At 37.0% G+C, this 116,730-nt stretch overlaps 5 protein-coding genes, 1 long non-coding RNA gene and 1 pseudogene across 10 annotated transcripts; 1 reads left to right on the top strand and 6 right to left on the bottom strand.

Moving 5' to 3' along the window:
• Positions 1–11,953: 11,953 nt before the first annotated feature.
• mtss1la (MTSS I-BAR domain containing 2a) lies at positions 11,954–45,241 on the bottom strand. Of its 3 annotated transcripts, none has more exons than XM_059506697.1 (15): positions 44,721–45,241; positions 37,968–38,029; positions 37,524–37,597; positions 20,365–20,449; positions 19,046–19,137; positions 18,875–18,949; positions 17,256–17,413; positions 16,927–17,034; positions 16,744–16,841; positions 16,433–16,565; positions 16,264–16,338; positions 15,702–15,851; positions 15,283–15,441; positions 14,355–14,523; positions 11,954–13,296 (listed from the first exon to the last, which is right to left on the bottom strand). In XM_059506697.1, exons 1-15 carry the CDS (start codon positions 44,790–44,792, stop codon positions 12,518–12,520), a joined length of 2,289 nt encoding a protein of 762 aa, XP_059362680.1. In that variant the 5' UTR covers positions 44,793–45,241; the 3' UTR covers positions 11,954–12,517. The 3 variants fall into 3 exon arrangements, with proteins under 3 accessions (XP_059362680.1, XP_059362679.1, XP_059362681.1); XM_059506696.1 differs by having other exon boundaries at positions 15,283–15,444; positions 44,721–45,240; XM_059506698.1 differs by lacking the exon at positions 15,702–15,851 and having other exon boundaries at positions 15,283–15,444; positions 44,721–45,240.
• On the top strand, positions 17,349–20,503 carry LOC132101619 (uncharacterized). Its single transcript, XR_009423196.1, has 3 exons — positions 17,349–17,512; positions 20,076–20,115; positions 20,260–20,503. It is a non-coding gene; the product is annotated as an uncharacterized LOC132101619 (long non-coding RNA).
• A 6,776-nt stretch (positions 45,242–52,017) lies between the features above and the next one.
• mapk12a (mitogen-activated protein kinase 12a) lies at positions 52,018–58,130 on the bottom strand. The gene is made up of 12 exons (XM_059506695.1): positions 57,873–58,130; positions 56,761–56,890; positions 56,581–56,639; positions 56,373–56,484; positions 55,864–55,893; positions 55,733–55,780; positions 55,528–55,642; positions 55,255–55,326; positions 55,045–55,124; positions 54,874–54,952; positions 53,043–53,216; positions 52,018–52,721 (listed from the first exon to the last, which is right to left on the bottom strand). The coding sequence occupies exons 1-12, from the start codon at positions 57,989–57,991 to the stop codon at positions 52,648–52,650; spliced, it is 1,092 nt and encodes a 363-aa protein (XP_059362678.1). The 5' UTR covers positions 57,992–58,130; the 3' UTR covers positions 52,018–52,647.
• Positions 58,131–61,835: 3,705 nt separating this feature from the next.
• selenoo1 (selenoprotein O1) lies at positions 61,836–69,596 on the bottom strand. Of its 3 annotated transcripts, XM_059506694.1 has the most exons (10): positions 69,526–69,596; positions 68,894–69,382; positions 68,528–68,731; positions 67,842–68,019; positions 66,894–67,024; positions 66,511–66,788; positions 64,932–65,100; positions 63,758–63,943; positions 63,396–63,552; positions 61,836–62,492 (listed from the first exon to the last, which is right to left on the bottom strand). In XM_059506694.1, exons 2-10 carry the CDS (start codon positions 69,361–69,363, stop codon positions 62,277–62,279), a joined length of 1,989 nt encoding a protein of 662 aa, XP_059362677.1. In that variant the 5' UTR covers positions 69,364–69,382; positions 69,526–69,596; the 3' UTR covers positions 61,836–62,276. The 3 variants fall into 3 exon arrangements, with proteins under 3 accessions (XP_059362677.1, XP_059362674.1, XP_059362675.1); XM_059506691.1 differs by having other exon boundaries at positions 68,894–69,573; XM_059506692.1 differs by having other exon boundaries at positions 62,286–62,492; positions 68,894–69,574.
• A 2,105-nt stretch (positions 69,597–71,701) lies between these two features.
• trabd (TraB domain containing) lies at positions 71,702–78,093 on the bottom strand. The gene is made up of 10 exons (XM_059506690.1): positions 77,709–78,093; positions 76,988–77,037; positions 76,410–76,467; positions 75,220–75,386; positions 74,994–75,134; positions 74,768–74,878; positions 74,391–74,530; positions 73,532–73,704; positions 72,667–72,763; positions 71,702–72,582 (listed from the first exon to the last, which is right to left on the bottom strand). The coding sequence occupies exons 2-10, from the start codon at positions 77,009–77,011 to the stop codon at positions 72,411–72,413; spliced, it is 1,083 nt and encodes a 360-aa protein (XP_059362673.1). The 5' UTR covers positions 77,012–77,037; positions 77,709–78,093; the 3' UTR covers positions 71,702–72,410.
• Positions 78,094–84,904: 6,811 nt separating this feature from the next.
• LOC132101613 (pannexin-2-like) lies at positions 84,905–95,508 on the bottom strand. The gene is made up of 5 exons (XM_059506689.1): positions 95,159–95,508; positions 89,530–90,644; positions 89,309–89,444; positions 89,026–89,220; positions 84,905–85,793 (listed from the first exon to the last, which is right to left on the bottom strand). The coding sequence occupies exons 1-5, from the start codon at positions 95,385–95,387 to the stop codon at positions 85,501–85,503; spliced, it is 1,968 nt and encodes a 655-aa protein (XP_059362672.1). The 5' UTR covers positions 95,388–95,508; the 3' UTR covers positions 84,905–85,500.
• Positions 95,509–98,363: 2,855 nt separating this feature from the next.
• LOC132101821 (membrane protein MLC1-like) lies at positions 98,364–112,819 on the bottom strand (annotated as a pseudogene).
• Between the last annotated feature and the right edge of the window lie 3,911 nt (positions 112,820–116,730).

Genomic DNA, 116,730 nt, shown 5'->3' with positions numbered 1-116,730 from the left:
TCGGGCCATGGAGAAGTACGGATTGAAACTACAGCCCAATAAGTGTCACTTACTACGGAGAGAAGTCAACTTTCTGGGCCACGTGGTCAGTGCGGCTGGAGTGTCCGTAGATCCTGGAAAGGTATCGGCCGTGAAGGACTGGAAGGCCCCGAGGACAGTGAGGCAAGTGCGATCCTTTTTAGGACTTGTGGGATACTATAGGCGTTTCATAAAGGACTTTTCAAAAATTGCTAAACCCCTTAATCAGTTGCTGGTTGGCACAGGTCGTAACCGGGGCCGGGGGTCGCCCAACGTAGACTGGGATGCAAATTGTGAGTCGGCGTTCCAGACATTGAAGCAGGAGCTGCTACAGGCCCCTATCTTGGCATACGCAGATTTCACAAAACCATTCCTTTTGTATACAGATGCCAGCAATCTCGGGCTGGGAGCGGTGTTGGCTCAACGGCAGGACGGAGTTGAGAGGGTCATCGCGTACGCCAGCCGGAGCCTCCACCCAGCCGAGAGGAACGATGCGAACTATAGTTCTTTCAAATTGGAGCTGCTGGCGTTGAAGTGGGCCCTAAGTGAGAAATTTAAAGACTACCTCTGGGGTGCCAAGGTGACGATCATTACAGACAATAACCCATTAGTACACTTACAGACGGCGAAGCTGGGAGCCGTGGAGCAGCGGTGGGTGGCCCAACTGGCCAACTTTGACTATCAACTACAGTACCGACCAGGGCGTGAACACACGAACGCGGACGTCCTCTCAAGGCTGCCCGAAGCGGAAAGCCCCGGAGGGGCCAGCCCGGAGGAGGGCTATATGGTAGGAGCAGTAGAGGCACCAGGCAGCAGACAAGAGGCCGTGCCTGAGAACTGGGGATGGGATCCCCGTCGGTGGAGGGAGAGACAGGCCAGGGATCAAGATGTGCGGCTGGTAAGAGAATGGCTGGAACAGGGCCGACGGCTGACGCCAGCGGAGAGGTTAGCCCAGACGGATACTGGGAGGAGGCTGCTGGGGCAATGGGACAGGCTGGAGCTGAGAGATGGCGTTTTGTGCAGAAGGGTCAGTGACCCGAAGTTGGGCGAAGAAGTACGCCAGATCGTGGTACCCGCAGATGAGGTAACGGCTTTAGTTTCGGCGTACCACAACCAGTTGGGGCATCAGGGACAGGAGAGGACCGTGTCCCTGCTTAGGAGATTCTTCTTTTGGCCCGGGCTAGAGGCATCGGTGCACGCCCTAATTCAAGCTTGCCCGAGATGCATATTGTTTAAGTCCAGACGGGAGGTCCGAGCGCCAATGGTACCCATCCATGCGAAGGCCCCCCTTCATATCATGGCTATGGACTTCTTGACACTGGGCCGACCACGAGATCGCTACCAGAACATCTTGGTAATAACGGATTTGTTCACAAAGTACGCTTGGGCTATCCCCACCCTCGACCAGACTGCAACCACCACCGCTACAGTTTTATGGCGGGCCGTCTTCCAGACGTTCGGATGCCCGGAGTTTCTGCACTCCGATCAAGGAGCCAACTTTGAGTCCAGGGTAATTAGAGAACTATGCCAGTTGTACGGTTGCACGAAAACTCACACCACTTCGTATCATCCTCAGGGGAACGGCGGCTGTGAGAGATTCAATCAGACCCTATTGGGGCTGCTGGGGACCTTGGACCAACAACGGCAGGACGATTGGGTGAGTGCCTTGCCAAACCTCCTACAGGCCTATAACAACAGTATACATAGTACTACGGGTTACGCTCCCACTTACCTGATGTTTGGCAGACACATACGAATGCCTACTGACCTGGTCCTAGGAGTGATAGCCGACCAAGAGGAAGCAAGTGTAACGGAGTGGGTGGGGCGCCATCACCAGCGCTTGCATTTCGCCTACGAGCAGGTGTCGAAAAGGATACAGACGGCAGGAGAGAAAAGTAAGCGGTTGTATGATCGGACTGCTAGAGAAGCCCCTCTACTGCCAGGAGAGAGGGTGTTGGTGAGAGATAATCGGCGGCAGGGGAAGGGGAAACTGAGTGACCGTTGGGAGGCCACCCCTTATGTAGTCTGCCGGCAGCAGAGGCCGGGGCAGCCGGTCTATACCATCCGGCCAGAAGGGAAGTCAGGCCCCGACCGTGTGGTGCACCGGAACATGATTCGCCCATGCCCTAACTACCCTGAAGCCGTGGAAGAAGTCCCCACGGAACCTGTACCAGCGGCCCCCTGGATTGAAGGTTGGGCTGTGGTACCAGGGAGACCCGTGGTGGCACCACCCCCGATCGCCCCGAGAGAACCAGAAGCAGCCCCTGAACAAGCTGAGCCCGATTCACCAGTGAGACGATCCCAGCGAGAGAACCGAGGCCGACCCCCTGCCCGCTATGGGGAGTGGACAGCCCGAGGACGTTCTAGGGACTAGAACGGATTGGCGGGGGAGGATGTCACAAGGTGACGATCTTTAGGGGCGGAACCAAAATTCGGGAAGTTTGGTTCCGCCCGGAAGCGTTTCCGCCCGGACCGGAAAAACAGAACACCGGAACTTCCGGTAGCGCCGTAAGAAGGAAAATCAGGGAATTCGATGCACCTGTGCCTAGTTAGGGACAGCGGTTGGTGATTGGAGGATACGCTGGACAAGGCAGTACTTAAGGCCAAGTTATTTCCCAGTCTGGGAAGCTCTTTTTGGTGTGTGTGAAGCACTGGGTTGTGCCCGTCTTGGTACGCTGCTGGTAGCTGTCTAACTCTCTCTCTCCCTCAGGCTGGAATTGTATGATTGTGAAGACATCGCGAACCTTAAAGGTTGAGAAGTGAACAGATTATACGGCGAACTGAGACGACGTGAAAAAGGGGATTGGAAGTGGCATTGATGTGAGTACTAAGAGCCAGTCGAAAGTGCCCTGTATATTGACCTGGCGTTGTGTAGATCTCTCCAGGAGGAGGAGGGGGGCCCTACCCCTAATATAGTGTGGTGGGAGAGCCGAAGGAATACTTATTGAAGTAGTCACAACGACGACATCACTAGCTAGGCCGCATATTCCATCGCCAGATCCGAACCAAGCGAAGTGAAGGAAGACGGGTGTCCTTTCCGTACACTGAGTGTGGTGGGTGAGTCTTCGTGCTGTGAAAACCTATAATTTTGACGTGGTGCTGTATATTGCTGTGGGCTGCTGTGTATTGCCGTGTGTCCTGTCAGATAAACCCCCGCCTTCACGCACTTCGGCGTGGGAGGACAAGGAGATTGCTGGTCCTAGCCTAGTTCAGTACAGTATATGTTGTGAGCGTGCTTCAGATCTCCGGAGATAGCACGGTACGCTGTGTCCAGCCCAGAGGTGAAAGCCATCCAAAGCAGACTAACTGTGTTTTGTGTCCAAGTTGATACCTGTGGAGAGGAAAGGAAAGAGAGTGAGTAACACAAGGAGAAACAGAGGAAACCTGTACTTACAGTGCGCTGTGTTCAGCCCAGAGGTGAGAGCCATTCAAAGCAAACTAACGGTGCTATTGTGCCCAAGTTGATACCTGTGGAGAGAAAAGGAGAGAGAGTGGGTAACACGAGGAGAGACTGAGGAAACCTGTACTTACGCCGCTGCCTGTGGAGAAAGAGAAAGCGAGTGAGCACCCAAGGAACGAACTGTGTGAACCAGTACTTACTGTGAGCTGTAATCAGCGAAGAGGTGAGAGCAGAACCAAGCTGAACTAACTGTGCCTGTGTGTCCCAGCCGTTGCCTGTGGAGAAAGAGAAAGCGAGTGAGCACCCAAGGAACGAACTGTGTGAACCAGTACTTACTGTGAGCTGTAATCAGCGAAGAGGTGAGAGCAAAACCAAGCTGAATTAACTGTGCCTGTGTGTCCCAGCCGTTGCCTGTGGAGAAAGAGAAAGAGCCCGTTGCCTGTGGAGGAAGAGAAAGAGAGTGAGCACCTCGAGAACGAACTGTGTGGACCAGTACTTACCGTGAGCTGTATTCAGTGAAGAGGAGGAAGAAGGAGGGCGCTACGGATACCTAAGACTCAGGCCGGGGCCCGAGTCCTACGCCCCGGATCCCCGTGGCCCCCTTGCTCCCTGACCTCTTCCCGGCCATAGCCCATCTGGAGGGCCGAGTCAGAGTTTAGTTTTAATTGCCCTTTCCCTATTCCCCAAGCTATTTTTAAATATTTAAATAAAGATTGTTTTATCACTTACTTGTTCTCGTGTTGTTTGGCCATTGGGTCGGGTTTGGGGACCTCCTCGAGGTGGAAGTTGAGAAGGGGTGTGGCTTAGTTAAAGCATAGCCAGCCCCTGGGTGTGACAGATTTATACACACACACACACATGCACATAATATTGCATATTGATAAATGTTCATCCCACTTTTTAACTCTAGTTGAAAGTTAGAAGGAATAACTTTTTATAATAAAGTAAGTTAAGGAATAAAATTGTTTGTTACAAAAAGAATTTGCTAAATGCTTCTGAAATTCGATGAATCATTTTAGAAACAAACGTGGACCCGTTTTGCTTTGCATATGGCCCTAGAGCAACAGCAATGAAAAAACATAGAGGAAGTGCTCTTCGTTACATGTAATCTCTCAAATGAAGTGCTTTTTAAACTATGTTCTAGACTATATTCATTGACGAAAGACACAACAAAAAAGCTAATGGTTAAGAAAAATAACAAGAAACAGGAAAAGATCTCATATATATATATATATATATATATATATTATGTGTGTGTGTGTGTGTGTGTGTGTGTATGTGTGTGTGTGCGTGTATGCATGCGTGCGTGTGTGTGAGACCATGAACCACAAAACAGTCTTAAGTGTCAGTTTTTCAAAACTGAGATTTATAAATAATACTGAAAGCTGAATTAATGAGCTGTCCATTGATATTTGATTTGTTAGGACAATATTTGGCTGAGACACAAATATTTAAAAGTCTGGAATCTGAGGGTGCAAAAACATCTAAATATTGATAAAATTGCCTTTAAAGTTGTCCAAATGACTTTCTAGCAATGCATATTACTAATCAGATATTAAGTTTTGATATATTTACGGTAGGAAATTTACAAAATATCTTCATGGAACATGATCTTTACTTAATATCCTAAAGATTTTTGGCATAAAAGAAAAATCTATAATTTTGACCCAGACAATGTATTTTTGGCTATTGCTACAAATATACCCCAGCGACTTTTTGTAGTCCTGGGTCACACACAAACACACATACACACACACCCACAGTACAGACCAAAAGTTTGGACACACCTTCTCATTCAAAGAGTTTTCTTTATTTTCATGACTATGAAAATTGTAGAGTCACACTGAAGGCATCAAGGGCTATTTGACCATTGGTCTCCACAGTCACCGGACCTGAACCCAATCGAGATGGTTTAGGGGTGAGCTGGACCGCAGACGGAAGGCAAAAGGGCCAACAAGTGCTAAGCATCTCTCGGGGGAACTCCTTCAAGACTGTTGGAAGACCATTTCAGGTGACTACCTCTTGAAGCTCATCAAGAGAATGCCAAGAGTGTGCAAAGCAGTAATCAAAGCAAAAGGTGGCTACTTTGAAGAACCTAGAATATGACTTATTTTCAGTTGTTTCACACTTTTTTGTTATGTATATAATTCCACATGTGTTAATTCATAGTTTTGATGCCTTCAGTGTGAATCTACAATTTTCATAGTCATGAAAATAAAGAAAACTCTTTGAATGAGAAGGTGTGTCCAAACTTTTGGTCTGTACTGTATGTGTATGTGTGTGTGTGTATATATATATATATATATATATATATATATATATATATATATATATATATACAGTGTATATGATGAATTAAACATTAATGAGACAAATTATTAATCATCATGAACAAAATTAATTCAGAGTGAGATAGTCAAACAGGGTGTCTTTTTTTTAAAGATGTAAGCACATTGCCCTCCCCTGCTGCAATATCAGAGTAGCTGGACATATTTGCATGCTCAGCACTGTGTGTCTGCAGTAATTCATCATTGGTCTCTGAGGTATTGAAAGCATCAGCATCCGTCAGCAAGCTTATGTCAATGGCTGTGTTTTTAAAAGAAAAAAGAATTATTTCTCATCAGTAGAGCACTTGTTTTTAAATAGCCTGTGTTATGTGTCTCTAAAAATATCCCCAACTGCAATGGGGGTAAAAGCCTTACCTAATGGCATGTAAGATCACAATATTGACCAAATAATTAAAAAAATAATCAATGGCCAAATTGTTAAACCGTGGAATGAGATTGTAGCCTATGTCCAGTGTAGCATAAAAATGCTAAAACAGATCTGCTCTAAACCCCTCTTATTAATCAAAGATGAATGATCTTAAACCCTATTAATAATCCTTTATAAATATAAACATATTATTACACTAATATTCTAAGATCTAAAATGCATGTTTTAATAAGATTGTATAATTGTCATGTATATAAATGAAAAATATATCTGCAATAATTATTTTTTTTAATCAGAATTTATATAGGCTACTGGCACAATGACACTATAATGACCCTAAATTTAGTGGTAAAAGACTTAAAATACTATAGTAAAAACCTATTAATTGGTTAACAGTAAGTTCCCATACTACGTACAGTAAAAAACGGTAATGAACATTAAATTAAATTTTATGGTATATAAAGGTTTTGGAAATGAAAAAGAACGTTTAATTTACAGTAAATAACTGCAAATTTACATACCCAGAATTGCCTGCACTACATTATACATTTGATGTTTTTTCATTGAAATAACAGTTTCTTCTTAGTTTTTCTCATCAGTTGTGTACATTAGGGTTGTATGTTACATCTAATGTTGTTAAATTAATGTTTATCGCATTATTTCAGTTTCTCGTGTGTTACCATGATGACCTTGGTTTGTCATGTGACTCTCACCACTTTTGGTGGTTATCAGTGTATAACAAAGGTACAAAACATATTTTAGTACTTCAACGTTGGTATATTAACATTTTATCAGTTAATAATTGTAAAAATTTTACATGTAAATTTAAGTTAAATACACATACAATACAAAGAAGTTATAACCCCAGCTGCTATTTTTTATTTTACCATTTTTTTTATTTATTTGTTTACAGTGTATGTACTGATATGACAACAAATGTTATACCAGCTCTAAAATGTAAACCAAATATAAAAACATTCACAAACATTCTTGAGGTTCGTGTAGTTAGTCGCAGCAGCATCTTTTGGCGCCAAAAGAGCAGTTAGCTAACCTTCAACTTTAGTTAATAAAAAAACAGACTTTTTGCCATACATTTATAATGTACAAATCAATAATAAAATAACTAAAAGGATAATATTTCTATTTTGCTGATGAAGATTAGTTTTCCTGATACAGACAGCAATTTTCGCTAAAGTCAAGCGATTTCTGTTCGCGCGCTTAGATATAGGCCAACATTTTAGTGCATTCTGACTAACTTAATCTAACTTTAGTTAGGCTTACTGAAATGTTGTAGGGAAAACATTTACTTGAAATATCCCCCATAATTAGCATCCTGGATAATCACAGTAATTTTCAAAAAAACCCTCATTTACCCATTTAGTTCATCCCAAAAGTCCAGTGTTGCATATGGGGGGGGGGGGGGGGGTGACAAAGCTGTTACCCAAGTGTCTCTGTGTATATAGAGTTCTCTGTCCCTCTCTAAACACCCCCCATCCTCCAGATCAGATCGCATTGCTCAAGATGTGTTTATTTCTGCTGCGCTGTCTTGTTTGCGACGTAGGTCCATCAGTATACAGTCATGTCTCGCATTTGCATCGGAGGAGCGTGGATAGGCAGACGAGCGCGTCTGTCAGTGAAAATGACACGCGTGCCACTTTGCTGCGCGACTGACGGCGGGATGCGCACCAGTGTCACATCCCTGTATGTGTAGCCCGGAGCGGAGTGTGGGTGTCCCGTCCATCAGAAAGTGGGGGATGACGGAGACGGGGATGTGAAGAGTGAGTGAGTGAGTGAGTGAGTGAGTGAATGAGTGACTGCGCCGAGGCTTTTGCCTCTCCTCATTCTCACAATCTCCAGCTGCCACATCAAACGCCTCCTTCAGCCCGCGTCCGGCTCTTTATCCCATCAATTAGATTTAATCGCAAGGATGGGTCACATAAACCCCACATGCGGGTAATCTCGGGCCCTGCTGAACGAATGTAAGAGCCATCAGGATCTAGCCATAAAAGAGTAAAAAAGAAAACACACGTAACCATACTTGGGCCAGTTCTGTGCATAAAAAGTGAATTAAAAGTAAGCTATGCTACCCTGACAACAAACTTTAATAGTAAAATCAGATAGTAGGCTACTTTGTGCTACAGCATATGATTAGCATATAACACTTTATTTTACAGTGTCCTTGTTACACATTACATGCACTTACAGTTTTTTTCGATTGCTAAACGACAGTGAGCACAACTGGAGCTACATGTGCAAAACTCCCACAGTCTGCACTACCAACAGTCACCTGAGCTAAACAGTTCACATCACCTGCAAAACTCATTCCAAGCAACACAACTCTTAACACATGGCTCAAACAGGCTCAGTGCAGCCAAACACTACACACAACCCTCACTGAGATAACACACACTGTCACTCAGAACACACTGAGAGGAAAAACACTAGCATTAAACACCAATACAGAAAATACTCACTTTTCATCTTTACAGTTTGAACTATTTCAGTGACTTCATACAAAGTAATATTTTCTTCAAAGAAAAGAGTGACATTCTTTCACATGATTAATTTACATTTTTAGAACATAACAATTATTTAAGGTAAATGAAAATGAGCAGTTTGCTTCAATAGTCTGTAGTAATTTACAGAATTACAGTAATGAGAAAAAAGGTAGAAACTAAAAGTACATACTGTAATTCGAACAAATAATTGAGGGGCTAATCCTGAAATTGCAGTCAGCAGTGTTTGAAATCTATTCTGTTTTGAATGTGTGGTTCACAGTTTTGACAGCAGTGTGTTAGCATTTGAACAAAGTGCTGTAAATCCACAGTGTTGTGCAGGTTGTGGTTTGCACATGTGACTCCAGTTGTGCTCACTGTCGTTTAGCAATCGAAAAAAACTGTAATATTAATAACAGAAAAATATGCATAGGCCTAATTAGATGCAGTAACCCAAAAACAAACCCCTAAATTGGTAAGTAATCTTAATTCATATTATCTGTTAGAATCTAACAAGGGCACTGTAAAATAAAGTGTTAACACAGACTCATATCAAATGATATTGAATGGAATTCCAAAGCGAATACCATGGTATTCTGATCATGGGAAAGCAAAATGGTATTTCCTTTATATTATATATACTATGGTACTGTATGTATATTTTTATGATATATTCAGTACCCCTTAAAAAAAATTAACAATGGTTTTACTACAAATAATAATAATAATAATAATAAAACATTGTTACTATTGTTTACTCACGGTAATCACAAATTAACCATGGCTTTCCTACACTAACTGTAATTTAACCATGGTATTTGTAGTATAATTGTGGTTATAAATGGTCATTACAGTATTTCACAACTGCTAAAACACGTTTCTTGAAACCTTCACCCATATTCTCAAAACTTTAAACACAAAACCCAGTCTTTAAACTATATTCACAAAACCCCTGACTCTTCTGGCAAAAGCAAACACTTCCTCAAAACCATTTGATCTGTGCTCAAAATCAAGCAATGCTTTCAAAACATAAACACAGCCAGTCAATATATAAACACTCATCAGCAATCATTAGACACTACATCAAAAAATTGACAACACAGCGTCCAGGGCATGTAGTTACAGATAATTTTTTTTTTTTTGCATATAGAAAATAATTTTGCCATTAATAAAAGTAAATAATTCACAACTCAGTACAGCAAATATATTGCATACTGTAAGTACTGCAAGTAATACAGTATACAATTTATGTATTTTCAGCATAAAAATAAAGTAAGCCCAAAGAACAAAGACAACTCTAAATGCAAAGCGTATTACACAAAACATTGTGCAATTGCAAAATCAAAGTCAATGAGAGACTCATTCTGCCTCAGCATCCCGATGGTGGAGAACCCCCCCATTGCTTATGGCTTCACATAGGGTGACATTGTCATCACGCTGGCCAGGGACTTCCACAATGGCACGTTGGCCAATTATGTTCTAGCCTCTCCTTCTCCTCTTCATCAGATTGAACCCTGCTTCATTTACAAAAATATATTCATGGAGCCTTTCCTTGCAATCCATTTCAAACACCCTCTATATATAAAAGAGATAAATAAATAGTTTTGTAAGTGTCTCAGAAAGTGTATGTACATATATATATATATATATATATATATATATATATATATGAACTCCAGATTTACATACACTACAATGTAGTGCAGTTACAGTAACGGTATAGGACAATAACTGTAGGCTACAAACATGTACTGTAAGCATCAGTGCTGAAAGTGTACACTTACTTGCACATACTGATATCGTGGATCTTTGACCCTTTCTGAATTGCGCTCAAAGGGTACTCTGTACACTTGCTTCATGCTTATCCTGTTGCAATGGAGGACACGGGAAATGGGTAGAAAGGCTGACACTGTTGATAGCTTCAAAGTTTACATTGTCTTCTACAAGTCTTTGCTGTATTTCACGCAGTCGGATGACATTGTTTTGACGGAACATATGAACAATGAGAGCCTCTTGCTGTTGGGAGAATGAAGGAGTCCTTCCACCCTCATTGGTAGTCTTGCAATTCTACAAAAGGGAAAATGGTCTTACTAATGCATACATACAGAAACAATAGCAATGGACATCACATTCATATGTAAATTGTATTCTAAATTTTTTTTTTCTTTTTTCCCCACTCCCCTTTCTATTGACAAACTGATGTACTATATCAAATGTCAAATTAGAAAAACAATACATTTACCTGTTCTCTTCTCTGAATGTCCTGATTATGGTGGCCACAGTTGTCCTTGTACTCTTCTTCCTCGTCCACCACCTCTTACACGAACTCTTCCACCTCTTCCTCCTCTGCCTCTCACATTGTTTCCATCCATTGTGGTATCAACACTCAATGTACCTGGGCCACCTGTACTGGCTTATATTCTAGATAACTGATTTAATCACATCATTAGAAACAAGTGTGAACAATTTTGAGTCGTTGTGTGTAAACGATGACAGTTGTGTTGTAGTTGTGTTTAAGTTTTGCCACATGTATTTACCATTTTGCAACACAGTGCAAAATGTGTTTTAGTGAGTAAGAATGTGTTTAGAGTTTTGCAAAAAGAGTGGATGAGATTTGCAAACAGTGTCTTAACTACCTGAACTTGTTTAAGATTTTGCCTACAAAGTGACTGATTCGACAAATGTGTTTAGGCCACTGAGCATTGGGTTCAGAGAATGGGGTTTAGTGTTTTAGCAATTGTGAAATACTGTAATATGCCAAAAACTATATGGTTACTACACTTTTACTACAGTAAAACAATGGTTAATTTTCATATGGGACTATGGTAATATGCTATATATATATATATATATATATATATATATATATATATATATATATATATATATATATATATATATAGCACTTTATACAATACAGATTGTGTCAAAGCAGCTTCATAGTAATAAACAGGAAACTAACAATGATAATGCAGGCTACATAAATTATTAAACAAAATCAATTCCAGCTGTAAACAGCTCTACAGAAGAAAATCAGATTTTCATAATGATATTCAATTGTATTTACATTCTATTCCATGACACGAAGCTCCATGAAAGGAAACCATAGTATAACCATGACACTGCATATAAAAAAGCGGTAATAGTATGGTACTTTGATATATACCATAGTATTGTATGACTGACAATAGTCATATGCTACATAAATTAAGCAACTTCCACCACCTGCTGGACATTTCTAAAATTGAACCCTAAATGTACCTTATGATTCCTTCTCTAAAATCATCCACAAGTATTCATTCAGCAAGAACAACAAACTCTGTGGTCTAGTACAACTGATGTGCTTTATTTGGCAGTTTACAGCATGTGCGGTGAATCAATTGTGTGGTCCATCTGAGACTGAGCTGCGGTATAAGCAGTTTTATGCAGCTTTTCAGTTGAGAACAAGACTTTGGCTTTTTACAATAGTTACACGTGGGAACAGAAAGGTCTCAAAAACATCACATTTACATAGGAGTAACATGAAGAACATAGTCAATACAAATTGCAACTCCAAAAAGGAACAAGCGGCACAACTAGTATATTAATACACATTTTAAAATTACATTCTCATCCTTCAGGCCAAAATGTGTCAATTATAATATGCCTGTCAAAGAGATATTAGTCCAAATCTGGGAAATATAACTACAACAATAATAGTCCAGATAAGCTTAGTGTCCATACGCACTCATTATGTAACAGTGACACTGGCCTCCTAGTTGTTCGATGCCAGATTTTAACACTGAATATTTTTTTTAAAAATCACCATCTTATATTTTCACATAATATATTGTTCCTCTTCATTTGGAGAGTCTGTAGCAATAGACTTGGCAAGAGAAGCAATTTTAAACTATCGCAAAATCCTTGGTCCTGATCTGTCATTGCAGGTCACTTTTCTAAGACGCACTCCTCTACGGATGGTCTTCAACATGTCTCCTCCGTCCTGCTCATGCCCTTGCTCTTGAAGGTGCCCCTGGCTGGCCTGAGGGTCCTCGGGAAAAGGGAACTGGCCTTCACCGAGAGCATGAGCATTAGCGACCAGCTCTCCAATCTTCTCCACAAGACTATGGCGATTGGCAGCAAGCATCTGTTCTTCTTCTGAAGTGAATCCCGCAGCTCCAGTCTGCTGAGCGTAGCCACTTCCACCACCAGCTCCCCACGTTGGCAGACTCATTCGCTTGGGAGAAGCTTTGTAGTTCAGAATTTCTAACGATTCGTCATTGTACAAGTTTTCCTCACTTCCATTGTGCTCAGGAGGAGGGCTGGGGAATCCAGGTGAGTCTGGGACGGTCGGAGTCTTTACAGGGATGATAGGCGGTCTTATAGGGATCGGACCCCCACTGGATGGAGTGCGTCTCACGTTTGTTTTAGATGAAGGGGTTCTACGAATGGTGGCTGTTCCTGAAGTTATGACAGCACTTCCTCGTCCTTTGCCATTGGTTGTTGGGGCTCCCTGGGCAGCCAGTGCTCCATGCAGCCCTGCGGTGCTGGCGGGCCGCTTGGTCTGGATCATACGGCGGTAATTCTGAGCCAGATTGCTATGACGAGGGACGGTACAGGACTTGTCGAAGTCTGTCTGTGCGTCGTTATCAGCGTCGCCATTCATGGAATAACAATCGTATTCAGATCCTGCAAAAGAGAAAATGGGAAGAGAAGATATTACTCAACTCTCTCGGCCTTCATGCAGTGGATTGCATTTGTGTGTGTGTTTTAGGTGTCTTATTAAAATGCTAATAGTTTTATAAATGTGGCTATGTTTAAAAACATAGTGAGATTCCTATTAAGGCAGAATTTTAAGGCATCACAATCCCCAACAACTGTCCCAGAAGATAAGATACCTTGTAATTCTAAAGCAGATGTTCAATGTATCATCCCCATAATGCATTAAGATAAACTTGGCAAATTAACAAGAGAAATGTTGCTGTGTACACTGCTGATGGGTTTGGTAAGATTTTTGAATGTCTGGTCAAAAATACAGTAAAATGAAATAAAACGAAACGAAATAATTTTACAATTTAAAATAACTGCTTTCTATTCAAATTTATTTTCACATGTTTATTCCTACAGTATGTTGGCAAAGCTGAATATTGAGCAGCCATTACTCAAGTCTTCAGTGTCACAGAAACCATTCTAGTATTCCAATAACATTTTCTTCCAAATTAAGCCCAAAATAACAGCATTTATAATATTATAGAAATCTTTTGTAATATTATACATTTCTTTGCCGTTCCTTTTGATCCATTTAATGCATCCTTGCTAAATAAAAGTATGCATTTCTTTTAATAATAAATATTCTTACTGATTCCAAACTTTAAAAAGGTAGTGTACTTATAGTTCATTCATACTGAAAGATATAGTTAAATATACCGTATTTAAATTGTTTATTTGAGTTTTAATTATTACATTATTTGCGTGTTACGCATTTTATTTTTATTAGAGTATTGTTTCGTGTTGAGTCGACCATTCGCTTCCAGTGAGAAGTATTATTTGTAAGCTGTATGGAGTTTGTATAGCAGTCCAGTCACTTTTGTTGTTTAGTTTCAGCTAGTTTTTGAAAAAGAGCCTGTTGGAAATTTTTGCATTGTGTATATATGTATTTTTCTCTGAATGAAATGAACAAGTGATATAAATGCTGTATGTAATGTGCACCTGTATTTAACATGTTTATGTGTGTGTGTGTATATTACCCTGTGAAGGGATAGTGTCCTCTGAACATGATGGTGTCGTGTTTTGTGTGCTGTATCCACTGGAGTACTGCAGAGAGTCACAGCTGCTCTTCTGCTGCTGTTCTATACTAAGCCCACGAGTCAGAACCATAGCGAGCTCACTAGCAGCGGACGACATCGGCTTACCATGCTAAGACAAAAAGAGAGAAAATAATAGATATGTGTGTACACTACCAGTCAAAAATCTGGTTTAAATACAAAAAAATAAAAAATACAAAAAATCTTATGCCCTGCATAAATACAGTTAAAACAGTAATACTTTATAATTTGAGTACAATTTAAGTTAACTGTTCTCTTTTTACACATTTTAAGATGTCATTTATTCCTGTGATGATAATACAAATTTTTCAGCATCATTACTCCAGTGTTCTGTGTCAGAAATTATTCTGCTGATTTGCTGCTTAAGAAATATTTCTTATTATTAACATTTATATTTTTAACATTAATATTTTAACGATATTTCCAATATTTCTAATAAGTAAAATAAGCATATTATTAATGATTTTTAATAACTGATCATAACTAGGCACCAAATCAGCGTATTAGTATGATTTCTGAAGAATCATGTGACACTGAAGACAGGAGTAATGGCTGCCACCAATTCTGCTTTGTCATCACATGGATAAATTATATTTTAAATTATATTTAAATTGGAAAAAGCTATTTTAAATTGTAATCCCATTTTAGACTATTACTGTTTTCCTGTATTTTAAATCAAATGAATGTAGTCATTAAAATGAAATCTGAATTATTCCAAACCTTTGACTGGTAGTATTTATAATAATTAAATTCAAATAAAATAATACAATTATGAACATTTGCAATTATATATATATATATATATATATATATATATATATATATATATATATATATAAAATCTCAATACCTTTGCAGTGATGTCTTTAGAATTCATTCTTGCTAGCCTATAAGGATACTCGGGGTGAATTATCCCATTTCCTCCCACTCCACTAGAGGGCTCTGCAGCCTCAGTCCTGTGCTGCCCGGTTACAGCCGTCTGCTCATATTGACCTGCCTTTGACCAGTCCTGCTGCAATAGGATTTTTTTTTCTTTTAAGGTCATGGAAATATAGTCAGAAAAGGACAGGACCTGCTTATTTAGTATTTTATTTAAAAAAAAAAAAAAAAAAAAAACAGACTTGAGGATGTTGGTTAATAGTGAAAAGCGGATGATAAATATATGAAATGGGATGAGATAAAAACAAACAAATTAAAACTAATAATGTTTTGTAACAGAATATAATAAAGTAAATAAAGGCTGACCAATGGTCAAAATGAAAAACAAACCTTCCAGTAAGGAGTCTTTGATATGGGTGAAGGGGAGTGTGATCCTGGGGATTGGTTATAGGAAGGGGACACAGGAAGTATGTAAGAGTGAGGCCTGATGGAGTCATTAAAACAGTGAGCAGGGCGAAAGGTAGCAAAGGATGAGCCGAACTGTGGAAACGGAATGACAGGATGGCCCAATCAAACTCAGAAAACATCACACAAGCTTCAGTGAATACCCCACACCAAATAACAGAGTAATAATAGACAAAATCATTTAAATTAACCCTTTTATGCACAACATAGATATAAAGGATTACCCCTTGGAATTCTACTTAGCAATGGAAAAAAACAATTATCCATTAGGAACTAAATTCTAATGCAATTTTATTGAACTCAAATATATGGACATTGTGCTTGAGTGTTAAATCAAAGAAATATGATAACTTAAGTGCAGATTATGAAAAAGAAAGAACTGATGGCAACATAAGTACATGTAATAGAGCTCAATCATGAAAGTTATGTAAGAGTATTAAGTTGAATAATTTATTACTGAGATTTCCTGACTGAAATGAATACTTACTATTATGGGAGAGCCGCACTCACTGACTGACTGACAGGTTTCTGAAGCCTCTGAGGACGCAGAACTGGATGACTTCTGTTTACCAAAGATAGTTAAAGATAGGTCAGTGAAATGGACTTGGAAATAAGCATTAAACGAACCAGACAAAACCAAAACAACCGGTAAAGACCTGGCTAGTGATGTCCGAGGGCATGGGGGAGGGAGGTTTGGAGTGTACATTGGCATCCTGAGAGACAAATCCAGAATCATGAGAGGAGACGCTGCTCAGGCGATGAGCGCCACCTGGGGGCAGATGCACCAAACTGAGAGGAACACAAGGAAATCATTAGTGTTACTCTCAAAACCAGCAAATAACCAAATAAGAATACCCAAATGCAACCGAGAATAGTTGAAACTACATATGGCTTAATAATCTCATTATAAAATAGTAGTTATTTAGAACTGATGCAAAATTGTGATAAAAAAGGATAAGACAAGCACCTGCAAAGACTGCTCTTCCTAGATCCAACACTACTGGGAGAAGAAGGTGGAGTCTGGTAGGACCAGTTATAGTCAGACCCCTTCAGATCCAAAATCACCTGGTGGAAATCAAAAATAATATATTTTTATTGTTATTTAAGTATGTTTGTTTGTTAAATGATTTTCATATATGCATTTAAGCACCTGTTCACTGGCCTCTGGGAGTTTATGTGGGTCAGTTGTCAACACAGTGAGGTCATCAATAATGGCCTGGAGGTGAGTGGCCTCTCCCAGCATGCCAATTTCACCGATCTGTGGAAAGAGGTTAATGCCACTTTATTGTAAATAGCAGTAAGCACTCCTTTCTTTCATTCAAATACATACATGGGGAAAGCGGGGCATGTTGTCACTTGATGGTTTTTTCCATAAATACATAAAATGGATATTTTAATAAAAAATTGTTTTACAAGTAATTTTTTTTTTCTTATATATTATCTAGAAGTAACTTCAGACCCATAGTCTTTCATTCTCACCACTATAGGCTGCAGGAAGCTGATAAAGGTGCAGTAGCGCCCCCTTTCCTCCAGGAGTGCTCGGCGCACAGCCTGCTTCTCAGTCTCCTCCATCAGAAGGTACATGTCACTCACATCCTGCATGGCACTGTCCAGCTGTGGCTGCAGTCCTCCTCGACCTGAGACGAAGAGAAAGAGAGAGACTGTGAGAGGCAATTAAGCAGTGTGTGAATGAACAATACATGAAAAGAAAATAACACTACTCTTTAAAACTTGGGGTGAGTACGATTTTATTCAGCAAGGAGACTTTTAATGGGTGTTCTTTTGAACTTTTTTATTCATCATAAAATCCTGAAAAAAAATGTATCATGATTTCCATAAAACATTAAACAGCATAACTGTTTACAGCATTAATAATAATGTTTCTAGAGCACCAAATCATCATGTAAGAATGATTTCTGAAGGATCATGTGAAAATTCAGCTTTACCGTCACAGGAATAAATTATTTTTAAATATATTAAGGCAAACAGTTTTTTTAAACAGCAATTTTTGATCAAATAAAGCCTTGGTGAGTATAAGTTAATTCATTCAAAAACATTAATAAATTATACAGGCCCCAAACTTTTGAACAGTAGTGAATGCTGAGATGTACTGAATTTTCACATTTTTAACCCAAGAAATATTGGATGTAGATGTCAAGACAAATGTCCCATGGGTCAGGACAACCAAAGAGAAATTAGGGTGGATGATGTCAAAACAGCAACCAGGCATTGTCAGGCTTCATGCAAGGAAACCTTCATGACCGTATAATGAAGAAATGAGTTGATGCTATGAATCTAACACACAGAAAATATTGCATGATTGTGCGTTGTGATTTCCCAACACAGATTCTTATTATGTCTGATGCAAAGAATGACAATGAGATGAGCACGCTTTGCGAACAATGGAATTTTGTGTTTGAAGAGGACACAATGAGAAACATTCTCATTAAAACACACCCGAAACGCCTCAGATGAAATGAAATCAATGTTAGTCATGCTAAATGTGATGAACTATGATGGAACTGCCTGAATACATACCTGGTAGTTCTACCGTTTATAAACAGAAGCCAAGCCAATCACAGTATGAAAGACAGAGAGAAAAATAGCATTGCCATGAAGAAATTTGCAAGCAAGTCTGTTGCCCCACAACATGTTTGATATTGATAATTATACATTTTCCAACCTCAACATTCTTGAAAATAACTTATTTTATGTTCCACAGAAGAAAGGAAGTCATACAGGTTTGAAACAACATGAGAATGAGTAAATATTGACAGAATATTTATTTTTGGGTGACCTAGCCCTCTAAAATCAATCCTCCACTAGATGATGGTACAGTATACTGATCACCATCATCTGATTCAATAGGGTTACCGTGACCTTTTAACCCAACTTTATAATCTTTAACCTAATTAATCTTGGCATCAGAGAAAGTAAGCACGCAAGAGAGGTGGTTGAGTTAGAAAAGGTACCAGCACGACACAATTTCACGAATAATTTAACATACCAGATGCATTAGTACTCTGAAAATAATGCACAGAGAGAGTATCAGCGAGAGGGGAAATCATTGCACTGACAGAGAGAATAAAAAGACCAACCTTTTCTGGCTTTCTTCTGCAGCTTTATTGTGTCAGATGATTTCTTCTTGATCTCCTGCCTAGAGCGCTTGTACTCTGGTGAACAGAAAGAAGGTGTAAATTCACAGACGTTAGTAGTGCATTGAGTATAAACAGGTTTGCATATCAACAACTATGATGAGTAAGTCCCACCTTTGGCATGGTCTTTATCAAGCAGGGCAGCTGTTTTCTTCCACTCTTCTATCTTGTCTTGGAGTGGGGCAATCATTTTTTCCATTAGAGCACTGAGTATAAATTAAAAATGTAAATATGCAAAATATTCAAAAATGGAATAATAGAAAATAATATAGTATTCAAAATGACCATCCACCATCACAGTATATTTTAAAGAAAAACAAACAAAAAAATGAAGCTCTATGTTTATATTGGAAATATATATATGAATAATGATTGTACTACTGGTCAAATTTGGAATAATTACACTTTTTAAATGTTTTTGGGAAAAAAAGTCTCTTATGCTCAAGGCTGCATTTATATGATCAAAAATACAGCAAAAACTGTAATATTGTGAAATAATATTACAATTTAGAAAGATGGTTTTAATAGTTTAAAATGTATTTTTTTCTGTTTTCGCAAAGCATAATTTGGTGCTAAACTATTAATAATGGTTTATATTTATTGTGATTTTACAGCTTATTATTTTTGCAGAAACCATTAAACTTTTTTTCAGGATTCTTTGATGAATTGAAAGTTCAAAAGAACAGAATTTATTTGAAACAGAAATAACTCAACCCAAAATTTGAATGATAGTGTATAAAGCAAAAACTGTTTTCAACACTGGTAATAAAAAGTGTCTCTTGAGCATCAAATCAGCATATTAGAATGATTAATAACACTGAAGACTAGAGTAATGGCAGCTGAAATTCCATCATAGAAACAAATTACATTTTAAACTATACTAAAACAGAAAACAGTTCCTTAAAATTGTAATAATATTTTGCAAAATTACTTTTTTAGTGTATTAGATTATTGAATAAACGCAGCATTTATGAGTTCTTCCAAAAACATAAAAATGTCAATTACTTAAAATTTTGACCTGTGGTGTATATACACATATACAGTTTTTACCACAAAAAAAAAATGAAACAACTATATGGTTCCTGTATGAATAGAAATTATGGAAAGGAGCAGTGTGAAGATTTTTTCCTTTTGTGTTCCACAGAATAAAGAAAATCACATGAGTAGTTTGGAATGAAATGAGGGTGAGTATGAGATTGGGTAAACTTTTCCTTTAAGGTCAGCATTTGAAATGTGTGAGCGGTGAACTAATTCGGTCTCTCTGAAGACAACACATAAAAGCCTTAGAGCAGTCTGATTGATCCATGAATATTTGCTTATCTCCGCAGTGGAAAATCAATGTCTGGCACAGACATAAAATCCTGTCTGTGCCGTCTGACTGACGGGGAGCAAGGCATGAAAGTAATCACGCCATGTATGGGTCGATCACTCACTTGGTGAAGTGGCGTAGTTTGGCCTCGATGCTGCGGTGTCGCATGCACATTCGGGTCAAAGCAGAACCAATATCCCTGGTGGCACCTGACAACAAGACAAATGAATGTTAAATAAAGAAATAAATATGAAATAAGAACATTTTGATTGTTGATAGTCAGTATTTTTTTTTTTCGAAAACACCATATAGATTTTAATCGCACATATAAAAATGGCCACATGAGGGCAAACTAATCAGAAACACAAAAGCAGGCCCATTAAAGGAAAAAGTATGTGCTTAGTACTCAGTGAAAATGCTAAATAATTGCACCATATTCACAAGAGACAGAACTTCATAGACCACAAATAGAATACTTCCCAAATTGAATGGCTCTGATTCATCAAGAAGTGCTCACTCGCTTGGTCAACTTGAACACAATTACTTAGCAGTGTTAACTTTCCTTTCCAGCCAAGTGTAATTAAAATAGGGTCTTAAGCTATAAAGCCCAGCCTGCCTGGGCCTTAACACAGCCAGCTCAGCCAAGATTTCCCCCAATCTCACTGCCAGATCTGATGAGATTGAACTCTGTTGGTATGAGGGCCAGTGGGTTACACAGGCTAGAAGGGCCAAAGGTTCTACTTACAGAGTTCAAAGGGCCAGAGGATATAAGGGAACATCTGACTGATTATGATAACTAGAGATGGGAAACGTAAAGCACTAAACAATTCTGGTATTTACAGTGTTCCATTTAATGATTCTGTTTCCTTAACTGTTCCTCTAATGATTCTTTCAAATATTTTGGGGGAAAAAAAGCCTATTCATTTCCAAATAATGAAATGATTACGGTATTAAATACATTTTTTTTTTAATCATGCAAAAGATCTGTTTGCATGAACAATAATACCAAACAAACAAAAATGTTTACTTATTTCATTCATTAATATTTGTAAAATACTACTGACAAAATACGTAATGTGAACCTTTAGATACATGTCTCATAAACGACCAGTCAGTAAGTACAATGATTCTACACTGATTGTCACAGTTGTAAGTTGTATATGATATTTATGTATATATATGTTTTTTTTATATATGTTCATTAGTCATTCATTTAGGAATTGGACTACACTTGTGTTGTTTTTGGTTCACAAAAAAAATTTGATTTGTGCATGTCATTTGTTCAGGAATCAAACTATACCGTTTGCGCGGTTGAGTAATTTGTTAGGGAACTGGACTTCAGACTTGTGGTACCTTTGAATAAGCACTGCAGCAAAATCTAGTTTAGTAGTAAAGTGCAGTATTTCATTCGCAATGGTGAAATAATGCAAGAACCATTAATGGAACCAAACATCAAATATCTTTAAAAAAGCAAAACAAATGAAAACTGTCTGGTAATTACACAAGCTTTTAAAATAGATGAATTATGTCATAGGCCTAGTGTTTTTGTACATCAAATATAAATTTGTGTGAGTGCAGTAAGAAATAGGAGCAGCCCAGGAGAACAGCACTCCATCTCTCCATCCAGCCAGGTCCAAAGGGAAAAGGAGGGAACCGGGTAAAGGGATATCCCTCCATTCTTCCACTCTGTATCTGCCTTTCCTGTCTGCTCATGTTCCTAAACACCATTATTACAGGAGAGAATAGGAGAGGCCGGAAATAACCTGCCCTCCTATAACCACACAAAAACACACACACACACACACACACACACACCTACACACACACAAATGCACGCACGCACGCACACACACACACACACTCACACACATACTGCTACTGAAGCACCAGACCTGAAAACCTTCAAAACAAGCAGTCTCCTGTGTGAGAGTTCATTGCAAAGAGGCACGTCAGTTCTTTTGAGACTTCAAATATTATTAGATTTTTGTATCACTATTATAGATTTTGAATAAGATGTTATTTGTTATATTTTGTTTTCATTTTAATTTTAATAATAAACTAGAAAATTAAATTAAAATAAAAAAATATTTTATTTCAGTAGGCTAAATGTTAATTTCAAATAATATACAGTATATATATGTTTTAGTTTTAGATGTAGTTCTGATAATAATGATAACGATAATAACCCTGCTTCAAATGAAATTATATTTGATATATGATATATTTATTTTTGCATTTTCTTCAATCGTATCAGCACTATAAAAAGCACCAGTGCCCAAATGACAAGTTGTTTTACTTCTTTCAAATTGGAGTTTTCACAGATTGTCCCATTGGTTGGGATACTGACCGATTGATTGGTGGCCAAACCAGGTGACAGTTAAGAGGAAAGGAAGGTTAAAGATCAGCCATCTGAATCCTCGTTCTAAAGGGCTGTAGTCAGGAAATTATATTGCAAAAAAAAAGAAAAAGAAATTCCCTGTGTACCATTTGGCTCAGACCCACAGGTCCATCCTATAGTGTCTGTCTGAGAGAAAGGCCCACTGTCAGTACACAGCATGCTTATCCAAAGGCATGCATGTCTCACATCCTATTCTCAAAAGTTCAACGCTACTAGTGTTGAGACAAAACAGAGATGTTCCTGAGTTGATCTGTGCACACACACACATTAATTTGCATGGCTCAGTGCAAAGTTCACAGCTGCACTTTCGCTCAGAACTGAAGGTTTTTTTTATCTCAAAAACAGACCTTCACGACGTCATTGCTACAGTCGAGATGATATGCTACACAAACACACTCACACACCTGCCAGCATCCTCTTTCTTTCCCTTGAGGGATCAGCTGACAGCTCCATCCTGAAAGCTTTCACAGACTTCCTGTATCCAAGAGTCCCCTGGCCTCCAACCCTGACTGGACACTCTCGACAGCCTTCCTTCACCTCACGTGACGCAGAGGCTTCAGATGTTCCATTCAGCCAAACTCTCACTGCCTCCAACACCTGCTCATGACTGGGAAGCTATTTAGCGGATCTGTGAACCCTTGAGGAATTGCTCATGTGATCAACTGCTGCTTAAAGGGAGAGTTCATCCAAAGATGATAATTTTATCATTGCCATTGACTCAACCTCATGTTGTTCCAAACCTGTATGACTTTCTTTCTATGAATAACACAAAAGAAGAGATTTTCATCCATACAATGGTATACAAAGTAAATGACAACAAAATGTTCACGTTGAACCTGATCTTGGTGACCTCAGTTGGGAATGAAAATTGTTCTAGATGACGTTGAGCAAAAATATTTGGTGCTAGCCACCCTGACAAAGAAACTAAACTTGACCTTAACATTATTTCAGTCAAAACATCTGATAAAGGAACAGCCTTCACATCCATCTGAACAGAGAAGCAGTTTCCATGGGTTTCTGACTCTCGCTTTATGAATGTATGGATATGTGTGCAGGTACACACATATAAATAGATTTTTTTTTTTTTACTTAAAATGACACTAAAGCATTTGTTAGTCTGTTTAATGTTTAATCAGTTTACTTACTTAAAGTGTGAAAATCATTAATGTTTATTCTGATGTCTTTTAAATGTAAAACATTTATCATATTTTCAGCTAGTCCTAAAGTATCACCAATTATTAATAAAACCACAATAATATCTGCAGTCAGTAAAGCTAGCCCACAGGTATTCTGCACATCATTTACAACTAGAAAATACTAATTAAACAAAATTGTTGATTTAAATTTTTTTTTTTGTGAGTGTTATTTGCTTTTAGACTACCAGAGCAGGTTTAAACCAGAAACCATGATTTTCTAATTAGACCAATATAAAAATACACTTTGAATAAAATGAGTTTGTTCTTTTTCAGTGTTTTAGAAAACTCACATTTGGTCCTGCCTTCACTCTATCTGTTCTCAATTACTCCAGAATCCCCAGGACTCTCTCTGGCATGAGGAGGGGGCATTAAGGATGCCCATGTGTGTATGGCTTAGTGTGAGTGTGTACATGTGTGTTTACAGCCTCTAAGACTTCCTGTCTGGGGGATAGAGCACTGCTGCTTAAAATACTCCGCTGTCCTCCTCACCAGATGTGCTTCCCATTCTAGCTTCAGCAAAAACACACTCACACATTTGACTAAAACAGACATAATAGTGACCCCTCTTCTCTGTCCATCTGTCTCTCTGTTAAGGGTGACAGTAGTTCAGTCAGGCGTGAGTTTAAGATTACATCATCACTTTTCCCTGTCTGCTGTCTCTCATCATCTTTTCCTTTACACCACTGATTCCCAGCCAGAGGTACAGTATGTGTTCCTGAGGTACTTCTGAGGGTACTGGAACACAGTTTGATTTTGAACCTAACGGTAATGAGCATCAGCAATCATTCTAATGTGCTGATTTGGTGCTTGAGAAACATTTCTTATAATTATCAATGTTGAAAATTGTGTAATAATTTTGTGGAAAAGGATTTTTATGTATTTGATATTTTTTCAGTGTCAATTCTCTTTTCATTAGGATTTCACTATGTGTGATTTCACTATGTATTTTCACATAGTGTTCTGTGCTTTTAATACTTTATATTGTTTTCAAGCGTCTGCGCTTGGCTTCAACAGTTGAACGTAACTGATTCCACATTAAAAGTGTTGATTCTGGAAGATTTTAAATGCACTCCAGGTTTCCTCTTTATTGTGAATAATATTTGTGGTAAAGACTGTTATAAGAGGCACTCAAGAATATAAAATGTGTGCTTGCTTTTACTAAAGACAAATAATGAAAGACAGAAGTTAGCTTCACAGCTGTTGGTTCTTCATGTTGTCTACATTTAAAGGAATAGTTTCCATCCAAATGAACTATTATTCATACTCAAGTTTTTGTTTGGATATATATATATTTTTAATCAGTAAGAGGGTGGGGGGTCAAATGGGGGGTCAAGGCGTTTTTTGGCAGGGTCTTGAGACCCCCCAGGACGCCCCCTGGCGCCGCCGGTTTTCCAAACCTGTAGTTCTTCTTATGTTGAGCATAAAATAATATATTTTGAATTATTGACTTCCATAGTATTTCCTTCCCTACTCTGGAATTCATTGGGGACCAACAATTGTTTGGTTCTTCAAAACAAAACAAAAACTTGAGTATGAATAATAGTTCATTTGGATGGAAACTCAAGAATATAAAATGTGTGCTTGCTTTTACTAAAGACAAATAATGAAAGACAGAAGTTAGCTTCACAGCTGTTGGTTCTTCATGTTGTCTACATTTAAAGGAATAGTTTCCTTCCAAATGAACTATTATTCATACTCAAGTTTTTGTTTTGTTTTGAAGAACCAAACAATTGTTGGTCCCCAATGAATTCCAGAGTAGGGAAGGAAATACTATGGAAGTCAATAATTCAAAATATATTATTTTATGCTCAACATAAGAAAGAAACTACAGGTTTGGAAAACCGGCGGCGCCAGGGGGCGTCCTGGGGGGTCTCAAGACCCTGCCAAAAAATGCCTTGACCCCCCATTTGACCCCCCACCCTCTTCCTGATTAAAAATATATATATATCCGGGATAAATATTAAAAAAATGTTTCTCTTCAAACTACGCAGAACAATAATAAATAAAAATTTATCTGACATTTATTCGTGCACTGAAAGAGAACCGTTTCTGTCGGACGCGTCCGATTCGAGAACCGAGGAGCTGATGATACTGCGCATGTGTGATTCAGTGTGAAGCAGACTGAGTCACAGCTCATCTGAACCGAACTGGTTTTTTAATTTTGTAATTGTTAAAGGATATTTTCAACACCGCTGCAACTGGTAAGTGGTGTTTCATTCTCAGCGAAGTTATTTGGATGTTTATTTACTTATTATTATTTTACAAGAACGATGTGATGTGAGAACATGCAGATATGTTGTTTATACTGCTGTGTGTAGCCTGTAGTGTAGAAGTAACACTAGCGTGCTGTTTGAGGGAGAAAAGTTTCACAGGCATCAAGGGGTCTGGTCTTTTTTATGTTATTTGACTAAACTATTATTATATTACAGTACTTATTTATTTTTTAACACATATAGTGCCTTAAAAATAATTATCACAACACTGGTAAGGCTTATTCAGATTTTCTCATTCTCTGAATTATCATTATAAAAATAAAAACAATTCAGAAATGAATTAAAATATAATTATATTTTAAATGTGACGCAAAATTTTTTTTCTACAATAGCAACAGTGTTTACAACAGCAAGACCACTTTAGCCTGTAAACTTAATGATATCTCTCTGGAAATAAATTTAAAAATATCAATGTCAATAAAAAATGCATAATATACCTGACATCAAAGTGCAGTGTGGAGGATATGAATAACAAATGTAGCCTGTCATTTTTTTACATTGCAAAGGTATTCAATTTTAGACAACTACAACAGTAATAATAATATTAATCACTATATTCCAGTGTATCAGTTTTGTATCAATATTTAAGGTGGACTTATTGATTAGGTGCAAGAGTAGTAGTGATGGTTAAAATAATAGATTAATTCTGAAATAGTAAATTGAGCCTTGTTCCTAGATGGACAGAGAGTGGAAAGTAATAGATTAAATGAGGAGATGGAGATAGAGGAAGAAAAAGAGGAGAATGTAGAGGCACAAGTGTTTTCTATAGTTTTTACTATAACAGCTGTTCTTAATTATTCTGTAGAACAGAGAAGAAAAAGCCATCAGGTTGGGACAATTTAAGACATTTCAGTTTCTAATCCCAGTGCTATTATTATTTTAAACTTAAAACTGTCTTCTCTATTGTTTCTTTTTCAAAACTGCATCAAAGCATTTGCTGCTGTATCAATACATAATCAGCCATATCTATACGTGAATCAGCAAGGAATGCATCACAATATATTGCTATTTTGAATAGCGCCATTTAAAGCCTTGTTCCATGTGCCCCTTTTATACTTTGAGCACTTGCCCCTCCAAAGGTCTTTGCATGGCCCTGCTCAGAGGGAGTGTCAGCCACGTTAAAAAAGTTAACCGCTTAAGTAATTTGTGGATTAATGCGTATTGGTAACACGAACCATTTAAAGCCCCAACTCTTTAAAGTTTGAGCATATTGTTTGCAAACTGCAATTGATTAATTAATTAAAAACAAAGTAGTTGATCTGTTGTGTTGTTTTTGTACTTTTGTAGCAGTTATTAGCCATGTACACTGTATTTTTTGTTGGTTTTCATGAGACCCCCCTTGAAATGAGCAGGACCCCCCATTGCCCCCCCAATCAAAATTGTCTGGAGCCGCCACTGGTTTGGAATGACATGAGGGTGAGTTAATGCAAAATTGTCATTTTTGGGTGAACTATCCCTTTGAAGCTTCCCCTTATAGCAGGATTGAAAAATAATACCATCATTAATGGTATATTGAATCATTACCAATACCTTTTTTATAGATCTTGATACATGTTAATAAAATCATAGTATTACCATTTCAGACATCCAAAAACCATGGCACAATACTGGCCATACTGGCACAATATGTAAAAACACATTAAATAACAAAAAATAAAGGTAAGTGCTTAATAATAAAACATTTTAAATCAATATAAATAATTTTAATATTTAAATAATTATAAATAATTATGAGTGCTTGCTTTAACTAACAATAAATAATGAAGGACAAAAGATGACTTTCACAACTGTTGGTTGTTCTTTTTGTACAACTTTACATTTTCCCATTTTCACAGTAATAAAATATAATACCATCATGGATACATAATATTGTCAGAAAACAACACTGTCAAGGTATATTACTGAATCATCATTTTAATAAAAACATGGTATTACAGTCTCAGATAACCAAATACCATGACACCATGTTGCAAAACCATGGTACTGGCACATAACATGTCCAAAACAAAAATCCATGATAAGCCATTGATAAAAATCCAGAAAACATGATGCCATGGTACATGTTCAAAAACATGTCAGTTTCATGCAACCAGTAGATTGCATGAAACAGTAGATTTCGTAGATTTTGTTACTGAATAATGAAAACCTGAGTTTCAGAATCCATCTTTATGCTTAACTGCATTATTTTATACTATGCATATAGTAATAAATCTACACCAGTATACAACATAAATGCAGCAAGTCTATTTTAAGCAAAGGTAATGGCGACATATAACCTTCCTAAGTGCTTAATCAATCAGTTGGGACTGGGAGTTGTTTGATGACCCACAGACCTGATAAAAAGGTTAAAACAGAAGTTAACAGAAATGGGTGAAATGTAGCAAGTGTGAATCTGACGGTATAATCTCTAGTGCAAATTAAGGCAAATTCTTGCCCATGCCCCACACTCCAGATGGCTGGCACGGATACATGCCATCTGCCAGTCCAGAGCTGCGGGGAAGATTAGCAGCCCACTGCGTCCCACTGACACACACTCGCACTAACATGCACAAACTCAGTCTGTGTGTCAGAACAAGGTAAAGAGGATTATAGGGGTGGGCGATATCTCGATATTTAAAATATATCGAGATATTTTTTAAACACGATATGGATTTTAACATATCGTATACATTGATATATTGTTTATATTTAATTATAATATAATAATATCTGATTCCGCCACTTTGCTTGTTTTGCTTCTCTGTGCTGTGCTCGCCCCCCGCCTCCTTGATTTTGTCCCCCCCCTCGCGTTGAACATGGCGTCGTCCGCAACCAGCCCGGAGGCTGCAGAACTAGAATTAAAAAAATGGAGATACATCGGTTTTTAGGCGTCGGGCGAACAGCAGGCAGATGACTACTGTAAGGTCCTATGATTTCCGCGATGCAGAAAACGCGGAGGGAATCGCGGAATCCAGTCATAAAAACAGAATTTACAGTTTTACGTGGAATGTCACGGAATTTGTCAAATTTTAAATGAATTACCAAAGTAGGTCATTGCACTTCCATCAAATCGCGATATGGACTAATATCTACAAATATTAAGCCGGAAAAGTCTATTTAAATATGCGTGTCTGTGTTAATGAATGGAGCAGAAGCGCTTCTTCGTTTTATTACACACCCGGAAGCGCTCGTGACGCTCCGGTGATTTCAGCTTCTGTCCTCTCATTAAATAAAGACGTGAACACATGAAGAACATCTCCAGAACTGCACTGAGACTCACTTCATGAGCATCTGGCCATTTGATTTGAGTAAATCTAGCGTCATATCACATCATAGACTGTAGTATCACATGCACAGAACTGTAAAGGTAAACCCGTCAAAATAAAAGTATTTGCCAGAAATCTATTACTAGCCTATTGTTCAGCAGAATGTAGAAAGACTACTACTATTAAAATGAAACGAACATAATTTAAGGAATAATCACACAACATTTCTTCCATGTATTATTTTTAATAGTGAATCCCCTTTGTTTACCCAAAAAATAAAGTTTGCTTAATTTTCAATAATTAAAAGATAAATTAAATGAATGTTTTATGTCTTCATTTGATAACCAGAAAAAATTGAATACACAGAATTTCAGAGGGGAAAAAACATTTCACATAAGGCTATTTTAAATGTAACAAATTAAGTTGTTTTTATGCATTTAAATAATTACACTTGCTTAAACACAGAATTAGGTAACAATAAAACATATGGTGAAGAAAAAAATAAAACATTTCATAGGGCCCTAAACATGTAATATTTTGTTTTTACAGTAGTTTTTGGGGGGTTATTTTCCCTGTATAGATAGAGATATATATCGTATATCGAGATATAGCAAAATATATCGAGATATATTTTTTGCTCCATATCGCCCAGCCCTAGAGGATTACACCTCTCTGCCTCGCCACTGCAAGCCGGGCGAAATCACTTCCAAGCTCCTTCCATGTATAGACATAAGCACTCACACAGTATACATGCGCTGAGAAGAGCCTGTCATCAGCGTGGATGGAAAACACACAAATACAGACCCAAGAGCCATCATTAAAACACACCTCACCCCGATCCCATGACAGAGAGGTTTGTGACCATCTCCCTTGGCGCATCTCTCACAACATAAGGATTTACCCCCGGGTCTAACTATACACTTACACAACTAAATCACAACTGGGGTGGTGCAATGCATAGTGCTAGGGCTGACATCATTTATACATAATGACTTAGATGTGTTAATAAAGATCTAGATGAACAAAGCATGTATCCTTACATATGACTAGTGTTCCAGTAAACACCCCTCCTCTAGAATTCATCACTTGATGTGAATGTAAGCAAATTCTGTTATTTTTAGTGGCCAGACGTCCAAATGCAAGTCAAACACAGACATCAAACACTGCAGCGCCTGTCTAACATGTGCACTAATAGACTGCCCACATCTGCTCTATAAAAAACACTGGCCATGACTCCATGACTATAAAGATCACAAACAAGCCAGACTGCTGGACTCCTTTGCTTTCAAAGGCAGGGAGTCGTAATAGAAGGGAAAGGTATTAGAAACAGGGAGAGGGAGAGAGAGAGAGAGAGAGAGAGAGAGAGAGAGAGAGAGAGAGAGAGAGAGGCTATGTAATTTTCTTTAATATTGACATTCCCTGTATTGATATTCTCTAACCTACTAACACTTAACTTACTAAACTGTCACTCAGTGTTGGGGAGTAACTAGTTACATGTAACGGCGTTACGTAATTTAATTACAAAATTATTGTAACTGTAATTAGTTACAGTTACTACGAAAAAATTAGTAATTAAATTACAGTTACTTATGAAATTTTTAACGATTACAAAGGGGATTACGTTTGAATATTTACACACAACCACATACAGATTTAACTGATTTCTTTCCCAAATTGCACTGACTATTCTGAGACATACCGCCCTAATAATTTCCGGGATGCGGAAATACAGTCTGGTTCGTAGAATCCAGTCATAAAAATGGAATGACTAACGCGGACGGAATATGCCACATTTTGGATGACTAAATCAAAAGTAGGTCAGTACACTTGAATCAAAACATGACATGGACTAGTGTCTGTGAATATTAAGAACCAAAAATGCAATATATGACTCCTGCACGTTCTGCGTGTCTGTGGAAATCAGGCGCGGACTGGACACCGGGAGAACCGGGACAACTCCCGGTGGCCTGGCAGGCGATTTTGCCCCACTATTTAATATCATTATTGTATACTAAAGCGATCATTTGCGAATCCGCCATTTGATAATTAAATCTCTAATAAGTCATGAATTGTTAGTCATGACTCGCGCGCTCTCAGCGCCTCCGCCAAACGGTTTGGATCAGACTCAGAGTAATCAATGCGAGAGAGAGAGAGAAAAGAGTGGACTGTGGAAGCACAAAGCTGGAGCAGAGAAGCAGAACTACTGTTCAGGGTTTTAGGTCAGTTTCATCTGTAAAGATGCTTTTTTTGTCTTTATTTATTTAATCAAGCAGCAGCACGTTGCTCATCAGTCATCACTCAAAATACTATATAAAGGGCATCATTATTATCTGTTGTAATGTTCCAGTAGGAATTTAGCTGAAAAAAAATCAGATTTTTTTTATAGGTTTAGGGGGAGCTACGACAGACAACACCACAACCCTTACGAAAATTAACATTTTAATATTTAACTATAAATCCAGAGAAATGGTTACTATTGTTTAACTGTGGTAACCAAAAATGAAAAATTATTTTACAAATGTATTTATTTAAAAATAAATACAAATCCATTTGCAAAAAAACAAAAACAAAACAAGGTTATTTTACTTTTATATAGGCTAATAAAAGCATGGTAATTTTTTGTAAGGGAAAAACATGACTCGTGTACAGTATTAGGATTTTTCTATAAAGATATTGTAGTATTGTAGAGTATTGTATTGTAAAGTATAGTTTTGTTCAATCTTGAGTATTAAAGTCATGAGAGAGATGGATAACAGGGCAAAATAAAGAGACTGAAGAGAAAAATAGAAGTGAAGGTGCAGTTCAGGAGAGAACTTTAAATTATTTTGCATGTCCCCAAATTAAAGATTTAAACCTTTTTTATGTCAGGTCCATACAAAAAAATAGTTTTGTCCATGAATTTGTTTGTATGAGTTTGAATTTGCCAGTCTGAATTTTTTTCCCAGTCCGCCCCTCCTGTAAATTAATGGCAAAGACATGGTTTCATTTACTACACATAAGCCTACTGAAGCTCGCAGTGTTTTCAACCTCTGCCGCCTCAATATAGGAGTACACGAGCACATGAACATAATTTCTAGAACTGCTCTGTGTCACTTCATGTGCATTTTACTTATTTTGAGAAAACTATCATCATATACAGAGACAGCAGTTTCAAAAAGACACCAATGTTTCAGGAGTTTATTACACAGAATACGTCACATGCTTATTAGATAAATGTATTTAAGTTGATGTATATGCTTTTATTTATTATTCTTTAATTTTCACAAATTTAGAAAAGTAATCAAAAAGTACTCAAAAGTAATTAGTTACATTACTTTAATAAAGTAATTGAAAAAGTTACACTACTATTACATTTTAAACAGGGTAACTTGTAATCTGTAACCTATTACATTTCCAAAGTAACCTTCCCAACACTGTCACACACACACACACACACACACACACAAAACGTTTTTTCTCCACTGAGAAGAACTTGATGAAACCTTAAAAGTGATCAAACCTGTGACATCCAGGCAATCATCAAGATGAATCATGAACTTGTTAAAATTCATAATTTTCATTCAAAGCATTGATTCATCTTAATTAAAGGTCCCCTTCTTCGTGATCCCATGTTTTAAACTTTAGTTAGTGTGTAATGTTCTTGTTAGAGTATAAATAATATCTGTAAAATTCTAAAGCTCAAAGTTCAATGCCAAGCGAGATATTTTATTTAACAGAATTCGCCTACAAAAAAACGACCCGTTTGGACTACATCCCTCTAGTTCCTGCAGTAATGACATCACTAAAACAGTTTTTTGACTAACCTCCGCCCACATGAATACACAAAAAGGGGGCGTGGTCTTGTTGCGCTCCGATGGAGAAGAGGCAGAGTTGCGTTTGTGTTTGTCGCCATGTCGTCGAAACGCTGTTATTTTCATCTCGGAGTCCAATCACCTTTGTTTTGCCTTCCCAGGGACGCTGTACTTGGAGATTAATGGTTACAATTTATGTTTAACTCGGTTCCCGAAAATTATAATCCACATGTAAAACTATGTGCAGCACATTTTGCTGAGGACAGCTTCCTCAATCTCAATCAGTTTAATGCCGGATTCGCACAAAGATTATTCTTGAAAGATGGAGCAGTTCCCTCTTTGTCTGGAGAAGGCGTTGTTTATGGACCACAACCGGTAAGTGTATTTTATTATTTAAGTTGGTGCGTTTAACCGTTTCTGTAACTTATTACACAAAGGGCAACACTGTTTAGCTTCGTTAACTAGATGTTAGGGCTGTGCAAAAAAAACGAATGCGATTTTCATGCACATCTCGTCAGTAAAAACGCTCCTGTGATTATAAGTACATCTCCAGCACATGCTCCTGCCCACTTGCTTCTCAAAACTAGTCCAATCAAGTTTACAGGAGGGTCTTGTGCGCTCAGCTGGTGTCGAATCACAACACAGGAACTGCTGGCACAATCAGAATTCGTTACGTATTTCTGAAGGAGGGACTTTATAGAACAAGGAAATCATCAGCCCATTTTTATGACAGTGAAAACAGCAGTATACAGATAGGTGAATTGTGTGAAAAATACTGTGTTTTTTTACACGCAAAACATGAACACATGTTATATTGCACACTGTAAACACAATCAAAGCTTCAAAAAAGCGCTAAAAACGGGACCTTTAATGGTCATTTCTAAATATAGTGACACATATACTTTCATTTAAAGGTGTATAATTAACTTTCTATATTATGAATAAACATGAAATAATAATAAACAATAATATGTTTATTTTTAATTATATATTCTAATGTAATGTATTATTATTATTATTATTTTATTATAATATTCATATAATACAATATAATAAATTTGCATTAATCTAGATTGTAAAATGCTGTAATTATTATATTATATTATATTATATTATATTATATTATATTATATTATATTATATTATATTTATTATATTATATTATTTTAAAATGCTATAATCATTTATGAACATGAAAAAAATATTGTTTATTGTTAGTTCAGGATTCCTAATGCACTTTTGCTTTTATTGTATAACAACTTTATTGTAAAGTGTTAACTTTTCACTTATAAACACTTATGTATTATGAAAACTATTAACAATGAGCAACAGTTTATACATTTCTCTATTATAATCTAATCTGACATGATTTATGTTATCCATATTATTAAATTAACTATACAAGTATATATTATATTATATTATATTACAGACATGTATATGTTTTATTAACATGAACAAATTGTTGGTGATTGTACGTTCAGGACACCTGAATAAATAAAGTAAATCTTATTGTAAAGTGATTGCGATTCACTTATATTCAAACACTTTAAACGTTCAGGCCATTAAAAGGCTGTGTGACTGTGCGGACTGTGTGCGATTATGGGCCTGCTGACTGGGGTGATGGGGGGAAGAATGTGTGTCACTGGAAGCTGGTGAGACAGGAATCTGTCTGATGTCAGTATTTTAGTGAGATCTCCAGCTGTGCCAGTGCCCCAAGCCTGTCCCTAATTCAAAGAGAACGCATGCCTACTGTTGCTGACACTTAATACCAGGGATTATATGATGCCCTCTCATTGGTGTAGAGTAGATATAATTTCAGTGTGGCGCTACTGGAAACCAAAAAACAAGGGCATCACAATAAAAATAAATATAAAAGTAAGAATCTGGTAATGAATTCTGTTTTTAAAAATAGGACATTACCCAAAGTTGGGTGTATATTGTAAATACTTGTAATTTTTATATTGACGCAAAGTCATAAACAACAGCCAGACAGGGTCAGAGGTGAAAATGCTCCAGTGACAGCCATCCACTAAAAGTATTGACAGTTCACTGAACTAATTTATGGCAGTGCTTATGTTTGGAGTCCGGAGCAGAACAAAGCGCCCCCGCAGGACAAATGGAATCAACCTGGTTCATTGGCATCTGGTAATGATTCTGAACCGGGCAGAAGGGTGAAGGTGGATAGGTAACTGTGTTTGGGTAAAGACTTTGCATTAGCCTTTACTAGACTGATACAAAACTAAATGTGATATAGTCTGTCTCTATAGAAACACTCCATATTGTATCTGTCTCAAAATTTTGTTGGGGGTAATGCATTACAAGTAACATGAGGTATGTAATCAGACTAGTTTCCCCAAGTAACTAGTAAACTAATGCATTACTTTTACAATTAAAATTTAATATCTGAGGTACCTTTGCAAATAAGTAACTCAAGTTACTTTTTTTTACCCCTGACAATGCTCCTGTCCCTGTGTTGAGAGAAATTGGGAGTGAGGTGCGCAGGCAGAGGCATTTCCATCAGCCTGAGGATTATTCATTTCACTTTTGGTCTGAAAGTGCCTTTACAGTTGCCAATAATATAATTTTTGAGCTTTTTTGTTATAAAAAAAATAATAATAATAGCAAGCCAAGCCCACTCCAGCCCAGGTGACAAAAAGTAATGCAAAAGTAACATAATGCATTACTTTACATAATAAGCTAGTAATGTAATTAGTTACTTTTTTAATGAAGTAACATAATTTTGTAATGCATTATACTTTTAAAAGTAACTTTCCACAACACTGACTGACATAACCAGCAGCTAAAAGTTACACATGATAAAAAGCCCCCCCCCCCTCCAAAAAAAAATTATATATGTAAAGTAAAGTAAATAAAAACAGTTATTTTAAAATGTATTAATTTCATTTTATATATATATATGTATAGCATAACTTTTTTTTTTCAATAATTTCAATTTATTACAAATATATTGTAAAAAAAAATATTTTTAAAAATATATCTAAAAAATAGATAATGGCGAGGATCACATCCCTGATTAAACATGTATAACAAGCCCAAACCAGTATCAAAGTTCATAAACTAATGGGTCAAATAAAATCTTCCATCATAATTTCTCTCCCACACTAAGCAGATATTTAAAACCAGAGCTTTTTATGTCTGTCTGGTCTCTTTAAGGTATCTGTATAAACTTTGCAGATATTGGTAGCCAATAGCAACCAGCCCTTTTGTCTACTGTGGCTGGTGGGCGCTTATACACACAAACCCACGCACACTACATAGGATATAAAGATCTAGTGCATTCAGTGCTTGTGTACATATGGAGCAATTTACAAGACGGATACAAATGAGTAATTCAGCTCTAGGTCGACAGCTATGCCTGACCCACATCCTTTAACTGTGTTGATGAAGACTAGATTTGTTTGGCCTTGTCTGATCCCTACAGGCAATAACTAGAGGATTTTAATGGCATACGAAGGATTCAGTTTCAGAGATTCAATAGCAGCCGAGAAGCAGAAATGAACTATGATGAAATGTGACTCTCATTTCATAGCTATCAGAACAAAGTCAAAGTGTCCTTTCGGATGTATTCATTCATATGAAAGAAAACTAGACAAAATTGTAATCGCAACACAGCTTAGTCCACAAAGGCTGTGACTTGATTAAATAAATATATGTGCTTCATGTTTCAGAGTAAAGCAAGACACTGTGTTTTCACGTGAGCAACTCATTATCTGCCCGTGTTTGAAGCATCTCAGCATCTCGGTGCTGCTCCACACAAACTCCATCTCAAGTTTGGGTCAATTTAACATGCATTTGGAAATGTGCCAACTATCTTTCCATACTTGTAATAAAAAGAACTTATTAAAAGAGAAGCCGGGGTCCCTGCGGGTTTTAAAAATGAAATGTTTGAAAATGAAAAAAAAAAGATCAATATAATTTTTCTATGATATCTGTAATGATTTTATGTTTGTAATATTGCATAAATATTTGTATTATAATTTTACAGTTGAAATGTATTATAATTTTACTACTTATTTTTTAGTTAGTAGTAGTAATAATAACAATCATTATTATTATTAATTTTATATATTTTTTATGTCATAGTCATATTGATTTATAATCACAAAACTTCAAACAAGCAGCAAACCTTGGATTTTTGAAATCACATTTTAAATCACAATTGCAATTTGGCAAATCATGCATAAATCATTCCCCAAATCATGCAGACCCACTTCCAACTTCCTTCCGATGTCATATATAGGGATAAAAACTGTGCAATTTGACTATATGCAAAAGTTTATTATAGTCACCTAAAACAGTCAACAACCTGCAACTCAAAAACCGTTGATCATCGTGATCTCAACATTTTAAATGTACCTCTTGTGTTGGTTGCCATGTCTGCCACCTTCTGAAAAGCATCAAGAAACGATGCGACCGCCAACACTGTGGTTCTGTGAGAGAGTAAATAGCAAAACATTTATAGTCATTAGCGCCAGTGCTGATTAGGAACAATGAGAGAACTGCTGAAAATCAATCTGATTTACATCTTGAGAATGCAGATTAAGGCCCTGTCCCAAATACAGCGCTTGATGTGAACTCGAAGTGAATTTGAAGTCCATGAGGCCTTAGAGTGTCTCACTTGTCATTTTATGATTCAGAATCAGAAGAGTGCTCATTCTGCATTTTGTCAATCCCACACTGGAGCAGACTATTACCCAACACCCCATGCACCAAAATGTAGACTGCACAGGTGGACCGCATGGGTCGAGTGTGAAACATGAAAGAAATAACTAATAAAAGACATCTGAAGTGTTAAATTACCTCAGCTGGGAGTGTAGTTTCATGGCCTTTGCAACAAAGTCTTCCCACACTGGGTATGAGTACTACAGGAATGAAGAGAGACATATGAGAGAGTTAGTAAGGATATAAACCTCAACACTAAACTGCACACATACAGGTACTACAAAACACATTCAGAACTCCATGTACCACCAAGAGAGCAAAGCACTTCAGATGAGGTCCAGATGACTCGCTGAATACAAACAGTAATGACACGCTTCTATCTGTTTTGGAAGAACATTCTCTACAGGAACACCAGCTAAATTTTCTGTCATCATGACTTTATATGCTGTTGAAATGACCAGCATATGTTGTTCCCCAACATAGGATGCTGGTCTCTTCACAATAGGCTTCTTAAACATTGTTCTGTTCATGCAAGACTTACTTTGTTCTTTGAAACATAATTGAAGACATTTTGTCTAAGTGTTTTTTGTCTGTATAATCAGCACCAATGGTTAATTATTTTCATTCCGAAATAATTATTTATCATCACACCCCCAAGATGCATCATATACAAAACAACTGAAAAACAGCTTTCACAGTGGATCCATTCAAGAGAAAGTCTGTTTTTAATAAAGTAAAATTTCCAGGGAGAGGAAAGAAGAATCTTTTTAAAATTCTGCTGACAGCTCTTGTTAAGAAACTGGAGAAGTTGGGATAAGGTTATTGTATGGGTCTCTGATGACCATGAGCAAATTATCTTTCATTTAGAGGTTAAGTCAGAAGGGGAAGTCGTGGCCTAGTGGCTAGAGAGTTTGACTCCTAACCCTAGGGTTGTGGGTTTGAATCTTGGGCCGGCAATACCATGATTTAGGTGCCCTTGAGCAAGGTGTCAAACCCCCAACTGCTCCCCGGGCGCCGTAGCATAAATGGCTGCTCAGTGTGTGTGTGTGCGCACTTTGGATGGGTTAAATGCAGAGCATGAATTTTGAGTGGGTCACCATACTTGGCTTAATGTCACTTAAGACATTTATCTGTTTGAAAAACCTTTGTTTCTATACACATTTGTGTTAAAAAAATTTTTTTTAATTGGTCAAAACTGCTGAATAAGTGCATTATGGCATTTTTTGCTGAAACAAACACTAAATAGGAAGATATGGTAGAAAACCTAAGATATCTACCATAAACTGTGATTTCATATTATTTCATAAACGAATAAATAAATGCAAGGGTGTCTGATTTATTTTAGTTTGTTGATGCTGGATCTATCTACGGAAAATAGATAAAAATAAATAAATAGTGCCCACAATTTATAAATCGAGTGAACATGTCATGTGCCGGGCTCCGTATCTATCTTTTCTTTTGTTTTGAAAAAAAAAAAAAAAAACTTAAGTTTGCTCCACAGCTCACTGAGGCTAAAATTTCACCCTTTAGTTACACACAATCTCTCTTTCCTCTTTTAAGAGGTTTGTGTGATGTATGCAGTAAAATGCATAAACATATGACTAAAGTATCAAAAAAAGGAACAAAAAATATATTATCACCTAAACGTTTAGGCTCTAAAAGTCTCTTATGCTCATCAACGCTGCATTTATTTGATCAAGAAGTAAAAACAGTAAAATTGTGAAATTAATACATTTTAAAATAACTGTGTTTTTATTTAATGTATTTTACAATGTCGTTTATTCGCATTCTGAATTTCAGCTGCAAGTTGTCACATGATCATTCGGAAATTATCAAGAAACATTTCTTATTATTATCAATGTTGAAAAAAGTTGTGCTGCTTAATAGTTTTATGTGAACTGTTAAATACCAGAAAAACACTGAAAACAACAACATTTACTTAACAATGTAAAAGTCTTTACTGTCATTTTTGATCAATTTAAAGTGCTTGCTGGATAACAATATACATTTCTTTAAATAAATAAAGAAATCTTACTGTAATGTACTGTACACAAATCATTCACGAAAAAGGAGCTCTTTAATCAGTCAAAGTCTGGTATGTTTAAAACCTACAGGTGGTTAATTAGCTTTCAAGTAACAAGGACAAGAAGGACATGAGGAGATTGAGACTGAAACAGATGAACAAAGAAGGCTGTTGCAGGTTAAAAACAGTCTGCAGATGCTGAGATCAATTCACTTATTGGCCGTAACCAACAACAGCTTAATTCAATAATCATCAGATCATTTTTATAGACAGAAAATTAGTATATGATTGTACCTGTTTTACCTTTTTGCTTAAGATAAACCAAAACATTACCACAGTTTTAAATATTTAATATATCTGATCTGTTTTAATTAAATTATAAATATAAAATATATCAAATCAGATCGTATCAAATCAGTATCAATATTAGTTAGTTAGAAACTTGGATAAAAAAAATAAAAAAAGTATTTCCTGCTAAACATTTAAAAAATCATTAAAATGTCTTGCTTTGTGATGATGAATTAAAAAAAAACTTTCTGGTATTATGATTGCAATCAGTGACAACGCCCAGATAAGACTTTGAAGAAAAGCCAAATTGTAAAAAAAAAAAATTTGTTTTTTCCTAGTCTCCATCATACATACCTGTGTCCAATAAACACATTAAACAAAATAACAAAAAGTCATAACATTTCAACTCAAGCATGAAAATGTGACCTTAAAGATGTTATTTGTCATATTGGTCCTTGAGTTTATCTGTACTCGTTAAGGCTATCACGGTTAAATGCTTGCAAACACCACTGCTGAAAAATAAATGCTAAATATTATTAAAGTTTTTTGCACAGACTGAAATTTCTTTATGCCAGAGGATTAAAAAAAATAATAATAATTATATTAAAATTATTAAATTAACTGCTTTAAACAGATGAGCATAATTATTATTTCTCATTTAATTCAACATTAGTTTAATTCTATTTTATTTTTGATGTGAAAGCAGCTATGATTGTGTTTTATTTAATATTATTCTTTCAAAAATAGCTGTCCTAAACCTTTGGCCACAGCTGTAAACTCTTTTATAGATCTTGGTCTGCCAAGTGAAATCACAGAGTAGAGGAATTCTACAATATGCAAATTTTTGAAGAGGAGTTTGCCCTATCTACGCACATTATCTCTGACATTACGACACTCTCCGGCTTCAACTTCTTTACGAGTTCTGAAATACTGCATGTCAAACAAGCTGAACATTGCCAGGGTTGGTCCCGAGCCAAGTCTGGAGCTGTTCACAAAATATGAACTCCAGATCTGGCTTCTGGCCACTGAACTTCACTCAAACGCCAACTTTCAGCAATAACATTCACTACCGGAGCCGCATGAGAACATGGAAACCATTTATGGAACAGTACATGCAACCACAGGGTTCTGCTCCAAAAAAAAAACACAGTAGGAAAAGCAGATCATATCTGAGAGGTGGCCATGAGAAGTTTAAATGTTACAGGAGAACAGATTAAATTCAACTTATTGACACAAATGTACAAAGACCTTGGATCTTTCATCAACAACAACATCCTTCATCCTAAATATTTAAAAAAGTATTTTTAAAAAGAGTGTTTTTGATGACATTACACAATTGGATTCTGGCTTTTTTTTAGTAAGGAATATATCTACAAATGTTTATTCTTAAATATATGTGGGTAATAAAAAAATGCAAATAAATAAATAAGAATAAATGGTGTAAATAAAGATATCAAATATTTGCATGCCAGGTAATAATACACCTTATTGATTTTAGTAAAGCTGTACAAAATAGACACTGTGATATTTAAATCAATCAACCCCCAGATTCCCCATAAAATGAGTTTTTTCATCAGATAAACAAACTTTTTCTTCTGTCAAAAATAAATGTCGCTATTACATTATATATTACTATATTTTACATAATGCTATACAAACAGCTATTTGAAAGCTGTATTTGATTCTTTTCACTTTACTAAAACCACAACAAGGCTTTGAGCAAGTGAGAGTTAAGTTAAGCTCCACATTTAAGCTCACTCTGATGCATTTTTATCGCTTTATGAGCCCTGCGTAATCCCTGCACATTAACATTGCTTACATAAGGCATATGTCAAGTAAAATTAATTGGGTCAAAATGGGATTATATGGTTTTTGTAAAAATCAAACTACACATGAGCAATAAACATTCAATAAACATGCAATAACAGAGAGACAGTAGGGGAGAACCGGGGCGAAAGTAACGCGGGACGAAAGTAACAAAGCGATTTTCTCAGAGCCTATTACTGCATTTGCATTCAGAGCTATGACGGTATATTCAGCATTCAATCCTTGATGGAGCTGAGAAATATCACGTGATTTCCTCATCATTTCCCGCAGTTAGGTCGGTAAAACTGTTTTCGAGAACAAAAAGTAAATTATTGAAGCGGTAATTTTTTTTAATTAGTTGTGTTGTTTTTTTTGTTTCATGTGTCACAGTAATGATCAATCTACAGGTTATTTAGTGCTTTAACACATCCTAAAGTTTGCATTATCAAAGTTTTTTAGTATAAAAGTAAATCAGGTTTAAATGCCAGGAGTTCCTGTCGGGACGAAAGTAACAGTTGTTACTTTTGTCCCGCTACAGTGACAAGAAGTATTTATTTTGTTCCGGTACATGCTATTCTGTGAATTTCTGTCTCTTGCATCATTTATTAAAATGTTTATATCATATTATACCAAAAGAATATGTCTGAGTGAGGGTCAGAAAGACAAACAGTGGTCTGGTTTTATCCAGATGTTTATGAGATAGTGTTTCTGGACATAGAGGAACATCTGGGCAGCTCCTACCTCGCATTTACCTTAGTTATATTTAGGTTTTAGCCATACCTTAGCTTTTACACCTCCAGCTATGAATTTGCAGTGTTTCCAGATGTTTTAATGCACATTTTGAATTTATGCATAAAAACAACTGGATGGAAACATGAATAGGCCTACTGTTACATTATGTTTAGAATTTATATTATGCCAATGTAATTTAATTATTATATTGTTCATTCTGTTGAAAAAATGTTTTATAAAAATACACTGAAATAAAAAAAAAAAAAAAAGGTTTGTACAGTCGGGTGATTTGATGAAACATAAATTTAAAATAAAAATATAAATATTAATATGTAATTTAATAATTTTTTTTACAAAAATAAAAGACAGAATATGTTTGCAGTTACATATTTACAAGGTCATAGTCAGGTATACTTAATAAAAATAAGAGTAACAGAAAATAAATCTAGCTTATATTGTTGTGTTACTTTTAACCCACCTGTGTTTTACTTTTGTCCCAACCGATGGGGTCAAAAGTAACAATGTGCAACTTATGTTCAAATTGAAATTATACTGAAGCCTTTCTACATTTCTACAAAATACCACCTGGTATTGATAGACCACACTTATGAGTTACTGACCACAGCAGAAATATATCTCTGTCTACAACATTATCTTTTAAAATGATGTTTTTCTGAAAAATGGTACTTTCGCCCCTGCTCTCCCCTAGGGGTAAATAAAAATTGTATATTTCTATTTAAGCATGGAAAAGTGGGTGGTGCCCATGCTTCACATAAAAACTATTTTTGATAAAAGAAAATAATTCTGAACATTTCTAAAACACTAATAGATCTATAATATATATATTTTACTCTGTCTTCTACGTATTAACAGAGGCGTCATGCCCAGTTTTCTGAGCAAAGTGGATTTTAAATGCCAATATTTGTAATTTTTTTATATAAATCACACCGGTGTGATTAGACCTGCTGTGCTGTTCAGTGCGGCACAGCATCAGGTGCTAAATTCAAATCTGCGTTTGCGCTTTGGCTGGCGCTGAGCCGGAGACAGACGTGTTTGTACAGCAATGCGCATAATAACCAATCAAACACGATTCTGTTGAGCAAATGAATGCAATGGCCAATCAGAGACGTTCAGATGGGTCATCGCTGAAACATGGTGTTTTGTTCACTTGCTTGCTGACTGAATCATAAACAACAAAGTGCAAATGTGCGTACCAATGTAAGAATGTACTACGTATAAACAGCTTCAGTGATTTAAATGGGAGTTTTTAGAGTGCCCGAACTCTGGCTAGACTGAGGTGAAAATGTTCCTTGATAAGGATGTTAATGTTATTTGCTCTCTGTAAAATGTAGTAACATACAATATTGTTATTAAATTCACATTAAATAGACTATAAAGTCAGTCATATTAAAAATATTCTATAGCGTGACACCCATAGGCTATCTGGTAGCTACTTAAATAAAAAGTCAGTTTTTTATGCGTAGTTAACACTATCACTTTCCTTTGCCCATCACCCATTATAGATCAAATAACAATCTGGTGCAAAACGCATTTACTTACACATGTTTGAGAATCGAGATATTTCCTGATTTAGCCTAGTTAACACGTTTGGAAATATTTCGAATAAAAAGGGAAAATAAATAAATACAATAAAGCATAAGCCTATATCAGTTATACAGTGCTATTGTGGCTGCTGTGTCTCATTACAAGCATGACGGGCCCATAGCAACCCCCCTCCCCCCACCACCACCACCACCAACTCATGCCTCCTCAAAAATAAGGAGTGCATGACGCCCATGGTATTAATCGTATTTTTACTGCAAATAAAATGCACAAAAATGCTTTAACATAAAAAAGGTTTTATTAACATCTATAAAACTGTCCTATTCTCATTTCACAACAAAGCCCTCCATGCTGAGACCCCCATGCCATTAATCAGAGCATCAGTGGTGCAGGCAGCTGGACCCCTGATGAAAACAAAGGCAGTAAAACACAACCATCTTTTTTGCTAAATATCTGCATCAATAAAACAGTCGTGGTACCTTCATATCGTTGACGATCGCCTGAAACAATCCACCTAGAGCGCCGCACTCCTTCTCCACACTCTCCATCATGACACCAAGCCCTTGATTGTTATTATGCTCTCAATGAATGAACAAAACAGATTAAATGTTCTGATCCAAATAAGATGATTTCGTCTTCAGGAATTGAGATGAAAGTGGTCCATTACATCCTAATACGGATCTCTTGTTGCTTCGGATGCAAATGTGAGCAGCGTGAAGCAGATGTCGGCAAAAGGAAACAACAATTGTGGCTGCCAGGTGGCTCTGTGCTCGTTATACAGGGAATGATGGCTGGGGTCAAAAGATCTGATTCTCCCCTCCCAATCCCCGGTTTAGGATACAGTGGACGATTTGGGTATCATACTAACGATATGTGCTGTCAAATCCGCGTGGACGAGAAGTTTCAGCTTAAACAGTGCCGGTGTTGATTTTTGGATGAAATAAGGAGTCGAGTGATGCAGCGAAAGACGGACGTGATATTCGATCCTACGGGTTGGTGGGCGGGATCTCAGGAGCCGGGGGCGGGGCTTACGGGTAGACATATGGCAAGTTAGTGTGTGTGTGTGTGTGTGTGTGTGTGTGTGTGTGTGTGTGTGTGTGTGTGTGTGTGTGTGTGTGTGCGTGTGCGTGTGTGTGTGTGTATAGGGAAAGGACAATTGAATGAGGGACATTTAAAGCAGCTTTAACGTGTCTTTGTGTGGCAGGGACAAAGTTAACAGCACAGCTGCCACTGCAGGCCATTAAATGGACAGTGCACTTTTTTAACCCTTTAACGGTCACGGCAAGAAATATATTTAAAAAATATATAAAAACAAATAACAGTTTTTACATAGTTAAATTACAGCACTTTGCACAGTTCTAACTTTTAATAATAATAATAATAATAATAATAATTTAGGTTAATCTGCTTTTGCAAGTCACTTAAAAAGGGTTAAAAGTGTGTTAAATGCACTGGCGCTTTTTAAAAACACTCTTTAATCTATTTTTTATACCATTTAAATCATTTAAATGGTCCTGTGTTTCACTTAAATAGTCCCGTATGTATGCATGTATAAATAAATAAATAATCTGGCCACCTCATGTTGTTGTGTTTGTTTGTTTTTTTTGTTTGTTTTTGTTTTTTTATTAATAATAATGTATGCATGCTGGTCTGTTGTTCCAAACGTTGCTAAACCGTTTTAAAGTCAACCTGAACCTGAACATTTAAGTTTCATTTAATATGCATTGATGTAATTCAGAGAGAAATTAGGATGGGTGTGGGAACTTTTGGAAGTAAAAAAGCAACATGAAAACAGCAAGTCAGCTAAATGCACTCAATTTCAAATGGTTTAAAAATGTTCTGAGCAGAGAAAGCAGAACATTTTGCAATTCTAATGGAATTCCTAAACAGGGCACTGTGATCTAAGTGTATTAAGCAAAATGTGTGTCCTAAACCTTGACCTTGCTGCCAGACACTGTCCCTCAAGAGCTAATTGAGCAAAGAGACCACAATGATTCATTACATCCCTCTCTTGCACAGCATATCACATATCCATCTGCTTTTGCCTTATCATCTGCACAAGCATATCTACATACTGTTACCATATGCAGGTACATGGCTATTTGACCATACAATTCTGATTTACCTTCACTCCCCAATTTCTGGAAAGGATGTTATGTAAATACTTAAATAGTTATATAACCTTGTAGATGAGAAATAGGAGGAGAGGTTCCATATCAAATAAACATTTTCTGACATCGAGCCACTGTTTTCCATCACAGTTTCTACAAAAGCATTTAATGCATGAAACACGAACCAGATAGTTTACAATTATCATGACCACAGAATGCAGCGGGATATGATTGAAAATTTCCAAAATGTAACTTCCATTTAAAATATGATAAGATTCTCTTGTCTATTTGTATGTATTAGTAACTAGCAAGCAACTGATTATGCTGTTTATACAATGTTATATTGTTTATAACATCTTACTTTAGCATTTAGCAGCATTTGTGTAATCTAAAACTGAATGTCAGCAGTAACAAAGAACTCTCCTGACAAATGAACAAATAGTGAACCATCGAAAAAAAATTTTTGGTATACACTTTATATATGAGCCAACTGCATAACTGACCACAGTGACACTGCGACCACAATTTCTGTACTGCTAAAGAAATCTTAAAGCCCCCAGAACTTTTCCAACGGAGGAGGATGTTGCTGTGTTATTCTTACATCACTTACAACCAGGAACATTCTGTTCTTTAAAACAGCTGAATTCCTCAAAAAAGGGAACCACCTCTGACCTTCACATTATTTAGGCAGCTGTAAAACTTATAGCTTTGACAGGTTTGGTTGCGCCAGAATGGGAGCTGGACATTTTTCAGTCAAGTGCAATCTTGCACATTATGGCTCTCTAGGGTCTTTTGCATGATACCACACATAAAGACCATCAGAGAACACTCAAAGATGAAAAAGATAGCACATTCTGCACTAAATCTTTTCAGAAAACAGTCCTGATGCATTCAATTCTGCACTATGAGTAGTCTCGCCCATACTTTATTATCCTTCATCAACAGAATTATGATGTGGAATAAAAACAAGTATATATATATATATATAATACTTCTTAAGATCACGCACATATGTTTTGGTTAACAGTTATTTTTATGAGCATAGTGATACCTAAAATACCATTCTAACCATAGTCTGTCTGCTGACTGGAGGAGAACCATCTGTTGTACTGTCACGTTCATTCCTCCAGGCCTCTCGCTGTCCCTGCAGAGTCGACGGGTTGCAGGGATTCCGGGTCCTTGATCCATGCTGGGGCCTTTACTGAGAACATTTGAGCAATTTCCTCTTGCGCAGCCCGCTAAGCCAAAGGATTCCTTAAGATCAGCTAAACAGCGAGGAGGCACGTGTATCTGCCTGTGCTTGTGAAAGAGACATAGAGAGAAAGTAAACAGTAAAATATGCAGAGAGCAGGAAGCAGGAGAGTAAGACTGCTTATGAGAGGAAGATTATTAAATGCAGAAATATTTACAAATTTACTTGACTATTAAAAAGTATGGGGTCAGACAGATTTTAAAAAGCATTAAAAAAATGATATATTAAATTGTATATATTAAACTATAAACAGATGTATATAGCTGTTACTGTAAGAATATAAATGCATTTAAATGAAAATAACTGCATATCATTCTTCATTTTTTAATTTATTGAAAATATGCCTTAATTATTTTGGCTGTAGTTCTTGCATTTAAACTTTTTGAACCTACTTTCCAAGAGCAAATACATATATTGGTGTTTATATTGAATCATTTTCAATTAGTTTGAGATACACTTCTGTTAAAATGGTTCAAATCTTTGCAGGGTTATTATGATTTGTTTTATCATTTTTTAAAGAAATTAATACTTGTATTCAGCAAAAATCAGAGGTGGAAAGAGTACAAAAATATTCTACTCAAGTAAAAGTACCATTACATTAATGAAATTTTACTTAAGTACAAGTAAAAGTACCAGTCTAAAAAATCAACTCAAGTAAAAGTAAAAAGTAGCTCATTTAAAATTTACTCGGAGTAAAAATTACTTAGTTACATTTTAACAGTGGGAGGGAGTCAAAATGGGACAGGCCAAGGGTGTCAAACTCAGTTCCTGGAGGGCCACAGTCCTGCACAGTTTAGATTTAACCCTAATTAAACACACCTGATCCAGCTAATCTAATCATTTAGGTTTATTTGAAAACTACATGATATGTGTGCTGGAGCAGGGTTAGAACTAAACTCTGCAGGGCTACGGCCCTCCAGGAACTGAGTTTGACACCCCTGGGATAGGTATATTAACCTCAAACTAGTTGTTTTTAATTAAAGGAATCAGTTATTTAGAATAATAAAACATTTGGGCTGTTACCAGGCAAATCATTATCAACAAACTCATCTTTTCAATACAAAGGAAATGCAAAAGCTTCATCGGACGTGGCATTTAGATGTATTTACACACTGTTTAGTGCAGGACAAGAATGCATTTAACCTGCAGTTACCAATGCATGAATAATGTTTTGATATGCCAGACATAAAATGTTGAATACTCATTTGAAATTATAAAAACTTAATTATAAAAAAAAAAAAAAATCAAAAGATACTTTAAACGTGAAATTAAAATGGCCAGTATGTGTCAGCAAGTCACTGTTAATAAGTGAGTCATTGCGATTGAACCAAATCATTTAAACGGTTGATTCATTCAGAAACGAAACACTGTCATGTTGCTCAGAGATGCAAAATTTTGCTTTGGTGGCTGTGTTTGGAATAAATTTTTGTTGTAGAAATAGAGCAAAAACCGGCAATATGGTGTCTAAAACGCAAGTCTCTTAGTTTGCTGTCCTGTTGTAAAAAAAAAAAAAATATATATATATATATATATATATATAAATATATATATATAAATATAAATATATATTTAATAAATATAAATATAAATATAAATATATATATATATATATATATCATTGGCGGCTGCTGGTCTTTCAAAGAGGGGAAGCTCATTTTCGGCCTACATTATAACCCTCTGATGGTCTTCATTTGTAATGACACTCGGGGTCTTTTTGACCTCAGACAATAACATTTCATTTTGTAATAGTAAAATATTTAAATTTTTTACAAATATAATTTTACTCTGTTCAATTATGTTTTTACTAAACTTTGTACAGTTTTTGGAGGATTTAAATCTTTTACATTTCTATAAATAAATAAATATTTATTTAAATAGGCTTTTTTTTTTTTACAAAAAAAGAAAAAAGCATTTCAGGTAAAATTCACTTCATAAAAGACCCAGATTTCTAACTTTCATACATGGGGATACCATGGATAATTTTATAAGGTTTAATGTAAGATTTTTGCCCATTTTTGGGGAAATTCAGTTTAAAAATGGTAATAAATCACTTTAACCACTAGATGGCTATAGTGTGTGTGTGTGTGTGTGTGTGTGTGTGTGTGTGTGTGTGTGTGTGTGCGTGTGTGTGTGTGTGTGTGTGCGTGCGCGCGCACATTTTCAATCTTAGTTACCAATTCAATTTTGTGGTGGTTCTGCATTTTACAAATATCAAGAAATATTGCCGCAGTTTGTCTTTCGAATACACTTGAGAAATCCGCGATCATGGGACTGAGCGTGAAACAGCTTCACCGACTTCTTATGGTGCAGACCGCTGTCAGTCAAAAGGAGATCGACAGATCCTCCAATCATCACGCGGAAGCCCAGTCTTCATTCACCTCCAGAGACGCTGAGCGTCCGTGGGCGGGACATAATCGCAGCATTTATCCAATGACCGTCTAGCTTCGGAGCACTGAAAAAAACTGTTCAAAGAAAGCCCCATTGAAGTCGCTCGGCTTCTTTAGGGAAATGCACTGTGACGCTGCGGGAATGTATGAGAAGAAAATCGAGTCAGCCGACTTGTAGCTGATTAACACAATACATAATACACAATAGTACATATTTGACCGTTGTTTTTTTTTTTTACATTACGTGGGGTTGATGTCTTGTCGAGATTTTATAAACTGCTAGTTTGGTCTCCCTAGGCAAGCACAGCATACACAGCATAATAGAGTATAAATATGGGCAGGGGTTCACTTCATTTCCTTCAAGTTCAACTTCAGAATATGACGGGGTTTCGTTTTCAGCGGTGTCTGCACCACTAACGCCTGTTTTGTCCGTCTGCATCTGTCTTGTGATTTAAGCGCCAGTTTGCCCTCCTGCCCATTATTTACTGACATAGCTTCCAGGGAGCGATTTTTTTTTACTCAGTAATTAATGTGTTTTAAAATGTAGCGAAGTACAATACTTCAAACTAAATATACTTAAGTAAAAGTAAAATTACAGATTAAAAAAAATACTTAAAAAAGTAGAAGTACACAAAAAAGCTACTCAATTACAGTAACGCGAGTAAATGTAATTCGTTACTTTCCACCTCTGGCAAAAATAAAATAAGTTGAGCAAAGTTGACAGTAAAAACATTTATAATGATATAAATGATTTATACTTCAAATAAATGCTGAATTTATAATAATAATAATAAACATAAATGTTTCTTTTGCACCAAATCAACATATTAGATTAGATTTCTGAAGGATCATGTGACTCTTTAGAGTTGTTTTTAATTGTGATAATATTTTTGATCCAGTAAATGTAGCCTTGTAAACATTAGAAACTTAAAGTATATGCTGAGAAAACCAAGCTAAAGTCATAAGTATGCAATAGTTTAAGATCACTAAACTATGTGAACATAAGCAAACAATGAAATATTATGTTTATCTCAATTCAAGAGTGTTGCACAAGACAGGAAGTTTAACAAGGACAGCCTATCATAGTTTTTTTTTTTCACAGGACATAGTGTTCTTAGTGTAAAGAGTTGTCTGTGAAATCGCATACTGTAAACATACAGTAGCATAAGTATTTGGACACTTTAGTCACTTAAAACATCTAAATGTCATTAAATTACATCTAAAATATATGTATCATCATATAAATGATGCTCTTCACTGGAATAGATATCGAGAAATTTAACATGACATCATTTATTAATCAATGGATCCTCTGCAGTGAATGGGTGCCATCAAAATGAGAGTCCAAACACCTGATAAAAACATCCAGAGAGAGAAGAAACTGGTTTTGCTTGCTATCTTCCTCTCTCATTCTGTGTCATTACATCTGGCTGCCAAGAAGTAAGCAGGATGAAATATGTATTTTTCCCCTCCTCTGTTTTGCTTCAGGCAGAACACTCTCTGACCACATGAACCACACAAGGACTCTAAACAGAGGCCAAAAAAAGGCTAGGTATCAAAGACAGGCTACAGGAACAGAGAATGACTCTCATGGGATAGGAAATTGTGTCCCTAAACTAGAAGTTCAAAGGTCAATTTAGCACTTATTGACCTAAAATGAGTATAACCCTTCATATGAAACTACAGTGCAGTATTGGCACGTAGCAGCAATGCTCACTGCTAAATCAAATGCATTAGAAAACCTTTAATAAAATAAATAAAAACAGGGGCTGGGCATGGGACCTAAAGTCTAAATGGAGCTTCTAGCGTAATGCAGCTACAAAGTGTAACTGTGAAATGCTATAGATAAGCAAACAAAGTGTAAATGTCGCCCTCTGTTGGATATCATGAGAAATTCAGTTCAGTTGACTTCCAAACAAGTTCAAGTGTCATGGAAACATCTTGAAATCCTTAAAACACACACACGCACGCACGCACGCACGCACGCACTGAAGATATGAATAAGAAAACAACTTCAAAAGCAGAAAAAAGTACCAATTGTCTTTTAATCCTACTTTTTTAACCCTGAATTAAAAATATACAAGAAAAATATTATGTAATCAATTAAAAACATGCTTATTGTACATTATTTTCCTTTGCATAAAAACATTATTTTTCTGGACTCTGTATTTGTGACTGTGGCCAGGTTATCAAACTGTTAAAATGAATACTCTTGCAGATACTAAGTACTTGGCTGTGGTGTTTGGCAAAACCTGAAAATAGTTTTTTCTATTTCCGTATTAAATGTAAACTATATAAAACATACAAATATTTATACTGTGGCATTTCAGTGAAATTATCTCCAGTGTAATTATTTGTCAGCAATAATGCTGGCAAGTGATGTGCTTTGCTTAAAATAAAAAATACTACTAATACAAAATAAAGATACTACTATTCCATACTTGCAAAGATTTATACTCAAATCTTCAACTCAAATTGCAGAATGATGCAGGTCTGCCAATAGTTCAGTTGTGCCTTGTTCAACCATGCCAGACATTAACACACAACAGGCTGATAAACTAAAACTAAACAGTATGCTCACAAAAATAGTTCAAAGTCTGTATATGACATGGTACAAATAAAATGTAAAGCCTTGATGATGTAAAAATAAGCAATCTCAGAGAGCCGTCTCTTTAGATTCTGCCACCACTGGTGCTGGATGGAAGGTCAGAATTTCAGTGAAGGTGAGTTCTGAGGTCAAGGAGAAAACAGAAGGAACAGAAAAAAGAAACTGGTTATATCTTCACTCTCCGGAATAAACTTAAGCATATTTAAGAGTAAAATACTAACTAAATAAGTTGACAAAAACACAATAATCCACAAGTAATCAACATGATTCCAGACCATCAACTTAACATCTTGTAAAGCTAAAAAAACTGAAGCTTTTAAGAAAAAAATCCATAATTTTTATGTTTTAAGTTTAATCCATCACCTCTGAGCAAAACAAGTGTCCATAATTGGTTGCCTAATCTATTACACCATTGCTGTGAATTTAAAGTCATTTAAACCTACTTTTCCACTGCTCCACTGACTGCTCTGCCTCATCCAGAGAATGATCATATGGTGGGGCCTCAGTCTCCTCCTCTGGTTCACGAAACTCAGAGAAGAAAGGAAGAGCCAGTCCCTCTGCCGCTGTTATTCTACTTTCAGGGTCCAGGAGCAGCATGCTGTCTAACACATGAATTGCTGTGAAGGAATCAACATAAAGTAAATGACAAGAAATTTAGTGACATTCAAACTTATCTTCATCAAATGCACTCATAAAATATGTGCTTAGATCAAAAAGTAGTTCATGCATTCCTTGGCAAACAAACTCAACAAGGTCATGGGTTCAGTTCCCAAGGACTGCATGAACTAATAAAATGTATACCTTAAATGCAATAAAAGTTGCTTTGAATAAAACATCTTCACATTCGTAAATGTAAATGAAGTTGATAAAAATCTATGGACATTTTATTTATGACATGAACATTTTAGGTTAAAATGTTTATGCATGTGTTTCTTTCTTTATTGTCGATAACATGATTTTTCACTTCTTTATGTAACCAAGATTATCCCTTTCAGTTGGTCACTCTCTAGATCACGTCGGTGACCAACAAATTGGGAATCCCTACCAATGCGCCACAGGTGCTGCCCCCTCCAGTGCCCTGTGTAGGCCTCCCGAACCTTCCTATAAGGCAGATTATAGGACCATGCTCTACACAGAGAAGGTCGACTACTGCTGTTCCTCGAGCAACCCAAACAGTAGGACTTGGATAACACTGGGAAAGCATGCCCTTCCTACTTGGAAGAGGTACGCTGTGGAGTTGCCTCCTCCCGGAGGGGGCTGAGTGATATTTACTCATGTGAGTAACCCAAAAGGATCCTTTTGCACATGGAAGTCTTTGAGATGACTCAGGCTGCATCATCTAGAGATGCAGAGCGTAGCCTGCAAGGGGAAACACGGGCCTTGTAACTGTACTGTGGAAATACACAAATGGGATCCCAATTGGGCCACTCATATGGGCACTAGCCTCAACTAACCAGGTTTCAAGAATTCATTGTATGAAAGGCCTGGCGCCGGACGCTTTGCCACATCTGGCTGCCAGAGTACTGAAGGACTTGACAGGGTTTTCCTGGTTAGGGAACTCTTTGGGCAGGGTCTTACACTGATTTGCCCAACCCTCGAAGGGGAAATGCAGGACTGGACTGTGTCACAGGAGGATCGAGACATGAATGTACATGGCCTTCGATTTCTGCACGCAAGACGCAGTATGCAGTTCACGTAGAACTGCCAGGTAATGACCACCCTTATGCAGGTCCCTCAGGGCTTGCACAAGGATATACCAGTGCTGAGAACCAGTGACAGAACCTCCAACAAACCACTCATCCAGCCTGGATTCTTTTATGCAACTCCAAGATGGTAATATCCCCACACAGAGAACATGCAACATCCATGAACGCTTTCTCAGCGTGCTTAATGCCCAGACACGTGAGGCAGCGAACATGACCATCCTGAGGCACCAGGTAACGATCAGATCCAGAAACGCACGGGTGATAAGACATATTTAAAAAGATGCAATCACCGTGCTGCTACGACGTGATGCAGAGAATGACCAACTGAAAAATTACAAATATTCAATGCAATATAAAAAAAATTATATGATGTCATTATTAAATGCATATTAATTGAAAATAAATACATAGAAATAATAAAAAAATAAGCAAAATGCATTATAAAATACTTATACATGAAGTATTCATAATTAAGATATATCCACAATATAATATATGATAACACTGATTAAAAATGTGAAAAATACGCATTCATCCCCCTTTAGCATTGAGCAAGAAACGCTCTTACCTTGTGGGTTAACATTTGGTAACAATGTCCGAAGATCTCTCTTTCTAAGTTTTGGTAACTTTGCTATGTAGTGTCTAGCCTAGAAAAAAATGGTTTAGATTTTCACATCTCATAATATATAGTGAGTGGTCTGCAAACTAGTCATAGTATGAAAATGTAACTAAAACGCACATCTTCAGACTGTAGTTTGGCCGTGAACTCTTTTGTGGGCGTCCCTGTAATCTTCATGATCTCCATCAGCTGATCCAGGTCTGGGAAATGGTCAAGGATTCATACTGGGGATAAGACTAAGGGAGGTAATCACCAAATCAAAAATACAATGACAAAAATCCCCCTTAAATTTGTATATAAAAACCACGGCTTTTCTGCAAGGAAGGATACGGTCATTTCCTTTGAACAGTGGTTTCCCTAGCAGCATCTCTGCCATGATGCATCCGACTGACCAGATGTCCACTGATGGGAAACATTTAATCAAACATGTCTCTGTATTATCATCAGTTTAAATAGCAATTGTGCAATATCTCATTAATCAAAAAACTATATTTACCTTTATGATAGCAATAAAATAGACTAACACTGATCTTTATTTTGTATTAACATGCTTTTAATCACAGTATGGAAAAATATATAAAGTGCATGCAACACAGTACTAACCAGTCTGAGTGTAATGCATCCAGCTAAGAATGACCTCAGGTGCTCTGTACCAACGTGTCACAACATAACCCGTCATTTCACTGTCTGCTTGTCGTGCTAGACCAAAATCCAGGATCTTTAATATAAGACACCAGGCTTTATCTTGACAAGAGGCATACAGCATGACTATACAATTACCACTTCACACATGCACATGATGAGATACCTTAAGCTCACACTCCTCATTTATTGCCAGATTGCCCGGTTTGAGATCCTGCAGGTTTTAACAGATGAAGTCAGTGGCTTTGCAGTAAGAAATACATGTTTATATATGACATGTAAAACCACTTTACTCACCCTGTGTATGATTCCAGCAGCATGGATATACTGTGAACACAAAGAGATTCATGACAATATATTTGAGAGAGTAACTATTACTAGTCTTACAAAACTCACTTTAATTCAATTCAATTAAGATTTATTTAACACAACGTTGCCTAAGCATTAACATACACATAACAACAACAACACAACATGGATAATAAATAAATAAAATCCATCTATATACATGAAAAGATAAAGTGAGTCAGTTTAGAGTTAATCATGTTAACATCTAACATTGTGAATGGTTCATGCAAAAATTTTGCAGCTAGCACAACTGTGTTGTCATCTTCAAGTAAGAAGGGCATTTTCTCAGTATTACTGAGGTCAGCAGAACCAGGTTGTCTGCATACAGCAGGCATCTGAGTGAGGCCAGGGATATCAGAGCATTCTATTGCTGCAGCCAGCTCATTCATGTAGATGTTAAATAGAGTTGGGCTCAGACTGCAGCCCTGCCGTAAAAACACTTTTTACTGTTTACTCACTTTAAGTCCTCTCAACATCTGGTAGACCAGATACTGGACCCTGTCCTCTGACAGTCTCTCCATTTTCATTAACTTTCCTAGATCAGTACCCATGAAAGGCATGACCAAGTAACTGTGCAAAAGACAGGGCGAATCAGATGATGATCATGCATCCAAGAATTACTAATATCAAAAACAATCACAGTCAAAGCACTTGTGAAATACTCACAAGTCATGGAATCTGTCTAGAGAAAGGTCTGCAGTGAAAACATCCAGGAGTCCAATAACCTGTAAGCATAATACCAGTGATTTTTAAATACAGCACAGAATGAAGCCTGCAAATTGTTTTCATTTATGACTGGGCAGATGAGAAACTCTCATCACTGAGTGTCATTTTTAGGTGTCTTACATTATCATGTTTCATGTGTTTGAGTAGCCTGAGCTCCCGATAAGCTCTTTTGGCAAACAGGTCAGACTGGAAGGGACGATGGAGTTTCTTGATGGCCACCTTTGCCCCTGTCCTCCGGTCAAGTGCATAGCTGAGGAACAAATCACCAGTTGTAAATGCACGCATGCATTTCAAACTAGAGTACATAAATATAAATTGTATTGAGTACTATGGGCCATTTTAACAGCTATTGTATAATCTGCACCAATATCTATTTTAATGTTACTAATGTTTTTTTTTACAGGAAGCAATCAAATAATAACTAATAAAATAATATATAATAATAATATTATACATAATATAATAGTAACACTATTATGTACACAAATTGCAAACTACCGTACATAAATACAGTAGAAATTACAACAAAACAATATTGCCATCTCAAAAGAAACTCCTATACTAAAATATTTATTTTTAAAAGAAGTAATGTATCTTTTAAAGATACATATATTTCTGTTTTTCGTAGGTGATGTATTTTAATTATATGAAAGATTGGTCTGATGACGAGTGGTTTTAGGGATAGTAAATGGTAATAACCTACAGTATAATTTCAAAGTGGATTTTTTTATGGCATATTAATGTGTGTGATATGTCTCAATAGTGGTATATTACTCTGGGCCTTTTAAATCAAATATGGAAAGTTAAGGACATGCAATAAACCATCATCACCTGACCACAGGCAATGTTAGTCAACCTTTGCCATCTTACAATTATTAACCTCATAGTAACACAATGAGTTGTACACAACTTAATTTAGCAGGCACTTGATTTTTCATTTGGAACTCTCATTTTCTATCTTTGTTTATCTTAAATATCTATAAGGACGCAGAGAGAAAACATATAGTCTTATTCTCAAATACACTGTTTAACTGAATTTCTATCAAACCACTTCTGGGCATCTAATCATATATACAGTAATCTTTCACTTTCGCTTGATTACCTCCTTCCACATCATTTGTTTTGAATAGACGCCGGATATATGGATCTGCTACAATCACAATGAATTACGCGTTTTTAAAATGTAAAGCACAATTCTTTCCAGGAAGTACAGAAAATGAGAGTACACTCACCATACTGTACCATATGCCCCCGACCCCACCTGTTTCAGATCTCTGTATCTCTCCGGAACCTCCCAAACAGCTTTATTCACCTCCTGGCGATAATAGCCAGGTCTTGATCGGGCTGACATATTGGAGAATACCCCTTTAATGTGCCACTTCGAGTTTCGCGACTGTGATTTCCAGTTTTCCTGAACACTGATAATAGAAATCTACCTGTGCGCGTTCATAGCCTGTGCGTGCTCGCGTAACCGCTCCCTCTCTACCGTGGCGGTGTGTGGCAAGCCGTTTTAACAAAGCTGTTGTGTAAACCCAAGTAGTAATACCTATTTTAATGTTACTAATACTATCTAAATATGTTAATAACTAACAGAATAGTGACCAATATCTTTCCAGTGTTACTACGAACTACTCTAACTATGCCTCATTCATTCATTCATTATTACCAAGTATGTTTACACATTCGAGGAACTTCACTTGATGACAGGAACTACCAATACAAAAGAAAGTACAAACATAGTGCAGACATACATAGGAATAACACAGTAGGGATGGTATATAACACTAAGAATTTTCTTTTTAATAATTTGCTATTTACAGAAACAGAAGCTTTGGGAAAATCTTTATAAATGTACAAATATCTGTGTATATATGTTATTTACAAAGTGTGCAGTTTACAAGTGTACACATTTAAGATTCCGTGTATAAATATGTCAGTTGTGATGGACAATGTATAATTATGGAAGTTTAATTGGTCAGGCTGAAAATAGTTTGCGGGAAAAAACTGTTCTGGTGCCTGGCTGTTCTGGAAGTCAGTGATCTGTAGTGCCAACCAGAAGGCAATAGTTTGAAGAAAGAGTGGGTCAAAGGTGATTTTCTTAGCCCTTTTCCTCACTTTGGAGATGCAAATATCTTGGAGGCTGGGCAGAGGGGCACCGATAATACTCTCAGCGGTCTGGCTGTCTGTTGTCTCTTGATGTCTGATTTGGTAGCTGAACCAAACCAGACAGATATGGACGAACACAAACTCAGTGATAGCAGAGAAGAACTGTTTTAGCAGCTCCTGTTGCAGGATGAATTTCCTAAACTGGTGAAGGAAGTACAACCTCTGCTGGTGCTTTTTAGCAATGAAGTCGATGTGAGTGTCCCACTTCAGATCCTGAGAGATGGTGTTGCCCAGGAACCTGAATGACTCTACTGCAGCCACAGTGCTGTCCACGATGGTGAGTGGGGGAAGAGAGCAGGGGGGGTTCTCCTTAAGTCCATGATCATCTCCACAGTTTTGTGTGTTAAGCTCCAGGTTGTTAAGACTGCACCAGACAACCAGCTATCCCAGAAAACTGTCTATTTACTTAAGTACTATGACAAATTGAATAGATGTTGGTAATTATTATTAATAGTAACAAGTAAAACTGGAATAGGTATGAACAACAAATGATAAACATACTAATGAATAACATTGAGTATGTTTACACAACATTTGTACTAAAAACTGAAAAGTTTTCCTCTGCGTATTTAAAAGGTTTCGCATACGTTGTCTGTTGTTGTTAAAATTACCTCAATTCACACAGATTCACAAAAACGGTGTATTATGCATGCCAGATCAGTAGTTGGTGATGTCAGTTTGTAAAGAAACAATACGTGCTTACAAACATTTGCTCATAGACTGAACGCATGCACATGACATCACTGCTTTTATTTTTAAAAACTTGCACTGTGAACCCTGTTTTCAAAAGTTTACGTTTTCAGGCCTCCAAAATGCTGTTGCCTTGTAAATGAACTACTAAAACATATAAAAAGTTTTTAGTTGAAAATGCTGTTGTGTAAAAATCCTCTCAGAAATCAACAGCTGATATCTGAACAAAGATTCCAATAGAATTCAATGACAATAAAATTTGTTAAAGTAATAAATTAGATACTCGTCACTTTTGGGAGAGTGACTAGCAAAACAATTATTACTCTTATGTAATGAATATGCAATACTAGATTCTGGATGCTAATGTTTTAAGTACTTCGTATTAAAATTAAAGTTGGTGGTAAAATTGAAAATGTCTTCTAATCATTACTAAATAAATTACATTTACATTTAGCAGACCCTTTTATCCAAAGCGACTTACAAATGAGCAATCAAAAACAACAAAAGAGCAATGATACGCAAGTGCTATAATAAGTCTCAGTTAGCTTAACGCAGAACATGTAGCATGTTATTTTTTTTTAATACATTAAAAAAAGAAAACAGATAGAATAGAAAAAGAAGAGCAAGCTACTGTTAGAGGCCTTTCTTGATTTTGTTAATTGTATAATAAAAAGAAAACAAATAGCCTGAAAACAAAAAGATTATAGAAGCTAGTGTTAGTTTTTTTTTTAAGAAAACAAGCAGTTAGTAAATGAACAGAGTGCAAGTTGTTTTTTTATAAAAAAAAAAAGTGTTTTATTTTTTTAAGAATAGAATTAGAATATAGAGTGCTAGAGTTAGAGGGTCAAATAAAGATGGAAGAGATGTGTTTTAGCCAATTACTGAAGTTGGCTAAGGACTTTAAGCTGCTCTTTGCTGGGAAGGTCACTCCACCAGGAAGGAACATTTTATTTAAAAGTCTGTTAAAGTTATTATGTGTCTCTTTGGGATGGCATAATAAAGTGACGTTCACTTGCAGAACGCAAGCTTCTAGAGGGCACATAAGTCTGAAGGGTGCAGAGCCAGTGGTGGTTTTGTAGGCAAACATTACTGCCTTGAATTTAATTCGAACAGCTATAGGTAGCCAGTGCAAATTGATAAACAGAGGTGTGACGTGTATTATTTTTATCTCATTAAAACTTAATCTTGCTGCCACGTTCTGGATTAACTGTAAAGGATTGATAAAACAGGATAGAAGAACTGCCAAGAGAGCATTGCAGTAGTCCAGCCTCGACAGAACAAGAGCTTGAACAAGTTGTGACACATGTTGTGAAAGAAAGGGCCTGATCTTCTTGATGTTGAATAAAGCAAATATGCAGGACGGGGCAGTTGTAGCAATGTGGTCTGAGAAAGTCAGCTGATCATCGATCATCAATCATAACTCTGATTTTGAAGGAGTTATGTTTGATGTGTCTAAATGGATGGTGAAATGTTAATATTATATTCATATTAATTGCTGCTTACTAATAATTAGTAAGGTAGTTGTTTTACTTTTAGGTGTGGGGTTGGATAAGGGGTCTAAAATATGGTCATACAGAATAAGGCATTCATATATTTTTTAATATATGCTTTATAAGTACTAATAAACAGCTAAAATGATAGTAATATGCAAGGCAATAAGCAGCTAGTTCATAGTGAGAACTGATCCTTAAAGTAAAGTGTTACCACTAGTTGGTTTAATAAATGTCAAAACAGCTTTCCATACAAGAGTTGCGTCACCAAGACAAAATAACCAAGAACATGATTGTACTTCAGTGAATGTGAGAACTGATGCATGTTTGTTCTTTTAATAGCCTTTAAAAACATTAAAACAAGGGCTTTGGGAGTCCCATTGGCTTTGGTCATTTACAATATGATCAGAGAATAAATGCTTGTTCCCCTGTTATATGCAATACATAACAGGGATTTTTTTTGGTCTGCAAGTACTTCACACTGTTGAAATCTGCCTTAATATTTTTAGGTGCACATCTGAACATGTGTTAACATGTTACTTAAGTATTGGGCCCAAGGCACAGACATTCCTTCCTAAATGAAAACAATGGAAGCCGCTTCCCCAACACAGTCTCACTGAAAAGGTCCCAAACATCTTTTACAAATACAAAACCTCATCATCACAGAAATAATCCTAGTTAAAAAAAATTAAATCACAGACATGCTATTTGTTATGTTTATTAAATTAGTGATTTATCTTAGAAATATTGCATATTCATCGGGATGTTCAAAAAAATTATAAAATTATGTCTGAAAATTTCTTCACAGTTGCTGAAACTATGCTGAATGACATTAAAATTCTGTTACAAGTAAATGCAGTTGCTGAATTAATAGACACTTTCAGCTACACATGGATTGTGTGTCAAATCTCTTATACATATAACTACATGATTTAAAGTGAAAGCCTTTAGGTAAACGATTACATCTGTTTGTGCGTTTGGAGTTTGGTTGATCAAGGTCTTGTGCGTTTTACTTGAAAGTCACAGTCATTTTATATAAAGGCATAACTTCCGTCTTTCAGACTGAGACCTGTCATGGTTAGACTGGTGGTCTAAGTCATCATTTGTAGCTATTCAAATATACAGCAATAAACGTGCTGGATTTTCATTTAGCACCCTACACATTATCTTACTGCATGTTTTTAACTGGTGGACAGGAGTTTAATGCCTCATTTAATACCTTCCCTGACACCTAACCAGCTTCTGCAGGATTATTCTGCTTAAATGAGCAGGTTAGTTGTCATGAAGGTTTTATGATGATCAGGTGACACAGATCTCATTGGCCCACATTGGGGGCTTGCTGTCATATGGGACAAGTACTCGAGCCTCTGCTCCTGAAGTATTCCCTTCTGCTCCGGTCTCATCTCTTTCATCTGAATCCACCACTCCTCTTCCCAACCAGACTGGCTTTTCAAGACCTTCCTGCACAGAGAACGGCTTTTCCAACACTTTCAGAACTCTCTGGACCTAATGGATTTGAGAAGACAACAAAGTCTTAAAATCTGCTTGAAAACTGCTGTTCAGAAAAACTCTCCATCCAACCTCACTGAGCTCGAGCGGTTTTGCAAGGAGGAATGGGCAAAAATTTCAGTCTCTCGATGTGCAAAACTGATAGAGACATACCCCAAGCGACTTACAGCTGTAATCGCAGCAAAAGGTGGCGCTATAAAATTTTAACTGAATAATTTTGCACGCCCAATTTTTCAGTTTTTTTATTTGTTAAAAAAGTTTGAAATATCCAATAAATTTCGTTCCGTTTGTTGAATCTTCACAAAAAATTACAGTTTTATATCTTTATGTTTGAAGCCAGAAATGTGGCAATACGTCGCAAAGTTCAAGGGGGCCGAATACTTTCACAAGGCACTGTATAGACAGATAGATAGATGTTTATATATGTATATATGTTTCTTAGGCTTACCCCCCCCAAAAAAACCCGGTAAAATTCTGAAATATTATTACAATTTAAAACAACCTTTTTTCATTTTGATACATTTTTTAATACATTTTTCAGCACCCATTACTCTAGTCTTTAGTGTCACATGATCGTTTCATTCAAATATGCTTATCTCTTATTCTCAAAAAGGTTGTGCTGATCAATATTTTTGTAAAAACTGTGGTACATTTTCATTTTTCTCTGATGTATAAAGATAAGATTAATTATAAGATAAATAAGATTTATTAAAAAATATATTTATTTCATTTATTTAAAATAAATATTTTCGTAAGTCTTGTAAAACTGTCATTTTTGACAATTATAAATTTAAGTGAATGTGTCCTTGCTTAATAAAAGAATATATAAAAAAAAAACACTTACTGACTCCATACTTTTGAATGATAGTATAAGTATAACAAAGCTAGTTATAGCCCCACCTCTGAGAAGTCACCATTTTCAGCTGCCTCTATTGCATTCTGGGCGATGTAGTTTCTGAGTACCATGTATGGGTTGTTGTTGTTCATAACATTTACTCTCTCCTTCTGCAGATCGGTCTCATCAACCCCTGACTCACACTCACGAGCAAGCCGCTGCCTTGAGAATTGGATTGACATTATATGCAAAAGCACATACATAGTAGTTAAAAATATAATTTACACAGATCTTAAATTATTAAAATACTTCATGTCCTCTTTAGGTTTTTTGGTTTCATAAACAATGCTTTACAATATATATTTCCACTGCCAACAGAAAATGAAAACATATTCAATCAAAAGAATTCAGAGCGTCCTTTCTGTACCTGTATTTTTTGATCCAGCTGGACCAGTCTTCTGTCTGTTTGGCCCTTAGTTGCTCTGCAGTGGTGTCCATCAGCTCCTTCAATCTTGAGAGCCTTTCCAGCTGCCGGGCGACTGTCTTCCGGTCCGAAATCATCTGGAACAGTGCAGGGTTACTCTGAGCCATGGACAGCAGCATTGCAAGTTCCCTATATTTAAGGAAAGAAAAAAATCACTGAACAGAAATATGCAAAGAAAGATATTTAACCATGTCTTTTTCATTTTAAACCATATTATTTTAGTTATTTTAGCTATACAATTATAGTATTTATTAATATTTCACTTGTAATTCACATTTATTTTTATATTTAAATTTTAGTTTATGTTTTACTAATTTTATGTGCTTTTGATACTTAGTGATTTAGTTTTTATTCCTTTTAAATTACTTTACTCTAAGAAACTGTAAAATAATGTAATGCTTTTAGTTAATAATAACAACACTGTTTTTTTAGGCAAATTTGAAGGCCTGCCGAATACTTTTTGCACTTAACAGCCATCCAAAAATCTATTCCCATCTCAAAGTAGACAGTGGGAACTGTGTGACATTTAGTCAGTGGGTGGTAAATTGATTTTTTATTTTAAGAGCTAGAGGAAATAGTTCATGTGGTCTTTCTACATAGTAAGCTATGCACAACTTTGATTATTATACACCATTTATAATTTTTTTACTGTCAATGTTGAACATTTCTAAACTTTTACACTACTATTCAAAGGTTTGGGATGAGTTATTTTTATTTAAACAAAATTAATCCTATTTTTCAGCAAGGATGAATAAAAACTGATCAATAGTGACAGTTAAATTAAGCAACCAATACTGTTTTCAAAATTGATAATCACAATAAATGTTTCTGGAGCACCAGATCAGCATATTACAATGATTTCTGAAGGATCATGTGACACTGAAGATTGAAGTAATGGGTGTTGAAAATTCAGCTTTGCATCACAGGAATAACTTACATTTTAAAATATAGTAAAATATTATTTAACATTGTCATAAGTTTCACAATGTAACTGTTTTTAATGAAATAAATGCAGCCTTGGTGAGCATTAGAGATGTGTTTTAAAAACATTTACAATTCTTTTTGACCTCAACATTATGAATGGTAGTGTACATGAGAATATAAACTGAGGTGTTACCGTGGATCCATGGTGGGTCTGTTTGCAGCTTTGAGCTCCTCTAGAGAGGCACACTGCTGCAGGAGAAGCTCTGCGGCTTGTTTTATAACCTCACTTTCATCTTCCCCCTCCTGCTGTGTTGGGCAGGAAATCTGACTCAAGCTGCGGAAAGTGTTGGTGAAATCTGCGCCTAAGAAGAAGAAAATGTAGAGAGAAATCAGAAGTATAATCATCTACCATCTGACAGAATAAGCATCTACCGTCCTGTAAGTATCCCCCTTTTCCATAGGCGCCGATTTATGTTTTTCTCCGTGGGTGCTCAAGGGCGCACGCCATTTAAAAAATAAAAAAAATAGACTAGGCTATTCAAAAAATATTGCATTTCAGAACCTTAGGCTAATGGACAGCGGCCGATACAAACAAACACAACAGCGTCACTTCTCAAAAATACAAACAGGATTGGAGATGAAAAGTTTAACTGACACGTAACCGCTAATGCGTTCAGCTTCTTGGGAAATTAATGTTTTGTAAATATTGATTAAAAAACTATTGCGAAAGGACAGCGTTTCCATTAACCGATTGTTGCGACTAAAATAATGAGTTTCTGGGAATGTCTACCTCATTTATGTTTCGAGGTTTCTTTTGATAGTGGCATGGCTTTTCTTTGAGGTTTCGAATCCATTATTCATATAGGCTAAAAAAATATTTTTTTATTTTATGTATTTAACAAAGAACTCGTATTCTGTCCAAAAGTAGGCTACTTTTGTGTCCATTAGTTTTTCCTCTTTTAAACCGTATATAGGCCTATACTTGAGCAGAAAAATGTTCCCATTTAAACCCTGTTACGAACTTTAAGGAGTCTAGGGAATGTACCGTAACATTAACATATTAACGTACTGCTGGGTATGAAATGAGGTGGAAGAACATGACAGACAAAACTTTGAAAGAGAAAAAATACTGGACGTTTATTCACAAAAAGCCAAAGCCACTAGATCCAGTAAAATAACAATAATAATGTGCGCTATGTACAAGGTGAAAATGTAAACAAACAAACAATAAAATGGGAAAAGAACGAAAGCGGCGCCAAAGGAAAGAACAAAATATAAGAAAACAATCATTAATCTAAACCTAATCTAACCTAAGCAAAATGTAGAAAATAAACCGAAATCTTCAGTGCAGTTTTTTTTTTATAACAAATCTGTCCATTTTAGTCTGATTAATGATTAGTGATTACGGAAAGCAGTAAATGATTACATACTCGCACGGCACTGTATAGTGGGGGATGGGACGTTTCAGAAACGCTGTGATTGGTGGATAGGATATGGAACATGCATGCGACTGGTTATGTCACTGTCACTGACAACAACATAACCAATCACAGTGTGGCAGACGCTTCATAGCGCCAACTGCAATGTTTAATTTTAAATAAATGTAGCCTACTGGCAGTCTGGCACTGGCACACATGGGTGCTCATTTTCCGTGGTAAAACGGTATCGGCGCCTATGCCCTTTTCTAACACATTTGGCACATCAAGACTGACATTTTACGGCACCATGAAAAACACAATCTCTCCAGGATGTTTGTTACACTATCTTCATACCAGTGTTATGCATGGTCTGCATAAGTTCTGTGATAAGCATCTCGTCCTCTGGTTCCTCCATCCTCAGCAGACCCAGTTTTTTCCTCATGTTGCTCAGATAGAAGCCATTGTAAAGAGGCATATACTCATCCAGCACCTGTTCAGCCCGGTCTGGAGGTAGATCAGGTGCCAGGGCTTCAGCAAGCCGAGCTAAATTCCAGCGGCAGATGGCCGGCTGGGCTTGGTAAGAATACCGCCCTGAAGTATCGGAGGCATTACAGATAAAATCTGGGTCAAAACTAGAAATAAAAAACAAGGAAATGAATGTTCATGAATGATTGTTCATTAATGCAAATGACTGTTGAACAGTTGGAATAACATTTGAGGTTTATGTCAGACTTTACCGATCCATGAATCCGAAAGGCCCATAGTCCAAAGTCAGGCCCAGGATGCTCATGTTATCAGTATTGAGGACTCCATGACAGAAACCCACACACTGCCACTGAGTCACCAGCCTCGCTGTTCGTAAAGTCACCTATCAATAAAATTAAAAAAAATTGGTTACACTTTATTTTAAGGTGTCCTTGTAACAAAGTTACATGAACTTACTATTAGGGGAGCACAATAAATATCGGCTGATAATTAATGCGTATCTTGTCAATAAAGCCAGTTATCTAATCAGCGGTAAATTCCATCAGGTGCATGATTTCCTATAGAGCAACTGTTACTACACGGAGCCGTTGTTAACTGACAAGCTGGGCAAATCCACGTTCATTATTATTATATTATCGGCCGATATTTATCGTGCACCCCTACTTACTATCATAATAAATTATGCATAATTACCTGCAAGTAACCCTAATTCAAACCCCAATTCTAACCTAACCATATAGTATGCACATGTAGTTAACAAATATTACTCAGTACTTACATGTATAATTACACTGTAACAAGGACACCTTAATGTATAAAGTTTAAGTACATATAGAAAAGCACAATAAAGATGCAAAGTTACTAATCAAAAGAAATATTACAAATCAAACAAGTATTTTTCCTTCTTAATAAGTCACAAATAAATTTAAATTTACAATAGTTCTATTTCAAGAAAATTAAAAAAATTATTTATATTAGCTAATTTAATCACTGCACAGTGCAATCATGCTCTAGCATAGTCTTAGTGGTTAAGAATTTAAATCTGATGATGGTAGCCTGCCAAAGTCATTCAGGTAAATAAGGTAACTGAGGGTAAGATGATGATCAAAGACCAACAAGCAACTGCAGGAACTGAAAATAAACAAAAGATTAGCCGCGGCACTGATATTATTAAAAGCAATGAATAGAGCTCAGTCTACCTCTCTGAAGAAAGCAGTATTCCTTTCAATGCGGTCTGAGTAATTCTGGTGGATCTCTGGGTAGAATGTCTCAATGACATAATCCAGCATCTGGGTTCTGATCTCATCGTGGCCATAGCTGGGACCTTGGCGGCCAGTGAACTCATCAGCTCGTTTGAAGATCTCAAATGATCCAAACCTACATCAAGAATCAGGTCAATAAAACCTAGAACAATGACAGATAGACCTAAAAGACCTTTACCAGTGGCATTATTTCACTGACAGATATAAAAACTAAAGTATTATAAGTCAAGGTCAAAAAGAGATAGCCGAGACTTGTTATTGTTAGCTAAAACTTTTTTTTTCAGTCATTTAATTAAACAGGTAAAGCTGAAATGAAAACATGATTATTTGATTAAAAACATTAAATTAAATTTCAAAAGAAAAGAATCTTTGAACACTAACTAAAACTAAGCTGAAGAACTAAAATGTCTTAAACATAAGATTAGATTAAAAATAAGATAAAAAAAATAATAAAAATAAAAGCACATAAAATTACAAAAACATAAAAATACTCAAAATTAAAAAGAAAAATCAATGCAATTAAAAAAAACAATATAATAGTACATAAATAATACTTAACTAACACTTACTTGAGAAAGCATTTACGACAAAAAAACAACAACAACAACATACTGTAAGGTTACCTAATAAAGCTGGGAGCAATGCGCAAGACCACAGAGCATCTTTCCATGCGTGGCTTGCCATCATAGTAGATATCCCTCATGACTCGTGAATCTGATGTCACTACTGATCCAGCTCTTGTGGTCGGGACACCCAAGGCAAAAACTGCCTCGCTGCACAGGAACTCCCGTATGCTGGAGCGCAAAACCTTTCTCCCATCTGCCTGCCTAAAAAAAAACACAAAAGACAAAAACTGGACTAAGATCTTAAGAAATAGAAAAGTGAAATTATAATCCAGAATTATCATTTTAAATGTGAACAGTCAATGAGAATATCACAACATGATGTGGCACATAAAATACAGCAGTGAAATGCAGTAGCAGGCCTACCTAGAGTATGGTGTCAGTCCAGCACCCTTCACCTGGATCTCCCAGCGTCCAGTGGGATTCTCATGCAGTAACTCTGGGCTCTGATCCACAGGGGCTTTCACTTCTCCCAGATAACATGCAGCTCCGTCCCCAAGCTGTCCTGCAAACTGTCCAAACTGATGTCCGCAGTAGCAATGGGCAGCAGGCTCTGATCCTGGCATCACTTTAGATCCACTGAGATACTCTGGGCCCAGTGGATCCTTCAGAACCTCATCAGCATCAAGACCCAGCAGTGCCAGAGCTGGACCTGAAACTGCCACAAACTTTGGGTTCTCCAGAGGGGTGGGTCGGACTCTAGAGAAGCAGGCCCCCCGGACCTGTCGGACCCCTGGTTCGGTGCAAGGGTCCAGTGGAAGCTTTTTAAGAGCAACATTGTCAAACTCCAGTCCCTCAAGGCAAGAGCGGCTTGTGCTTATCCCCATGTCGTCCATCCCCACATGTGATAGAGATCTACGCAAAATAGCACCGGAGCATGAGATATAAAGACGTGCTAAACGCATTCCAGCAGAAGCTATTCACATCGTACTGATGTCTAACAAAGCTTGTTAGTTAAGGAGACTAGGAAAAAGTGACAGTCATCATTACGTAACTACAAAGAGAACCAAGCTGTTCTCAAAAGCCAACGGGAAACTGGTCCGTCGTTGTTTTTGTTCCCCCTAGAAACAAACACAGTAGGTTACACACACATGATTCGAACAGACATTAACTCTCACCGAAAAATGAATATTATATAATTTACGTTAGCTTTGACTATATTTACATAATAGAATGGCCATGTTGATTTAAATGAATTTGCACGTATGCATGAAACAACCAAATCAAATGATGTATAGCTGTGAAACAATATGTAGTTATCATGTACAGTACCCTTCAGTAACGGTTGGTAACAAAAATATTACTGGAAGACTTGGGAAGAGTAATCTCATTTCTGTTTTCGTTTACTAATTTTTGTTTATTTAAAGCAATGCTTCCCAAAGTTTTTGTCAGTCAAACTCCTTTGATAAAATATTTACTTGGAATCTCTGAAGTTAATATCTCAGTAATTTACCAGCGCATTCTCATGTTTACAGTTCTCTGATGTTTGGTTAAGGGTCACATTGACATACAGGAAACAAATAAAATATTCATATTTTTAGTTTTTTTAAGTGTTAAAATTAGTTGACATTTTAATGATTTAATTATTAGCTTTTTTTATCCATTTAAAAAAACAATACATTTTGTACATTAAACCTAGTCGTAACCATTGTGTATAATATGTTTAACTGACTTTAAGAAATTGTTATAACAATGTATTATAATTGGCTTTTTTATGTCAATACAGTATGTTTAATAGCAAGTTTAAAATAAGTTTTAAAAAAAGTAGTCTAAAAATGAGTATGAATACATTACATAAAATGTGTAACCTATAATTTTCATCCTGTAATCTGTAGTAAATAATGGACTACAATTTGTAAGTAATCTACCCAGCACTACATGTATATGGACAATTCATGCATCAAAGTACTTACTGAAGATATGAAAGACAAATGTAACATGCTTGAAAACTGATTTAAGATTTTAATATAGGAGATATAGTTGAGCATTAGTTTCCTGAAAATGAAGGACAAAAATGATAGCAAAAAAAATGAGCAGTAAAGCTGAAGGATGCACAAAGTTATGCCTCAAATACCTCAGACCATGTCATTTCTCATCCAATAAGTGCAGCAGATCTAGGTGATCAAACAGTAAAACTGCTTAAAGTAAACAGGAAGACAGAGTTTTAGTTTTTAGGAAGACAGCGACAGGAGAACTAGACTACTGGGTCATTGGTTCAGTAGAATTGTTTTAATACATTGTATTAAACCAATCAGCTAGTCAACCTGTTTAATTAGTTTGCAACCACCTTGATCCATTACGAATATCTCCGAATGCTAATATACATTTAAAACCATTACAATATGTTGTAAAGAAAAATTCCAATTAAATAAACCCAACAAACCATCTACACAAGGAATCATGCAGATACATCCATATAGTCATTTCCTTCTCCAGCATACCTTTAAATGCACATGGCATGCATGCAAAGCTATAAACACATCTTAATTTGAGCCCCACTATAGTTAAAAAGAGCACTTTCCATTCAGCATCTAAAGATTTAAAAGAACAACTGAAGGCCTTCGCATTCCCGCAACACTCAAGTGTTGTGCTGCAGATGTGCCTGTGACCCAGATGACATTTAAAATTGGTTTTCAGTCACCCTATAAGACACAGTTGTAAAAAGCTACATGGAAAGCACACAGAGAGCAGAAACACTCCCACCTTCCCATCCATCCATATGAAGCATGATTCACAAATTGTGCCCTGATGGCCAATGCTATTGATGGCTTTTCTGTTATAAGCATTTTCTTGTCAACTTTACCTTCATTAATGGTTCTCTACACTTATTCTTGGTTTCTTGGCATTTAGTTTCTCTACACTTACAGTTTCAAGTGATTATGACGGTCTCATGCAATTCATGATTTGAGTTAGTGGTAAATTATGATTAAATGGAAAAAGATCAGTGAAATTCATCTTTGGGTAACTTTTATGAACAGTAGCAAAAACAGTAACAAAAATACTTAATTTCAAGGGAACAGATGTTCATTTCATTAAAAAAAATTTTTTTTATCTCTCATCTTACAACAAAATATTGCATAAACACAATGCAGCTTGTTTAATTAATTGCATAATTCACTAATTTCTAGAAACTGTGATTTTTATGAAACTGTGAGAGAAACAGAGGACGCCAGATTTAATAGTACCCTTTTATTATGACCATATGGAGCGAGAGCAAAACACCCTGACCAGTCTCTGTTCCTTTTAGCCCTTTTCAGGTCATGTGGTAGGAGGCACTTGATAGCTAGCATGGGCAAAGTTTATGCTGGCCTTATCAGGTCTGATCACCACCCCTACTTACTGGATGTGAATTGAAGCTCTTAAACATGGTGTGCGGTTGTTTCTGTTCCACTCATTTCGAGTATTTTTGTCAGAAACGTACAAATTCAATCAGTGAAACCAAAAATACTTCGGTCATAATCATTTTCCCGATGTAAATTGCTGGGAAACTAAATGCATTAACTATTTGCAGGAGCCAACCAAGAGTATATAAAGAGATATAATATACCAAGAGAGAAAATAAAACTTCAGTTCAAGATTAGGTGGGAAATCCTGCTGCAGCTAATTTCCTATTAGGTCATACTTTAAGAATGAGGAAAAGGGGGGAAAAAAAGCATGGTCCGATTTCTTTGGCAGTATAGCTCTGCGTACACAGAGCAGATGGACAGAGGGTTGAGGAGGTAGAGAGCTAGTCAAAAGCTTTCACCCACAGAGTTTATTTCATATGGATGGAGACCATGTTTAGCTCCCCTTCACCCAACCACCATCATGTAGTTAAGGCTATTGGTGTTCAGTGTGACATTCTGATCTCACTGCTGAAAAGTCTGTGCCGATAAAAGAAATGTCAAACGGAAGGTGTTCGTATATTTTCAAGCAACGATTGGACTGTCGGTAAGGAGAGTAATGCCCTCCCCACACCCTTGCTGGCACAGAAGCAGGCATAACCTAGAAGCCCCCACATGGCTCCTTTCAACACATTGCGTACTACCCAGCCAAATCGAGATGGTGGAGCCACGCTAAAAGAAAAAGAAAAAGATTTTGGTCAAGATACATCTAGTACTATTAGATACCAAAGTACATGCAACTGTGTCGGTACGTACCTCATGATTTCATGAATATTGAGCTCTTTATCCCAGTTCCTCTCAATACCAGGAACATGACCCATCCCGACCACTCCAACCACCACAGCAGGAACTTCTGAAAAAAAAAAAAAAAAAAAAAAAACTTTAAATCATCTGAATGAGATTAACATGACTCCAAATGTGTTTCTTGCTTGAATAAAGCACTGGCAGTTTTATTTTCTAATTATTTATACACAAATACAGCATACATTTATGATTTTAAATTAGCCTTTATTTTAATATTTAAATTTTCTGTAAATTTTACAGAAATTACAACAGAGTGTACAAAATTGTTCATTATCCTATGTATTTTCTTCTAATATGGAAAGATGTTGTCACAGTCCCAAAAACAATGAATGAATGTACCTTTATTTTGTTTTAGACTTGAAACATAGGCCTGTAGCATTGATAAACATCTTAATACACATCGGTGTAAGACGCAAGTGATTTTTAGTTAAAGGGATAGTCAACCCAAAATTGAAAACCGCCATAATTTGTGTCTTTCCAAACATGTATGACTTACTTTCTACTGTGGAACCAAAAAGAAGATATGTTGGAAAACAAATATGGGAAAATACAATGGAAATCTAAATTGTCTGTTCACCAACATTCTTCAGAAATATATTTTTATACTCAAAAAAAAAAAAAATCATCTAGGTTTAGAATGGCATGAGGGTGAGTAAATGACTATTTACATTTTTTGGTGAACTATCCCTTTAACAATAAAAACCCTGAGCATACCAGAATATGTATTTTTAAATTCAAGAAATATCCCTAGATCAAATAAGCATCACCATCACTTGATAGCAGAGCGGTGGAAAAGACTGCGGCATGCAGTACTCACTCTCAGCATTAGGAGGCGCCTCCACACAGAGCGCTGCTTGTCGAAGTGTGTGTGTGAGGTAGACGTCTCGTTCTGCAACAATAGTGCGGTGGAGGGCTGGAAACTCGCCAATCATTTCTGACATGGTCTGCTCCAGAAGATCCTTTTGCTTACACTTCTCTACATCCTCCTTGCTGATAAAAGTAAGAACAAATACCAGAATAAGATTCAGGTAAATTTAAACCAAACAAAAACATTTCCAGGCCATATTTCACCCACAATAAAAAAATCATGTTTTACTTAAAATTACGCCTATATTTAGGACAATTACTTTTACAACAATTATTGTCTTTAAAATAATGGTCCTAAATAAAGGCTTCATTAAGCTTGTTGGAATTCAATAAGATTTAATTTAGTAAAATTTGCTGCACTGCCTTTATTAAAAATATAAATAAAAATGTGAAGGCTGTCGATTAATTAAATTACTTTTGTATATGTTTGTTTTAAATATTAAATTAATAATGTTGATGAACAAATTTAAATTACAAATCATTTTTGTTTTAAAAAAGCCCTCAAATTAATGTTGAAGTCATTACTTTGGCAGAAGAAATCTTATTGGATTGGACACACTATCAAAAGTGCTTTTAGCATTATATCAATCTTTTTTGGTTTATTTCTTATCTTTGAACCCGAGCGTATCGCTTCTAGACAACAGCTATTTCGCTGACTTTTTTTTATGTACCCATGCAGCAGGCATCTTGGTGTTTTCTTGTCTTGATTTTAAGACACCATAAGATGTTTTAGATGTTCTAAGAGAGTTCTTAAAAACGTCAAGAAGTGATGAATGTGCATATAAAGACAAAGTGGTGTAGACTTGTACCTGATGGGGTCAGAGAGGAAGCACAGGCCCCAGGCCAGACGAGCCTTCTGCCACAGGCTAAGAGCAGCTATTGCACGTTTAAAGGTTACTGGAATGGGCCGATCCCCAAGATGAAATTTACAGAAGGGCACTTTTCCTGCCTACATTGGGTAAAACAGAAATTAATGCAAATTTTATTTATGCAGATCAGTCTCTGCTGTGACATGCACCGTGTTGTCCACAGGTTTTATGTTTCAGGTTTCGTGACTATGCACATTTATTGTTCTTTGATAATTGGTGACATCTGTTGGGAGTCAGAAGCGAGTGCATGAGTTAGAGTGCATGTCAAAACCATGAGGACTGTGTAAGTGAGCGAGAGCATGTGCATACACACTGACCTCCTTAAAGGCTTCTCTAAACTCTCCTCCGGGGGCCATGCCCAGCTGTTCTGTAATGTGAGCAGAGACTTTGAGCAGCAATATCTGCATGAGGCCAGACATCACCCCATTCTGACATGAGAAATGAGAAAACAAAACAGAGAAAACTTAGATTAGACTAGTAACATGTCGATAAATGAATGCAGAGTAATGTGTTTGACAATATAATAACTATGTCATGGCTGACCTGTTTAATCGCCTGTTGGACCTTCTCCAAGTTTATGTCTTTAGCCTCTTTTAGCAGCGTCTTCTCATCCATCTTAAGCATGGATACTCTATACTGGCATAGCTCCACCACCACCACATCTGGCTGTACCGCTCGGATCGTCTGAAACCATGCACCGTATCAAAACAGCATTTGATCAATCAGTAGAACTGATGTTTGTCCATAAAAAGAGAAAGCCAATGCTTACAGTGGCAACATCCTCCTTGCTGCTGTCGCTGAAGTGGGCAGTGCCAACCAGGTACACAATACTGCCCTCAGGTGTGGTGAGACGCGTCACGGTGTCCGGCAGATCTGGCTCTGTCTGTCGGCGCTGGGTACGCACTTGCCACAACACTTCCACTGCCTCAGAGTCCGCTAAATAGACAAAAACATTTTCAAGATCAAAACAAATATTATTTATCTCAAGAACATAAGAGGTGGAGCAAGCACACTTCTTTTTATTTACACTTTATTGCCACAGTAAATAATTATTTTTAGAGAACTAGTTTCAGCGCTGAAAATCTGAAACGGAAATGGAAAATGAGTCGTAAACAAAAGTATGTAAATAGTCTTCTTTCCATATGAGCTCTTAATCAAAAGTAAAAGTTGCATGTAAACCAGACAATAATGGAAAGATCAGTCATGTGATCTGCATTTCAAGCAGTACTAGAGCACAAACATAGGAAGGTTGAGCTTCAGAAAATATATGGTCTGAACTTTTGTGGTGGTGTGACATTTGAAAAATCGAAAACTTGAAATAGTTTAAAATCAGATTAATTAAAGTTAAGTCTTTTCATAACTCGTTAGTTTAGAAATTAAATATGCACTGCACATATTACTGTTAGCAAAAGCTTAATTGATTTTTTTTTTTTTAAACAAAACTGGGGTGAAAAAAAATAGAAATTTTAATAAATGGGCTCTATAAAGTTTTTGAAACATGGCACATTATAAAATTACAAAGCTTTACAACCCTCCTGCATTAAGAATGAAAATGCCACTAGACAGCAATAACACTAGACTGAGCTGAGAAATTTAATATGGTTCATTACAATTTTAATCATACCAGTTATCACAAAGTTGGTAGCTCTAAAATACTATAACTAAAAACTAAATGAAATTAGAAAAATAAAAAACATTAATACTGTGATAAAGTGTAAAATAACAATAAACCCAACTGAAAAGATACATTTTATTAATAATTTGCTCATATTACTTCATTAATAAAACACTCAAAATAATTTTATAACCCTGCACTGAACAATGAGTTTTGAAAAGATACAATATTACACTTTTGCCAATGAGATTAATTTTGAGGACTACACAGTACCATTTCCTACAAAATCATATGGGCCTAAAAGAAATTTGGGATTTGTAAACTTTAAATCAGAGATTACTCACAGAGTCCAAGAGGAAATGGAGGTTGTGTATCATCTTCTGCTTGGCCAACTGAGTCATCCTAAAAACAAAAATGATGCATTATAATCTACATATTTCTTTATATAAACACATTCTGAAAACGTACACAAAACAGGTGCAAAAAGCTCGGCATTCACTTCTAGGAACTGCCGCTTTGTCTTCAAGGTTGAGCGAATGATTTCATGTCTTTCATCGTTCGCAGTTTTAAAGCTTCAGTAAAAAAGAATGCTGTGCATATTTCTTCATTGTGGGAAATGCCCACCTAAACAAACAAAACACTATTATCCAATACTTTCAGTACCCACAAGAAGGCAATAAAGAGACTATATGCACATTGCCAAGTATGAAAGTAAATGAAAAGCAAAGGAAACTGAATCAATGAACTACAACAGAAGCCATTTCAATTTAGCGCCATTTATTCATGACTTGAATCGAATCCTCCTTAATAATTACAGATAAAAATCCATCACCATGAAAATAAATTTGTTAATAAATGCTTCTAGTGAGTTTCTCATCCTGCCAAAGACTAAAACAAAACCTACAAGCTCTTCATTCGATACCTCAGAGTTGTTGTCCTGATCCATTTTCCACTGTTCAGTAAAACCTCAACCTGAAATTAAAGATCATATGAGTCAGGCACAAAACAAAAACACATAATATGACTCCACCAAATGGCATTGAGACATTCAACAGATTTTAAGAGGTGTGGAAGGCTCTGTACTGGCCTGTTGGAAACATATGCCTCAACGCTAAACCAGACACTGTTTAATTAAAGGATTTATACATTTTCTGACTGGTACAGTTGGGTTGGTTAAGTAAAGTGAGTAATCAGACTTGATTATCAGCCTGCCATCTTGCCTCGTGCAATTACACCACGTATACTTTTCGAACTACTGTGATTCCAGCACAAGAGGATTAGTTTTTGTTTTGATGAGGGTTCAGATCTGATAACTATCTTTTAAGTTGCACAACGAAGCGTTTTATGTTGACCATGAAACAGATTTAATCCTACAGAAAGCAGACATTAAAGGTGGCAACCTGCTGTCACCAGATCACCTGGTTAGCACACCAAACTCAATTCAGACAGCTTACAGTTTCTAGCTTTTAAAATCTTTTGTAAGCAGTTAAATTTCATTGAAAAGCCAAGCGCATTTTAAAATTAAGTTATAAGCAGTCAGTCAAAACAGAAGGCAAAACTAAAACGTAAAATCTGATGTACTATTAGCTGCAATCTCAGCCACCACTTTGAAAAAGCAGCAAACATAAAAAAATAACTCTTACATTTGACTTGGCAGACAGCTTGCCACTCTTCCCACGAAAGTAACGAATCAGATCAGATTGGACTGGGATCGGACAGTCAGTTGTACTGAGGGATGAATGTAGTTCGGCTCCAGGCTAACTGCGCACACATCCGCGCAGCTGTTAGCTGATGCTATGCTAATACAAATAAACCCCTTTACAAACTTTAAAGAACAAACCAACAATAAGTTACTTATTTTGGGCCGCGGTGACAATTATATTATTGCATTTTATTATACAGATATTTAAAGAATACTAAAACTACCACGTTGACTGTAGTTTATGTGCTAGCCTCGACAAAAATGATTAAAGTTAGAGCTACAGTTCAGCTGCTTCCATGAAGTGACTCTTTAGCGCCGCCCGTTATTGTAATGCTTTATGGGTAATGTAGTGTATATAGGATGATGTGTAAACATGATTTTATTTGGAAAAAAAGTCGTTAATCTATATTAATCCATATAACAATTGTAGGAAGTATAATTTAAATATCACCCTGCTAAACTGTTTTAAAAGGAACTATTGTAATGCAAATTGTATCTTTTGTAAGTGCTTTACTACGTTGTAACAAAAAAAGTTAAAAAGTAGGCCTAGATGTAACATTATTTACATTGACCCACGTTTGTGATTTCTGAAACAAAATGCGGTTAAAATCTGAAAAAAAGTTTATTTTTTGTTTTAAAAAGATAAATTTTTTCAGCTGAAGAAGATATTTTACAATACATTTAAAATATATTAAAAATAATAATTATCCTTGTCATTCAGATAATATTATAGTAACTGAAAAAGTTTGAACATTTTTTTTATTATTATGTTAACTACAATTCGTTAACCTGGTGATGGCCGCCCTCAACCAATGACCAAACCCAAATCCAAAAACAGATTCAGCTTGTGTAGGACAGGTGGGATTTCTCATCATACTTGTTTCTGTGTTTTTGTGAGGTAGTAAGCATTTTATGCATGATATTAAAAATTGCTTACAGCATTTCAATAGTTCACGCTTACATATAATTAGCTGAGGTATGGAATGCGTATTTGGCGTGCTGTCCGGGGAAGGGCTCCGAGCTCGGGAAGGGCTCCGAGCTCGGGAAGGGCTCCGAGCTCGGGAACGGCCCGAACCTAGAGTACCCTCCCCTTCCCCGTCTATTTATAAAGTGAACTTGAAGTGAGGAGATGGGGTGGAGGAGGGATGCTGATAAACCGTCAATGGATAGAGGTAAGTCAGCGATATTTATACTATGGGATTGATTACTTGATTATGGTCCACCTGTGTTGATTAGGCTAAGTATCTGACGCGCTCCTCCCGAATCTTATTAATAAAATTACATTTTACAACATTGTGAACTCTATACACCATTTTCTGAGGTTCACCTAATACCTCATCAAATATAGAGATAGGCTAAAAAAGATAAAGGGCTGACCTATGCAAGATAGACTAGGTGAATAAAATGCATGTAAATGATATAACATGCAGTATACTCATGATAATCTAACATTTCTATTTTTAGCATAGATTACTTTATTTCTCTAAGCAGGTTACTTGGTTGAAATGCTGCAGTTCCATAAATATACACATATTAACACAAACATTTTTCAATAATTTGTGGCACAAAAAAAAAAAATAAAAAAAAGGAAATGAAATGAAATGGTGCTACAAAACAAATATTAATTTACAATGTTTCCACTAAATTCAAGAACAAAACAAATAAGGTAATATGTCCACGAACTACCTTTTCAAGTTTGAGATTTAGCACCCGCAATACCATCAAATCATATTCACATCTTAAAATTCAAGCCTGAAAAATCAGGTTTGGTTCCTTCCCCTCTAAAGGCATTTTCATTCATGATCTGTGTTCCCTGCATCACATTATCATTATCAAAATATTGCACTTGGATGCATGATATGTGCTAGAAAAACAGTGAGTTGCAGCAATTTCTAAGATCAATCTGATGCCTTGTAGTTAAAGGTCCTCTCAAAATCTAACTGTGTGCTTCTTGTATTCACTCGCAATCGTAAATGTGTATTTTTGAAGGGCATTTGTTATACTTCACCACAAAATAAGTGAACATCAAAGGTTTTAAGTATGATTTACAAAGGTGGAATGACACACAAACTGTTGTTCATGGTGATTTAGATATCAAAAGCATGTTTTATGAATCCTCTTTAGTTGAAAATGTCAAGTTGAAGCTGATATAAGGATCCATATTTCTTCTGAGGATCCGGAGTTGAATGTCTTTGTGCACTTGACCCAAAGACCCAGAGTGATATAGTCTCTTTAAATAAGTGCATTAGAGGTGTGTGGATAAACACGTCATGTCACAGTTTTTTTATTAAAAAAAAAAAAGAATGTCTCAAATGTCTCATATTATCAGTTTTTTTTTTCTGTACACCTCAGTATATACATTCCTAATGTGCATTATATTGCGACAATAAGACATGAGCTTGCATATTTTAAGAATACATGTATTGCGTTTGATACCTCAAGACATCTATATGAAACAGACGCTTATAGCAAAAAAAAATAAAAAATAAAACACCAAACCATGTGGACATTGATGATAACAGGAACATGGTGCTTTGTGCAAAATTCTGATGTGCCTTGCCTTCATTTGGAATGTCATAGGGAACTCATTAACCACGCCATATTAACCTGGCCACCACATTGCATCTTTGCAAAGTATTGCCAGTTTACCCTGCCTTACCAAGCGTTTGTTTCACTGTCTAGTTCTCCCGTGTTTGACCGGTTTTCCCGTTTCTCTTGACTACTCTTTTGGATCGCCCTTTTGCCTGTTCAGACTGCCTCCTTGTGTATTGACTTCACCGCTTGCCTTTACTGACACTGAGTTTGGATTTGTGGAACTGTTTAATAAACCCTACATATGGATTTTACTTCGGCTTCCGCATCAACTCCATTATAGAATACTCTGCCATCAATGAATCCAGCGGAGGTTTCTCAGCTCCAAGCAGATATCTCTTATCAGAGCGAGTTGTTGAAAAATGACCAGGAATAACTCAACAAACTGCAATCCGCACATGACCATTTAACCCACTACATTCGTTCGCTTCCCTCGCCCTCCACCTCAACGGTAAGACTGGCATTGTCGGATAAGTTTGATGGTTCGGCAGGACAATGTTGTGGGTTTATTCGTGAAGTCTGTATCTATGTGGAAAGCCAAAGAGATAATTTTTCTTCTGAAGGAAGTAAATGCACGTTCTTCATGTTATCTGGCAAAGTGATTGATTGGGGTTCAGCGGTTTGGGAGACAGATTCACGCTTTTTATTGTCTTTTGAGTATCTGTTACAAAAAATTTGTGAAGTACTTGATTATGAATATTGGGGCAAGGATATTTCTACGCAATTGCTTCACATGTCACAAGCGAACCGCACCGCTGCTGATTTCGCAATTGAATTTAGAACTCTTGCCACTCAAAGTTGATGGAATGATGTGCCATTGAAGGTTGTGTTCAAACAGAGTTTAAATTTGGAGCTTCAGCTGAGTAAGCATGCAAAAGTGAAGACTTAACATTTTCTGAGTACATCACCATGGCCATCAAGATTGATAATTTGCTAAGAAACAAACCCAACAGAAGATCCAATTGACAGCCAATTTTTAACTCCCTCACTGCACCCTCTGATCACCAAGAGCCAATGCAAATAAATTATGCTCATTTATCTGATGAGGAGAGAACTCAACGCCCCCAACAGAATCTGTCCTACTACTGTTGTGAAACAGTCCATCGTCACGCTGAGTTCCCACACAAAGCCCAGAGGTCCATCTCTGTTACCAGCCAGGTGAGTGTAGCTCAATTCTCTCTACCAATCTCAAAGTAATGTCTTATGTCGGTGTAAGAGATAAATAAAGATCAGATAAAGATAAATTAGCACAGTACCAGTATGAGTGATTGCGTTTGTGAATTAGTCATACCGTCTCTATATTATTGTGAACCTGTGGGTTGTAAATAGCCTAGTTCCTTCAAGAGTAGAAAAATATGCCTGTATGTCCTGTTCGGCTAACTACTAAACATAGTCCAATTACTTTGACAGCGTTGATTGACTCTGGTGCTGCCTTGAATCTGGTCAACAAGGATATCATCAGGAGGTACAGTCTAACCACACTACCTTGTGTGCCCCCCACTTGCATCATCGCTGTCGACAATAAACTCATTGAGGGAGGTGTAACCCGACAAACTGCACCTGCTCAGTTACAGATTGGATCGTTCCCCAGAGAAAGCATTTCTTTCTTTATCATTGATTCACCCTGATATGAAATCATCCTAGGATAACCCTGGCTATCCTCTGACGATCCTATATTATCCTGGAATCATGAAGATACTGGTCTGAATTTTGTCGAAACCATTGCATGCACGTCAATATGCCTCAACCTAGGGCTGGACTATTAATCGAAAAGTAATCAAAACCGAAATTCAGAACCTCTAACCGACTTAATTTTCCCATGTCGGTTATTTCGGTTTTTGAATCCTGTTCTTCCCCCTTAAAAGCATACTACCGCGTGTGTAGCCACATGACTCTGCCCCGTCCAGTCAGTGGCATAAGAGCAAAACACGGAGGTGAACGCTGGTTAATGGCCATGCGTCTTCACTAAACTTTGTCAGTTGTATTTGTTTTATGGTTTGGACATCCAAGCGATTTAGATGATTGGATGTGTATTATTATATTGAGATATGTTAGCGCTAGGGCTGTCAAAAAAAAAAAAAATCCACATTCGAATGCAAAAATGTTGCATTCGAATTGTAGGTGTCCGTTAAGGAGGCAGCTTTATGGCCCGCCTCGGGTATACTTCACATTCCGCGTTCTGTTCTGTCTCACACAGCCTCATCCGCACAGCTTTCAGAAAGCGGACGGGCTCGATGAGCAGTACCACTTCTGTCATCATTCACCTCGTTTATGTGCTGTTTACAGCTGCGCACCCCGTCCGTGTGCAGGCACTTTTTGAGACCGCGTGGACTGATGCGCGGCCGTCCGCGAGCCCTCTTGATGACTAAAATTACATAATGCGGACATAATATTTTCTTATGCTTTGAATAAACATGCATTAGTAATATTTTGCCCAGTGCACTCTCTTGTGGCCTCAGAAGAGAAGTCAAAAGCTTTTCTTCACCCTAACTAAAATTATGCATTTTAAATTCAAATATAATTCGAATTTGGATAATATTTAATTGCATTTATTAATTGAATTTATTTTTTCAGCCATTTTGACAGCCCTAGTTCGCACAGCTGCATTGTGGCACGAAATCTCATATAAACAGTAGCTGTGAAGATCGCGTGCACACAGGAACGCAGCGCTGTCCTGTGATTTATCACTAAAGTAGCTTAGAATCTCGAAACTTATTATAGCATATTTTTCTACTTTTGAAGGAACTAGGCTATTTACAAACCCACAGGTTCACAATAACATAGAGACGGTATGACTAATTCACAAATGCAATCACTCATACTGGTACTACAGCATGATTGCATCACCATTGACATCTCTCCTGAAGGGGAAACCATCCAAGTTAAAATTGTCAAACGAAGCTACCGCCACTTTCACAAAACTCAAATCAAGCTTCACTTTCGGCACCTATCCTCAAACACCCTGAACCTAACCTGCCATTTGTAGTGGAGGTGGATGCTTCAGACTGTGGAATTGGGGAAGTATTATCACAATGTCATGGTCAAAAAGCTAAGTTGTATCCATGTGCTTTCTTTTCAAGGAGCCATTCATCCATTTCAGGTTATCTCAGATCCCAAAAACCTTGATTATGTAAAAAGTGACTAAATCCACATCAGGCCAGATGGTCATTATTCTTCTCTAGATTCCAGTTTACTGTCACATATCATCCAGGAAGCAAGATTAGTAAAGCAGATGTCCTCTCTAAGTGCCATGATCCTCCCCTTCAAGATCATTCACCAGAACCCATCTTGCCTCCTTCAGTCGTTATTTTCCCTGTAAACTGGGAAATCATGGAGGAAATTCAAAGGACCACTCAACAGAATCCTCCACCTGCCAGGTGCCCACCCAACAAACAATATGTTCCCCAGGTAATATGAAAGTGGGTCATGCAATGGGTCCATATATCCATCAACTCAGGCCATCCAGGTAACGCTCATACCATCAAATTATTCCACATCATTTTCTGGTGGCCAGCAATAAATAGAGAGATAACGGATAATGTGAAGGCTTGTCAAATTTGTGGACAGTCAAAGACCCCAAAGGAACTTTCATCTCATCTGCTGCAGCCACTACCTATTCCTCAACGTCCATGGTCCCATCTGTCAGTTGACTTTGTGACCGATCTGCCCCCTCCCAAAGATTTCACAACCATTCTGGTCATCACTGACAGATTCTCCAAGTCTTGCCGCCTCATTTCTCTCAAGGGTTTACCCACTGTCATGGAGACAGCCCAAGCGTTATTTCATCAGGTCTTACGAATCTATGGTTTACCCTAAGACATTGTCTCTGATCAAGGAACTCAATTCACTTCCCAGATATTTTTCATCATCCTCAGTCAAACGATCAAGTCGATAGATTGAACCAGGAGATCGGCAGATACTTAAGATCTTACTGCAGCCGGAAACAAAACCGGTGGGAGGAATTCCTACCATTGGCAGAATACGCTCAGAATTCCCTCACTCATGCCTCTACAAGACTCACCCCCTTTCAATGTGTGCTCGGATATCACCCCCTTTGTTCCCATGGTCTGACGAACCCTCATCTGTTCCAGCAGTTGATGACTGGATAAGCTGTAGTGAGAGGGTGTGGGACAGCCCTCATGTTCATCTTCAAAGAGCTGTATGAGTACAAGAACTACAGGCCAACTGAAGAAGGCATCCACATCCTCCTTACCAACCGGGACAAAGGGTCTGGCTCTCCACCAAGGACATCAAGCTACGTCTGCCGAGCAGGAAGCTCAGCCCAAGGTATAAAAACATATTGAGCTTCCTGCTAACTATCGCATCTATCCATCTTTTAATTTCTTGCTTCTCAAACCAGTCCACCCGATTGTTGAACCCAAGGCTGAGTCCCAAGAGCCACCCCCTCTGCTGTACATATTCTGGACTTTTCACACATAGAGGAATTTCATCGAGCCAAGCCAGACTATCCTGCGCCACGACCACGTGGACATCCACGTAGAGCATCAGGAGTCGCTCCTAGAGGTGTGTGTGTGTTGGTTCTTCTGCAGCTACTTTATGTTTGGCGGCCATATTAACCTGGCCACCACATTCCTGTTTCTCTTGACTACTCTTTTGGATTGCCCTTTTGCCTGTTCACACTGCCTCTTTGTGTATCGACCTCACAGCTTGTCTTTACTGACACTGAGTTCGGATTTGTGGAACTGTTTAATAAACCCTGCATATGGATTATATTTCGGCTTCTGCCTCAACTCCATTACAGCACCAAGGTCAAGGGTGATTTATTTCCCCTCAAACTACACACGTCTGAGTATGTGAATGTAAGGCTGGGAGATGATTTTGAAAGGTGCACTTCATATTAAAAATTAATAGTGTTTTTAATAATACACCAGTAACTGAAAACTCCAGTTTAACATAAACAAAAATAATTAAGTGCGCATTTAAGAGTATAAAATATGTTAAACATTGGCTGTCCCAATGTCCAATAATCTTCATCTCTGAAAATGAAATAATCTGAGCTCCACCCTTAATGGCATATCCATTAACATAACCCTAAAAACCAACATATTCCTTTGTGCTCCAGTTCATATTGTAAGTGCCTTTGCATTTGTGTGTGTGCAGGTGTGTATCAGCATTTTCCTTTAACACTCTCCAGCAGCAATCAACTCGCCCGGTCTGGCTAGTCTGTCCCTTCTGTTCTGCTCATCCTCGTCCTCATACAAGGTGTGATGGATGCTCAGCATTGGGTGTGAGGGATTCCGACTAAAAGGCCCGGGCTGGCTCTCAGACTCCATCTCCTGGTCGAGAGGATCTTCAACCTTCTGAAAATCTGGAGGAGGCATGCTGGGAGTTCCACCATTCATATGTGATGCTGTGGAAAGGGTGTCTGTGGAGAAGGCAGTGGTGGTGGAGAGTGGAGGAGACTCTTTCATCTCTATGGGCAAAAAAATATGATATAGAATTATTGGTAATACAAATATAAACTCATTCATATTGTTTTAGGTCTGATATTAAATTTAAATGTAAATTTATGCATTTAGCAGACGCTTTTATCCAAAGCTACTTACAGTTCATTCAGGCTATCAATTAAAATATAATGTATATATATTATTATATTATGATATTAAAATACAATTTTGTCTAAATAATAATAAAAAATACCAAAACTAAAATCAATAATTTTAAAGCCTACAAGACAACTTATGCATAACTATATTTTAATGTACAGAGTAAAAATGGATATTCAATTTAAGATTTGCTAAAGATTGAACAGACAATTAAATTGAAATAGGCTTGGTAATGTATAAATAGGAAAAATGTAAAATTGGGGCAAAGTTGGGCAATCTGTTGAATGTGCAATTGAGTACTGCAGGAATGGAGTCCTAAAACCCTAATCTAAAAGCATTTTTGCACTTCCAGTTCCATTATCCCAAAGTCAGTGTGATTTGTGGAATCCCTGAAATAAGGCCTGCGGATAACAAAAGCTATTTTCATGTTTTATTCTATGGCATAAAATACACCATTAATACCATCACCTTGTGATTTTTAAAGCTTTTTAAGTCTAATAAGTGTGACTACAGAGACATCCAGATGTCTGAGACATTTAGAAGCATGAGATATCCAGACGTCATCACACCAAACAGCAAAACTCATCTACTCACTAGTCTGCTTTTACAGCCTCATTATGTTGATAATCACTCACTTGCTATAACTATTCTACAGTAATTCAAACTTTCCAACTTGTAAATTTTAAATAAGATTTGAAAGTTGTAGGACACTTAATAACACTGGTGATGTTGAAGTCATACAACCATGGTGTAGTTATTTATATCTTAAGTTTGGATTTTTACTGACTATATCAGACTTCGTACTTCCGCTCAATTTCAGTTCACTTCTGTACTCAGTCTGAGATAGCAAACCAGCTCCCAGATTTTCTATGGCTCCGCACCAGCCATCCAATCAACGAACAGAGGGGGCGGGCTGAGAGCCGTGATGTAGACACTAAGCGCAGAGTTTAAGATTGTAGTTTAGGTTAAGGAAATAGAAAATGAGAGCGGACATGGAGACATGGGATGCTATTCACTCTGTTGTGGAGAATATTATTTAATATAATATAATATAATATAATATAATATAATATAATATAATATAATATAATATAATATAATATAATATAATATAATATAATATAATATAATATAATATAATATAATATAATATATTTCCCAACTGAAGCCCAAACAAGAAGAGTGTTTGTTTCACATTTTGAATGGAGGTAATGTTGCGGACCGACAGGTTTTGGGAAGATTTTAATTTATTAACTGGTGAACTGGTACCCTTTTGACAGGTCAGTGTCTCCTTTCTTTTCCAGTCTTTGAATATTGCCATGTCATGCTGTAATCTTGGAATTAAGTTGCAGCATTTCCGACAGACTCAAAATGAATTAAAGCTGCAAGCAGCATTGAACGGACCCTAGCACCCGTGCTCACTGGCAGCGAGTGGCTTTAGTAAAAAGGTGAACATTTTGAAATATGCATTTAAAGTCATAAATATAAGTGGAATATATCAAAGTATATTCCATATATGTGCCAATCTTCCGGTTGCCAGCAGGTGGCACTATCATTATAATGTAATATTGGCCTTCAGATGTGTTCAGGCCAGTACTCTTATCAAACATGTGAAGTTTGGGGAAGATCGAACATTTTATGCCTGAGTTACAACAACTTCTCTTGCTGTGGCGAGACATCAAATTTTGCCATGGCGCCATGGACACGCCCTTTAACAAAAACTCAAGATCTCCACAACTTAACATCGCACAGGCCTTTAGATTAGACTGACCATAAGAAAGACATTGATGTCATAAAATTTCTAGGAGTAGTTCGTCGCAGTGTAAAATGTCACTTCCTGTTGCCAATAGGTGGCGCTATGACTATAACTGAATATGCACATGTCAATCTGTTCAGGTTCGGAGTCTTATCAAACATGTGACGTTTGGGGCAGATTGGACCTTGTATGTCTGAGTTATAGCAACTTCATTTTTCATGTTGAATCATCAAAATTCGCCAGGCCGCCACGGACACGCCCTTCAACGAAAACTCAAGATCTTCGCAATTTAACATCGCAAAGGCCTTTACATTAGGCATACCAAATTTGGTGTTGATCTGAATACATCTCTAGGAGTTCGTTAATATACAATGCATGGAAATGACAAAAATTACACAAAATTTGCTCATAATATTAAAAATAACCGACTTCCTGTTGGATTTAGAATTTTGCTCCAAGAGTCTTTTTTGTAGGTATTGGTGTGTTACATGTGTGTGCCATTTTTTTGTGCATGTACGTGAAACATAGCTGGAAGGCTGTTGATTTTTTTAGTATAGGTGGCGCTGTTGAGCCATTTTGCCACACCCTCTTCTGAATCCTATATCAGACGAAAATTTTCACCAGGTTTGACGCGTATGCAAAGTTTCATGACTTTTTGAGCATGTTTAAGCCCTCAAAAATGTGATTAATTTGGGAGGAGAAGAAGAAGAAGAAGAAGAAGAAGAATAGACGGAGGAGATACAAGAGGGTCCTCGCACCATCGGTGCTCGGGCCCTAATGAAGAGCTGTGTTTAACAGAACTAATCCTAACTTTCAGACAGTTGGCTGCAAATATTTTCTTGTTTGTCTCTACTGTCAAATATTAGTTTAGATGCACTGATTGTACCGTGGATGTGAAGATTTACTTTACATAATCTGGAAAAGTCATTCACAGCCATGTTCACTCCAGTATTTCGCTCGATGGTTTTGTTTTCGCAGCCTACCTGTGTTTACAGCAAAAGTTCGAGGCGGCTGAGACGACGCATAACACATGACATAACCAAATGTTATGTGATTGGTTTACGGGTACACCAATGATTTTAAACTTCAGACAAGCACCCCCCCACCCCCCTGCTTGTCAATGCTTATCAACGCTTGTCAACGCTTGTCAATTATGCCCTTTCAGACTCTGTCTACGAATTAAAGTGAAGTAGCAGAGTTTGGTATAACCAGGCTAGCATTTACACTTATACAAAAAAAAAAAAGTTCATAAAAGTTGTATTCAAAAAAAATACACCATCCATGCAGCAAACTCGAACAATGCCAATATGGTACTAAATATACTGTGCATCCCTACAGCATACCAGTATGAGAAGATGAGACATGTACAACTGTATGTGGACCCTCAATATACACATTACTGAGAGAGTGCTCAACAACAGGGGGTTGCTCAGGATTGACCGCTTCTTTTTTTGCTTTCTGGATGGTTAGCATATAAGGATGAACATCCAGCGAGAGGTTAAGAGTCTGTTTCTTCTCTATATTATTTGTTTCTGCAGCTGAAAAATAAAATTAGGAAAAAGATCAGTGAAGGATTTTAATGACGTTCGCTATACTTACTAAAACCAGGTTTTACTATACCAGTACCTTTGTTAGGAGGATGTTGTGTGCTCTTGCTGTCCAGAAGTGGAGCAATAATGCTATCTGGTACATTCTTCCTTCTGACTGGTTTAGGTTTCTCTGCTTTTATGCTGTTTTCCAGTCTGGTAAGAGTCAAGGGTTCCTATATAAAAACAAAGAACTATGAGGTACATTTCAAAACAACAAGTAAGCTATTCATCGACTAAATACAAACAAGAACGTCTTGCCTTAAAAGGCTGTGGCAGAGGGTTAGATGTGGGGATCCACTTGATCTTCTTGCGCTGTCTTTTGATTACTAAGGGCTCTCCTCCCAATTCTCCCACACCTAGCATTGAAGGGTCCATACTGGGGTCAACAGTCTGGATCCCAGAGTCTCTCACAGTTGGAGTGGCATCTTGGTTGGATTGAGCCAACGCTGCCAGCAGTTGCCGCACCACATTATCATACATTAGGTCACTCTCGTTGGTGATAAAGTCCAGTCTGTTGAGAGACTTAATGTGGTCTCTGTTCTCATTACAGAACATGGCCAGAATGTTAATGTCACAAAACTGTGACTTCTGCCAGCGGCGGCGTGTTTTAATGCCAACCTTGTGCAGCTTGTTGAAGACAAAATTTGACTTGCGCACTACAAACAAATGCAGCAAGTTCACAAGGATAATGAGGTTCATAGTACACAACAAAGCTATGTCCACTGCGGCCATAATGCGTTGGAGCTGCACAGCTGGTAGCTTGCAGTTAACATTTAGCCGCAGTTCAGGGATGCTGCTAGTGTCCGGCGGCTCGCCAAGCGCGCAAGTGAACTCATTCTGCCTCTGACGGGAGTAGTAGGTGCTCAGGTACGTTATGGGTATTGAGCTGAGGCAGATGATGGCTAAATGTCGTGCAAGGTACAGCTTAGCCAGAAAGTTACTCTGCCCGCGGCGCTCAAGATACTTCTCAAACAGGTTCTGCTCAGGGCTCTTCTCCTTCTCTGCATTCTCGATGATCTCCCGTCGCTCACGTTCCGTAATCCCCGGCCCCTTGGACTGGATCTGCTTTTCAATCTTGGGGGCTCTGCACTCGGCTGCCCTGTGGTAGCAGTTGTCGATCTCTTGAAGGAGGAAGTTGAGCTCTGAGGTGAGCCGAGTGGAGGCCAGGAACTCCCATCCCAGGGCAGGTATGTACATGATGCCTGCGAAGGCCAGCAGAGCGTAGGGCAGAAACTTGTGCTCAAACAAGGAGGGCCGAAGCTGAGGGTCAATGCCAGGAACTGCATCCCGAAGCTCTGTCCAGCAGTAGCCTCTGGCATACAGGGCCTGGTCACGTGTGAAGTTGTGTGGGGTGTAGCAATATATAGATTCCTCTAAAAGAGAAGGAAAAATCCCACTTCAAAAAATATTTAGGATTTCTAAATAACAATCAATTAGATATCACTAGTGTTCATACCAAGAACAAGAATAAAGTTTAAATAATCAAATTATAAGACCACACCACAACGGTGGAACGTGGAATGGTCCTATTCTGTTAGGTGTGTTGTATCACCCACCACATCTGGTTAAAGATGTATTCTTGAACATACAGAGTTAATGGGGTAAATCACTACAAATTATGACCATTTTATATTAGTTGGTGATTTAAATGTTCATGTCTTTTGCCTATCAAACTCACTTTCAGGAGTTTTTAAGTCTTATAGAATATTTTAACCTTACACAGTGGATAAATGAGCCCACCCATCTACAAGGGCACACTTTGGACCTACATCTCACTTATAGGCTTTCTATTTCTGAGCTAGAGATTTCTGATGCAATTATTTCTGATCACAAGCCTATTTTATTCTCTTTGTCACTGCCACATCTACCTTCTCCATGTCATATTGTTAAGCTGTCTCGATCTTACTTCTCTCAGTTCCATCTGGATTTTAAGTGCTTTTTAATGAACTAAGTTCACAGTTGTCCTTGGACATCTCACTTTCTGATCTAAATGTCAATCAACATCTTGAGATGCTAAATCACATATGGATGGACATTTGAAATGTGACTGCTCCTCTCAAAGTTGTGAAACCAAAACCCAAATCTGAAAAGTGGTTAACTCCTGTTAAATTTGCTTTTTAAGACAAACATTCACAAAAGTGAAGCGAAAAATGAAAAAGGATAGACTTCAATCTTCACATGAGGTGTATAAGTCTTCTCTTCTGACCAACCAGACTGCTAAGTCTGCAAAAATAGCATATTTCTCTAATCTGATTTATAACAATCAAAATAAGCCAAAAGTTTTGCTTTCTGTCATAAATGCTCTCCTAAATCCATCTGTCAATTGTATACCAAATACCTCAAATGAACTATGTGAAAGATTCTTGAGCTACTTATCTGAAAAACAAAAGAATTGTAAATTTAAGATCTCAGGTGGCAACCACTCATAATGATCCTGTTTTTGTTGAGGTTTCCCAGTCATCATCTGTATGGGAATCCTTTGATCCCATCTCTTTGCAATTCCTCACTGAAATTATTAACTCCCTCAAAGCTTTGTTCTGTCCTCACGATGTAATTTACCCCCAGTATTTTAAATTGTTAATTGAGTCTTTTGACCCCGATTTACTTTCCCTATTGAACAAATGCTTATCAATTGGTTTGGTTCCTGCATGCTTGAAATTGGCCTCTCAAGAAGCCTTCCTTAGACATGTTTGTTTTGAACAACTATCGTCCAATTTCTGTGGTCCCTTTTATCTCTAAGGCACTGGAAAAGATTGTGTTGTGTCAATTACAATCTCTTCTAAGTACTAACCGCATCTCAGAAACTTTTCAGTATGGTTTCAAGCCTTTCCATAGCACTGAGTCAACTCTGCCGTGTTAAACGATATCTTAGTTGCTACCGATGCAGGTGACTCTGTGATTTTAATTCTCTTAGACCTGATGGCTGCCTTTGACACTATAGATCATCAGTTGCTCCTGTCTAGATTAGAATTATGTGTGGGGCTAAATGGCTCAGTCCAGAATTGTTTTAAATGTTATTTAATGGATCAATATTTTTCAGTCAAAATTGGCAACTTTAAATCCTCTGCTGCCCATCTCAATTTTGGACTTCCCCAGGGATCTATCTTAGCACCTCTGCTTTTTCCCCTCAACATGCTTCCATTAGGTTCGATTCATTTTTATCGGTTTTTAAATCTCTTTTGAAAACTCACTTGTTTTCTGTAGCCTTTGCAAACTGATGTTGTTTAAATGTATTTTTTTCTTTGATCATTATGTTGTACAGCACTTTGGTCAATCTTGTGATTGTTTTAAATGTGCTTTATAAATAAAAGAACTAGAACTTGTACTAGAATGATAATGACACAGAGGAACGATAGGTTGGAATCGCTTTCAGAGCTTTTTTTTCCAGCTGATGAACAATAAGATATTAACAACCAGAATTCAAGGTCAAGCACTAAAATTTATATAATTACTATTAATAAAATCTAAAATTGAACTGAAATAAATTAATAGTAAAATGTAAAGTATATTCACAAAATTCTTAATTAAAATTAAACTGAAAATGTAAAAATAAAAGCTGGCTCAAAATAATACAAATATTATAGTAAATAAATAATACAAAAATAACATTGACACTAATTTACTTATTTTTATAGTTATAGTTATTATTCTTGATGTTATCAGGAGATGAAATTTAAATTTATTCAACTACAATTGTTTTTTTTTTGACAGTGCATATCAGTCAAAATTAATTTAAGGAATATATGATGATATATTTACAACATTTTAAGAATATTCTCATCAAAAGGTGAAAACTGCAACTAAAACTGTGAAAAAAAAATATCGTAAAAAATTTGTATTATAACTGTCACTATCCAGAAAAATCTGTCATTTGGTGTACCCAGCGGGGATTTGTTTCTAGTAACGAGCTATCATCAGGTTGGAATGGCTTTAATGCAAAGTATAAGGCAGCTCAAGCCAATACTGATGAATTAGAGATAAAACAAATGCTACATTTGTCTGTGCCAGTTAGACAAAGATAGAGGTAATTCTTTCACAGCCACTGTAACTCCTATAGATACCTCAAGCTTATTCTGGGTCTCATTGGATTACACTCCTGCACAGAATCAATATGTTAAGAAAGATAATATGTTCATAAGCTCTAGTTTAATAAAGCAAATATGTGTGTTATATTTGGCGTGTCTATATGGGAATAAAATCTTTATGGTTACAGGCGTTTTCTTTCAGTTTCAGGTTGATAAAAATTATTATCCTTGCAATTTATCCTAAACAGCCATAGCCAACACAATGATGAATGCTTGGCCTTCACTAATCCTCATTCCTGATATACAACAGTTATTCCTATTGTAGAAAAATACTGCTATGTAGTAGCCCTCAAATGGTATGGAAAGGCAGTTTATCTCAAAGGAGTTCCAACTACGACTTTCGTAAGCATAAATGTTAGTGTATCTCCAGCCGTTATTCAGATTTAAGCTATGCTGCATGTTTCAGCCCTGCAGGGTTCTCAATGTTCAGTCACAGCTAGTTGGTGCTGCTATGCAGTAAGACTGACTCAGCGTTTAGAGTAAACCCCCTCCTACCACCACAACCTCTCTCTCTCTCTCTCTTTTCTTAATTTATCACCCCACAATCTCTCTAGCAAAATAATTCAACCACTCCTGTGCTGGATAGCAATGGACAGCAGTAATATAGAAAGACCCATAGAGCTGTTAATAATGGCTCAGTTAATAAAACTTAAACCAAACTCTAAAGCTCTCACAACTTGCCATGTCATCAGTTTTTCATATGTATAAAGGGTGTTTTCTCTAAGCATGTTTACATGCACACATTTTAAAGGGATCATATGATGCGATTTCAATTTTCCTTTGAAGAGATATTCTTTATAAAAGTTAAGTCAACCACACCCCCCTAAAACGGCTCGTTCTAACACGCCCCAACATCTCTACGTTACTACGTGTGACGCTTTGTATAACTCTGCCCAAATGTTCACACAAAGAAAGAAGGCATACCTTTTATTCTATACTTAAACTACTTGTTTGGCATTCCAAAAGAGGACACAACTAGAAATCAGTGGTTAAGTTCTGTTTCAACACTGTTCCAGTACAGTCCAACCCAAATATTCAGATGTGTGCTGCACATTTTATGGAGGATGAGGACTGATTCCTGAACCAGTAGCCTGCAATGCATGTGGCACAATGCCTGTTTCTATAAAGTGGGGCAGTTCAAATGTTGCAAAAACAGTCTGGCGCTTCGGACTCACAGCTTGTAAGTACATTATTTATATGTAAATAATTTGCCAATGATGATTCAAACGTGAGTTTTAAGCAGTGCAGAGTAGGCTTGTTTGTTGTTTCTCAGATCACAAATGCAGACATGGTTTTATGTTTATGCAGCGCGATACGATTTGAATTTTAGCTTAAGTTTTAGTCATTTGTGTTCTTTGTTAGTTTTTTTTGTCTATACAGTTTTTATCAAAATGTTATTTTAGTACCATTTCAGTATCAAATAAAACAAAATGAAAATGAAAAATAGATGTTTTTTTTTCATTTATTAAAAAAAAAAATTTGGTTTTAGTATTAGCTTCACTTTTAGTTTTAGTTAACTATAATCCTGAACTATTTGAGGTAGATAATGTTTTTAATTGGTAAGAAGCACACACACTAAATGTATGTACCAAATAAATCACTAGATGTGCATCAGAAAGTCACGTGACTGAATAATTTACTTTGATTTCTGTCGCTGCTCATTTGCATAAATTTGAGCTCTCCTATTCCTCACGTCCTCGGAAATCATCACATCTTATTAAAAATGAATGTAATTCAAATCTCTTTCTCACTGCAAACCGTAAGGTGCTAATTTGTCCATAATGCTGCGTAATGCCACTAACCTGCAAAGTTCCTTGTAAAAACTAATGTGACCAGCAGTATAGGGATGATGACAGTTCCTATGGTCACAACCCGGTCAAAGGGCAACTCTAGTTTGAGCTGCACCATGAGACCCGCCAGCACACCGCCCTTCTCATCCTGTGTGGAACCCGGCAGGATCAACTCCTTCAGCTTCTCACCCGCAAGCAGAGCCGTGGCCATGTCCAAGTTCTGCTCGAGGATGTTCTGCATTCGGCACCCAGCAGCCCACTCGCCACTAACCTCACAACACTCCTGATGGGATTTTAAGCTTCTCTTCCTTCTCCCAAGAGTCACAAAGGAAGCTTTGTGGTCAGCCTGAGTTGATGGGTTACTGATCAGAGGAAAATCAGAGTTGATTTGTTGCTTATATTGACAGCTTGGATGAATTTCTCATCATATCTATTCCACTTCTGCAAAAACCTGTAAATGAACAAGAGAGTTAAAAGATACAGATTATCATGAAAAAGTAAAGCTACTGTTGTCTGTGAAAGTAAATTGCCTTTGATTCTGCATGTTTAGGCTCTATGAAAGTGCAGGTTCCTTTAATTCAGTAAACAGTGGAGTGTGCCTATCTGCAGAGTCCTTTGAGAGCGTGCACTACTGACAAGGGCAAAAAAAAAAACATACTGACATCCTACTAGAGGCTTAATCAGTCAAGACAGTCCAGACTAGAGTACAAAGATGGTACACTGTTGTTCTTTAACTCATTAGAAAGTTTTATGGCATTCTTTTCTGAAATACGTGAAAGCTTGATATGTTGCAGAGTGTCTTTGCCCACAGTATAAAAACACAGACAAGAAAATAGCTGTCGTACATTTAAAAAATCAATATATCTCGCTTTGAGCTCAAGAAATCAATAAGGAGCAGTTTTCTAGCGAATGGAAAGAACAAAAATGGCAGGAACCCCACATTTGTAAGTTAACTTTATTTTTGTGATGAAGTATCAGTTTTTAAACTGAATGCACTATGGATGTTTTATGTTAATCTTTAATGTACACTAAACTATGTCTTTATCGTCAGAGCTGAGCCATAGAGGGTAATTAATTTTTCTGACATAAAAAATTTGTGTTTGTGATTGACTTGGTTTTTTTTATGTAAATAAAAAAAATTATTAATATAGGTTTTATTAACATATTTAATAAATGTAAAAATTCATTTAAATATCTAAATATGTTTAAAAAAAGTAATAAATATTTAATTACATTTAATATATTTACAACCTGTGACATAAATGCAGGGTTAAATATCTTTGTATATTTGTATGACTCCATCTGCATTGAGGTTAATATATATATATATATATATATATATATGGTTTTGCTGTTAATTATTACAAATGGTGCTGTCAGTCTTGAAGACAATATGTGCTGATATAAGAAACTATTCTATTAAAAATGTCTTATGTTAGGCATAGTTTTACCTTGTATTTGTCATTTTGGCCTAGTTAGAGACAGTTTAGATCCTCTAAGAGACACTAGAAAAGACTGAAAAACTCCTTTCACAGCAGGTTTGATTAAACTCTCAAACGAGTTGATAGTAATTAAAAATTTGTCCTGCAAACTTAATGCAACATCATGCAGTAGTATCTTTTATCTTTTAACGTAAAACAGCTTTAGATATCATCTAGCTTTAACGACGATGCTGTATAACGACATTGTCCGACATATTGACTGACTGTGAATGTTTTGGAGCATTAAAGGTCATGCGGTGCACATCACTTACGCTTAGTCGAGGCGCTGTCCATCACTGGATCATCTGGCTAGGATGACACACAGCGGCTTAAAACATAGATATGCTAAAATACATTATACTATATACGGCATGAGTGAAAGTGTGACGGAGAGGACTGGGTTGCATTAAACCTCATCTTCATCTTCATGATGTCACATACCTGTCAGATTACTCGATTATACTGAGGAACACGCAGAGCCTGAATCCTATGCTCAAATCATCAACACCAGGAAAGATCTCACAACGTCCAACAGACCCCCCACCCCCCCCCAAAAAAAACAATGGACGCGGATGCTGAGACTTGTGCTTTAGTGGTGAGCATCCCCGGCGTCTGAAGAGTTAATCTGCAGTGCGGGCGAGCCGTTTCAGCGTGTATCCGGGCACACACACCGGTTTGTTCCGCCTCTCGCCATCCCTCTTACCCTCCCCAGACAAACATCACACACTTCTCCGGTTTACACCATCATCATCTCCACACAGACCTTCAAGAAGATACATTGTCGTGGATTGTTTGCCTTACACGAGACGTTATATTGCTAGTGTGCTTGTGTGGAAACGCGAGCCATACATTTGGCTTATTAAATAAAAGAAGACATTATGAAATCATAAAAATATGTATTAGATTCAACTTTTCCACCAGTATGGTCTGCTGCTGTCCTTTATTTACTGTACAATCAGTTTTGTTTTGCATTGTGCTTTGCATTAAAATACAGCAATAGGCTATTTCTTGCACAAGATTCTATTCTATTCTATTTATCTTATGTATTTTTTAATGTTACTGTAGGATGACTGAAACATGTAAAAATGTTTAGGTTACAGTGCACTAGCCTTTTTGTCATATTATAGACTTCTTTTTATTTTATAGTAAAATATACAGCTTACGTGCTAATGAATTTATTAATTCACCGCAAAAATAAAAATTCTGTCACCATTTACTTACTATCACTGTCCATACAATTTAAGGTCACTTAAATGGTTTGGTTGTCGACATTCTTCAAAATGTCTTATTGAGGGTGAATAAATTATGACAATTTTCATTATTGGATGAACTATCCCTTCAACTTCATCTAGAAGATTCAATGTACATATACTTCATACTGTACATATACATAAGAAGGGTTCAGATGCAAAAGCCTCTAAGTGCCGTCTGGAAATTTCATCTAAAATTTGTATTTTTCTCAGGCTCCTACATTTATGTTCCATTATTTCACTTTAATGGCAAATAACATATTCATTGCCACTGAAGTGAAATTACTGAACCTACAAATAGGAGCCTGATAAAAATTCTCATTTTAGAAGAAAATTTCAAACGGCATTTAGAGGCTCTTGCATCTGAATTCTATATTTTGCTGTATTTACTGTGTGTAAGCTATAGACTGCACTTGGTCTAAAACATGAGCAAACATACTTAGCTGTTGGGTCACTTTCTGGAATAAGTAATTCAAATTTCACGTAAACAATCTTTACAATTTTATTGATCAACAATAACATAACAAGATGTATATATTTATACAAAAATACAATCTAACAAAGTAAAAATGGTAGCATGTAAGTAATATGGTCAATTAAAGTGTTAGAATTATTGAAAGCATCATATATTAAGTCGCCTACTCTTCAAGCTTCTGACATGTGGGTTTTCTAGATAATGCATTTCAAGTGCTGTAGATTGTACATGCATGGTGTGTTCACCATTTATTTGCATATAAATTTGCTCAGCCATGCACTCATCACATATGATTCTAATTTCAACTGGTATGGTAGGCTTATATATTCATGATTGTGACATGAAGTTTTAGGATCTTTACAAAAGACTTTAAAAACCAACCACACATTTTGACCACTTTTTCTTACTAAATTGTCATTTAGTAATATGTTTGACAGACGTACACTATAACGTTCAAAAGTCTGGGGTCAGTTTGACTTGAAAATATTTTTGAAAGAACTCTCATGCTCAGCAAAGCTGCATTTATTTGATTAAAAAAAAGTAAAAACAGCAATATTATGAAATGTTATTACAGGTAAAAATAACAGCATTTTAAAAAAATATATATTTTAAAATGTGATTTATTCCTGTGATGACAAAGCTGAATTTTCAGCATCATTAGTCCAGTCTTCAGTGTCACATGATCCTTCATAAATAATTTTAATATGCTGATTTGGTGCTCAAGAAACATTTCTTATTATTATCATCAATGTTGCAAACAGCTGTGCTGCTTAATATTTTTTTAAGGATTTTTTGATGAAAAGAAAAAAAAAAACGCTTTTATTTGTAACATTTTTGTAACAATGTGAAAGTCTTTGTTTGATATCAGTTTAGTGCATCTTTGCTAAATAAAAGTATATTAAAAAAAAAAAAGTTTAATATCTTAGCCCCAAAATTTTGAATGGTAGTGTACTGTTCATTAATATGACAGGTCAGCTGACAACTATGACAGAAGTTTCATGATGATCCTTTTCCAGTTGACATTATCATACTCCATATTTGTACCTTCACTTTCTTTCTCTCTGTTTTTTCCTTCTGATGCCTGTATCTTTGGTCACTTGGCCATTTGGACCACCACTGCTTTCCATGCCTTCTCTCTGTCAAAATCCCTTAGTGTGCCATTTAACGTTTGTTGCTGTAAGAAAAGAATGAGATGGTAGAAACATCCTCCATGTGTGTTATGATGAATTCACAGAGGCGTAACAGCCATTCCACTGTGACTGTCTTTCATGCTACATTTTACATTGTACAGTAGTTTCTCACTTATTAGTCTCTCATGGCTAATATCTTTTGCACAGTCATACAAAACACTCACAGTACAACACACTTCCTGTACTCTTTAATTGACTTATCAGTTATTTCATAGTGTGTAGGTTTGTGTTTTTACCTCAGAGTGTTTTTTGTGTAGTGTGTCCCATTCAGTATGCAGCTGGCTCTTGTGGGAAGCACACTTTACTGTGGTGGCCAATGTTAGTACCGCCTGCACCAGCAGCAGTCCCATCGGGATAAGCAGCAGTATGTCATACGACTGCTGCACGTGCAACATACATTCACAAAATTAATAAGTTTTGAACATCCTTCAAATGTAGGGATAGTTCACCTAAAGATGAAATGCCATTCAAAACATGTATGAAGTTATTTTTGTTCTTTGGAATTGATTCAGCAGTTGCAATTGTTAACTAAAAAAAATGTTTTTGGTAACTGAAATAAAATGCAAATATTAGACAATAAGCTAAAAATATTTGTAAAATAATTTGTTTAAAAAAATTATAATAATTAAATTAATTGGCAACTAACTGAAACAAGATGAAGTACTTAAAATATATTAATGCTAAATAAAATTATTTAAAAAATGACACACCAATATTACTAAAACTAAAAAAAGTGAATTAAAAACTCAACACAAATTCAATTCATGCACCTCACGACTACAAAAAGATCAAACAATATTATGAAAGCACTAAAAGTCTTGTGAAACCATACAATAGTTTAATTATGAAACAGATACAATTTCAGCTGCAAAGCAGATCCAAAAAGTCAATAGAGTCGTTATTCAGCTCAATATTTTTATATGCTATTATTGTATTTATTAATATTTTAAATTAAATTGTATTTTTAGTTTTGTTTTTCTATATTGCTTTAATTTATTTTTTATTTCTGTAGGCCTAATTTCTGTGCTTCAACATATTTATATCAAATATATTTAAATTTCTAACATTTAGTTAAAACTTTTCGTTTCAGTTTTTAAGTTTAAGTTTTTATTAATATTAATATTTTAGTTCAGCTTTATTTAAATGTCTGAAAAGTTTTGGTTAATAATAACAACACCCAGGGGCGAAAATCTCATCTTAATGTTGGGGGGAGGGGGGGCAATAAACATAACATTTCTCACAAGCAAGTTTTGAAGGGGACACCAATAAAACAGACAAAATTGTACTTAAAGATATGTGTACAGAGAGGAAAGCCTTACTATTGCATGGAGAACGTTCCATTATCCTTCTTCTCAAAGTTTCTTTTTGGCTCAATGAAAAAGCTGACTAAATTTTATCTTGATATGCTCGCATTATGCTGAGCCATGCAGACTGAGTTGTGAATTTAGTTATTTTTTTTAATTTTTTTATTATTACTTATTTGGATAGAGCAGTATGTGCTGGTTCCTATGCCGTATGCACTTTCCTGTCTGGTCTATGTGTGAGTGCGTGTGTGTTTGTGTCTGTTGCTCTCCTTCTGCCTCTCTCTCCACCCATTTCACTTGTTATGTACCACAATTTGCGATGATGCTCTGTGTGCATTTTCACTGCCTGATTATACATATAGGCCTACTTATTCAGTTATTTTTTGATGAATTGTGCTAAAGGGATGTATGTTATTCACTTGAACATTAGGAGTTTGCCACCGAAATTGGATTTATTGAGAGCCTGGCTTACCTATAATAAACCCCATGTAATTACTCTATCTGAAACATGGCTAAACAGCAATATTTCTGATGACGAAATCAAACTTGACAATTATGTTGTATTTAGGAACGATAGAGGTTCAAGAGGTGGGGGCCTCTTAACATATATATCATCTAATCTGACTGCAGAACTTGTTCTTCCGAATGAGAATCCCCGACATTTTGAAGGCCTTTTCGTTAAAATTATTTTTCATGAAAATAAATGTTTAATCATTGGAAATATTTATAAACCTCCATCTGCACCAGCAGATATTTGTGGAAGATGCTTGGAGTTTTTTTTTATTACGAGTTTTTCGAGATTATCAACAAGCATGCTCCTTGTATATCAATTAAGGTCAAGGGTCGACATTTACCTTGGATCAAGGGTGAGGAACAAATGTAAAACCAAGACAAGAAATGCTAAAGCAAATTACTATAAGGATCACCTATTAACTGATTTTAAGAACCCGAAGAAATTTTGGAAGAGAATTAATGATATTACCAAAAAATCCACAAAAAGCTCTGCTATGCATATTAGAATAAATAATCAAACTGTGAGTGAACCCTTATTAATTGCAGAGGCATTCAGCCAGCACTTTTCTACAATTGGCAGCTCTCTGTCTGGCTACACGAGCGTTGGTCTTAAATCGACTCAGAATAGGCGTGGCGGCTCATTTTGTTTTAAAACGATCTTTCCAGTCGATGTTCAGCGGGTTATTGATAGTCTAAACTCTGGATGCAGTGCTGGTCCAGATGGTCTGGAACTTAAGTTCTTTAAACTTGCCTCTCATGTTTTGTCATTTCCATTGGCTGACTTATTTAATTTATCTTTCGCAACCTGTGAAACACCCAAATCATGGAAAAGTGCTAGACTAATCCCTCTTCATAAAGGAGGAGACACATCAGATACTAATAATTATAGACCAATTTCTATTATCAATAGTATAGCAAAAATATTCGAAAAACTAATATTTAATCAATTATCTACATATCTTATAGATCATAATATATTATCTCCACACCAATCAGGCTTTCGACCCTGCCATTCAACTACTACCGCTCTTTTAAAATTTACTAATGACATACTGTCCGCAGCTGACAGCAATATGCTTACGGGTGCTATTTTTATAGATCTTTCAAAAGCATTTGATATGGTTGATCACTATCTTCTTTTAGATAAAATGTATGCTATTGGTTTTTCCTCCAACTCTCTATTATTTTTTAACTAATTTTTTCATAATAGGAGTCAGTGTGTCTCCATCCTGGGAAGTCAATCAGATTTCAAGATCATTGATAAAGGTGTTCCTCAGGGCTCATCCTTAGGTCCGCTTTTGTTCTCAATCTTCATTAATGATCTTTCTCAAATCTGTTCTGACTGCCAAATTCATTTATATGCGGATGACACTGTATTATACTTTTCCAGTTCTGACATCTCACAAATTCAAAACTCTTTACAATTTGATTTCAATTTGGTTCAAAGATGGTTTTTGTCAAACAAGCTTCTCCTGAATAAGAGAAAATCATATAACATGTTGTTTTGCACTCGACCTGATCCTTCGTTGTTAACTAACTGGTCTATTACCCTTCTTGATGGAACAACTATAGACAAAATTGAAGAACTTAAATATCTAGGCCTCTGGCTTGATTCCCGGCTTTCCTTTAAATATCATATTAATACGATCACTAAGAAAATATCTGGTTGTCTGAAATCACTTTATCGTTCGGCTGATTGTTTTTCACAAGAAGTTCGGAAAAGAATGATAACACAACTAATATTCCCAATATTGGACTATGCTGACGTGATCTATGGTAACACCTCTGAAACTAATCTCAGTCCTCTTAACGTATTATATAATAGTCTATGTAGATTTGTGCTCAGGTGTCCTTATAGAACCCATCACTGTTTAATGTATGAGTCCTTGAACTGGCCTGCACCGAAGTACAGAAGGCAACTCCACTGGTTAACACTCATTTTCAAATGTTTCTATTTTAATTTCCCATCATATCTGAAAGACCATTTAATCCCTCTCAGCTCTCAATACAGCCTCAGGCACATGGGTCAACTGTTTCTAGTTACTCCTAGAATCAGTAAAGAAATTGGTCGTCGTGCTTTTAAATTCAAAGCTCCATCAGATTGGAATAATCTTCCTTCCTCTCTTAGGTCGATTACTTCTTTTCATATTTTCAAATCATCTTTAATTACCCATTTTCAAACATCCTGTTCTTGTTTCTGAACTGTTTTAAGACTCATATTACTCACGGTCCAGTGTATTGTATATATGTGTGTATTTTTGTATAAATATGTATTGCATATTTTACCTGTGCATGCAAGCTGCTGTATTCATAAGGGGTGTATAGTATGCTTATGTGTGCAAATGTCAATTTCTATTTTTCGCAGAGGGATTTATTTTATTTTATTTTGTGTTTTTGTATCTCAGTATTTTTATTATATTTTTTTATCATACCATATCTGTGCAAAGTTTGTGAAATACTGGCTGGGAGGTGCTAGTTTCGGGGAGCATTGTTGGAGTGTGCGTGGGTATGTGAATGAGTGTGTGTCTTTGTGTTTATGAGTTTGGAATTATCTTTAATACTTACTCTTTATTATTATTTTGTATTGTTTATCATTATTGTTAGGACCCCCTCGAAAATGAGATGGCACATCTCAAGGGGCTATCCTTGAAATAAATAAAGAAATAAAGAAAGAAATTGATGAAAACATTCTTCAAAACAATTTTTTTGCTGCAATGTTTTTGAAGTTGTTTACACAATCAAGCCACCAAAATACAATGGAATTTGAACTTAACTTCAACTTTTATTTATTTATATCATCATTTAAATCACATTTGTTATGCTAATATCTGGAGAACAACTGCACTCTTAGTATGATGTTATTGTCACGGTTCTTAGATATATGGTGTCATCTTGTTGTCTGTGTGTAGGTTGCGGGGTGTATCACCTGATTGTTCTGTGTGGGCGTCGCCGCTGATTATTGATCAGCGGCAGCTGTGGCTTATTACATCTTGCTTATATTAACGCCTTGTCCTTCGTCTCATGTTTGTCAGATCGTTGGTTGGAGTCCTGGTGTTTATTCGTGTCTCTCGTGTTGTTGTTCCTGCTCAGGATTTCTCGTCGCTGTTTCCTGTTGCCTGTCTGTTCCTGTGGATATTAGTTCTGGAATTCCTCGTTCATCTCTTCAGCCACGGCTACTTCACGGACTCCACTCACCACGGACACCATCGCCCATCAAGGTCCCTGTGTTGCCATGTCTCCTGCTGCTTATTTGTCTTGTCATTTCTTGAACATCTGACTTAATCAGCGGAAAGCTCTATTAAAGGAGATATTAACTTGCATTTGCATCCAGTCTTCTTTTCCGTGACAGAACGATCTGACCATCATCATGGATGCAGCGAGTTCAGTGGCTCTCACCGATTTCATCAGCCACAGCATAACTCGAATGGTTTAGCAGCAGGAGAGCATCTCTTCCACCGGACGCGCCGTCCAGGCGCTGGTAACACAGGTGTCCGAGCTCTCCCAACAGATGCAACAACTTCGCACTCCCACTGCACCAGCCCCGCCGACCGTTTCACCACCGCCTTCAGAACAACGGGACATCTCGGAGCCCCGCCTCCCCGTGCCACAGACGTATTCCGGTGAGCCTGACTTTTGTAGAGCATTCCTCAACAAGTGTTCTCTTCACTTCACTTTACAGCCCCGTACGTTCGAGAGGGAGGAGTCCAAAGTAGCATTCGTGCTCACGCTACTCACGGGGAGGGCGGTGCTGTGGGGAACGGCGGTTTGGGAGAACCGTGATCCTTGCTGCTCCTCGTTCACGGCACTCGCCGCCGAGATGAGGAGGGTGTTCGACCATGCGGTGGCGGGCAAGGAGGCCGCCCGGAAACTCACCGCACTCAAACAAGGCAACCGCACGGTCGCTGATTATGCCATCGAGTTCCGCACCCTCGCGGCGGAGTGTCGGTGGAACGAGGAGGCGCAGTGGGACGTTTTCCTGCATGGGCTGGCTGATCGCGTCCACCGTGAAATCTACACCCTGGACTTACCTGAGACTTTTAATGGCCTGGTAGAGCTGGCATTACGTGTGGATTCACCCCTTCAACGAGTGGAGGCTATGGAGGAGTCTGGAGAACGATGCAGCGGTCTTCGAGCCAGTCCGGTGGATGCGGTCAGCCCAGCATCCGATCCCGAGCCCATGCAGGTGGGGAGAGCATGGCTTTCCCGGGAGGAGAGGGAACGGCAGAGGTCCCTTGGCCTTTGCCTCTACTGTGGAACGTCTGGTCATCTCGTTAGAAACTGCCCGGTAAAAGACCAGGCCCGATAGTAAACTCGAGGCTACTATCGGGCGGGATCTCTGCCGAGAAGTCCTCACCATCTACCCTCCTTCCGGTAAGACTGAGATGGGCCACCAACGACGTCACCTGCAGTGCACTTCTGGATTCTGGGGCCGAGGGCAATTTCATGGATTACAACTTCGCTCAGCAACATGGCATCTCCACTTCCTCCCTCGAGCACCCCATCTCCGTCAGCGCACTCAATGGACAGTCACTACCTACTCTCTCACACATCATGGATTTCATCACACTCATCACCTCTGGTAATCACTCCGAAGAGACTCAGTTCCTTCTCATGGACTCACCTCACGCTCCCATCGTCCTGGGCCACCCCTGGCTCAGGAAGCACAATCCCCGCATTAACTGGATTCTGGGAACTGTCACTGAGTGGAGCACCCGTTGTCATAAGTCTTGTCTTTTGTCTGCTTGTTCCACGGTGTCTGTTTCTGTTTTGCAGGATGAGACCTGAAGGAGGTGTTCAGTAAGTCCCGGGCTGCTTCTCTCCCTCCACATCGTCCCTACGATTGTGCTATAGACCTAGTGCCGGGTAAGTCTCCGCCTAAGGGCAAATTATACTCTTTGTCTGTTCCCGAGAGGGAGGCCATGGAGAAACACATTTCTGATTCTCTGGCAGCCAAGATCATTCGCCCTTCCTCTTCTCAAGGTTCCTTGCGACCTTGTATTGATTACCGGGGGCTGAACAACATCACGGTTAAGAATACCTATCCTTTGCCGTTGATGTCTTCGGCCTTCGAGAGGTTGCAAGGAGCATCCGTCTTCACTAAATTGGACTTGCGTAATGCTTATCATTTGGTCCGCATCAGGGTGGGAGATGAGTGGAAGACCGCTTTCAACACCCCCAGAGGGCACTTTAAATACTTGGTTATGCCCTTCGGGCTTTCCAACTCGCCTGCGGTCTTCCAAGCACTCGTCAATGATGTGTTGAGAGACATGGTTGATCAGTTCATATATGTCTACCTGGATGACATATTGATATTTTCTTCGTCTCTCCAGGAACATGGTCAACACGTCAGACGAGTGCTTCAGCAGCTGTTAGAGAGTGGTCTTTTTGTCAAGTTGGAGAAATGCGAATTCCATGCACAATCTGTTTCCTTCCTAGGGTACATCGTCTCGTCTGAGGGAATTCGCATGGATCCTGACAAGGTTAAGACTGTGGTGGATTGGCCAAGTCCAGATTCCCGTAAGGCCCTACAGCGGTTTCTGGGGTTCGCCAATTTCTACCGGCGTTTTGTTTGCAACTTCAGCCAACTAGCCGCGCCTCTGACTGCCTTGACCTCACCCAGAACGGCCTTCAGGTGGTCAGATGCAGCCGATTGTATCACCTGATTGTTCTGTGTGGGCATCGCCGCTGATTACTGATCAGCGGCAGCTGTGGCTTATTACATCTTGCTTTTATTAACGCCTTGTCCTTCGTCTCATGTTTGTCAGATCGTTGGTTGGAGTCCTGGTGTTTGTTCGTGTCTCTCGTGTTGTTGTTCCTGCTCAGGATTTCTCGTCGCTGTTTCCTGTTGCCTGTCTGTTCCTGTGGATATTAGTTCTGGAATTCCTTGTTCATCTCTTCAGCCACGGTTACTTCACAGACTCCACTAACTACGGACACCATCGCCCATCAAGGTCCCTGTGTTGCGATCTCTCCTGCTGCTTATTTGTCTTGTCATTTCTTGAACATCTGACTTAATCAGCGGAAAGCTCTATTAAAGGAGATATTAACTTGCATTTGCATCCAGTCTTCTTTTCCGTGACAGTTATATTAGATTAACTATATAAAATGAAATAAACCGACCAGTGGAGGCTAGTGAATTTTAAAATAGAGGAGGCAAACTAATTGTATTGGTCTGGGGATCCCTGCCAATTGTTATTATTATTATTATTTGCTTAACCACTTTAAAATGGCTTTTTGGCGGCTTTTAGTCAGAAACCGTAAAGAAAATATATTCAATATCGCTACTCATTATAAATACTTGGTAAATTATCAGCCCAGCCGCTCCGGGAGAAACCATACACTGTATAAAAACAGGTTCAAACTAATATCATCTAATTTATGTCTCTATGATGGTAGGTTGATATTCCAGAAGGAAGGCTATATAGCGTCCTCTATGATGTTACTTTTCTCAGCACTCCTCAGCGCTGAAAGTGAACACTCGATGCTGATTGGTTCCCCTGGCCTCCCCCTCCCCTTCTCTTTCACTTGGCGGTTGTAATTACATAAGCAGATTCGCGATAGAAAAGCGGAACTTTCATGTAATGCTATTACAACTGTGAAATTACAAACAAAAATATATTGATTCTGAGACATGAACTGAAATGAATAGTGAATTTTATTAACATTAAATCTTCCTCATTTTCACCTCAAAATTTGGGGGAAACTGTGCCCCCCCGCCACTGAAACCGACTAAATAGTGAACGCGGGAAAATCTAAATGCGCACCCGTCTAATCTAACGTACAAGACTTGTATAGAGCTCGGGCGTAGATGTTATGGAATGGTGCATTGTGGGTAACGGCGGCCATTTTAGAGGCAACGAAGGCCAGTTTGTAAAAAGATAATAGCCGGTCTCCAGAAAAAGTTATAGAACGTGACAAAAAAAGTTGCCTATACCTATAAGGACAAACTTAATAATGAAGCCAAACAATGCTACTTAAAAAAAGAGGTTGTAGGCGGAATCGATCCCTATGAACACATGAAAGTTTACCAGCCTCAGTTTTCCAGATAATTTCTCCTACCGGGTCTATGAAGTGAGCGCTTACACCTCCGATCAATTAAAAAATTTAAAGTCACTGGAGGCTCACCTGCAGTTCACCAATGGATCTGCAAATTTAACGTGGAGAAAACAATCGTTCTCACTAAGGAAATGTTAACATTAACCAAGCATCAGTGGTGACACACACACACACACACACACACTTCTCAGATTCTGCGAGCTATGAAGCTTATGCCGGTTTGTTACACTTCAGGAGTAATTACTCACCTATCATACGTGCAAAACGGTAGGTTTTCATTCGGTAGTTCTGTAATCCGGTATAATATTGACGAACATTCACCTCAGACACAACCCACCGTTCACCAAAACAAGACGCTTAACTTCCTATTTTGAAGTTCGTTCCAGTTTTTTTATTTTTTAAACAAGTTGTTCAAATTTGTAAATACAGTCAGCACAAAAATATCAAAAAGCAAATTAAGTTCTGGATTGGGTCAAAAGAAAATTTTTAAACAAAAAATACAGACACTAAACTGACTCCCTTACTGGCCAATAACGTAATGTGTGTGTGTCTGAGTGTGTGTGAGAGAGAGAGAGACACCATACACAACATGTCTCATCATAACTATGTATTATAATATTATCGAAGGTGATGGTTTTCCTCCGTATAGCGGCGACCAGTGTTGGGGAAAGTTACTTTTAAAAGTAATGCCTTACAATATTGCGTTACTCCCTAAAAAAGTAACTAAATACGTTACTTAGTTACTTTTTATGGAACGGAATGTGTTACATTACTTTTGCGTTACTTTCACGTTACTTTTTAAATATTAGCAGGGCTTGATTGTTTTTAATATAAGAAGTTCTATTTATAGCAAATGTAAAAGCCCTTTCACACCAAAAAGTGTAATGAATAAACCTCAGGCTGAAGGAAAAGTAAATTCACGTCTGTACAGTAGAACACAGGAGAAGAAGGTACAACACTCTTCAGCAATAAAAAAAAAACAATGAAGCACAATTGTTAGTTTATCTAAAGTAATTTTTTAATTATTAGTATGGTTGAACTGGATCATTAAAGGTCAGCAGCAAAGACACTGTTAATAAAATTGGAATAGATACATTTGTGTTATTTAATATATTTAGTTATTGCAGGTTTGCGTCATATTCTGAGTTTGCATTTCACTGTTTTGATTAATTTTGATGAATACTAAATCTGTTTTGTTTTTTTGTGAGTGGGATGAATTAATGCACATTCACATTTAGTCTAGAACTACAGTAACATGTTCACACAGCGCACACAATGACTCCATACTTCCGATTTCTCCCAATATGGGAACAGGATGCTTGTCAGTCAAAAAATGGGAATACAAAGTAACTCAATGCGTTAAAAAGCAATGCGTTACTTTACTAGTTACTTGAAAAGTAATCTGTTTACGTAACTCGCATTACTTGTAATGCATTACCCCCAACACTGGCGGCGACCCAAGCCATCTGACGCCTCTTGGTGATTTCAGACACCTTCTGTTTTTTTTCCAAGTAGGAAAATGTTGAAAACTAATATGATTCACGAGGCGTTTGCCCTGCCAATCATGAGACCGATTACAGCAGTTCTGAAACATTTTCCCAAAAATAATTAAAATTAATGACCAACTGACCAACGTTACCTAATGCCTACTATACAGTACATCTACTTCCGTACCACGATTCCCACAATGCATTGCAACGTGACGTATGGGTGTGTGTAAGACGTTATTAAACAAGCTAGGTAAACGCCTGTTATAATCGCTAACAGCGCAGACTACATCGGTGACAAAAGTACACAATAATATACGTTGTTTTCTCGCACCGGACTGTCTGTGTGTGTGACGGTCACGGTGGTGGTGAGGTAAAAGGGGAGCACGCTGTGGACCAAAGCACTGTGAGGCAAAGCAGGGGGAGCTCGAGATGTTTAAAACTTTTTTTGTTGTTGCTCAGTTTGCATTTTTATTGTTTTACTACTTACACAATTAGTTTAACTATTTATCATTATATTATTTACAATACACATATTTCAATTATATTTTAGGGGGGGACAGCCCTCAGATAGGGGGGTCCGGACCCCCCCGACCCCCCCTCAATTTTCCGCCTATGACAACACCGCATGTGGATATGAAAAATTTCATTTTTGGGTGTGTGATCCCTTTAAGGGGTCAGAAAAGGTCAAAATCTGACATATTGGAACTAATTTGATTTGATTGGTGTGGTGCACAGAAATGACTCACCTTTGCTAATGGCACTTCATGCAGAAAGATTTCAATAAAATTAAAAGAGTTGGAAAAAAATCCAGAAGCTGAGAAAAGCAGTGGTGAGGTCACACTACTTATAGCAATCAGCATTTCCATCTACATCAGTAAAATTGAGAGGCGGGAAAAAAAGAAGGCGAGAGACAGTATTTAGAGAGAATCACTCTATGGAGAAGGCAGAAAGACAGCTAAATGAATGAGAATGCTAAATGTCCTCTAGGGACATTCGATTACACTGCTTTATTGCTGGAGAGACCCTGATGGTGACTCACCAGACTATTGCTGGGATATTCTGCCACCACATGGCTGGCAATGGCACTGGGGAAACACTGCAGAGGTATCACACACACAAACAATGACTGACAGTGACAGAAAGATATGGCTCTGGAAGGAGAGCTCCCAAATTCAGAGCAATAATTCCTCCAAATACAGCATAGATGCCCACTATAACCTCAATTACCTGCAGCAGAGAAAGAGCGGCAGATCTATAGTGAAAATCGTGCTGATATACAGTGCAAACACACACATACACACAATCTCATTTGTAAGTGACTCACGGCGTAAGCCTTGAGAAGACGAGTGAGGAAGGAAGCTGGGGTCACAACCACAGGGCCATCAGACACTGGCTGGAGGAATGAGATGGATGATAGCAATGAGGAAAAGAAAAAGAGCAGAGAGACATGAGCACAAGGGAGAGCATATAAAATGTAAATCATATAAGCTAGAGACAAACACATTTAGTCATAGATATATCACATGGTGATAAAATCCTGATGGCTGGGACTCAGCATAAAAGGATTTTGCAATCATTTAGCAAATTGAAATAAATCTAAAATAAACTAAAATATAAATATTAGATAGAAAATTAAAAAAGTGATTAGAATGTGTCCTTGGCAACTAACTTATTAAACTTATTTAAACTAAATTAAAGTACTGTAATCATAAGTGCTATCAAACGATTAATCACATCCAAAATAAAATATTTTATTTACATAATATATGTGAGTATACTGTGTATATTTATTATGTAAACACGTGCATATGTATATATTTAAGAAAAATATGCTGTTTATATATTAAATCTATTTATATATAATATGAATACATACATTTATGTACATGTAAATATTTTTTAAATATATACTGTATGTTTGTGTATTTATATACACATAATAAATATACACAGACAGAATACATACATATATTATGTACACAAAAACTTTTATTTTGGATGTGATTAATCGCGATTAATCATTTGACTGCACTAGTTACTATTGAAATTAAAATGAAAATAATAAATTAAAGTTATCAAAAAATGACAAGCATACATTATATTGCATTATTAAGATTTTTTAAATGACATTTTACTGCATGTCTCATGCACGGTCGGTTGTTAAAAAACAGCAAGATATTACATGCAAAAATTGACAAATTATATTAGAAATCAAAATTTCCACCAAACACTCAAAATTCATTATGAAAGATCTAAGAAAATTATTTGTTAATTAATATATAATATATAATAATATATAATATATAATAATTAATATATATATATATATATATATATATATATATATATATATATATAATGTATTTATTTATTTACTGACATATGCCAAAATAATTGTAATATTGCAGGCAGCCTATACACATAAATATTTCACTCTCTCTCACACACATACACACACACCTTTGCATGGCTGCAGCAGTCGCCTGCTGAGCGTGCTGACAGGATAACAGTACTGGCCGTAAGCACTTCCAGCACAATAAGCAGGAGCAGGTTAAAGTTAATCTTTAAGATGACAGACAGCAGTAACTGTTTTAATAGCATAGATGTTTTATGTGCACATTATAGCTTAGTGTCTGAGCATTATGTACAAGCATGTGTATAAGAATGCAGTGTACTTATAAATGACCATATTATTTCCATCAGATCCTTTAAAATGATCTATGCTTTTATATTGTTATATAATATAATATAATACACTACACTATTTAATTTTGATGTTGCCACAGGAAGGACATTTTTCGGATCAATGAGAAACATTTCAGGGTATTAAAGTTGTGATGTTCTAACATTGATGGCTGAGGGACTAATGGCGAAGTTTACATCCGAACCACACCAGACACCAGACAAATTTCATTTCCTTTTTTTAATATTTGAGCTACTGAAAACTATATTAAAGCACCACCAGTTTTAGTTAGATACTCTCCATGATTAAGATACTAGACACAGTTGATTTATCTGTATTTACTGAAAAATATCCTTTCACTTACTGCAACTTGTCTGTTCTTGGCAATAGCAAAGCTCACCACTGCAGCTGGTATACTCTACAAACCAGAAGCAAAACATATGAATATCAAACTGACCAGTGGCCTCATCCACGAGCATATAAGTCCTTCAGGACAAACACTCACAGATCCAGCAGTTCAACGCAGGTAGTCCATTGCACCTGGAAACACATTACCCATGTAGAGGGAGAAAGTTGCCGCTATCAGCAAGCTGCTCTAGGGGTCAAATACAGATGAACACACTCAAACCCTCAGAAAATCAGTGTGTTAAAGGAATATTTTACTAAAACTTCAACAATTTGAAGTTTAAGACATGCAGCTTTACACTTCACAAGACATTAATTGACGGACTGCAGTCATGTGGAATACTTGCGGATTATTGTGATGTATTTATCAACTGTTTGAACTCTCTTTATGACGGAATCCATTCACTGCAGAGGATCCATTGGTGAGATAATGCAATGCAATATCAAATAATGGAATGCTTAACTTATCTAAATTTGTTCTGATAAAGAAACAAACTCATCTACATATTGGATGGCCTGAGAGTGAGTACATTTTAGCAAATTTAAAATTTTCTTTTAAGTCTTTTAGCTAAAGGAGTGAAAATCTGGTGAACCAAAGCTCTTACCCCTATGACGCTGTAAAGCCAGACTCTGTAGCTATAGTAGGGATGTAATGGCCCAGGCTGATCTAACTGCAGGTCACTGGCCCTGACATCCACCGTGTAGCTGTCACTTTCCAACCTCTCCTGCTCCAGATGCCTACTCAGCGTTCCTACCCCACTGTTTCACTCCGGGGTGGACATCTGGGCATAGCTGAACACTTCCTGAGCTGATGCCTCCTCTCGTTGCATCCTAATATCCATGACCCCTAAAGATCCAATTCATATAAATCACATTTATTGACTAGGTGAGAAAAAAATGCACAGACTGCAGACATTTAGAGAAGGAGATAAAGAATATAGCTTATGCACTATTGACAGATTGCTATATGATCATTTTAATGACACTTAGACTTACCTCAGTTCTCCAAGGTCTGTAAATGAAATGCAACACATTATACCTGTTACTTCTTTCAGTGCTTTTGAAGATCATTCAATCATAACATATCTTGTGTATTCCCAGGGAATGCATGAACTGATAAAATGTAATGTGTCAATGTAAATCTAACAGTGTTAAAATATGTTAATTATACATCTAAAATTATAGCACATCTAAAAATGTTATACAGTATTCAGTGTTGTGCTTAACAGTATCATTTAGAAATGTTAATATCATACATAGTCTTGATATTAATGATAACAATATGTTTATATTCTCTCCCCAATATTTTGCTAACATAAAAAAATGCCAGACTGAAGATTACCTTTTAGTGTCTTGCTTCATTTAATAAATGTACATAAAAATGTCCTTATTTAGGCACAGCTGAGAAAACATATGGGCAATAAAACAATGGCTTTACAGTGACATAACCACAACCCGCTGTGTTTTACGCTCAAGCTTTTGAGCACAATTTAGAAAGAGCAGGGTCTTGAAGGTGCTTCAAGAACACAATAGTGTGCTATAAACACCATTTTCTTCTTTGCACTGATAAAATCATCATACAAGACCTATGAGCTCCCGGTGCTACATTCCACTAATAACTACCAATATATCGGTATCCAGGGGGAAAAAAGGTATATTTTTGGTCAACAATAAAGAAACAGAGCGCAATCAAACTGCTCCCTCTTGAAAACCCACACGCACAATGAATATAAAGCACTTTCACGGTATTACGTAAACAGCCACAGGAACACAGAGCAATAAAGAGGATTCATTGCAGGGATAATGCATGAAGGCAATGATTCATAAAAAAAGTTTGAAACACACCAACCCCTCCCTCAACCTCTTCTCCTCAACTTCATTCTGAGCCTCACTTCCTTTCCTCCATTCATTCATCTTATCTCTCCAGCCCTCTTTATCTTAATCTCTGCTTCCCACTCACCTGCCTCCAGCTTCAAGACACCGTTTATTTCAGCTTGGCCCACCTGTTCCCCTGTTCCTGTGGAAGTCTAAGGTTTTAGTTGTACTTTATCTTTGTCTTCTTCCTCTTGTTCCTCTCTCCTCTCTCTCTGTCTCCTCCACTCCAAGTCTATAAAAAACTTTTGGAATGCTTCAAAGCCTGGAACAGAAAGTTGAGAGTGTTGCCCTGCCAGCTAGTTTTAGCCAGTGAAAGCAAATGGAGAGGAGAGATGGGGCTCAGATCAGTGGCAGCTGAGACCAGAGCCTCTTACGACTCTGTTCAACTCAATGAGAGAACTCACACATAAATCAACACCCCCTCGCTGCCACACACACAAAAACACACACAGAAAGAATGCACACAACCTAGAATGAGTTTTCCCATGTACACATAATTGGGCTCCAACAAATGTTTCTTTTCTTCATGCATGTGATTACATTCCAAACCAAAAAAAAATTTGTGTGTGTTTTTTAAAGAAGTCTCATTGCTCAGCAAGGCTGCATTTATTTTCTGAAATATTTTCAGTAATATTGTCAAACATTACAATCTAATAATTGTTTTCACTTTTAATATATTATAAAATTACATTTATTTCTGTGTTGGCAAAGCAGCTTTTGTCTTCAGTGTAACATTATTTACACCAAAATCATTCTAATACGCTGTTTTGGTACTTAAAAATGTATGTATATTATTATTAATGCTGAAAACAGTTTCTGCTTAATGTTTTTGTAAAAACTGTGATGTATTTTTCAGGATTATTTGATGAAATAGAAATTTCAAAAGAACAGCATTTATTTGAAACGGAAAACATTTTAGATCAATTCAAAATGCTGAATAAATATTAATTTATTTTTTAAATCATACTTACCCCAAAACATTTCAATGGTAGTGTATCACAGTTTCCACAAAAATATTAAGAAGCAAAATAATAATATTCAGCATTTATAATAATAATAAATGTTACCAAATCAGCATACTAGAATGATTTCTGAAAAATCATGTTGCACTGAAGATTGAAATAATGACTGCTGAAAATGCAGCTTTGCCATCACAAGAATAAATGTAATTTTAAAATGTATTAAACAGAAAACAGTTATTTAAAATTGTAATAATATCTCATATTATTACTGCATTTAGTGTACTTGTTATCAAACAAATGAGGCTTTGATAAGGATAAGATACTTATTACAAAAACTATCAAAAAAGTTTAAACTGGTAGAGTATGTAAACAAACAAGATACACACAGTTCTGGTTGCATAACAAGTTAAAAGCTGTGCAGTCCTGCACTCCGCTCCTGACTCCTCCCACCTGGGCCTCCGTTTTACTGGAGTGAAAAAAACAAACCAGAGATTTGGGATGTCCCACAGGGCTTCTGAAGTTTGTAACCAGTGGGTTCATAAACAGGGTCTTTAATCCTAGCACATTTGAGAAGATTCAAGCGTTTTATCACATGCCTTTGAAGCGATTGAATCCAGTCTATTTCATATCAGCATCATTAATCATAAATGCAACTGTGTGGATTACCATATTTTGGTCTATGGGTATAAAAGAGATAAATAAGAGGCGAGTGAGCGTATGTGTAAAAATGCTCATCCACATCAATGCTACTGTTCAAAAGTGTCCTTGAAAGGCAGTATCCATGGATACCTTTTAAACAGCCCCCTTCCAATGGCTGGCCACCACACTTCACTGCCCTCTGAATATGCTCCACACAAAGATCACATGCTCATGTGGACACACACACACACACACGCGCGC

Source organism: Carassius carassius, chromosome 23, assembly GCF_963082965.1.
Source record: "Carassius carassius chromosome 23, fCarCar2.1, whole genome shotgun sequence".
Classification (NCBI taxonomy): domain Eukaryota; kingdom Metazoa; phylum Chordata; class Actinopteri; order Cypriniformes; family Cyprinidae; genus Carassius; species Carassius carassius.
The sequence above is the reverse complement of the archived record's forward strand: the minus strand, read 5'-3'. Positions and strand labels throughout refer to the sequence as shown.

Bases quoted from the DNA above. Each gene is read 5' to 3' on its own strand.
- selenoo1 (XM_059506692.1), bottom strand. From the start codon at position 69,432: ATGCGTTTAGCACGTCTTTATATCTCATGCTCCGGTGCTATTTTGCGT. The intron at 68,732-68,893 runs GTAGGCCTGCTA...GTTTTTTTTTAG, and splicing joins GGACTGACACCATACTCTAG to GCAGGCAGATGGGAGAAAGG. The intron at 66,789-66,893 runs GTAAAGTCTGAC...TTTTATTTCTAG, and splicing joins CCTTTCGGATTCATGGATCG to TTTTGACCCAGATTTTATCT.
- trabd (XM_059506690.1), bottom strand. From the start codon at position 77,011: ATGGATCAGGACAACAACTCTGAG. The intron at 75,387-76,409 runs GTGAGTAATCTC...TTGTCTATTTAG, and splicing joins TCCATTTCCTCTTGGACTCT to CGGACTCTGAGGCAGTGGAA. The intron at 74,531-74,767 runs GTCAGTGTGTAT...TACCCAATGTAG, and splicing joins TTAGAGAAGCCTTTAAGGAG to GCAGGAAAAGTGCCCTTCTG.
- mtss1la (XM_059506696.1), bottom strand. From the start codon at position 44,792: ATGATGGAGAGTGTGGAGAAGGAGTGCGGCGCTCTAGGTGGATTGTTT. The intron at 38,030-44,720 runs GTACCACGACTG...TCATTCCTGTAG, and splicing joins CGATCGTCAACGATATGAAG to TACTCATACCCAGTGTGGGA. The intron at 13,297-14,354 runs GTAATATACACA...TCTCTTTTGCAG, and splicing joins GGACACTATCCCTTCACAGG to GATCTGAATACGATTGTTAT.
- LOC132101613 (XM_059506689.1), bottom strand. From the start codon at position 95,387: ATGCAGAACATCCTCGAGCAGAACTTGGACATGGCCACGGCTCTGCTT. The intron at 90,645-95,158 runs GTTAGTGGCATT...CTTCTCTTTTAG, and splicing joins TTTTACAAGGAACTTTGCAG to AGGAATCTATATATTGCTAC. The intron at 89,221-89,308 runs GTACTGGTATAG...TTTATTTTTCAG, and splicing joins ACAACATCCTCCTAACAAAG to CTGCAGAAACAAATAATATA.
- mapk12a (XM_059506695.1), bottom strand. From the start codon at position 57,991: ATGTCAGCCCGATCAAGACCTGGCTATTATCGCCAGGAGGTGAATAAA. The intron at 56,640-56,760 runs GTAAGACACCTA...TTATGCTTACAG, and splicing joins AACACATGAAACATGATAAT to GTTATTGGACTCCTGGATGT. The intron at 55,125-55,254 runs GTATCCTTCCTT...ACCATTTCCCAG, and splicing joins ACTGTTCAAAGGAAATGACC to ACCTGGATCAGCTGATGGAG.